Below are 103,093 nucleotides of genomic sequence, written 5' to 3'. Positions count from 1 at the left end.
TTTGAAAAAGAGGCTTATGAAGATTTTTGAAAGTAGAAGATGCTATTGGTACATTCTAAACAGCACAAATACAATATCTTGAAGATGCAAAGAAAGTTGTCCCCCAAGATGTCCTTAAAACACCTTATTTCTGTCTTTTAAAAATGCTTTGAAGTGCACCTCCCCACCCCCAAGCAGCCCGCAAGACGTCTGCCTGACCAAGAGTTGCCAACTGCTTGGGATGGCCTGTCCCTTTAATAGAGGAATCATTGTGAAAAAGATCCTACATTTGCATTGGATTTTTTTTTTAAAAAAATGCTATGTTAATAATGCTTTGCTTCAATGCTATTTTCAGATTTCTGGCGGGCTCCAGTTTTTGACTGTCAAAATCCTATTGCATTATTTATGGGATATCCCCTCCTGTGGGATTGTTTTGATTCACTCTGAGAAAACCTTCCTTAAGTCCCAGTAAGAAACGTGGACTATTAAATAACATAAATAAAATAACATAAATAAAACTGGACACTGGAGTGCTGTGTGGTTTCCGGGCTGTATGGCCGTGTTCTAGCAGCTTTCTCTCCTGACGTTTCGCCTGCATCTGTGGCTGGCACCTTCAGAGGATCCTCTGCCTGGCTATTTTGCTCTCTGGTCAGCTTGTGGCCAACATTTTGTATGTAACTGAAGGGATTCTCCCTGCTACCATTTGCTGAAGGTTGCTCTAGGATGTTTGCTCTGCTGAAGGTTGCTCTAGGATGTTTGCTCTGCAGGCTCTGATCCTGGGTGCCTTTTCAGCCCCAAAAGTACATAGTTGTACTCAGCTGGTCCTGCCAATTTTTATATTGATTGATTGATTGATTGATTGATTGATTGATTGATTGATTGATTGATTGATTGATTGATTGATTGATTGATTGGACTTTTATACCACTCCATCCCCGAGGGGCTCTGGGCGGTGTACAGTATAAAATATAATTATAAATAAATTACTAAAACCATTTAAAACAGCGATAACAATAATAGAGGCATCTGGCCAACCCCATTTTTTAAAATTCTCCCTGGGTGACGGGGGGGGGGAGTCCCAATAGATGATAGGCCCAGATGTAAAGAGCCAAATGGGGAGGCACCATTTCAGCAGCTGGTCCCTTCCTGCAAAGGCTCATGGCTGAACAACAACTCCGGCTCTTTACAGGCCCCCCAATGGAACTCATTTGAGTCCCAAGTGGAACCGTCATTTTGGCAATATATAGTTTCCCCTTGTTGCCTCTTCAACCTTTGGACCATGAGATTGCCTGCAAGGCAAGTGAGGAAATTGTTGGCGCTGATAACCTCAGCAGAGTTTGACTTCCAACAAATATGAGGATAATTGAAACCTCCCATTACTACTACTACTCTCTTTTCCGAAAATCTGGTCATCTGTTCCAGGAACAGCTCTTGAGTCTGGCTTACAAGTCTGGACTATACCCCCACAATGAGATCACAGTTGCCCACCCCCTTAATTTTTACCCAGGTGCTTTAAGTCATGGACCTGCTCACAGGTGTAATGATCTATAACATATAATGCTACTCCTACTCCTTTGCTGGTTTGACTATTTTGCTGAAATAAGTTATACCTCTCAATTATTACATTCCAATCAATGAAAAGACTTCGTCCTACCAGGTTTTAAAGTGATGCTGCACATATCATATTTGTTTCTTGGCTGTGTTACGAAAGTCATGGTTCACCTTATTTCCCATGCTCTGAGCATTGGTGTAGAGACATCTAAGACTATGGCTCATCCCCCCCTTTCTGCTTAGGTTTTTCCCCTTGCACTGTTGGGCTCTTGAACTATTCGCTCAGTTCTCTCTATAACCTTTCAACTATTACCTCTAGCACTTGATGAACTCCTGCCCACTGAATACTCTCAAGTCTCCTCCCGCAGACGAACTCCAGCTTCTTAAAGCCCTCCTAATGAGTTTTGTGAGTCTCCTAGCAAAAATGTTCCTACTTACAGCCATAAGTGCAACCTATCCCTTGCCAGAAGTCCATCTTTATGAAACTGCAGACCATGGTCCAAGAAGCCAAAATGTTCCTGGTGGCAACATCTGCAAAGCCACGATTCTTCTTTCCCTCCCTGGGCTGTGTCCTTCAACTGTGATTAGAGATGAAATGACAGCCTAGATCAGGGTTAGAACTGCTTTCCACAGCCTAGGGACCATAAGTCATAATTCTATCAGTCGCTTTCTGTCAGCATGGGCCAATTGGCCATGCTGGTAGGGGGCTGATGGGAATTGTAGTTCCTGAACATCTGGAGAGCCGCAGGTTCCTACTCCTGAGGATAGATCCTTCCAGCTTCCTTCCTGAGCCTTCAAAATCCCCTGTGTGCTTAAAAGGACCAAGGCACAACGGGTCTGCTTAACTCTTTACTGCAAACAAATCCCGAAGAGAAACCTTTTGAAAACAGAGATCATAGAAGCACAGCGCCCCCTAGTGGCCATAGCAAAAATAGGCTATCTGGTTGTCTTTCCATGAGACAGTTGAGAGGGGGAAAAGGGCTTTGGGGATGTCCCACATTTGGAACTGGAAAGGACAAGGAGAAATGAAGTAGGTAACATTTTGTTGCTGAAAAGAAATGCATGACTGTATCACGAGATGTCATAGTCCCGCTGTGCACCATATTGGAGTACTGGTTGCAGTTCTGGAAGCCTCACTTCAAAATGGATGTGACCTGAATGGTGTGAAGAAGAAGAAGAAGATGAAGAAGAAGAAAAAGAAGGAGGAGGAGGTTGGATTTATATCCCCCTCCTCTCCTGTAACGAGACTCAAAGGGGTTTACAAACTCCTTCCCCTCCCCCCCTAAATACCCTGTGAGGTAGGTGGGGCTGAGAGAGCTTCGAAGAACTGGTCTGAAAAGCCCAAGGTCACCCAGTTGGCGTGTGTTGGAGGAGAGTGATGAGAATGATCAGGGGCTTGGAAACCAAATCCTATGAGGAATGACTGAGGGACTAGGGAATGTTCAGTCTGGAGAAGAGGAGGTTGGGGAGGGGGGTGACACAATTGCTGTCTTTAAGTATTTGAAAGGCTGCTTCTTAGAGGAGAGCAGGCAGCTGTTCCTATTGGCGTCAGAGGATAGGACTTACAATAATGGCTTTAGTTTCAGTTGGAAAGGCACTGGATAGGACTTGCAGTAATGGTTACCTTCACCTAAAACCTTAGTGGTGCCCTAGAAGTTCCTAGATGTGTACATGAGAAGCTCAATGTTTCTGTGTTTGGAACAGTGCAGTAACAACGTGAGTCATAACCTGACATGTCAAGAGTACAACTGCATGTAAAATTGCCTCAAAAATAGATGTGAAATCCCTGATAGGTTATCTTGCAACCTGCTAATATCACCCTTATAAAATGTGCACCCTGCTTACACACTCAGAAATTCCCCATTGGCTACAATGGAGCAAAGGCACTGCAGAACAGAGAATCTGGGCAAAAGTCTTTTGAGGTGCCTGTCAGGGTGCATTTTTAAAGCTATTCGAACTAAAAATTCCTTCTGATCCTTCATCAGGAGACTGTTCTGATGATATCCCCTGAGTTTAGTAAAGTTTGGTTCAGGGGAGCCAAAATTATGGACCTTCAAAGGGGTAGCCCCCATCTCCTGTTAGCTTCCATTGGAAACAATGGGGGATGGGGGCGTTCCCTTTGGGGGTTCATAACTTTGGACCCCCTGAACCAAACTGCACCAAACCTGGGTGGTATCATCAGGATAGGCTCTGAATGAGACTCCTAACATTTTGCGGTGCCAAGCTAGCTTTTAAAAAAAATGCCCTCTCGGTATAGGCTTAAATGTGAAAAAAAAACAATTGCAAAAAAATACTCCCCCCAAAATCAGACTGACCTCGAACTGTTCGGCATAACCCGGTCATTCAGGTATATGCGAATATGTTATTTGTCTTGCTCAGGCATGCAGATAATTTTATGCCCAAATAAATCCGAATTTTACCGAATTTCTAGGGTATTGACCAAGCCTGCCCAGAATGACTGGTGGTCTTGACTCCAGTGTTGTGTAATAGAGGCAGCATCTGACATAAGATTTGAGAGTGAGAACACCTTGAGCATGTATGGAATAGCGGAATCCTCATTCAAATCTGATCTCAAATAACAGCAAGTGGAATAACCCCAGTAACAGGATTTGGGCGTCTTAGTGGATAGTTCCATGGGAATGTCAACTCAATGCATGGTAGCTGTGAAAAAGGCAAACTCTATGCTGGGGATAATTAGGAAAGGAATTGATAATAAAGCTGCAAAGATTGTCATGCCCTTATATAAAGCCGTGGTGCAACCACACTTGGAGTACTGTGTTCAGTTCACTTCGCCACATCTCAAAAAGGATATTGAAGAGATAGAAAAAGTGCAGAGAAGGGCAACGAGGATGATTGAGGGACTGGAGCACCTTCCTTATGAGGAGAGAGGCTGCAGCGCTTGGGGACTCCCTTTAGTTCGGAGTGTAGACGCCTGAGGGGATATGATTGAAGTCTATAAAAAATTATGCATGTAAGTAGAAAATGTTGACAGAGAGAATTTTTTTCTCTTTCTCACAATACTAGAACCAGGGGGCATACATTGAAAATGTTGGGGGGTAGAATTAGGACTAATAAAAGCAAACGTTTTTTCACACAATGTGTGATTGGTGTTTGGAATATTCTGCCACAGGAGGTGGTGATGGCCACTAACCTGGATAGCTTTAAAAAGGGCTTGGACAGATTTATGGAGAAGTCAATCCTCTACAATTAATCTGATCCTCCTGATCCTTCAGATTGCAATGCTCTTAGGCAGACTAGGTGCTCGAGCAGCAGCAGCAGCAGAAGGCCATTGCTTTCTACCTCCTGCATGAGTCTCTTAAAGGTACCTGTTGGGCCACTCGCGAAAGTAGCAGAGTGCGTTGGACTAGATGGACTCTGGTCTGACCCAGCTGGTTTGTTCTGTGTTCTTATGGTGGTCTAACGGCATTATCAGACATGATGTAACCTTCAGATTGTTTACATGGCCATTTAAACTCTGCTGCTGATGTTGGACGAAAGAATGATTATCTGGTCTTTTGGTACCATCATTTGCAATGCATGTTTATACTTCTTTCTGTTTTTCTCTTGTTTCTTCCCCACCAAAAAAGTTGGCCAGCTTCTGTTTTAGCAATCAGCAGATGAAGCTTGACTTGTATAAATCTGGTTACTGTTGTGTCTGTTATTTACAGTATCAGTTAAAGAGGCTGGTCCACAGGTCATCAGCTCTACGCAACTAAACAAGAGCAACTGCAACAAAAAATATAGCCAGAGAATAAGATGTTGCAGAGAAGCAATAAATATCTATTATCAAAAGTGAGTTCAGGCATCTGTGTCATGGTCATGCATTTCTGATCTGTTTTGAAGTTTTATCCATACAGAGATATTTGGCTGATCATGCATTTTTTAAAATTTATCTTGGCATTTTATGTCAATAGAGATGCATCAGTACATCATCTGAAAACAAGGAATGCTTCTGTCATAACCTACCACAATCTAAGCCTTCGACTGTCATCCTAATTGCCCACAGATGTTCTGAGCAGCAGTGGGAATCAAAAACAAAAAAACCTCAGCACCATCTGTGCCACTATGTCACTTCCAGGGAAAACCCAGAAGTGACACAAGATAGGTCTAGGAATTTCTGGAAACTCTATAATTTTACCATAAAGTTCCTGGCAACTCCTAGAGTTACCATGTATCACTTCCGGGTTTTTCTAGGAAGTGACATAGTGGTACAGACAGTGTTGTCCCCATGTCCCCACCCTCAACTCTCTCACGGGCTGCCTTGCATGGCCTGCCAACCCTACCTTGATCCAAGTTCTTCTCTTCTCAATATATGTTCTCCAAGTACCTTGGGCTGAACCAGGATGTTCAAATGGCTGCTTTGGAGGGTGGACTCGGCATTATAACTCACTGAAGTTCCTCCCCCCAAACTCCACCATTCCAGGAGCCACCCCACCCAAATCTGCAAGGATTTCCCGAGCTGGAATTGGCAGACCTAATTACAGTTCCTCCCTCTGAGAACTGTATTCGTACACAAATATGTGTGGAGCAATCCATGAGAAATGTGCCCAATTCATTGAGTGATGAGACTTTAAGTAGGAGATGGCTCCGAATGAACAAAAAGGTATCGAAGCAGACTCGATTACAAATACAAAATCTTTTTTATTTTAAATTATTTGTATCATATTGAAAACGTAAGCAATAAATAAGATTTCACCCGAATACAAGTGATCCTTCATTTGGAAAGAGTAATAATCAAAAAAACACAGTATAAGATCAAAATCAGAAAAGAAGAGGTAAAGGGTGTGTAGGGGAGAAGTCTTCAAGAAGTTTGGTTCTTGTGCGGACAACACACACACAAAATAAATATGCAAGAGATATTGAGCACTGATAAGAAATACAGATCGCCTAGCCGTATATTCTCAATCCATAAGGAAAAAAAAATTATACAAGAACAATTTCTCCGTGTTACAAAATGTTTTGAGATTAAAGTTGCCAACTGACCAGGGAAAACACAGGCCTGCTGCTATGCATTCAGTGGCTGCTGCAGAATGTGACAGGAAAAAATTCACAGCTTGCAGAGGAGTCCTATCGCCTGCTGCTACCAGCAATGGAACTGTTAAAAGGCACAGAAGCAGTGGCAGCTCTAATAAATTGGCAACCTGATCTGTGCCCCCCCCCCTTCCCAGGAAGACGACAACAATGTCACAGTCACAGACTGCCATACACCTGGCCTCTCCCTGCCTGGTTTCTGGATCACCTGCACATGCTTCTCTGTGTTAGGGATGCTGCCGTTTCTCTCTGGCCCCTTCCGCACATGAAGAATAATTCACTTTCAATCCACTTTCAATGCACTTGGAAGCTGGGTTTTACTGTGCAGAATAGCAAAATCCACTTTCAAACAATTGTGACATCTCAAAAAGGATATCGAAGAGATAGAAAAAGTGCAGAGAAGGGCAACGAGGATGATTGAAGGACTGGAGCACCTTCCTTATGAGGAGAGGCTGCAGCGTTTGGGGCTCTTTAGTTTGGAGAAAAGACGGCTGAGGGGGGATACGATTGAAGTCTATAAAATTATGGATGGGGTAGAAAAAAAAATGACAGAGAGACATTTTTCTTCTCACAAGACTAGGAACCAGGGCATCCATTGAAAAATGCTGGGGAAGAATTAGGACTAATAAAAGGAAACACTTCTTCACGCTAACGCAGATTGGTGTTTGAATATGCTGCCACAGGAAGTGGTGATGGCTAATTTCAACCTGATACCTTTTAAAAAAGGGCTTGACAGATTACTTATGGAGAAGTCGATCTATGGTTAAATTTCAATCTTGATCCTCCTTGATCTCAGATTGTAAATGTTTAAGAGACTGAGGGTGCTCGGAGCGAAAATTCCTCGCGAGAAGGCCATTGCTTTCACCTCCTGCATGTGAGCTCCCAAAGGCACCTGTTGGGCCACTGCGAGTAGCAGAGTGCTGGACTAGATGGACTCTGGTCTGATCCAGCAGGCTAGTTTTTATGGATTGAATGTGCAATATTCTGCATGCACGGAAGGGGACTCTGTCCTCGGTAGCTGAGTAAAAAACAGAAATTCCAAAGCAAAAATGAAAGTTAGGTGATAGAAGTAAGGGTAAGAAAATGGCCCAAAGAAGATAGCTTCTGTCCCTTGTTTGGAGCCCCAGAGCCCCAGAAAAGGATTGTGGTGGTAGAAAGAGCCACCAACTTACAGACAACTTATGGTAACTCCATAGGGCAGTGGTTCTCAACCTTCCTAATGCCGCGACCCTTTAATACAGTTCCTCATGTTGTGGTGACCCCCCAACCCTAACATTTATCCATTTTACAGATGGAGAATACTGATGAAGAGAGTCCTATGTGACCCCTGTGAAAGGGTCATTCCCGGACTTCAAAGGGTCGCGAACTCCATAGGCTTGAGAACTACCGCCACGGGGTTTTGTGCGCAAGGGATGTTCAGAGATGGTTTGCCATTGCTTGCCTCTATGTGTCAACCGTGGAGTTCCTTGGTGGTCTCCCATCCAAGTACAAACCAGGGCCAACCCTGCTTATGTCCTGGGATGTGATGAGATCATGCTAGCCTGGGCCGTTTAGGATGGTGAACCCACTGGGGTTTCAAGGTGCAAGAGACATTCAGGGGCAGTTTGCCATTGCCTCCCTCTACCTAGCAGCCCTGGACTTCCTTGGCGGTCTCCCATCCAAGTACTAACCAAGCCCAATCCTGCTTAGCTTCTGAGATTTAATACGATTGGACTAGCCAGGTCAGGGTTGAGAGAGGTTATAAGAGAAAGATGTTTGTTGCTTTCATTGCTCCTCAGCAGTTATAGCAGCTCTTGGCATTCAGATGCAGGGGAGATACAAAGGCCTTTTCCGCACAGGCCAATAAACCCAGCCTAACTACGGGATGAAACCTGTGGTGGGGACTTTGCATCGATCCCACTTCTAATGAACCGCCTCCATTTTCCTCCCGAATTCTGGTTTTCAAGAATCGCTTATTTTGCGCTCATTCCTCACATTACGCAGAATAAATAATGCACTTTCAAACTTCGCTTTCAGTGCGCTTTTGAAGCTGTAAAGGGATCGGCAAAACCTTAATTTGCAAACAGTTGTGAAAGTTTTGGTTTGAAAATGCACATTTCTCGCAGCGAAGGGCCTGCATTTATCTTTGGTCGTAAGGCAGATTGCAGCCATTTTTAAAGGTCCTCCCTGCACAGCTATGCAGCATGGGAGGTGAGCTTTTTTAAAAAAACGAAGCACCGCCGTGCAAAGGCACGATGGCAGCCCGCATTGCTTCTGCACAAAGACTTGCAAACAGGACAGGAGGGAGAGCGAGTTCCTTTATCCTGCCTGCCACCTGCTTCTCCCAGTACTGTGCGGAAAGGGCCATAGACCTACATTTTACATTGCTCCCTGTTGGTCAATTGACTTTATTATTAAGAGTTTTTTTCTTGAGTCCTCCTTCTAAGGAGCACAGGGAAGTATGTGCAGACCTCCACTTCTTACAACAAGCCCGTGAGGTAGGAATTTGCACTGCCGTCAGGCCCGAGGAAAAAGGAAACTCAACGCGTGGGAATGGGCAGGTGAAGCTATTCATGGCCCAGAGGGAAAGAACGTCCCCTGGGAACTAGTGTCCAGTTTTGTCGGCTAGCTTCATCGCCAGAATTACTGGTGTAGCTGAAGAAGTGGTCATAGTTCTATCAGCATTTTCCTGACGTTTTCGTTTGTGGCTGGCATCTTCAGAGGATCTGAATCCTCTGAAGATGCCAGCCACAGATGCAGGCGAAACGTCAGGAGAGAATGCTGCTAGAACACGGCCATACAGCCCGGAAACCACACAGCACTCCAGTGTCCAGTTTTATTTATGTTATTTTATTTATGTTATTTAATAGTCCACGTTTCTTACTGGGACTTAAGGAAGGTTTTCTCAGAGTGAATCAAAACAATCCCACAGGAGGGGATATCCCATAAATAATGCAATAGGATTTTGACAGTCAAAAACTGGAGCCCGCCAGAAATCTGAAAATAGCATTGAAGCAAAGCATTATTAACATAGCATTTTTTTTAAAAAAAAATTCAATGCAAATGTAGGATCTTTTTCACAATGATTCCTCTATTAAAGGGACAGGCCATCCCAAGCAGTTGGCAACTCTTGGTCAGGCAGGCTGAGATGTAGCTGGCCGAAAGTCTCCTGGTTAGCTTCCTAGCCCAAGGGGAATTTGAACCCAGATCTCCCCAGCCCTAATCCAGTTCCACAATTGGACCCCTAACACTTTTGGGATTGCTGTTATCAGTTTTTCCCTGAGGTTAATTGTCTAATTCAGTGATTCCCAAAGTGGGCGCCACCGCCCCCTGGTGGGTGCTGCAGCGATCCAGGGGGGCGGTGATGGCCACAGGTAGAAACATTAATACGTATATCTTTCTGTTTAATTGCTATTAAAATGTAAAAAAAAATAATTTCCAGGGGGCGCTAAGTAATATTTTTTCTGGAAAGGGGGCGGTAGGCCAAATAAGTTTGGGAACCACTGGTCTAATTGCTCTCCACTGGAAGTCTAAATTGCAGGTTCTCGCCTCTGGGGAATTTTGTCTCTCACCTTTCTCGACAGAGAAGCCTTTTGTATTTCCTAGCAGGGGCCTCTTTCAACAGTGACATGACAGGTGCTAATTCAGCAGGAGAAACTGTCTCTGTAGCCCTGAGCTTCTTGCTCGGAAAACTGGGGCCTGTTGAATGGCAGGCAACTAATTATTAAAGACACGGGATCTTTGAGAAGGCGGGAGTCGGGGCATGGGGAGCGATACGCTTCTCTGTCTATCCGGACGTTCTAGCATTCCTTTTTTAAAAAGCCTCAAAGAATCCAGTTGCCATACTGGAGACCTCTGTCATAAAATGCCCCTCTGAGTGGGGTTGCCAACAGAGCTGCAGAAAACAAGTCATGTCCTTTTAAATGGAAGGATAATAGCAGGGGCGGAGCGTTCATGGGGACATGTGGGGTTACATGTCCCAGGGCACATGCCAGCTGGTCGCGGGGGGAGGGGGTGGGGGTAGCATAGAATCATCCCCCATCCCTCCCTTCATCCCGACCCCGCGAAGCTGCTCCTTCCGCCGGTGGAGCAGGTGTTGCCCATAGCGCCATCTGCTTAATAGGATGCTATTTACCTCCATGGCATAAAAAAAGCTTCAACCGCCCATTTCAACACATTTAGCCTCTGTTGGAGGGACAGATTATTTTTCTCCAGGCCTGCTGGCAACGAGGCGGCTTCTCAAAGGCAATGAGTTAGACTGTCCTGAAATTCCAGCCTGGTGATTGTTCGGAAAGGTGACTGAGAAAAGAAAGGGAGAATTCTGAGCGCAGGAAGGACGCTTGCTTCCAATTTAAGAGGCTCTGCCGCTCCAGTTGTAATAGGATGGAAGTGGCAGAAAGTGCCGTCAAGATACAGCTGACGTATGGTGATCCTGTAGGGTTTCAAGGCAAGAGATGAAACAGAGATAGTGTGGTGTCCGGGCTGTATGGCCGCGTTCTAGCCTCATTCTCTCCTGACGTTTCGCCTGCATCTGTGGCTGGCATCTTCAGAGGATCTGACAGTAGGAACATTCAGAGGATCTGATAGTAGGAACATTCCTACCATCAGATCCTCTGAAGGTGCCAGCCACAGATGCAGGCGAAACGTCAGGAGAGAACGCTGCCAGAACACGGCAATACAGCCCGGAAACCACACAGCACCCCAGTGATTCCGGCCGTGAAAGCCTTCGGCAATACATTAAAACAGAGATAGTTTGCCATTGCAGTTTTGTAGGGTTTCCGGGCTGTATGGCCGTGTTCTAGTAGCATTTTCTCCTGATGTTTCACCTGTATCTGTGGCTGGCATCTTCAGAGGATCCTCTGAAGATGCCAGCCACAGATGCAGGTGAAACGTCAGGAGAAAATGCTACTGCAACACGGTCATACAGCCCAGAAAACCCAGAACACTCCAATGATTCCAGCCATGGAAGCCTACAACAATAGTTTCCCATTGCCTGCCTTTGTATAACAACCCTACACTTTCTTGGTGGGCTCCCATCCAAGTACTAACTAGGACTAACCGGATCAGATGTGACTGAGCCAGTCTGGCCCATCCAGGTCCAGGTAGTTTAAAGAGAACAATGTCCAAAAGGAGCAACTGAGGGTGGGGTGGGATAGGGCGGGGTGGGGGACACACCACAAGCAAACCACTAACTTCAGTGTCAAATGCAACAGTGGAGTGGTTTTCGGGATTCTCTCTTTTGTATATATAAATAAAAAAAAGTACGACGGACTCCCAACCACTACAAAAGAAGGAAAACCAAACAAGCATCCGTTTGAAAATGTGTTCCAAATACTGACAAAAGTCGAAAAGATAACTTTCCAGGTGGCCACGTTTCCCTCTGACTTGGACCTCTGTGCTATTGACAGGCTGAAACAGGCAAAGCTTTCTACCACTTAATACGGTAGAAAAAGCTTGCCTTGTTAGATTTCTGCCTTCCAAGTTGGGGGGGTGGAAAGTTCGGATCCTACCACTGACTGAGATGAAGGGAATAGTGCAGTATCTGCTACAGGCGAGAGCACGCTAATAACCTTGTCTTCCACCCAAACACTTACTGATTGGGGTGCTGTGTGGTTTCCGGGCTGTATGGCCGTGCTCTAGCAGCATTCTCTCCTGACGTTTCGCCTGCATCTGTGGCTGGAATCTTCAGAGGATCCTCTGAAGATGCCAGCCACAGATGCAGGCGAAACGTCAGGAGAGAATGCTGCTAGAACACGGCCATACAGCCCGGAAACCACACAGCACCCCAGTGATTCCGGCTGCGAAAGCCTTCGACAATACTTACTGATTGGTTCCCCACCTGGGGACTTGACAATTTGAGATCCCACTAAAACATTCCCATTCTCACTGGACACAGTGTGTTACAGACTTCCCTCTGAAGATGCCAGCCACAGATGCAGGCGGAATGTTAAGAACAAGATCTACCAGACCACACCCACACCACCTGGAAAACCCACCACAACCAACCTTGTCTTTATTTGCTCGATGTTTCTAGCCCTTATGAATGCGTGAGAAATCTCATAATGGTGTGGGAAGTCTCTCTTGACTGATGAGAACCCACAGAGGTTTCGGGCAGGGCTTTCCAAACTATCTATGTCTCAATTGTTTACTTGCCCTTCTCAGTGGTCCTTAGTCCCTTCCATTCTAATGGCATTACTGCCCCTACCACCATTAACCCACATATTCCTTCATTTTTTCCTTTAAAACTAACCCATTTTTTAAAAAACCAAACCTTGGAAATAAACCAAAACATTGACATAGAAATAAATCTGGCCAATTTCCCACAATTGAGTTCAGCTTGGTGTAGTGGTTAAGAACAGTGGACTCTAATCCGGAGAACCGGGTTTGAGTCCCCACTCCTCCGCATGAGCAGCGGACTCTTATCTGGTGAACCAGATTTGCTTCTCTGCTCTTCCACATGAAGCCTGTTGGGTGACCTGGATCTAGAAGAAGAAGAAGAGTTTGGATTTATATCCCCCCTTTCTATCCTTGCAGAAGACTCAAAGGGGCTTACAATCTTCTTGCCCTTCCCCCCTCACAACAAACACCCTGTGAGGTAGGTGGAGCTGAGAGAGCTCCGAGAAGCTGTGACTAGCCCAAGGTCACCCAGCTGGCATGTGTGGGAGTGCACAGGCTAACCTGAATTCCCCAGATAAGCCTCCACAGCTCAAGCGGCAGAGCGGGGAATCAAACCCGGTTTTTCCAGATTAGAATGCACCCGCTCTTAACCACTAAGCCACTGCTGCTCCTAGTCACAGTTCTGTCTGAACTCTCCACCTACCTCACAAGTTCTCTGTTGTGGAGAGGGGAAGGGGTTTGTAACCTGCTATGAGACTCCTAACAGGAAAGAAAAGTGGGGGGTAAATCCAAATGTTTCTTCCTCTTTCAAGAACTACTTTTGATCGAGTCGGACCATTGCTTTATGTAGTCCAGGGTAAGGTTGGATCCAGCTAGCATTTTCACTCAATCTCACCCAGTTCTGGTATTTACTGCAGTTCCTGTCCCAAAGGGCTTTTGTCCGTGCCAATCCCGCTATCCCCAATGTAGACTTTTTGGGTGGTCAAAGGGAAACTCTCCTCCATTATTCATTGGCAGAAAAGATGGCTGGATCCAACTCACTGCCTGTTCTGACAGGCAGTGGTTCCTCAGCATCTCAGGAAGATAGCGGTACGTCACACTACATCATAGGTGTCAAACTCGCGGCCCTCCAGATGTTATGGACTACAGTTCCCATCATCCCCTGCCAGCATCATGCTGGCAGGGGTTGATGGTAACTGTAGTCCATAACATCTGGAGGGCTGAGAGTTTGACACCTGTGCACTACAGGCTACCTGATATCCTTTCAAATTTGAGGCGCCAGAGATTAAACCTAAAATCTCCTGTGTGCAAAACAAAGATCCCACTGAACCAGCATCCTCTCCTGGCTCCCCCTCCCACTTGACGGACTGGGATGCTTTTGCTCTCAGATGGAATTGTGGGAAAGCAGTCCTCAGAACGCGGTTGCCAACTGACCTGCCAGTCTGCTCTTGTGCTTTTAGCAGCAGTTTGAGCCACTGAAATCAGCAGATGATTTTTTTTCTTCACAGCAGGGAAATGCAACTTGGTCACCTGCTAACGTGAGCAGATCAAGGTTGTGTTAAAGGCACAAGAGGTGAAGTTGGGAACAAAGGTGACAACGCTATACCACAGAATCGAAACAAACCCAGTGCACACAATGTTTTTACCCCCATGCTTCAAAATGTCCGAAGATCCAACTCAATGGCGCTAGGAAGCAAAAATGCTTGAGGAAGTGCTCTAACTCCTTTGACAGTGTGATTATTAGCATTTTGAAAAAGAATCAACTCTTCCTCCATCCCCAAAAAGAGGTGGCAGCGACACTTCTGGAAAATACATGTGGTGAAACACTCAGGGACCATGTAGATTTGGGGCACAAAGACAGTCAGAAGGCCCCACATCTAAGAATGTGAGGTAATTTTAACACAGTGCCAATTCCCGTTTCCTTGACACCACTGTGCAGTCGTCTTGTTTCTATGGCTGTGTTTCCCACAGAACTCTCTTCCTTCTGATTGCCTTTCTCTTTATCTAAGATAACATTAACTAGAGCGTCCTAGACTATTTCAGGATTGGCGATGTCCTACAATGAGGGTCCCCCACCTTTTTGAGCCCATGGGTACCTCTAGAATTCTGGCACCAGGTGGTGGGTACAAAAAATGGCAGTTGAAGGAGGTGGAGCCAACCTCAAAATGGCTGCCACGGGAGGCAAAGCGAATCCCCAAAAAGTCAGTGAGTGACATCATGCGTGATTCCAACAGCAACTCTTCAACATTTCAGGCAGAAGCGGTTTAACGGGGTGGCTTTTAAAATGAACATGCTTCAAAAATATTTTCTTGCAGACACAAGATAATTTGTGCTACGGTGCCATCAAAGCAACTATTGAAAAACTGGCCATCAGATCTTCAGTGGCCAATCAGAAACCCCGCTGGGGGGGGGGAACCCTGCCCCCACCCACTTCCTCAAAATATTTGGTGGGTTTCAGCAAAATGTTAGTGGACAGCCCTGTCCTACTACTATCTTAGCTCTCCCTTCAAACAGCCACCTCTCATAAATAGTTGATAGTTGCTTTTTTTTCTTTGAGTAAAGGCCAGCCATTCTTTTACAAGACCACTGCCTTTCCTACTGGATTATGTTAAACTTTTTGTTTTGTTTTGTGAATACGGGCCTCATTTTTTAAGGCCATAAACACAAGAGCTGGCCTTTCCTATGCCGTCCCTCAAGCACTTCCGCTCTCCCCAAAATGGGGGCTTTTATCCAATTACTTCTTCCATGAGGAATCGTTTACCACAGCAGGAAAAAATATAAGCACAAACCTTGTGAATCCGTTTCCCCCCTGCTCTTTAAAATAAGGCAAAAAGTTTGCCTCTCAAAGGGAACGGAAACGGTCGTTTTTGAAATTTTCAAGTAGAAGGCCGTTGATACAAAACGATAGAATGAGCGGGCTTTTTTTTGGTCAGTGTTTTTCACATACAAAAGTGTGACTCAGCCTTTGAGAGGGAAAAACCCTCCCGTTTTGATTCTGCCCATTTTTAGGAAGGCACATGTCAGATACAGGAAAAAAAATTCAGTCCTCTCCTCCGCTTTACAGAAGAGTTCAGAGAAGATCAGCCATCGGAAATATATTTCGAAAAGTAAACAGTAGTGGCTAGTTGGTTCCATCGTCATGGATTTTCATTTGCAGCTTCCCCTGTTTCCTTATGGCTGTGAAGAAAATATATGCGTTTATAAAAAAGAATTAATAATTGGATATGGAAAGAGTTTGTATAAATTTTCGGGATGCCAGCAAATGCAGGCTGGGTGCCTCGAAACACAAATGCACCGCCGCCTATAGTTCAGAAAGGGAGCTAGGCCTCCACACGAGACTGTTTCCGAGAAAATATCCAGAGCAATCCGAGCTCCTTTGAGGTATTGTTGCACTGAGAGGGTGGTTGCATCCGCTATTGTCAGGTTGGATATCTGCAATCTGTTCAGGCCACTCTTCGGCCATTTGCTTTTCTCACTGACACCCCAAGAATGCGGTTTCGCTCAATCTTGCAAAGAAACCCAGCGGACCTTTTCCCCTCCACTTTGCACGAGACGACATTTCAGGAGTGAAATTTTACGCAAAAGCTCTCTTGCGAGGAGCGACCGCAAAGAAAGAAATTTCCCGTCACCGATTTTGAGAGATTCTCCCACATTTCTTCTGAAAGAAAGCAAGACCGGTACCCGGAGCCAGTCAATACTGCTCGCTAATTCCAACACCGGTGGCGGTCCGTGGATCCATCGGCGGACGCTCCAGGGCACCTGTCATTTTTACAAACGTATTGATAATCTCTGCTAATGGAAATCGCAGAACTCTCCGGGATAGGGGTCATCTGCCCTTGAAGATACGTATTTTGTAAGCGGACGCGAGATTCAAGGTGACGTTAGATTCAAAATCCCCATCGTGGACTCCCGTCTGCCGAAATGCTCCCGCAGAAGGATTGTTCTCCCAGTAATGGTGCCAATTTCCTTTGGTGTCTGCTCCAAAGCCGTACAGATCCAGCTGGAGAGAAAGAGACAAGAAGTCGTCAGCCCCTTAAAGCTGAATCCAGTATCTTTAGTTATTGATTAAAACATTTATATTTTGCCTTTCCTCATGCTCCGCCCTTCCCTATTCCTGATTTTTGTGCAGGAAGATAACCCTGACCAAGGTCGATTCCGCACTTGCGTTATCGACCTAAGTTTGAGCTGCGTTCGACCTAAGTGCTCCGCACAACCACTGGGATTGACGTGGTTTTGTACCAGCTTCGCCCCGTGTAATGGTCAAATTTCCGACTCCAGTTGGGAACTACTACTTCTTCAGGGAACCACGCTCGAACTCAGCTCGATTCCAGTAAAGTGCGGAATCTCTGGTGCTAGGAGTCCCCCATTCAGCCAATCACAGCTGCGTGTTTTGGGCATGCGTACAGCTGGCCAATCAAAAAACGCCACCTTCATCCCTCCATTCCTGTGGCAGTTTTTTTGATAACGTGTGTGGGGATAGACGGAACACGGCCGTAGAACAGTAGCCAATCGGAACGGAGCGGCGAAGAGGCACAGGGTGATTCCGCCCTCCGAGCTGGGATCAAGCTGGTTGCAGTGGGGAACAACAATAGCTTCGACCTAGGTCAGTACCCTTCTCAGGGAACTGGGTCGAACCTTTTTTACTCGTGTGCGGAGTCGCCCCAAGACATCACGACCAAGACATATTTCTGAATAAATCCTAAGCAAATTCTTCAAATCCCGCGAACTTCAATAGATTTAGAAGGATGTAACTCTGCTTTGTCCTGCCCTAATGGCCCAGGCTAATCAAATATCTTCAGGTCTCAGAAGCTAAGCAAGGTCAGCCTGGTGAGAACTTGGAATGGAGACCACCAAGGAAGTCCTAGGGCTGCAACGCAGAGGCAGGCAATGGCAAATTACTTCTTTTTGCATCTTTCTTCAAAAAATCCATAAGGGGTCACCATGAGTCAGCTGCACCTTCTATCACCACAAGATTGGCCCCGCCTACCTTGATCTCATCAGATCTCAGAAGATAAGCAAGGTTGGCCACAGTTAGTACTTGGATGGGAGACCACCAACGAAGTCTAGGGTTATTATATAGAAGCATGCAATGGCAGACCACTTCTGAACCTCTCTTCCTTGAAAACTTGCATGGCAGGGGGTTGGACATGATGGCCCTTGGGGTCTCTTCCATGATTCTATGAATGAATGGCACTTTCCTCCACCAGCTCCTACAGCATCCAATCAGACTTTCTCTCTAGTTCGAGTGCTTCAGACAGCTGACAACTATCCAACAACATGACAGTTCTTGGATTAGCATTTCCAACACCATACATTTTCAAAGCAGGAAGAGAATAAGGCTCGGTTCACACACAAGGCAATGAAGAAGAAGAGATCTGAGGACACCAAGTGGACTGCAGTGCTTCAGGCCGATCAAAACCAGAAGTTGCCGAGAACTTGCAGCAAGCAGAAAGTTAGCACCAAACGGAACCTTTTCTGGGGTGCTGTGTGGTTTCCGGGCTGTATGGCCGTGTTCTAGCAGCATTCTATACAGCCCGGAAACTACACAGCACCCCAGTGATTCCGGCCGTGAAAGCCTTCGACAATACATGGAACCTTTTCTCTTGTGCTACTTTTCAGCTTGCATGGAGTGGACTTCTTTTTAATGCAAAGGAAGCAGGAAAAGAAAGTCTGCTCTGCCACTCCAAGTCTCTGCTGCTACTTCACCCTTCTACATGTGTGAACCGGGACTCAAGACCAGTGTGTACCTCATCGCAGATGTGGAGGGCAAATATAACTGAAAGGAAGCCAGTCGAAGGGTATCTTCCATGATGCCGCAGCCAGTTGTCATAGACGTATTTTATAAAGATGGGATGATAAACCAGGATCTGTGTGAAAAGCAGCAAAGGGTTTGTTAGTTTGGTCCCAGCCACATGGGGTTGTGGTTAAAGCTTCCTGACAGTTGAAACCTTCCTGGCTTTGTGATCACGGACCAGTTATTACTTCCCAATTTAATCAACCTCACAGGGTGTTGTGAGGGTCCCAGAAGGCAGGAGGAGAAAGCGGAGAACCACAAATAATGCCTCAAAGTCCTTGTAATACAGTCATACAGTCAGACCAAAATGGTCACGTGCACTTCCCAATGCTTGCAGCAGGTGGCACTGAAGCCACAGGTTAGACCGGCTGCCTCTGCTCGCCCTTTTTTGGCCAAATTTTCACATGAAACCAGGAATGCAAAACTTTCTTCAAACTGGCATTTTTTTTAAAAAAAGTTTTGATTCAGAGAGCTTGAGGTTGACCACTTCACCCTGAAATATTCAAGACTTGGCATTAATCAATGACTGGATCGAGTCAAGCACGGGGGTCTCCAAACTTTTCGACTGTGGAATTCTGACATGGCATGGTGGGTACAGCTGCAAAATGGCTGCCATAAAATGGCTGCCGTAGTAGGCGGAGCCGGCTACAAAAGGATTGCCCTAGCTTTACTTGAGTCATTCAGTGAAGATTTCTTGCACTACGGTGGATTCCGCCCAGCATGTGTATAACAGGTTGCAGTCAATATAAAGAAACCCATTTTCTTTTTTTCCCAATTGTATGTGGGCCCTTTACCCATTCAGGCAGCCATTGAAGCCCATGGAAACAATTCGGGTTGTTTTCATGCCTTCGCACAAACCCACTTCTCTCTTTTTTTTAAATGTCCTGCAACACATGCGTAGCTGTGCAGGCACACGGAAGTTAATTCCTGCAGCCGTGCCAACTGTCCCACAATCTGACTGGCTGCATTTGCATAGCTGTGCACGTGCAACACACAAAACAAGAAGGGAAAGAAAAAGGTCCTCCCTGCAACGGTTGGGCAATACCAAGGGTATTGAGGTAGATCTAAGCCAGCCATACTCACTGCCGTGGGGAGAAAACGTGCTTGGGGGACTTTGTATAGAGTCGGGCGCTCACTGCTCACAACCGGCTGGGTGACCTGCGCAGAAGGATTCTCCCTGACAGCCAACAGCGGGGATACGAAAGTGAGCAGGTGGAAGAGAGGGAAATCAGTGGCGTAGGAGGAGCAGCCGTGGCGTAGGAGGTTAAGAGCTCGTGTATCTAATCTGGAGGAACCGGGTTTGATTCTCCGCTCTGCCGCCTGAGCTGTGGAGGCTTATCTGGGGAATTCAGATTAGCCTGTGCACTCCCACACACGCCAGCTGGGTGACCTTGGGCTAGTCACAGCTTCTCGGAGCTCTCTCAGCCCCACCTACCTCACAGGCTGTTTGTTGTGAGGGGGGAGGGGCAAGGAGATTGTAAGCCCCTTTGAGTCTTCTGCAGGAGAGAAAGGGGGATATAAATCCAAACTCCTCCCCCTCCCCTCCCCTCCCCTCCTGCTGCTGCTGCTGCTTCCTCTTCCTCCTCCTCTTCCCCCTCTTCTTCTTCTTCCTCCTCCTCCTCCTCCTCCTCCTCCTCCTTCACACAGGACTGCCTTCAACCCGGGATTGTGCAAAAGAATTCCTGGTTTAGCGATTTCCAAAAAATCTCGGGTTGAGGGGAATCAAATGGACCAGACTCATTTTGGGAACAGGACCTGTGAGAAGTCTTCCTCCCATAATACAGTTTAGATAACATGCTACACCTGTTATATCTGGCCTGTGCGGAATCCACCTATGCAACGCTTTGAAAAGTCTGCACGGCCAATCGAGTCTCCCGTAGCTATTCAGAAGCCCGGCTGACAGAAAGGCCCTGTGCTTATATGAAGAAGGAGAAGAGCTTGGATTTATATCCCACCTCTAAGGAGACTCAAGGTGGCTTACAACCTCCTTTCCCTTCCCTGCCCCCACAATAGACACCTTGTGAGGTAGGTGGGGCTGAGAGAGTTCTGTGAGAACTGTGACTAGCCCAAGGTCACCCAGCGGGAATGTAGGAGTGCAAAAACACATCTGGTTCACCAGATAAGCCCCTGCCACTCAGGTGGAGGAGTGGGGAATCAAACCCAGTTCTCCAGAATAGAATCCACCTCATCTTAACCATGAAAGAGAGAAACATGCACAGGGGACAACGTACCTTGTCTTTGGTGACTTTAATTTTACGCGGAACTGGAATGTACGTGCTGTTAAAGGAGAAAACAGTGGTTTTAATAAAGGCCACATTTATAACACATAAACAAAAAAAAATGTCAACCTATTTCTGATATCCAAATTCCTGTGCGGGCAGTTTTTTCAAGTGAGAGGCCAAATCAGAGCATAGAACATCTGGATTTGCAAAGTGAAAGGAGAGGGACATCAGGAGAGTTCAGGTTAGCAGTTCACTCATCCTCAATATGCAACCCACTCCAGCTTCTGGGAAGCCACGGCATGTTCACAAACATTCCTTCAATCGATCCCCTGCAAACCGTTGTTCTTCTTAGCCAGTGTTCAGTCTCTCACACTCTGCCATAGGCTCATTCCACACATGCAGAATAAGGCACTTTCAAACTGCTTTCAGTGCTCTTTGAAGCTGTGCGGAATGGCAAAACCCACTTGCAAACAGTTGTGAAAGTGGTTTGAAAACGCATTATTTTGAGTGTGCGGAAGGGGCCATCGAGTTCTTAAGACTGCTTCTGACAAAGGAACAGGAGAGGCAGAAAAGTTTAGATGAACCTGCACGCTTTCCCCCCCCTAGGAGCATTATCCAGGTTAACCCCCATGTCACGGTATTTCGGCAGCTCTCTCTGGTTGCCAAAATTCATTTCTCCACCAAGGAGAGACAGATACCTTTTCTTTCACTCTCGCAGAGACGCTCACGAAATCAAGCGTTTCTCAATTCCCAAACAGTCCTCAGACTTCTGAAGTATGTTTCACTGTTCATTCCTGCAGCCTCGAAACATCAATTCGCTTTGGGGTTGCCCTTCAAGCTGCCGTAATTTTCTTTGCTCCGTCTCATTTACTTTCACTTTTTTCCCGCTGACCTTTTTTCCACGGGGCTTTCAAAGACGGTCGGATCAAAGTGACCTTTTCCCTCCCCGCATCAATGAGAGGGGGGGGGGGGAGTTTGGACAGTGTGCCGCAGGGCCCATGGCAGATTAACATCCGGTCACAAACGATTCTGTCGATTACCGCTTGCTCTACAGCAAACAAGTCTCACTGAATATGAAACCGCAAAATGACCACCTAGGATGGCTGCCAGAAACCCCTGTGGGATTCTTGTGAACGTGGGCCAGGAATAGAGGGCAGGCTTGCGCTGGAACCCTGCTAACAGAGAACCCACCAAGCACTTGATGACCGAGGGCTTCTTTCTAACCGGACAGCCAGCTGGAGAGCCAGTGTGGTGTAGTGGTTAAGAGCAGGTAGGTTGTAACATGGAGAACCAGGTTTGATTCCCTACCTCCACCTGAGTGGCCGAGGCTTATCAGGTGAACCAGATGTGTTTTCACATGCCTACATTCCTGCTGGGTGACTTTGGACTAATCACAGTTCTTCAGAACTCTCTCAACCCCACCTACCTCGCAGGGTGTTTGTTGTGGGGGTGAGAGGGAAAGGAGCTTGTAAGCTGCCTTGAGTCTCCTTACAGGACAGAAAAGTGAGGTATAAATCCAAAACTCTTCTCTTCTTTTTCTTCTTCTTTAATCCCAACAAAGACATTGCTCTCAGCTCCTGCAAACTGACAGCCAAACGTCTCAAACCATGAGTCGTTTTGCTGTTTCATTCCTTGTTCAACCCACTGTCCAAATACAGCAAGCTGGTCTGCAGGATGTAGAATTTCAGAGCAGGGAATGGAGAATGCCTGCCCTCGGCCCTCAAAGCAGCCATCTTTTTTTGTGAGTTGTTCTTGCTAAACTGAGAGCCTAGGACAGGGGTAGGGAACCTGCGGCTTGAGAGCCGCATGTGGCTCTTCTGCCCTTGCACTGTGGCTCTACGAGCCAAGACGCCGGCCCCATCCTTGCCTGCCCTGCAGGCAGCAGGGCGGGCACACCAACTGCCCGTGGTCGGCTGGGCCACACCGCAGGCTTCCCCTCTCGCCCGCCCCGTTGGAGCGGGGTGGGTGCTTTCCCAGCGGCCGGCTCCTTGCCCACCCTGCAGGCAGCAGGGCGGGCGCATCCATGCCCTTCTCAGAATGAGCAGAGTAAAAGGTAAAAAAAACCCCAATATATATAGTGTTATCTTTATTTTAAATGTCAAAAATTATTTGCGGCTCCAAGTGTTTTCTTTTCCCGTGGAAAACGAGTCCAAATGGCTCTTTGAGTGTTAAAGGTTCCCTACCCCTGGCCTAGGAGAATAAATGGAAATTTCACCTATTACGAGGGAGAGAAGAGGTAGGCGAGTCTTTTGGGACTAGCCTTCTCTGTGTGCCAACCTCACATGGTCTGACGGGCTGGTGAATATGCAGAAGAGCTTCTCAACTAGTAGCTCCCAGTTTGGGCCCGCTTTGGTCCCAGACTTTAATCAGCCCCACAGCTGATGGTCTTGCAGCCCGATCCGCAAGCACCTGGCAGCCAGCGATGATGCCACTGCCACGCTGCCTCCAGAGGATGGCCGCCTGAAAGCCCCCTTCCCGGAACCCCTCAGTGGCACTGGTGTTTACTTGGACATTAGAATAGCTCCGCAGTGGCACCTGCTTTAAGGTTCCAGTGCTGTGGAGTGTGCAAGTGGTATGCCCCAAATGCCGGTGGATGGAATAAATGCAGCAGTGGCGTAGGAGGTTAAGAGCTCATGTATCTAATCTGGAGGAACCGGGTTTGATTCCCAGCTCTGCCGCCTGAGCTGTGGAGGCTTATCTGCGGAATTCAAATTAGCCTGTGCACTGCCACACACGCCAGCTGGGTGACCTTGGGCTAGTCATAGCTTCTCGGAGCTCTCTCAGCCCCACCTACCTCACAGGGTGTTTGTTGTGAGGGGGGAAGGGCAAGGAGATTGTAAGCCCCTTTGAGTTTGGATATAAATCCAAACTCCTCCACTTCCTCTTCCTCTTCCTCTTCCTCTTCCTCTTCCTCTTCCTCTTCCTCTTCCTCTTCCTCTTCCTCTTCCTCTTCCTCTTCCTCTTCCTCTTCCTCTTCCTCTTCCTCTTCCTCTTCCTCTTCCTCTTCCTCTTCCTCTTCCTCTTCCTCTTCCTCTTCCTCTTCCTCTTCCTCTTCCTCTTCCTCTTCCTCTTCTTCTTCCTCCTCCTCTTCCTCTTCCCCCCCCCCCCCCCCCCCCCCCCCCCCCCCCCCCCCCCCCCCCCCCCCCCCCCCCCCCCCCCCCCCCCCCCGCCCCCCACCCCCCCCTCCCCCCCCCCCCCCCCCTCCCTTCCCCCCCCCCCCCCCCCCCCCCCCCCCCCACCCCCCCCCCCCCCCCCCCCCCCCCCCCCCCACCACACCCCCCCCCCACCCCCCCCCCCCCCCACCCCCCCCCCCCCCCCCCCCCCCCCCCCCCCACCCCCCCCCCCCCCCCCCCCCCCCCCCCCCCACCCCCCCCCCCCCCCACCCCCCCCCCCCCCCACCCCCCCCCCCCCCCACCCCCCCCCCCCCCCACCCCCCCCCCCCCCCACCCCCCCCCCCCCCCACCCCCCCCCCCCCCCACCCCCCCCCCCCCCCACCCCCCCCCCCCCCCACCCCCCCCCCCCCCCACCCCCCCCCCCCCCCACCCCCCCCCCCCCCCACCCCCCCCCCCCCCCACCCCCCCCCCCCCCCACCCCCCCCCCCCCCCACCCCCCCCCCCCCCCACCCCCCCCCCCCCCCACCCCCCCCCCCCCCCACCCCCCCCCCCCCCCACCCCCCCCCCCCCCCACCCCCCCCCCCCCCCACCCCCCCCCCCCCCCACCCCCCCCCCCCCCCACCCCCCCCCCCCCCCACCCCCCCCCCCCCCCACCCCCCCCCCCCCCCACCCCCCCCCCCCCCCACCCCCCCCCCCCCCCACCCCCCCCCCCCCCCACCCCCCCCCCCCCCCACCCCCCCCCCCCCCCACCCCCCCCCCCCCCCACCCCCCCCCCCCCCCACCCCCCCCCCCCCCCACCCCCCCCCCCCCCCACCCCCCCCCCCCCCCACCCCCCCCCCCCCCCACCCCCCCCCCCCCCCACCCCCCCCCCCCCCCACCCCCCCCCCCCCCCACCCCCCCCCCCCCCCACCCCCCCCCCCCCCCACCCCCCCCCCCCCCCACCCCCCCCCCCCCCCACCCCCCCCCCCCCCCACCCCCCCCCCCCCCCACCCCCCCCCCCCCCCACCCCCCCCCCCCCCCACCCCCCCCCCCCCCCACCCCCCCCCCCCCCCACCCCCCCCCCCCCCCACCCCCCCCCCCCCCCACCCCCCCCCCCCCCCACCCCCCCCCCCCCCCACCCCCCCCCCCCCCCACCCCCCCCCCCCCCCACCCCCCCCCCCCCCCACCCCCCCCCCCCCCCACCCCCCCCCCCCCCCACCCCCCCCCCCCCCCACCCCCCCCCCCCCCCACCCCCCCCCCCCCCCACCCCCCCCCCCCCCCACCCCCCCCCCCCCCCACCCCCCCCCCCCCCCACCCCCCCCCCCCCCCACCCCCCCCCCCCCCCACCCCCCCCCCCCCCCACCCCCCCCCCCCCCCACCCCCCCCCCCCCCCACCCCCCCCCCCCCCCACCCCCCCCCCCCCCCACCCCCCCCCCCCCCCACCCCCCCCCCCCCCCACCCCCCCCCCCCCCCACCCCCCCCCCCCCCCACCCCCCCCCCCCCCCACCCCCCCCCCCCCCCACCCCCCCCCCCCCCCACCCCCCCCCCCCCCCACCCCCCCCCCCCCCCACCCCCCCCCCCCCCCACCCCCCCCCCCCCCCACCCCCCCCCCCCCCCACCCCCCCCCCCCCCCACCCCCCCCCCCCCCCACCCCCCCCCCCCCCCACCCCCCCCCCCCCCCACCCCCCCCCCCCCCCACCCCCCCCCCCCCCCACCCCCCCCCCCCCCCACCCCCCCCCCCCCCCACCCCCCCCCCCCCCCACCCCCCCCCCCCCCCACCCCCCCCCCCCCCCACCCCCCCCCCCCCCCACCCCCCCCCCCCCCCACCCCCCCCCCCCCCCACCCCCCCCCCCCCCCACCCCCCCCCCCCCCCACCCCCCCCCCCCCCCACCCCCCCCCCCCCCCACCCCCCCCCCCCCCCACCCCCCCCCCCCCCCACCCCCCCCCCCCCCCACCCCCCCCCCCCCCCACCCCCCCCCCCCCCCACCCCCCCCCCCCCCCACCCCCCCCCCCCCCCACCCCCCCCCCCCCCCACCCCCCCCCCCCCCCACCCCCCCCCCCCCCCACCCCCCCCCCCCCCCACCCCCCCCCCCCCCCACCCCCCCCCCCCCCCACCCCCCCCCCCCCCCACCCCCCCCCCCCCCCACCCCCCCCCCCCCCCACCCCCCCCCCCCCCCACCCCCCCCCCCCCCCACCCCCCCCCCCCCCCACCCCCCCCCCCCCCCACCCCCCCCCCCCCCCACCCCCCCCCCCCCCCACCCCCCCCCCCCCCCACCCCCCCCCCCCCCCACCCCCCCCCCCCCCCACCCCCCCCCCCCCCCACCCCCCCCCCCCCCCACCCCCCCCCCCCCCCACCCCCCCCCCCCCCCACCCCCCCCCCCCCCCACCCCCCCCCCCCCCCACCCCCCCCCCCCCCCACCCCCCCCCCCCCCCACCCCCCCCCCCCCCCACCCCCCCCCCCCCCCACCCCCCCCCCCCCCCACCCCCCCCCCCCCCCACCCCCCCCCCCCCCCACCCCCCCCCCCCCCCACCCCCCCCCCCCCCCACCCCCCCCCCCCCCCACCCCCCCCCCCCCCCACCCCCCCCCCCCCCCACCCCCCCCCCCCCCCACCCCCCCCCCCCCCCACCCCCCCCCCCCCCCACCCCCCCCCCCCCCCACCCCCCCCCCCCCCCACCCCCCCCCCCCCCCACCCCCCCCCCCCCCCACCCCCCCCCCCCCCCACCCCCCCCCCCCCCCACCCCCCCCCCCCCCCACCCCCCCCCCCCCCCACCCCCCCCCCCCCCCACCCCCCCCCCCCCCCACCCCCCCCCCCCCCCACCCCCCCCCCCCCCCACCCCCCCCCCCCCCCACCCCCCCCCCCCCCCACCCCCCCCCCCCCCCACCCCCCCCCCCCCCCACCCCCCCCCCCCCCCACCCCCCCCCCCCCCCACCCCCCCCCCCCCCCACCCCCCCCCCCCCCCACCCCCCCCCCCCCCCACCCCCCCCCCCCCCCACCCCCCCCCCCCCCCACCCCCCCCCCCCCCCACCCCCCCCCCCCCCCACCCCCCCCCCCCCCCACCCCCCCCCCCCCCCACCCCCCCCCCCCCCCACCCCCCCCCCCCCCCACCCCCCCCCCCCCCCACCCCCCCCCCCCCCCACCCCCCCCCCCCCCCACCCCCCCCCCCCCCCACCCCCCCCCCCCCCCACCCCCCCCCCCCCCCACCCCCCCCCCCCCCCACCCCCCCCCCCCCCCACCCCCCCCCCCCCCCACCCCCCCCCCCCCCCACCCCCCCCCCCCCCCACCCCCCCCCCCCCCCACCCCCCCCCCCCCCCACCCCCCCCCCCCCCCACCCCCCCCCCCCCCCACCCCCCCCCCCCCCCACCCCCCCCCCCCCCCACCCCCCCCCCCCCCCACCCCCCCCCCCCCCCACCCCCCCCCCCCCCCACCCCCCCCCCCCCCCACCCCCCCCCCCCCCCACCCCCCCCCCCCCCCACCCCCCCCCCCCCCCACCCCCCCCCCCCCCCACCCCCCCCCCCCCCCACCCCCCCCCCCCCCCACCCCCCCCCCCCCCCACCCCCCCCCCCCCCCACCCCCCCCCCCCCCCACCCCCCCCCCCCCCCACCCCCCCCCCCCCCCACCCCCCCCCCCCCCCACCCCCCCCCCCCCCCACCCCCCCCCCCCCCCACCCCCCCCCCCCCCCACCCCCCCCCCCCCCCACCCCCCCCCCCCCCCACCCCCCCCCCCCCCCACCCCCCCCCCCCCCCACCCCCCCCCCCCCCCACCCCCCCCCCCCCCCACCCCCCCCCCCCCCCACCCCCCCCCCCCCCCACCCCCCCCCCCCCCCACCCCCCCCCCCCCCCACCCCCCCCCCCCCCCACCCCCCCCCCCCCCCACCCCCCCCCCCCCCCACCCCCCCCCCCCCCCACCCCCCCCCCCCCCCACCCCCCCCCCCCCCCACCCCCCCCCCCCCCCACCCCCCCCCCCCCCCACCCCCCCCCCCCCCCACCCCCCCCCCCCCCCACCCCCCCCCCCCCCCACCCCCCCCCCCCCCCACCCCCCCCCCCCCCCACCCCCCCCCCCCCCCACCCCCCCCCCCCCCCACCCCCCCCCCCCCCCACCCCCCCCCCCCCCCACCCCCCCCCCCCCCCACCCCCCCCCCCCCCCACCCCCCCCCCCCCCCACCCCCCCCCCCCCCCACCCCCCCCCCCCCCCACCCCCCCCCCCCCCCACCCCCCCCCCCCCCCACCCCCCCCCCCCCCCACCCCCCCCCCCCCCCACCCCCCCCCCCCCCCACCCCCCCCCCCCCCCACCCCCCCCCCCCCCCACCCCCCCCCCCCCCCACCCCCCCCCCCCCCCACCCCCCCCCCCCCCCACCCCCCCCCCCCCCCACCCCCCCCCCCCCCCACCCCCCCCCCCCCCCACCCCCCCCCCCCCCCACCCCCCCCCCCCCCCACCCCCCCCCCCCCCCACCCCCCCCCCCCCCCACCCCCCCCCCCCCCCACCCCCCCCCCCCCCCACCCCCCCCCCCCCCCACCCCCCCCCCCCCCCACCCCCCCCCCCCCCCACCCCCCCCCCCCCCCACCCCCCCCCCCCCCCACCCCCCCCCCCCCCCACCCCCCCCCCCCCCCACCCCCCCCCCCCCCCACCCCCCCCCCCCCCCACCCCCCCCCCCCCCCACCCCCCCCCCCCCCCACCCCCCCCCCCCCCCACCCCCCCCCCCCCCCACCCCCCCCCCCCCCCACCCCCCCCCCCCCCCACCCCCCCCCCCCCCCACCCCCCCCCCCCCCCACCCCCCCCCCCCCCCACCCCCCCCCCCCCCCACCCCCCCCCCCCCCCACCCCCCCCCCCCCCCACCCCCCCCCCCCCCCACCCCCCCCCCCCCCCACCCCCCCCCCCCCCCACCCCCCCCCCCCCCCACCCCCCCCCCCCCCCACCCCCCCCCCCCCCCACCCCCCCCCCCCCCCACCCCCCCCCCCCCCCACCCCCCCCCCCCCCCACCCCCCCCCCCCCCCACCCCCCCCCCCCCCCACCCCCCCCCCCCCCCACCCCCCCCCCCCCCCACCCCCCCCCCCCCCCACCCCCCCCCCCCCCCACCCCCCCCCCCCCCCACCCCCCCCCCCCCCCACCCCCCCCCCCCCCCACCCCCCCCCCCCCCCACCCCCCCCCCCCCCCACCCCCCCCCCCCCCCACCCCCCCCCCCCCCCACCCCCCCCCCCCCCCACCCCCCCCCCCCCCCACCCCCCCCCCCCCCCACCCCCCCCCCCCCCCACCCCCCCCCCCCCCCACCCCCCCCCCCCCCCACCCCCCCCCCCCCCCACCCCCCCCCCCCCCCACCCCCCCCCCCCCCCACCCCCCCCCCCCCCCACCCCCCCCCCCCCCCACCCCCCCCCCCCCCCACCCCCCCCCCCCCCCACCCCCCCCCCCCCCCACCCCCCCCCCCCCCCACCCCCCCCCCCCCCCACCCCCCCCCCCCCCCACCCCCCCCCCCCCCCACCCCCCCCCCCCCCCACCCCCCCCCCCCCCCACCCCCCCCCCCCCCCACCCCCCCCCCCCCCCACCCCCCCCCCCCCCCACCCCCCCCCCCCCCCACCCCCCCCCCCCCCCACCCCCCCCCCCCCCCACCCCCCCCCCCCCCCACCCCCCCCCCCCCCCACCCCCCCCCCCCCCCACCCCCCCCCCCCCCCACCCCCCCCCCCCCCCACCCCCCCCCCCCCCCACCCCCCCCCCCCCCCACCCCCCCCCCCCCCCACCCCCCCCCCCCCCCACCCCCCCCCCCCCCCACCCCCCCCCCCCCCCACCCCCCCCCCCCCCCACCCCCCCCCCCCCCCACCCCCCCCCCCCCCCACCCCCCCCCCCCCCCACCCCCCCCCCCCCCCACCCCCCCCCCCCCCCACCCCCCCCCCCCCCCACCCCCCCCCCCCCCCACCCCCCCCCCCCCCCACCCCCCCCCCCCCCCACCCCCCCCCCCCCCCACCCCCCCCCCCCCCCACCCCCCCCCCCCCCCACCCCCCCCCCCCCCCACCCCCCCCCCCCCCCACCCCCCCCCCCCCCCACCCCCCCCCCCCCCCACCCCCCCCCCCCCCCACCCCCCCCCCCCCCCACCCCCCCCCCCCCCCACCCCCCCCCCCCCCCACCCCCCCCCCCCCCCACCCCCCCCCCCCCCCACCCCCCCCCCCCCCCACCCCCCCCCCCCCCCACCCCCCCCCCCCCCCACCCCCCCCCCCCCCCACCCCCCCCCCCCCCCACCCCCCCCCCCCCCCACCCCCCCCCCCCCCCACCCCCCCCCCCCCCCACCCCCCCCCCCCCCCACCCCCCCCCCCCCCCACCCCCCCCCCCCCCCACCCCCCCCCCCCCCCACCCCCCCCCCCCCCCACCCCCCCCCCCCCCCACCCCCCCCCCCCCCCACCCCCCCCCCCCCCCACCCCCCCCCCCCCCCACCCCCCCCCCCCCCCACCCCCCCCCCCCCCCACCCCCCCCCCCCCCCACCCCCCCCCCCCCCCACCCCCCCCCCCCCCCACCCCCCCCCCCCCCCACCCCCCCCCCCCCCCACCCCCCCCCCCCCCCACCCCCCCCCCCCCCCACCCCCCCCCCCCCCCACCCCCCCCCCCCCCCACCCCCCCCCCCCCCCACCCCCCCCCCCCCCCACCCCCCCCCCCCCCCACCCCCCCCCCCCCCCACCCCCCCCCCCCCCCACCCCCCCCCCCCCCCACCCCCCCCCCCCCCCACCCCCCCCCCCCCCCACCCCCCCCCCCCCCCACCCCCCCCCCCCCCCACCCCCCCCCCCCCCCACCCCCCCCCCCCCCCACCCCCCCCCCCCCCCACCCCCCCCCCCCCCCACCCCCCCCCCCCCCCACCCCCCCCCCCCCCCACCCCCCCCCCCCCCCACCCCCCCCCCCCCCCACCCCCCCCCCCCCCCACCCCCCCCCCCCCCCACCCCCCCCCCCCCCCACCCCCCCCCCCCCCCACCCCCCCCCCCCCCCACCCCCCCCCCCCCCCACCCCCCCCCCCCCCCACCCCCCCCCCCCCCCACCCCCCCCCCCCCCCACCCCCCCCCCCCCCCACCCCCCCCCCCCCCCACCCCCCCCCCCCCCCACCCCCCCCCCCCCCCACCCCCCCCCCCCCCCACCCCCCCCCCCCCCCACCCCCCCCCCCCCCCACCCCCCCCCCCCCCCACCCCCCCCCCCCCCCACCCCCCCCCCCCCCCACCCCCCCCCCCCCCCACCCCCCCCCCCCCCCACCCCCCCCCCCCCCCACCCCCCCCCCCCCCCACCCCCCCCCCCCCCCACCCCCCCCCCCCCCCACCCCCCCCCCCCCCCACCCCCCCCCCCCCCCACCCCCCCCCCCCCCCACCCCCCCCCCCCCCCACCCCCCCCCCCCCCCACCCCCCCCCCCCCCCACCCCCCCCCCCCCCCACCCCCCCCCCCCCCCACCCCCCCCCCCCCCCACCCCCCCCCCCCCCCACCCCCCCCCCCCCCCACCCCCCCCCCCCCCCACCCCCCCCCCCCCCCACCCCCCCCCCCCCCCACCCCCCCCCCCCCCCACCCCCCCCCCCCCCCACCCCCCCCCCCCCCCACCCCCCCCCCCCCCCACCCCCCCCCCCCCCCACCCCCCCCCCCCCCCACCCCCCCCCCCCCCCACCCCCCCCCCCCCCCACCCCCCCCCCCCCCCACCCCCCCCCCCCCCCACCCCCCCCCCCCCCCACCCCCCCCCCCCCCCACCCCCCCCCCCCCCCACCCCCCCCCCCCCCCACCCCCCCCCCCCCCCACCCCCCCCCCCCCCCACCCCCCCCCCCCCCCACCCCCCCCCCCCCCCACCCCCCCCCCCCCCCACCCCCCCCCCCCCCCACCCCCCCCCCCCCCCACCCCCCCCCCCCCCCACCCCCCCCCCCCCCCACCCCCCCCCCCCCCCACCCCCCCCCCCCCCCACCCCCCCCCCCCCCCACCCCCCCCCCCCCCCACCCCCCCCCCCCCCCACCCCCCCCCCCCCCCACCCCCCCCCCCCCCCACCCCCCCCCCCCCCCACCCCCCCCCCCCCCCACCCCCCCCCCCCCCCACCCCCCCCCCCCCCCACCCCCCCCCCCCCCCACCCCCCCCCCCCCCCACCCCCCCCCCCCCCCACCCCCCCCCCCCCCCACCCCCCCCCCCCCCCACCCCCCCCCCCCCCCACCCCCCCCCCCCCCCACCCCCCCCCCCCCCCACCCCCCCCCCCCCCCACCCCCCCCCCCCCCCACCCCCCCCCCCCCCCACCCCCCCCCCCCCCCACCCCCCCCCCCCCCCACCCCCCCCCCCCCCCACCCCCCCCCCCCCCCACCCCCCCCCCCCCCCACCCCCCCCCCCCCCCACCCCCCCCCCCCCCCACCCCCCCCCCCCCCCACCCCCCCCCCCCCCCACCCCCCCCCCCCCCCACCCCCCCCCCCCCCCACCCCCCCCCCCCCCCACCCCCCCCCCCCCCCACCCCCCCCCCCCCCCACCCCCCCCCCCCCCCACCCCCCCCCCCCCCCACCCCCCCCCCCCCCCACCCCCCCCCCCCCCCACCCCCCCCCCCCCCCACCCCCCCCCCCCCCCACCCCCCCCCCCCCCCACCCCCCCCCCCCCCCACCCCCCCCCCCCCCCACCCCCCCCCCCCCCCACCCCCCCCCCCCCCCACCCCCCCCCCCCCCCACCCCCCCCCCCCCCCACCCCCCCCCCCCCCCACCCCCCCCCCCCCCCACCCCCCCCCCCCCCCACCCCCCCCCCCCCCCACCCCCCCCCCCCCCCACCCCCCCCCCCCCCCACCCCCCCCCCCCCCCACCCCCCCCCCCCCCCACCCCCCCCCCCCCCCACCCCCCCCCCCCCCCACCCCCCCCCCCCCCCACCCCCCCCCCCCCCCACCCCCCCCCCCCCCCACCCCCCCCCCCCCCCACCCCCCCCCCCCCCCACCCCCCCCCCCCCCCACCCCCCCCCCCCCCCACCCCCCCCCCCCCCCACCCCCCCCCCCCCCCACCCCCCCCCCCCCCCACCCCCCCCCCCCCCCACCCCCCCCCCCCCCCACCCCCCCCCCCCCCCACCCCCCCCCCCCCCCACCCCCCCCCCCCCCCACCCCCCCCCCCCCCCACCCCCCCCCCCCCCCACCCCCCCCCCCCCCCACCCCCCCCCCCCCCCACCCCCCCCCCCCCCCACCCCCCCCCCCCCCCACCCCCCCCCCCCCCCACCCCCCCCCCCCCCCACCCCCCCCCCCCCCCACCCCCCCCCCCCCCCACCCCCCCCCCCCCCCACCCCCCCCCCCCCCCACCCCCCCCCCCCCCCACCCCCCCCCCCCCCCACCCCCCCCCCCCCCCACCCCCCCCCCCCCCCACCCCCCCCCCCCCCCACCCCCCCCCCCCCCCACCCCCCCCCCCCCCCACCCCCCCCCCCCCCCACCCCCCCCCCCCCCCACCCCCCCCCCCCCCCACCCCCCCCCCCCCCCACCCCCCCCCCCCCCCACCCCCCCCCCCCCCCACCCCCCCCCCCCCCCACCCCCCCCCCCCCCCACCCCCCCCCCCCCCCACCCCCCCCCCCCCCCACCCCCCCCCCCCCCCACCCCCCCCCCCCCCCACCCCCCCCCCCCCCCACCCCCCCCCCCCCCCACCCCCCCCCCCCCCCACCCCCCCCCCCCCCCACCCCCCCCCCCCCCCACCCCCCCCCCCCCCCACCCCCCCCCCCCCCCACCCCCCCCCCCCCCCACCCCCCCCCCCCCCCACCCCCCCCCCCCCCCACCCCCCCCCCCCCCCACCCCCCCCCCCCCCCACCCCCCCCCCCCCCCACCCCCCCCCCCCCCCACCCCCCCCCCCCCCCACCCCCCCCCCCCCCCACCCCCCCCCCCCCCCACCCCCCCCCCCCCCCACCCCCCCCCCCCCCCACCCCCCCCCCCCCCCACCCCCCCCCCCCCCCACCCCCCCCCCCCCCCACCCCCCCCCCCCCCCACCCCCCCCCCCCCCCACCCCCCCCCCCCCCCACCCCCCCCCCCCCCCACCCCCCCCCCCCCCCACCCCCCCCCCCCCCCACCCCCCCCCCCCCCCACCCCCCCCCCCCCCCACCCCCCCCCCCCCCCACCCCCCCCCCCCCCCACCCCCCCCCCCCCCCACCCCCCCCCCCCCCCACCCCCCCCCCCCCCCACCCCCCCCCCCCCCCACCCCCCCCCCCCCCCACCCCCCCCCCCCCCCACCCCCCCCCCCCCCCACCCCCCCCCCCCCCCACCCCCCCCCCCCCCCACCCCCCCCCCCCCCCACCCCCCCCCCCCCCCACCCCCCCCCCCCCCCACCCCCCCCCCCCCCCACCCCCCCCCCCCCCCACCCCCCCCCCCCCCCACCCCCCCCCCCCCCCACCCCCCCCCCCCCCCACCCCCCCCCCCCCCCACCCCCCCCCCCCCCCACCCCCCCCCCCCCCCACCCCCCCCCCCCCCCACCCCCCCCCCCCCCCACCCCCCCCCCCCCCCACCCCCCCCCCCCCCCACCCCCCCCCCCCCCCACCCCCCCCCCCCCCCACCCCCCCCCCCCCCCACCCCCCCCCCCCCCCACCCCCCCCCCCCCCCACCCCCCCCCCCCCCCACCCCCCCCCCCCCCCACCCCCCCCCCCCCCCACCCCCCCCCCCCCCCACCCCCCCCCCCCCCCACCCCCCCCCCCCCCCACCCCCCCCCCCCCCCACCCCCCCCCCCCCCCACCCCCCCCCCCCCCCACCCCCCCCCCCCCCCACCCCCCCCCCCCCCCACCCCCCCCCCCCCCCACCCCCCCCCCCCCCCACCCCCCCCCCCCCCCACCCCCCCCCCCCCCCACCCCCCCCCCCCCCCACCCCCCCCCCCCCCCACCCCCCCCCCCCCCCACCCCCCCCCCCCCCCACCCCCCCCCCCCCCCACCCCCCCCCCCCCCCACCCCCCCCCCCCCCCACCCCCCCCCCCCCCCACCCCCCCCCCCCCCCACCCCCCCCCCCCCCCACCCCCCCCCCCCCCCACCCCCCCCCCCCCCCACCCCCCCCCCCCCCCACCCCCCCCCCCCCCCACCCCCCCCCCCCCCCACCCCCCCCCCCCCCCACCCCCCCCCCCCCCCACCCCCCCCCCCCCCCACCCCCCCCCCCCCCCACCCCCCCCCCCCCCCACCCCCCCCCCCCCCCACCCCCCCCCCCCCCCACCCCCCCCCCCCCCCACCCCCCCCCCCCCCCACCCCCCCCCCCCCCCACCCCCCCCCCCCCCCACCCCCCCCCCCCCCCACCCCCCCCCCCCCCCACCCCCCCCCCCCCCCACCCCCCCCCCCCCCCACCCCCCCCCCCCCCCACCCCCCCCCCCCCCCACCCCCCCCCCCCCCCACCCCCCCCCCCCCCCACCCCCCCCCCCCCCCACCCCCCCCCCCCCCCACCCCCCCCCCCCCCCACCCCCCCCCCCCCCCACCCCCCCCCCCCCCCACCCCCCCCCCCCCCCACCCCCCCCCCCCCCCACCCCCCCCCCCCCCCACCCCCCCCCCCCCCCACCCCCCCCCCCCCCCACCCCCCCCCCCCCCCACCCCCCCCCCCCCCCACCCCCCCCCCCCCCCACCCCCCCCCCCCCCCACCCCCCCCCCCCCCCACCCCCCCCCCCCCCCACCCCCCCCCCCCCCCACCCCCCCCCCCCCCCACCCCCCCCCCCCCCCACCCCCCCCCCCCCCCACCCCCCCCCCCCCCCACCCCCCCCCCCCCCCACCCCCCCCCCCCCCCACCCCCCCCCCCCCCCACCCCCCCCCCCCCCCACCCCCCCCCCCCCCCACCCCCCCCCCCCCCCACCCCCCCCCCCCCCCACCCCCCCCCCCCCCCACCCCCCCCCCCCCCCACCCCCCCCCCCCCCCACCCCCCCCCCCCCCCACCCCCCCCCCCCCCCACCCCCCCCCCCCCCCACCCCCCCCCCCCCCCACCCCCCCCCCCCCCCACCCCCCCCCCCCCCCACCCCCCCCCCCCCCCACCCCCCCCCCCCCCCACCCCCCCCCCCCCCCACCCCCCCCCCCCCCCACCCCCCCCCCCCCCCACCCCCCCCCCCCCCCACCCCCCCCCCCCCCCACCCCCCCCCCCCCCCACCCCCCCCCCCCCCCACCCCCCCCCCCCCCCACCCCCCCCCCCCCCCACCCCCCCCCCCCCCCACCCCCCCCCCCCCCCACCCCCCCCCCCCCCCACCCCCCCCCCCCCCCACCCCCCCCCCCCCCCACCCCCCCCCCCCCCCACCCCCCCCCCCCCCCACCCCCCCCCCCCCCCACCCCCCCCCCCCCCCACCCCCCCCCCCCCCCACCCCCCCCCCCCCCCACCCCCCCCCCCCCCCACCCCCCCCCCCCCCCACCCCCCCCCCCCCCCACCCCCCCCCCCCCCCACCCCCCCCCCCCCCCACCCCCCCCCCCCCCCACCCCCCCCCCCCCCCACCCCCCCCCCCCCCCACCCCCCCCCCCCCCCACCCCCCCCCCCCCCCACCCCCCCCCCCCCCCACCCCCCCCCCCCCCCACCCCCCCCCCCCCCCACCCCCCCCCCCCCCCACCCCCCCCCCCCCCCACCCCCCCCCCCCCCCACCCCCCCCCCCCCCCACCCCCCCCCCCCCCCACCCCCCCCCCCCCCCACCCCCCCCCCCCCCCACCCCCCCCCCCCCCCACCCCCCCCCCCCCCCACCCCCCCCCCCCCCCACCCCCCCCCCCCCCCACCCCCCCCCCCCCCCACCCCCCCCCCCCCCCACCCCCCCCCCCCCCCACCCCCCCCCCCCCCCACCCCCCCCCCCCCCCACCCCCCCCCCCCCCCACCCCCCCCCCCCCCCACCCCCCCCCCCCCCCACCCCCCCCCCCCCCCACCCCCCCCCCCCCCCACCCCCCCCCCCCCCCACCCCCCCCCCCCCCCACCCCCCCCCCCCCCCACCCCCCCCCCCCCCCACCCCCCCCCCCCCCCACCCCCCCCCCCCCCCACCCCCCCCCCCCCCCACCCCCCCCCCCCCCCACCCCCCCCCCCCCCCACCCCCCCCCCCCCCCACCCCCCCCCCCCCCCACCCCCCCCCCCCCCCACCCCCCCCCCCCCCCACCCCCCCCCCCCCCCACCCCCCCCCCCCCCCACCCCCCCCCCCCCCCACCCCCCCCCCCCCCCACCCCCCCCCCCCCCCACCCCCCCCCCCCCCCACCCCCCCCCCCCCCCACCCCCCCCCCCCCCCACCCCCCCCCCCCCCCACCCCCCCCCCCCCCCACCCCCCCCCCCCCCCACCCCCCCCCCCCCCCACCCCCCCCCCCCCCCACCCCCCCCCCCCCCCACCCCCCCCCCCCCCCACCCCCCCCCCCCCCCACCCCCCCCCCCCCCCACCCCCCCCCCCCCCCACCCCCCCCCCCCCCCACCCCCCCCCCCCCCCACCCCCCCCCCCCCCCACCCCCCCCCCCCCCCACCCCCCCCCCCCCCCACCCCCCCCCCCCCCCACCCCCCCCCCCCCCCACCCCCCCCCCCCCCCACCCCCCCCCCCCCCCACCCCCCCCCCCCCCCACCCCCCCCCCCCCCCACCCCCCCCCCCCCCCACCCCCCCCCCCCCCCACCCCCCCCCCCCCCCACCCCCCCCCCCCCCCACCCCCCCCCCCCCCCACCCCCCCCCCCCCCCACCCCCCCCCCCCCCCACCCCCCCCCCCCCCCACCCCCCCCCCCCCCCACCCCCCCCCCCCCCCACCCCCCCCCCCCCCCACCCCCCCCCCCCCCCACCCCCCCCCCCCCCCACCCCCCCCCCCCCCCACCCCCCCCCCCCCCCACCCCCCCCCCCCCCCACCCCCCCCCCCCCCCACCCCCCCCCCCCCCCACCCCCCCCCCCCCCCACCCCCCCCCCCCCCCACCCCCCCCCCCCCCCACCCCCCCCCCCCCCCACCCCCCCCCCCCCCCACCCCCCCCCCCCCCCACCCCCCCCCCCCCCCACCCCCCCCCCCCCCCACCCCCCCCCCCCCCCACCCCCCCCCCCCCCCACCCCCCCCCCCCCCCACCCCCCCCCCCCCCCACCCCCCCCCCCCCCCACCCCCCCCCCCCCCCACCCCCCCCCCCCCCCACCCCCCCCCCCCCCCACCCCCCCCCCCCCCCACCCCCCCCCCCCCCCACCCCCCCCCCCCCCCACCCCCCCCCCCCCCCACCCCCCCCCCCCCCCACCCCCCCCCCCCCCCACCCCCCCCCCCCCCCACCCCCCCCCCCCCCCACCCCCCCCCCCCCCCACCCCCCCCCCCCCCCACCCCCCCCCCCCCCCACCCCCCCCCCCCCCCACCCCCCCCCCCCCCCACCCCCCCCCCCCCCCACCCCCCCCCCCCCCCACCCCCCCCCCCCCCCACCCCCCCCCCCCCCCACCCCCCCCCCCCCCCACCCCCCCCCCCCCCCACCCCCCCCCCCCCCCACCCCCCCCCCCCCCCACCCCCCCCCCCCCCCACCCCCCCCCCCCCCCACCCCCCCCCCCCCCCACCCCCCCCCCCCCCCACCCCCCCCCCCCCCCACCCCCCCCCCCCCCCACCCCCCCCCCCCCCCACCCCCCCCCCCCCCCACCCCCCCCCCCCCCCACCCCCCCCCCCCCCCACCCCCCCCCCCCCCCACCCCCCCCCCCCCCCACCCCCCCCCCCCCCCACCCCCCCCCCCCCCCACCCCCCCCCCCCCCCACCCCCCCCCCCCCCCACCCCCCCCCCCCCCCACCCCCCCCCCCCCCCACCCCCCCCCCCCCCCACCCCCCCCCCCCCCCACCCCCCCCCCCCCCCACCCCCCCCCCCCCCCACCCCCCCCCCCCCCCACCCCCCCCCCCCCCCACCCCCCCCCCCCCCCACCCCCCCCCCCCCCCACCCCCCCCCCCCCCCACCCCCCCCCCCCCCCACCCCCCCCCCCCCCCCCCCCCCCCCCCCCCCCCCCCCCCCCCCCCCCCCCCCCCCCCCCCCCCACCGCCCCCCCCCCCCCCGAACCCCACCCCCCCCCGCCCCCCCCCCCCCCCCCCCCCCCCCCCCCCCCCCCCCCCCCCCCCCCCCCCCCCCCCCCCCCCCCCCCTCCCCCCCCCCCCCCCCCCCCCCCCCCCCCCTCCCCTTGCATGCCACCCCTCCCCTCCCCATCCCTCTGCTAGGGTGGGTGGGCCATGTCCAGATGCCAGGCCCCCTCCCCTTCCCTGTACAGAAGCTAATGGGACTGTTCAGCATGAAAACTTGGCAGGCGAAACTTGGCAGGCGAAACTTGGCAGGCGAAACTGCCCCTCCCACAACCCAGCCCTCTTCGTCTCCTTCCCAGCTTACTAGCCACCATTTGTAGCTCTCCGGAGGCATGACGGCATTCCGGGCAGTCAAGAGCGGCTGCATCGTGTGGTTGAACCTCTCGTCGAACCAGGACGAGGCCCCCGGCTCAGAGATGCAGGTGTTACAGCTGCAGGGCCTCACGGGATGTTTCACCAGTTTCCAAAACTGGTCGATAATCTGCATAGGGTCCCAAACGTTCATGACGGTGTTGTGGGTGTAATTCAGGAGGAACGACGTGATGGTGATGACGAAGAACAAGGTCAGCGTGAACACTTTCAGGGTCCTCTTCCGGCCGGCGAACATTTTGACCTGCAGCTACCTCAGCCCGAGCAAAACGTGGTGACTGGGGTGAGAAAAAAGAGGAAACAGGGTTTGTTTGACATGGAAATAAGTTTTATTTAAGGCCCCTTCCGCACACTTTTGCAACTGTTTGCAAGTGGATTTTGCCATTCCACACAGCTTTAAAGAGCACTGAAAGCAGTTTGAAAGTGCATTATTCTGCATGTGCGGAATGAGCCTAAGATTTTCATAGCTGGTTGTTGTGGGTTTTCCGGGCTATGTGGCTGTAGTGGCTGGACACAGTGTGTAACAGACTTCCCTCTGTGGTAGACCTCTGAAGATGCCAGCCACAGATGCAGGCGAAACGTTAGGAACAAGATCTACCAGACCACGGCCACGCAGCCCAGAAAACCCACCACAACCAGTTTATTTAAGACATTGAAATAAGTACAATTTCATAAGTATTGATGTTACATATAGAAATATGACAATAGTTAGACAAGTTTTCGTATTTGTCACTTATATATCTCCAAATTAACATTTCTATTTTTAAGTTGTTACTAATATTTTCTTATTAGAAGGATCCGTTTTGTATAAGTATCTTATCAGAGGATTCCAGACAGCTTAAGATCATAAGAACATAAGAACTAGCCTGCTGGATCAGACCAGAGTCCATGTAGTCCAGCATTCTGCTACTCGCAGTGGCCCACCAGGTACCTTTGGGAGCTCACATGCAGGATGTGAAAGCAATGGCCTTCTGCTGCTACTCCTCCTGAGCACGTGGTCTGCTAAGGCATTTGCAATCTGAGATCAAGGAGGATCAAGATTGGTAGCCATAGATCGACTACTCCTCCATAAATCTGTCCAAGCCCTTTTTAATGCTATCCAGGTTAGAGGCCATCACTACCTCCTGTGGCAGCATATTCCAAACACCAATCACACAGAAGTGTTTCTTTTTATTAGTCCTAATTCTCTCCCCCCCTTCCCCAGCATTTTCAATGAGTGCCCCCTGGTTCTACTATTGTGAGAAAGAGAGAAAAATTTCTCTCTGTCAACATTTTCTACCCCATGCATAATTTTATAGACTTCAATCACATCCCCCCTCAGACGTCTTCTCTCCAAACTAAAGAGCCCCAAACGCTGCAGCCTCTCCTCATAAGGAAGGTGCTCCAATCCTTCAATCATCCTCGTTACCCTTCTCTGCACTTTTTCTATCTTTTCGATATCCTTTTTGAGATATCCTTTTTGAGCTTGATAAGAGTCCAAGAAGTTTTTGTTGAGGAGAGCCGTAAGTCTGTCTGCTGTTCTGTAATCTTGGATTTTTTGAAACCATTCTTCAATAGATGGTAAATCCTGACATTTCCAGTATCTGGCAATTACTATTCTAGCTGCTGTGAATATGTAATATAACTTGTTTTTCTTAGTGCTGTCTTGGTTATTCTTGTGTCAGGAAACAGAAGGGAGCAGCAGTGGCGTAGTGTTTAAGAGCAGGTGTGCTCTAATCTGGAGGAACCGCGTTTGATTCCCCGTTCTGCCGGCTGAACTGTGGAGGTTTATCTGGGAATTCAGATTAGCCTGTGCACTCCCACACAAGCCAGCTGGGTGACCTTGGGCTAGTCACAGTTCTGAGCTCTCTCAGCCCCACCTACCTCCGGGGGGCGGGGGGAAGAGTTTGTAAGCCGATAGCTGAGCTTGTAAGACAATAGTCCGAATGAAGCAATGCAAACTCCACAACCAGATACATTCCTTGGTGTTATATTGAGTACAATTGTCATACCACAACCAATCAAAACTTTTCAAGAAGCATTCAAATGCTGACATCAACCACTGTTTTAAATATTAACGAGAGCATTCTCTTACAAGACCATCGAGCTAGCTGGCCACCCGGATAAAAATCCGACCTCGTGATTACTTCTTTGGCTCGTGCCTTATGTAATGTGATTCAAATAAAGTTTATATCAAAGACAGGTCCCCTTGATTCATTTCAGGGGCCAGGAAAACTTTTCAGTTCAGACTGCGATTGTAGCTTCACGGCCGTGTCCTCCAAAAAGCTTTATTTGAACTGCAGTATTCAAATTGTCTCAACAGAGAATGTTCTCACGAATATTTGAAACAATAATTGATTGCCAGCCTTTGAATGCTTCTCGAAAAGTTTTGATTTGTTGTTGTACGAGACATATACTCACCATAACACCAGGGATGTTATCTGGTTGTGAAGGCTGCGTTGCTTTATTAGGACTATTAGGCTTTATTAGGACTGTTGTCTTACAAGTTACTGTCATTGCTATAGTGTAATGCTTTTGGTTGACTTGTATTGAACTAACCCCAAAGTACTGTATAATGGTGGGATTTCTTTGCTACCTGGGTATCCAAAGAGAAGGGGAAACTGTGCCAGGGAGTTCCCTGGATCTTTCTATTTAACTTAAGGCATTTCACCTGAAGAATTCAGATTAGCCTGTACACTCCCACACATGCCAGCTGGGTGACCTTGGGCTAGTCACAGCTTCTCGGAGCTCTCTCAGCCCCACCCACCTCACAGGGTGTTTGTTGTGAGGGGGGAAGGGAAAGGAGATTGTAAGCCCCTTTGAGTCTCCTGCAGGAGAGAAAGGGGGGATATAAATCCAAACTCCTCCTCCTCCTCCTCCTCCTCTTCTTCTTCATCATCATCATCATCATCATTCCAAAACAATAAAAATCAAATGTTGGGTTCTCATGCTGAGAAATTGACAATATTATAATGTCACCTTTTCTGCAACTTAAATCACTGAATGTTCTGTAAGCAAATTCCTTCAGACACGCCCTGTTCACACGGAACAGTGGAGGCACGTTCAGTTGGCACAGCTGAGGTCTGTTCACACATTATAGTGAGTGGAGGTCCATCCTGCATACATCTGTTTGTAAGGGTGACCTTTGGCCAGTCACAGTTCTCTCAGAACTCTCTCAGCTTCACCAATCCTACATTGTGCCGGTTGTGGGCAGGGGAAGGGAACAGGCTGTGAGAAAAGCGAGGTATCAATTTAAACTCTGGCCCCTTCCGCACACGCAAAATAATGCGTTTTCAAACCACGTTCACAACTGTTTGCAAGTGGATTTTGCTATTCCGCACAGCTTCAAAGAGCACTGAAAGCAGTTTGAAAGTGCATTATTCTGCATGTGCGGAATGAGCCTCTTCTTCTTTTTCTCTATGGCCCCTTCCGCACACGCAAAATAATGCGTTTTCAAACCACGTTCACAACTGTTTGCAAGTGGATTTTGCCATTCCGCACAGCTTCAAAGAGCACTGAAAGCAGTTTGAAAGTGCATTATTCTGCATGTGCGGAATGAGCCTATGATTCTAGCTGTATGCACCTCCGTCTCACCCACAACCTTCATTGTGGTCTTTTGAACTGGAGAGTGTGTACACTGAAATGGAATCTCATGCATGCAAAACACTTCCTCTATCACAGACCCCGTCACCCTCTTCCAGGAACTCCCCACATACACACACATTCTGAAGTTAGATAAGCAACATAATAACGAGCTTAATGTAAACAACCTTGTCATTTTTTAAACAAAAACCAAGATGGTATGCATGAGTCAATGCAATCTTATCTACACTGAAGAATGCAGATGCCATACAGAAACATTTTTTCCCAAGTGTAGTATAATTAGTTTGGGGGGACCGGACTTCCAAATTGCATTTTCTGGGCACACAGAGGGAAAATGCAAGGTCCCTCTTTTTTTGGGGGGGGGGAGAGGGGGAATGGACATGATAGCTATGTGAGCAGCAGCGGCGTAGGAGGTTAAGAGCTTGTGTATCTAATCTGGAGGAACCGGGTTTGATTCCCAGTTCTGCTGCCTGAGCTGTGGAGGCTTATCTGGGGAATTCAGATTAGCCTGGGCACTCCCACACACGCCGGCTGGGTGACCTTGGGCTAGTCACAGCTTCTCAGAGCTCTCTCAGCCCCACCTACCTCACAGGGTGTTTGTTGTGAGGGGGGAAGGGCAAGGAGATTGTAAGCCCCTTTGAGTCTCCTGCAGGAGAGAAAGGGGGGATAGAAATCCAAACTCTTCTTCTTCTTCTATGTTTAAATATCTGAAGGGATGCCATGTCGAAGAGGGAGCAAACTTGTTTTTTGCTGCCTCAGAGACTAGGACACGGAGTAACAGATTCAAGGTGCAGGAAAAGAGATTCCACCTAAACATTAGGAAGAACATTCTGACTATCAGGGCTGATCCACAGTGGAATTTATTGCCTCGCAGAGTGGTGGAGTCTTCTCCTTTGGAGGTTTTTCAACAGAGGCTGGATGAACATATGTCGGGAGTGCTTTGATTGTATATTCCTGCATGGCAGGGGGCTTGGACTTGATGGCCCTGGTGGTCTCTTCCATCTCTATGATTCTATAGGCATGGATTGTGAACATAGTGTTGATATGTGTAGGAATAAATTTTAGATGAGGAGGTTCCTTCCCCTTGACTGGTTGAAAAAGGAACATTCCTGAGCATAGCGGTAGAGATATACCAATGCAGACTCTGTGTTTATGAGCTAATGAGTCCGTTCATGCCCGCTGCACCCTGTCCATGCGCCCTGAAATCAATGCATACAATGTCATCTGTGGAGAAGAGGAAGAGGAAGAGGAAGAGGAAGAGGAAGAGGAAGAGGAAGAGGAAGAAGAAGAAGAAGAAGAAGAAGAAGAAGAAGAAGAAGAAGAAGAAGAAGAAGAAGAAGAAGAAGAAGAAGAAGAAGAAGAAGAAGAAGAAGAAGAAGAAGAAGAAGAAGAAGAAGAAAAGTTTGGATTTATATCCCCCCTTTCTCTCCTGTAGGAGACTCAAAGGGGCTTACAATCTCCTTTCCCTTCCCCCCTCACAACAAACACCCTGTGAGTTAGGTGGGGCTGAGAGAGCTCCGAGTAGCTGTGACTAGCCCAAGGTCACTCAGCTGGCGTGTGTGGGAGTGCACAGGCTAATCTGAATTCCCCAGATCAGCCTCCATAGCTCAGGCGGCAGAGCTGGGAATCAAACCCGGTTCCTCCAGATTAGATACACGAGCTCTTAACCTCCTACGCCACTGCGTAGGTACCTCCTCTTGTATTTTCCCACCCCCACAAATTTCCATTCGCCTTCCTTCCTAGATCAGGTTCCATCAGTAGTAACCTGGGAACAGGGCATATTCAGCAATGGCCCCACTTCTGGGGAATGGATTGCCAAATGAAACCCAGGATAGCTTGTAGAGGTGGGGGGTGGGGTTTTTTCATTACATTGCATTACATAGAAATTCTCCTCAATGTACTAGTTTTTGTTGATTGGTGGGGCTTGCTGTGTTGTGGTTAGATCAGAACTTGGAGGCCATTTCTGCCAGGTGGAAGGGGTGGGGGATTCATTTTAGGCCTAGCCCTTTTCTAATTCCCGTGAGAGCTGTCCAGAACCCCTGTAAAAACTTCTGGGGAACAAAGATGGAGGCCAGTGACATCACAGGAAGTGGAAAAAAATCAACATCCTGCCTCTCTGGACTAGGGAAGGAAATCACCCATCCAAGATGCCCTAAGTCGCCTCCAGGAGAACCCCTGTTCAAAACTATGCAACTTTCCACTGCTCTAGGTTTTTTCTTATTGCCTCCTTGGAACCGGGACTCCCTTGATTTAATCCAGGTGTCCAAGGCGCTGTTTTCCCAAGAAAGTCCTCCCAAGAGGAATTATGGCCTCATTTGAGCAGAAGCATGAAAAAAAAAACAGCAAGATCAGAAAGAACCCGGCCACAGAATCTCAAAGTCTGAAGGGCTTTGAAGTGCCACTCGGGTACCTTCAAGGTCTGGACTTAAGAACGGCCCATAAATTTCGGGTGGACAGCTGGCTCCCTCCTCGCCTTCCACAGCTCATTACAGGGCTGAGTCCCACACTAATGAGGCTAAGCTTAAAATGCACCAGTGCGCGTTGGAGTAAAGTAATGCAATCAAAACTCTTTCCATTACACCAGCATTTGTACAAGCTGCTCTTTCTGCCGACAAGAAGGAGGAGGAGGAGGAGGAGGAGGAGGAGTTTGGATTTATATCCCCCCTTTCTCTCCTGCAGGAGACTCAAAGGGGCTTACAATCTCCTTGCCGTTCCCCCCCACAACAAACACCCTGCGTAAGAGGTTAAGAGCTCGTGTATCTAATCTGGAGGAACTGGGTTTGATTCCCCGCTCTGCCACCTGAGCTGCGGAGGCTTATCTGGGGAATTCAGGTTAGCCTGTACACTCCCACACACTGGGTGTGGGTGACCTTGGGCTAGTCACAGCTTCTCGGAGCTCTCTCAGCCCCACCTACCTCATAGGGTGTTTGTTGTGAGGGGGGAAGGGCAAGGAGATTGTCAGCCCCTTTGAGTCTCCTTACAGGAGAGAAAGGGGGGGATATAAATCCAAACTCTTCTTCTTCTTCTTCTTCTTCTATTTGAAGGGAGCAGGGAGCAGAGGATGTGGAAGACTCATGTCTCACACATGGGAGAGCGGCTGCCAGTCAGAGCAGACAATACGGATCTTGCTGGACCAAAAGGTCTGATTCTGTATGAGGGAGCTTTATCTGTTCATGGGAAGAGCAACATATGGGCCCCTTCCACACATGCAGAATCATGCACTTTCAATCCACTTTCACAACGGTTTGCAAGTGGATTTTGCTATTCAAATCCAGCTGCAAAGTGCATCGAAAGCGGATTGAAAGCGCATTATTCCGCACGTGCGGAAGGGGCCATATCTACATACACCAAGACAAAAACCAAGCAAACCCCCAAAATCAATTAAAAACTTGGAAAACTTTCAAGGGGACAACGGAGTCGGTGACTTCAGCGGTGGTGGGACGAGCTGCCTAGTATGAAACTACTTTTCCTGGTTCCCGTTCAGGTCTCCCCCCGGCCTCCTTTCACAACGTTTTCAGCCACTCCCTTCCCCGCCCTCAAATACATTTAGACGGCAGCAGCCTCCGTGAACCTTTATCAGCTGACCTCGGAAGGTTGCATTCCACCAAAGCCGGTAAACAGATCCCCATCTTAGGCAATATGCTTAAAACGTTCATTTCATTTCCTGCATTTGGGGTTTTTTTCCTTTCCTTTTTTTAAATCAAGCGTATAAAGACAGTGACACAATTGCTGACCTTTAGAAGGCCGGCGGACGATCGCTATCGATGCAAGGAATGCCGTGGCACCGTATCAAAGTCTCTCGGCTGCGACTGAGTACATTAATTTAATAGCCATTCTTTAGGGTGTGTAAAAATATACACGGCGTGTTGTTTTTCCCCCCTGCTGGTTTTGGTGCCCCCGTGCATTTAAGAGTTCCTGTTTGCATGTTTAACATGTTAATAGCTAACCTGGAACCTGATCCTGGCTTCATCTGTATTTTGCAACCCCATCTTATTGGGCATTAAATAATGAAGCACGGTGTTTTTTTTTTTTTTTAAAGATTATTTTGCCAGAACCACGGCTCAGCTGTAAAGAATCTGCTTGGTATGCAGAAGGTCACAGATTCCGTCCTCGGTGGCTTTTATTAAAAGAGCAGGCGTTGGTGATGTCAAAAACCTCTATGTGAGACTCAGGAGAGCTATCTGTCAGCTCAATCCAGAGTAGGCTGGGGGGCGGGACAGCACCGCCCTGCGCTCTCCAGAGGGCTTTTCCACAGCGCAGGAAGCCCGAAAAACAAAGCAACCCCCCCAACAGACACACAACGAGAAAACCCTAGGTGGAATCTCCTGGGGGAGGAGGAGGAGGAGGAGAAAGAGGAGGAAGAGGAGGGAGAAGAAGAATTTGGATTTATACCCCACCTTTCTTAGCAAGAGAGAGAGACCTTTGGAGAGACTGGCCACTGAGGGTGCCCCTGCCCCCTCCTCTTTACCCCCATGGGCCCTAATACCATCAAGACCCATTATTAAAATGCTTTAAGATATGACTGTTGTTTTAATTATATGTATGTTTTTAGCTGATGTTTTATCTGTACCCTGAGCCCTTCGAGGATAGGGCGGTATACTAAATTTAATTATTATTAACAACAACAACAACTACTACAACTACTACAACTACTACAACTACTACAACTACTACAACTACTACTACTACTACTACTCACAGAAAAAGATGGCTACTTTGAGGGCCGAGGGCAGGCATTCTCCATGCCCAGCTCTGAAATTCTACACCCTGCAGACCAGCTTGCTGTATTTGGACAGTGGGTTGAAAAAGGAACGAAACAGCAAAACGTCTCATGGTTTGAGACGTTTGGCTGTCAATTTGCAGGAGCTGAGAGCAACTTCTTTGTTGGAATTAAAGAAGAGGAGAAGAGTTTTGGATTTATACCTCACTTTTCTTTCCTGTAAGAAGTCTCAAGGTGGTTTACAAACCCATTTTTCCTTCCTCTCCCCAGAACAGACACCTTGAGAGGCAGGTGGGGCTGAGAGAGTTCAGAGAGAACTGTGACTAGCCCAAGGTCACCCAGCAGGCTTCATTTGGAGGAGTGGAGAAAGAAGAGAAGAGGAGTTTGGATTTATACCCCACTTTTGTTTCCTGTAAGGAGTCTCAAGGTGGTTTACAAACTCCTTTTCCCTATCTCCTCCCACAACATACATCTTGAGAGGTAGGTGGGGCTGAGAGAGTTTGGAGACAACTGTGACAAGCCCAAGGTCACCCAGTAGGCTTCATGTGTAGGAGCAAGAAAACAAATCTAGTTCACCAGATAAGAGGCGGCTGCTCATGTGGAAGAGGAGGGAATCAAACCTAGTTCTCCACATTGGAATCCTGCTTTTAACCACTAAATCATACAGGCTGTCCAAACAAACTTGCTTCACTATATTAGAGTTCGCCACTCAGGTGGAGGAGTGGGGAATCAAACCCAGTTCTCCAGATTAGAGTCCACTGCTCTTAACCACTACATCATGCTGGAGGGTAACTTGATCAATCCATGGAGGATAGGTCTATCAGAAGCATGATGGAACCTCCAGGTGCAGAGGCAGCGTACCTCTGCATATCAGAATCCGTGTCTTCCTAACTTGTCCGTGTTCCCACAGCCAGACTTGATGGCTCCTCATCCATGAAGGCGGTTCTTGTGAGCATAGTACACACTGTGCCAATTACGGAACTGTAAATAATATTGAAATGGCCTTGGACTGACGGGGTTAATCGCTGCTGATTTATAGATCCCGCCAACTGGCGCTGGCCCACAGCTCGAGACCTCTCGTCCTTCATGCACAAACACACGGAACGTGCCCTGTTCCCCATGCAAAGGTCACCCGTGCCAAAACCTTGGTCTCCGGGGCACATTGGCCTGTGCTGGCCTGGTGCTTGGATGGCAGCCATAACATCGGCTGGTGAAGCAGAACAGCGTTACTAATAGCTGGGTTTGGAGCTCTCGCTCTGAATGCTTCTGTATCACGATATCCTTTGTTCACTCTAACAAGTCAGAGGTGCTCCCAGCTCTGTGCTGTCTTTATGAAAGTGTTTGTATCTGGCAAGCTGACCCTTTGCCTTGTGACCAGAACCCAGAGCTTGCCACTGGAAAACCCAGGGCGTTTCCCCACTTAGCATGATCCCCCCCCTATGCCGCGCGCTGCTCTCAGTGCACGGCATCCCTGGCGCGCGCCCGGGCGTCCCCACGATCCCGCGCTCTGCCACTTGAGGCGCCCTTTGCAAGAGCACCAGGGATGCCACGCTCTGAGGGGGTGCGACAGCGGCAGCGTCGGGGCGGCTGCGCTGTTGCCGCCCCTCTCGTGGGGAGTGCCAGGGGACCCCGCGCTACTCTCCTCAAGTAGCGTGGGGCTTAAGGTAAGTGGGGAAAGGCCCCCAAATGCTTGCACTAGAATAACACTTTGTTCTTCTAAAGCGCTTTCTTGGTTATTCTTGTGTAAGAACCAAAAGGGAGAAGCAGTGGCGTAGTGGTTAAGAGCAGGTGCACTCTAATCTGGAGAGCTGGGTTTGATTCCCCGCTCTGCCACTTGAGCTGTGGAGGCCTATCTGGGGAATTCAGATTAGCCTGTACACTCCCACACATGCCAGCTGGGTGACCTTGGGCTAGAGTCACAGCTCTTCAGAGCTCTCTCAGCCTCACCCACCTCACAGGGTGTTTCTTGTGAGGGGGAAAGGGCAAGGAGATTGTAAGCCCCTTTCAGTCTCCTTACTGGAGAGAAAGGTGGGTATAAATCCTCCTCCTCTTCCTCCTTCTTCCTCCTCCTCTTCCTCCTCCTCTTCTTCTTCCTCTTCTTCTTCCTCTTCTTCTTCTTCTTCCTCTTCTTCTTCCTCTTCTTCTTCTTCTTCGTTCCTTCAGTATACCTAAAACCTTTTCCCCCTAATGCAAATCCAAGTAGCAGGACAATTAAAAAAAATCCTAAAAAGATAAAGAAAGACTCAACTAAGTTCACATGCCATTTCCCTGGAAGTTCTCTAAACCTGGTTATTCGTTAGGGTGCTGTGGTGGTAGTGGAAAGTGCCACCAAGTCATGGCCAACTTGCCGCAACTCCTTATGGTTTTCCAGACAAGAGATGAGCCGAGGTGGTTTGCCGTGACTGTGAAGCAGCCCTGGACTTCCTTAGTGGTCTCCTATCCAAGTACTAACCAGTGCTGACCCGGCTTAGCTTCTGAAATCTGCTGAGATCAGGCTAGCCAGGTTATCCAGGTCGGGGGGGGGGGGCAACACCCGGTACCTTCTAGCAATTGGCATTCCCAAAGAGCGCAAGTATTGCCTTATTCTTGAGCAGTGAGCTCAGTGGTCCTTCAAGTTTGTTGGTGGAAATTGCAGCCAAGTCACAGCTGACTAACGGGGGCCCTGGGGAGGGGAGTCTGTGTGTGTTCAAGGCAAGAGACAAAAAATCATTTGCCATTGCCTTCCTCTGTGTAGCAACGGTGGACTTGTTTGACGACCTCCCACTCACGTCTGAGGGCTGACCCTACTTAACTTCTGAAATCTGATGAGATCGAGCTACCCTGAACTACCCAGATGTTTTGCTGGCCACGTGGCAGCTTATTGGTGCCTTTTAAAATTCTTTTTAAGGGCAAGGAACACGGGTCGGGTGAATATGGGGGCCAGGAGGTTAAGAGCTCGTGTATCTAATCTGGAGGAACCGGGTTTGTTTCCCAGCTCTGCCACCTGAGCTGTGGAGGCTTATCTGGGGAATTCAGATTAGCCTGGGCACTCCCACACACGCCAGCTGGGTGACCTTGGGCTAGTCACAGCTTCTCGGAGCTCTCTCAGCCCCACCTACCTCACAGGGTGTTTGTTGTGAGGGGGGAAGAGCAAGGAGATTGTCAGCCCCTTTGAGTCTCCTGCAGGAGAGAAAGGGGGGATATAAATCCAAACTCTTCTTCTTCTTCACCTCTACTGTTGTTTATTCAGACTTTTTCATAATTTTTAATTGCACTTTTTGACATGGCGTATAAAAATGCTAAAACGTAGTTCCAGATCACAACTGTGAAAAAGAAGAAACACGTAAAACGACTGTGTGAAGGCTCCACAGCCCTCTTTTATTCATATTTTGTTGATCAACCATAAACGGAAAAAAAGGTTTCCGAGGAAATGTGGGGGAGATATCTTTGGCTTGCATTTTGTAGTTCCTTTGCTATTTTCTTTGCCATTTATTGCCATTTCATGGGCCTATGATTTGGTTTCTATGAAAATAGAAACCAAATCATAATAGTGAAACTTGCATCTCTCCTGATTAACTTTGCATAGGCTCATTCCGCACATGCAGAATAATGCACTTTCAAACTGCTTTCAATGCTGCTTGAAGATGTGCAGAATGGCAAAATCCACTTGCAAACAGTTGTGAAAGTGGTTTGAAAACGCATTATTTTGTGCGTGCGGAAGGGGCCATAGTTTATCACAAAGGTTGCTTAGGGGGTTACCGGTCTTCATCTCCTCCTTGATAGACTGCCAGTACGTGGTTTAACATGGTGCCCACAGTTCCTTTTCCATACATCTGTTCAGTGGAATGCGACTGTCACAATGTTGCCTGGTAACTTGGTTGTTTTCCATTTGATAATCTAATTAAAATCCAAGAAGGAGCTGTTTCTAACAGCCAGACTAGTTTTCGACTCCCCACGTCACCTTCCTGCCAGGACATATTTTTCCTTCACCGGCGTCTTTGATGAACAAAAAGGTGAGAGTCAGAGCCCACCGTTATCAGACGACACAGCCTTCTGTTTTCCTCTGTAGGAAAGACTCTTGAGCTGTCTGCCCTTTCCTTTCTACCTCTTGTTCCAACTGTGCAACAGTCTCTAAGCCAGGCTTAAAAGATCTTGCCAGTCGGTCTTTTCGCCCCTGTTTTTTGCCAGATCACAGAGAAACCATTCCCACAAGGTTGGGTGCAATGATATTTTCTGATAGCATAAAAAAAGAACAATGGATAGTGGGGTGATCTGAAAAGGAAATAAAACAATGGACAAAACAATAACCCGAATCTGTCTATTGTATTTTTCATTCAGCTCTTCCTCCAAGGAGTTCAGGAGAGGGCAATCAGCCAATGCCCAGAAATCTTGGGGGGAGGGCTAAGGGTGAGGATACGGGAGGGGCTGTGACACTACTATGACATCACGCCATGTATGTTAAAAAAACTGAAAGTGACACAGGCAACTCTAGGAATTGTCAGAAATTCTATGGTAAAAACCACAGAGTTTCCAGTGATTCCTAGAGCGACCACGCAGCAATGGTAACCCTCTTTCACCTTGTGTACCCTGTCTCCAGTTGTCACCCATTGCCCTGGTCTAGGCACCAGTAAAGCCACAACACTGGCTCGCCCTCTTCCAGTCACACAACTGATACCATGTGACTTCCCATTTCCTTGCAGCTCAAAGAATCACATATTTGGAACAGCTGAAATCCTTTCACTAGGAACTTATTTCATTCCAAGCTGGAAACATTACCTCAGGCCAACCTGGGGATTTTTAGGGGTAGGCTAACATACTCTGATGTGTCATTTTTTTTTCCATTTGAAGGCAAGCTTTAAATAAAATACCAAGGTGAGCAATGTGGCAGAGTCAGGCCAGAGGCCAATAGTATATATAACTTATGATGGACTGCATATCTTAGCTGAGACTGGAGAGACGTGATACTGTTTGTACTTCAGTCTGTCCCTGTAAAAACAAGCAGCAAGACTGAGTTGATTTAAATCCTGAGGAAGAATCTTTCAAAAAATGCGCATTTAACCGTGGAAGGCATTTCAGTTCTACTGGTTACCAGCTCTCTGGAAGATTTTGAGTTGAATGCGTTTTAGTTTCTTACTGGAAGCTGGACTTCAGGACTTCATGAGCCTGTACAATACCTACCTCAGGGTGCTTTATTTGTGACTTTTTATTCAGTTGGTCAGCAGCGCACTGGGAAATCTGCTTTGACTATTCCTCCCTTTGTCCTATGAAGATTGGCTTACCGGTGAATTAAAATTTGTGGTGTTATTAATATATGTACTACTATGGACTTGCATTCATACAGTTTAAGTTGGGATCACCACTGATTAGTGTATATAAGGTTTACTCGGTGGATTCTTCTGAGCCACACTCAGTTTGACCTGGATCGCAGTGGCGTAGCACTAAGGGGACGGGGGGGGGTGATGTGCCAGGCACGCGCTGTTGCAGGGGCATGGTGGGGCGTTCTGGGAGCATGGCATGGTGGGGGCTTTCCAGGGTGAGGCCAGGGCGGGTGGGTGTGTAGGGCACATGCATGCCCTGGGCGCAGTTCGGGTTTGGAAAGCTATGATCCTGTTGATATTCTTACTACATTCCTACTTTGTTTCTACTGCACTTGCACATTCTTATGATATTAAAGCACTGTGCACACATTTGATGCCTCATACTTCTAGCAGCTGGAGTACAGTTATATATTTTGTCCTTGTATGCAACGGTTGAGTCAGGAGGCCTTAATCTGTGGTGCCCTGGGATAAATTGTCCTAGTTTCTCCCTTTCAGGCAGCTCTGGTACGCTTAGTAAAAAGTTTTTGCAACAGCTTCCATTCAAATAGTTAACATTTTTTTAACATGGATCAAATGTTTTTAACTGATTGAGCTAAATACTTAAGTAAACAGCCGGGAACTCTGTGCAGAAGTCACTGACCTACAGTGCAATCCTAATGTCCTGGTCCAAAATGAGAGAAGGGTGAAGGTGGGAAGCAGGGCCGGAGCGAGGGGAACGTGACCCCTGCACCAGCACACGCCCAGTGCATCACGCCCCTATGTCCCCTTGGCGCTACGCCACTGGTGGGAAGTGACATCATTTCTGGTGGTTCATGGTAGTTATGTCCTAAAGCTATAGGAACCACACAAATCTTAATGGTTTTTGCCACAAAGATTGGGGAATTCCTAGAGCCGTGGTGGTGAACCTTTGGCACTCCAGATGTTATGGACTACATTTCCCATCAGCCCCTGCCAGCATGGTCAATTGGCCAGGCTGGCAGGGGCTGATGGGAATTGTGGTCCATAACATCTGGAGTGCCAAAGGTTCGCCACCACTGTCCTAGAGCATCATGATATCACTGCCAGGTACAACTGGAAGTGATGTTACTCCACCACCAATTTTTGCTCTTGCAGGATTAAAGTGGCAACCTGGCAACCCTAAACTCTATTCAGGCCTGCGATGTCAAGTTTTTCCTTCCAGCGAAACCCATTAGATTCCCTTTCTTCCAAAGCAAAAGAAATTCTGTACTAGAACTATCCCCACCCCCACCCCGCCCACACCCCAGATTTGGGACATCTTATTGGTTTTTGCCCCAGCCTCATCCATCACAATGAGGGAGGGCCAAAAGCAATTTGAAATTACAAGGGAAGCATCAAAGTTGTTAACCGTTTTGGGTAAATCAATGGTTATCGCCTCTTATCAGCCTACATACTTCAGAGCAAACCGAGGGCAGCTAGCTGCATACGGACTCTTTCCTGCAGGTAATTCGATCGGCACAGGAGTCAGTAGGGCCTCGTTTGTCATGCACTTGGCAGGGTGGTGCTGCCAGATGAAATTAATGGCCGTCCTTTCTCCCTCCAACGGCTCTGAAGAGGATGGGAAGAAATTTAAATAGGAAACAGCAGTCTCGGGCCATAAAGAAGCGGCCATTCCCTCCTCCTCCCCCCTGGTTTGAAACCCTGCCTTTCTCAGTTCTCAAACAAGCCACAAAAAGAACATCTGTAAATTAAACCAGCGGAAAGAAAAGGCCAAAAGGTATAATCCCCTTTCTCTCTTCATGCTTAGAGGAGTGTGTGGAGAACCTCAAACAGAATTGCCAACTCTGGGTTTGGAAATAGCTGGAGATTGGGCGGGGGTGGGGGCACAGCCTGGTTATATTCCACTCTCATGGTCCCTTTCCTTTGTCCATGGAAGCCAAAAGAATCCTTTCATATTCCACATTTCCTTATCCTGTGTAGCATCTCCAGTTTGCCTCTCCGCCAACGAAGCATCCCTTTCTTTCAACGCAGTCTTATCCACTCAAACCTGAATCTCTCTTAGGTTGTCTTTAACGATTTCTTACTCCTCACTTATCTGGCTGGGGGAGCCAACTCCCTCCTTGGAGGTCCATTCCTCCTCTGCCTCTGCCTTATACAGAAAAGACAAGATGGTGGAAGAGGGATAAACCTAGGGGTTAAGGGCAACATCACGGGATGCCATCATGGCACATACGAGTGAGAACAAGAAGGACTCTTAGGCCCTTTCCGCACACGCAAAATAATGCGTTTTTAAACCACTTTCACAACTGTTTGCAAGTGGATGTTGCCATTCCGCACAGCTTCAAAGAGCACTGAAAGCAGTTTGAAAGTGCATTATTCTGCAACTGCGGAATCTTAGGAATTCCCCCAATCCCTATGGTAGAAGCCATAGAGATCTGGGTAATTCCCAGAGTGTTTCAGATATAGTGATGTCACTTCTGGCTACTTGACCGGAAGTGACATTGTGGCAAATTCCCCCCAATCTTTATGGCAAAATCCATGGAGATTAGGGCAATTCCTAGACATCGTGCCTGCCATTATGTCACTTGCAGGTACTTCCCAGGAAGTGATGTCATGATTTCAAAGGCTGTGGTCTCCCCAGTTTTGTTTCTGCTGCTCCAATGAATTTGGGCAAGGAGCTGAATATGGGGTAGGAGACTGCTGTCCCTGGCCGGCAACCTGGTAAGGTTACATGGACCACAGCCGAGGGAGATTACTGGGTGGGCGTATTCATCACCATATCACCTTACTTCTCACCGTACAGTCCTTAGCAGAGTTACACTCTTCGAAATCCATTGAAGTCAATGAGCTTAGAAGGATGCAAACTGCTGTAAACTGTAAACCGCTATGATCCAAACGTACGCACGTGTCTCTCATTCTTTCCTAAATGTGACAATAAAGGCAGCCCAGAAGGTATGCGTGGAAGTGGCGCATCAAACATTTAATTAGCGTGCACCCAAAAATCAAGGGATGACACTCCTTCCAGATTAATTAGTGGAGACTGACTGCGTGTATTCATAGACATGCCCCTGCCCATTTGTGAGCACGGATGGTATTTCAGATTTCAGTGCGGAGGAGGCGAAGAGATTTCAGGAAGAGGAGGGAAGATCTTCAGCAAGTTTCAGAGACTGTTCCTTGGACGTATGTATGATTAAATCGCAAAAACAACACAAAACCAGAATCTTTTAAAGGCACCTGAAGAAGAAGAAGAAGAAGAAAAAGAAGAAGAAGAGTTTGGATTTATATACCCCCTTTCTCTCCTGCAGGAGACTCAAAGGGGCTTACAATCTCCTTGCCCTTCCCCCCTCACAACAAACACCCTGTGAGGTAGGTGGGGCTGAGAGAGCTCCGAGAAGCTGTGACTAGCCCAAGGTCACCCAGCTGGCGTGTGTGGGAGTGTACAGGCTAATCTGAATTCCCCAGATAAGCCTCCACAGCTCAGGCGGCAGAGCTGGGAATCAAACCCGGTTCCTCCAGATTAGATACACGAGCTCTTAACCTCCTACGCCACTGCTGCTCCTGCTGTGATTATTTTGTGTGCATGTTCTCTCCTTGCAACTATAGCAATGTTGCCAACGCATGTGGCACACCCTTCCTTGAGGCAAAAGGATTTGCACGTTTGATGTGTGTAGGACTCCTATATAGAAGCATTGCCTGTATAGGACTATACTTTTCCAGAGTACATCCCTAGATCTGGTCACGACCGTGTTCCAGGAATTCTATGTTTCCCAGATATGTGGAGACCCAGACTAGGGTGAGAAAAGAGAGTAGGGGCTCCTTTAGTAACATTTCCCTGAACTGTTAAAAAAAACCCCCCAGACTTATAGCCATATCAATGTATGCAGAACTCCCCCCACCACCTCCATAGTGTGGTCCCAATCTGAGACCCAATGTGGTGTAGGGGTGAAGTGCAGTTGACTCTACTCCGAAGAATCAGATTTGATTTCCCACTCCTCACCATGACTGGTAGAGAACTGGGTTTGATTCCGTGCTTCTACACATGAAGTCTTCTGGGTGTCCTTGGGTCATTCGCAGTTCTCTCAGAACTCTCTCAGACTCAACCACCTCATGAGGTGTCTGTTGTGGAGAGGGGAAGGGATTGTAAGCCACTCTGAGGCCCCTTCCGCACACACAAAATAACGCGTTGTCAAACCATTTTCACAACTGTTTGCAAGTGGATTTTGCTATTCCACACAGCTTCAAAGAGCACTGAAAGCAGTTTGAAAGTGCATTATTCTGCATGTGCAGAATGAGCCTGAGACTCCTTGAAGGTAGAGGAAAGCGGGCTATAAAAACTAACTCTTTGGTAGGAAGGGAAAGGCAAGGAGACTGTAAGCCCCTTTGAGTCTCCTTACAGGAGAGAAAGGGGGGATATAAATCCAAACTCTTATTGTTCTGAAGAGGGCTCCTAAAATCTCGGGAATTTCCCACAACCCATCTATGATCTGACCTGGGGAAAATGGCACAAATGGTGGAATGGAAGACCATTTCACAGTGGAAAAAACAGAGAAGGAACAGAGGTTTCAAACAACATCCCTGATGCAGCGTTCCCAAAATGAGCTCCTCTTCCTACAGCTATACACTTTAAGAACATAAGAACATAAGAACAAGCCAGCTGGATCAGACCAAAGTCCATCTAGTTCAGCTCTCTGCTACTCGCAGTGGCCCACCAAGTGCCATTGGGAGCTCACATGTAGGATGTGAAAGCAATGGCCTTCTGCGGCTGTTGCTCCCGAGCACCTGGTCTGTTAAGGCATTTGCAATCTCAATCTTTGAATGAGAAATCCTGAGAAATTCTTTAATACATCTGCAATCTTATCTATACTATGTCTCAGATAAAGATGCTAGTGCTGTCAGCTGAAGTGTGGCGGTTGAGAAAATTGTATGCTTCGGCATTCGGCTAAAGCCGAACAGACCAGCACCCCCACCCCCACACAAAATACCTTATTGACATTTTTTAGGTTTTTTCATCTCCCCCAAAAGATGGTGTTTAAGGGGATTCGAAAAGCAGATCCCGAATCGTGCTGAAAAGTCAGCATGGTTTGGGCCAGCATGGACCCGTTGCTACCTCCCAACTCCACATGGAGCTGTGACACAGAAACCATATTTGCTGCTCATAAGCTCCTGTATTGTCCTCGCTACACAAAACTCAGGAGTCTCTACACGGAACCTCATATTCATTCATGTCTTGCCTCTTCTGACCAAGACAAGCTATGTCTGCTTTTGAATGACTGCTGTACTAAAAGAACTGCAGGGGTAGCAAAGTTTTTGGCAACAGCCTTATCAACAACTGCACACTCCTGTTGATCACCTAATAGCCTTCCTATTGGTTGTTATTGCTGGTCTGATTATTGTTTTATCCATGCCTAAGAAAGGATATTTGATTTATTGTCGAAGGCTTTCATGGCCGGAATCACTGGGGTGCTGTGTGGTTTCTGAAGATCCTCTGAAGATGCCAGCCACAGATGCAGGCGAAACATCAGGAGAGAATGCTGCTAGAACACGGCCATACAGCCCGGAAACCACACAGCACCCCAGATATTTGATTTGATCCCAATGTTTGACTTTGCACCTGCCTCCTGCCCCCCAACAGGAATTGTTTTTCAGGTACAGGTCTAACAGACTCGAACATTTTCAAACAACCCGAAAAAGCCGATATTGAGAATTCGCTTGCCGGGTTTTTCGAAAATTTCCAGGATCACTGCATCTGACCTTGGAAAATTCTGATTAAAATAAGTGCCCATTCCTGGTAGGAACCATTGAAACCCACAATCCCGCAGCAGACCTGTTTCAAGTACAAATTGCATTACTTTAACCCACTGACCCACATTCTTCGAGGCTGAGTGGGGAGGGGGACGAAAAGACTAATTACTTACAAGCTCAGCAAAACTCCAGATTATTGTCTCAAAGTCTGGAGAGCTCCATCACGGAGACAGGAGTGGAAAGGAGGGAGAAAGAAGGCAGCTCTTATACGTTACTGGAGACAAAATGCTTATCAAAGCTTCCAGCCAGGTTGTTTTACTTCTCTCTGTCTTCTGCTATCGAGTTTCTTTTCTTCTCATATTCTTGGGTGTTAACTCCTTGCTTACTCTCTGTGGCTATAAAATTCCATTGAGAAACTCACTGCCTCTCTCTCTTTCCGAGGGCAGAAATGTCCTACTTCTGAACTGGGAGAGGAGTTACACTGTTGGGAGGAACTAAACCCAAAACATAGATGGATTTTAGTTTTGCAAGCAAGTAGAGCCCAGGTAGTGGTGGGATCCAAAAATTTTAGTAACAGGTTCCCATGGTGGTGGGATTCAAACAGTGGCGTAGCACCAATGGGGCTGGGCGGGGCACGACGGGGGCATGGCTGGGCATTCTGGGGGCGGGGCATTAATAATTTCTCTGTTACTGTAAAAAACTCTTACTGTAAAAAAAAAGTTCCTAATTTCCAGCTGGTATCTTTCTGTCCATAATTTAAACTCATTATAGCAAGTCCTATCGTCTACTGTCAACAGAAACAACTACTTCTCCTCTAATTGACTGCCTGTCAAATACTTAATACTTTCAAATACTTTATTTTGTTTCTAGAAATCAAAAGAAGGATGCTTTCCTTAAACATGGAACTTTACCATATTTCTAAAACATGTTTTTACAACAGCCCAACAGGGAGAATTATCCCCTTTTCGACCTTCGCTAACCAGCCACATAGGAAACAACAGGACTTTATGATTTTTGGACCTAATGGAATTTCTAAAGGAAAAGAAGACCCAATTAGTAACCCCCTCTCGGCACACACAAATAATTAGTCACCCACTCTCGGGAACTGGTGAGAACCTGCTGGATCCCACCTCTGAGCCCAGGGTTCAAAGTCATTTAATTCTTTACTATACCTCACTCTATGGGAATCTAAAACAGCTCAGCTCAGCTCACTCTCCTCTGGTGCTTTTGCCTGCCGTTCTGCTGGAATCAGAGACCATCTCCAGCCGTCACCTGAGAACTCGGACCCCTCGTTAAAAGACTGTTTTCAGAAGTCACAATAAACCTCTGAGTACCAGCTGGAATCAAACCGCAGTTCAGACGCCTTTCCTAGTGCGGAGGAAACTATCTGAGATGACATCTAGTTTGTATGGCTTCTTATCAGAGACCCTGCTGGAAAAAAGTGATTAGATATTGGAAGGGGTGTCATGTTGGGGAGGGAGCAAGCTTGTTTTCTGCTGCTCCAGGGGCTAGAGCCAGGAGCAATGGGTTCAAGGTGAAGGAAAAGAGATTCCACCTAAACCTCAGGAAAAAACTTCCCGAGAGCAAGGGCTGTTCAACAGTGGAATTCACTGCCTTGGAGAGTGGTGAAGTCTCCTTTGGAGGTTTTTAAAGAGAGGCTGGATGGCCATCTGTCAGGAGTGCTTTGACTGTGTGTTCCTGCAAGGTGGGGATTAGGCTTCATGGCCCTTGGGGTCTCTCCCAACTCTATGATTCTATGACGGAAGCATACATTAAGGAGCAAAAAGGCATGTGCCTTTTGGCCCCGGGAGCTAAGTTGCCCCTGGGGTTACCAACTCTTCCTTGGGAAGTTCCTGAAGTTTTGAGGGCAATGGGTAGGAAGGAGTTGGGGGTGGGAACACAGAGAGGATGTGATGTCATTCTAGTGCTTCTGTTTCCTCTAAACTCTAGCAAAACGTACAGTCCAGCCTCCAAAGCTGAACATTCCCCCAGCAGAATTGCTTGCTGTAGTCTGGAGATCCGTTGTACTTCTGGGAGACCCTACCGACAGGCTGCTAACTCCCCTCTGCCCACCCTGCCGCTATGCACTTGCACGAGCTGCGGGAGATGCTTTCAAGAAGCCAAGATATGCATGCAGCAGAGAAGCCACCGGCTTGGCATTATCTCGAATACGAGAAATGCAGCCAGTCGCATTCAACAGGGATTTGCACAGGACAAAGCCCCGTGCATGGCTCGTTTGGCTGGGAATCTTAAAGCGCATTAAAAATATTAAGACTGAGTTAGGAGAGCGGCGATAACTGAAGGAACGAGCCGGCGGGGCAAAACGGTGCAGAAATCCACGTTGAGAATAGATGGCAATTTCGGGCAGCCGCTTCCTGCCTTTTGAAAGCGCGAGATATCAAACCGTTCAGGCTCTCCCGTTTGCCAGAACGGGTTCGCCCTCCCCATCGCTCAGAACAGAATTTCAAAGGATTCCGCCTCCATCTGTGGGCAGATTAGCAGAGAAAGGCTTTTAATTAAAATCTAGCGCAAAATGGATTTTTTTCCCCCCCAGCCGAATGAGAACGTAACGAGCTGTGCGCTCTTCAAAGTTTGCAGAAGTGCGAAGCCCAATGAGGCTGGTGTCCAAACAATGTACTTTGTGGAACACCCTCGGACCAATCTGTGCTGCATCGCTCGGCGGGTAAGAAAACGAGTTGCAAATGGCAATGTTACCAGATCGAATAATGCAGGAGGGAATACGAACCCAGAGATTACTTCTTTGTGTAATCCTCGTTTCATTTGTGACCCATCGCAGAAAGTTTTTTTTTAAGATCAAATTAACTCTGGCCCTTTCCGCACATGCAAAATAATGCGTTTTCAAACCACTTTCATAACTGTTTGCAAGTGGATTTTGCTATTCCGCACAGCTTTAAAGAGCACTGAAAGCAGTTTGAAAGTGCATTATTCTGCATGTGCGGAATGAGCCTCTGAGAGGTTTAGCAATAGTTCATAGCTATGACAGTGAAATGGAACCTCCATGTTTTGAGGTAGTTTATCTCTGAATGCCAGGTGCTGGGGGCAAAACAAGAGGGACGTGTTAGGAGAATCTGGTTGGCTAATACAGGAAACAGGATGCCCAACCAGATAGACCTCAGATGTAATCCATAGAATCAGAGAGTTCTTATGCCAATAAAGGTTATGAAATGAAATGAACCATAGAGTTGGAAGAGACCCCAAGGGCGATCAAGTCAAACCCCTGCAATGCAACACCCAATCAGAGCATTCCTGACAGATGGTCATCCAGCCTCTCTTTAAAAACCTCCAAAGAAGGAGACTCCACCACACTCCCAGGTCGCATTTCACTCCCAGGTCGCATTTCACTGTCGAACAGCCCTTACTGTGAGGAAGTTCTTCCTAATGTTTAGGTGGAATCTCTTTTCCTGCACCTTGAACCCATGACTCCTGGCCCTGGTCTCTGGAGCAGCAGAAAACAAGCTTGCTCCCCCACCAACATGACATCCCTTAAAATATCTAAACGTGGCTATCATGTCACCTCTTAACCTTCTCTTAACCTTCTCCAACATGGCTCTTCTTCAGAAATAAACCCCATTTTCTCTCATGGAATCTCTCATGAGGAGCAGCAGTGGCGTGGGAGGTTAAGAGCTCGTGTATCTAATCTGGAGGAACCGGGTTTGATTCCCAGCTCTGCGAAAGAAAGGGGGGATATAAATCCAAACTCCTCTTCCTCCTCTTCCATCACCCAAAGAGGTTACCTGGAAGGAACTGGAGAGGATGGCTTTTCTCCTGCGGAAGTCACCCGGGGAATTTTCTTTTCTGCTGCTCCTCACCACATTTGAGCAGGCTTTGGGTTGCTCTAGCAATAATAATAATAGAAATAAAAAACAAACAGCAAATCATCTCCTCCCCCTGTTTAAAGAAAGTCTGTACTCGGCATTACGGAGTAAAAAAAGTCCCTAGCATTAATTATAAATAAATGTTAGATTGGCTATAATAATAGCCTGAATTTATGGCGCTATCTCGCACGCCACTGCGCCAACCGGCGTGGCTGTCAGTTTGACACATGGACGCCCGGAAAACGCGAGTCCTGCAGTTTGTGCTTTACTGCCTATTAAAATGAATGCATAAGTAGCAATAAAGCAAACAATTACTTAGCAGGGAGAAAGGGGGAAAAAAATCTTTAGCCTTAATAAACTGATGACTTTGTGTGTGGGCACGGGCGTGCAACTGCGTGCCACTCGGGCTAGCTCAGTGCAACTTTCTGGAACGAGAAAATCTCAAGCTAGAAGCAGGGCAGAGTCGGAAGCTCTTGGAATATAGCATACCATGTTAGTTACCACAATGTCTCTAGCAGCATATGACTGTATTTACATGATTGTTTTGTTTTGAGTGTCGATACCTTATATGTCAACATTTCAATCGTGGAATCATAGAGTTGGAAGAGCCCCCAACGGCCATCAAGTCCAACCCCCTGCGATGCAGGAACACACAATCCAAGCACTCCCGACATATTTTCCTTCAGCCTCTGTTAAAAAACCTCCAAAGGAGGAGACTCCACCACTCTCCGAGGCAGTGAATTCCACTGTCGAAGAGCCCTGACGGTCAGGAAGTTCTTCCTAATGTTTACGTGGAATCTCTTTTCCTGCACCTTGAATCTGTTACTCCGTGTCCCAGTCTCTGAGGCAGCAGGAAACAAGCTTGCTCCCTCTTCGACATGACATCCCTTCAAATATTTAAACATAGCTATCATGTCCCCCCTTAACCTTTGCTTCTCCAGACTAAACATCCCCAGGTCCCTAAGCCTCTCTTCGTAGGGCATGGACTCCAGACCTTTTACCATTATGGTTGCCCTCCTCTGGACCTGTTCCAGCTTGTCAATATCCCTCTTGAATTGCGGTGCCCAGAACTGTACACAATATTCTGATGTTTTTCAGTAAGAACATAAGAACATAAGAACTAGCCTGCTGGATCAGACCAGAGTCCATCTAGTCCAGCACTCTGCTACTCGCAGTGGCCCACCAGGTGCCTTTGGGAGCTCACCTGCAGGAGGTGAAACCAATGGCCTTCTGCTGCTGCTGCTCCTGAGCACCTGGCCTGCTAAGGCATTTGCAATCTCAGATCAAGGAGGATCAAGTAAAAAGTAAAAATTCTTAGCATTTCCTACAGGGTTCTGGTTGTTTCGAGGATTTTTGAGGAACTCTGCATATTTGTATATTGCATGTTCCATTCTACAAACAACAGAGAGGGTTGGATTATAAAACAAAGGACCTACAAGCAGCAACCCCCCCCCCCAAATAATAACCCCAAAGTCCCCACACTATGCAAATGCAATGCTCTATATTAAGAGTTCCATTCTACCCCCCAGTGTGTGTAAAATCAGGCCTTTGTGTTGTAGGGTATAAGAAGCCGTAGAAAGTTCCTTGGGAAATGCCACTTCTTTTTCAAACTTTTCGAGGAGACCCCGAGACACGTGAAGGGGAGGAACGTGGATCGAATTAGGCCTGGCTAGCCCCGGCCAGTCACTCAACAAAGCACGAGGAAACAATTTCGGTTGGAACACAAAAGCAATGTGCTCGGCAGCTGCCGGGGGCATCGGAGAGGACAAACGGAAGGTCTGTGGCTGCCAGGAGAACAGAAAGACAAAGAAAACAAGCAAGGGAAAGGGGAAAAGGACAACCAGAGACAAAGGAGAAGGACAGAGCTGTCCTCAAAACCTCTAAAAACCGGCAGTCCTTCTACCAAGAGCAAAATGCCCAAAAGGAAAAAAGAAAAGTCATAAAAGTTAAAAGGAAACGAGTGAATGGCTTGGCGACAGTTTTAAAGCAGCATGCCTGCCTTTCCGAAGAACTCTTGTAGGGTGGCAGCTAAGAGATGTAGCCGCGAATCAGGAATGAGCTAGTGTAACGCTTGCCTTCGCCTACAAGTGCATGCTAGAGTATCACCTGATGCATTGACATCACTTCTGGTTATTACGCTGGGAGAAGTTGAACGGGTAAATCCTGCCCCCCTAAACTTGTCATTTATTTACTCGAATCTCCCCCAACGCTCCACAGCTGGAAAAGATTATTTCGGAAGGGGATCCACGTAGCCAGAGTTTTGCTGGATTATGTTTTCTCTGTGTCTTCTGATTCAACTCCACCCGCAATAAAACCCAAGGAACAAACTAATCAGCTCATTTTATGTGAGGGAGAATTGTTCTTATAATTGCTCCTACGTCGGCGCATCATGGTTTGCCATCGCCTCTAAACCAAGTCTTGTTTTACTGGGCTGAGTCATAGTATTGATCTACACGAAGAGCAATTCCCTGGAGTGAGTCATACAGGGTGTCCTGTAACAAAAAAGCTAGTATGATGCAACAAAGAAAGCAAATAAAAATATACAACGTTATGCTGCCGGCTGCAAGAAGGATGCTGAGCGTTACAGCATGCGCAATGTTTTAATATAAAGTTCCGACCGCAAAATATAATCTCACAACTAAGAATCCACCTAATGCAAAACTGAGAAGTCTTCAAATAATGTTCTTAGAACACAAAGCAAGGATTACATTAAAATCCACATAAGATAGAGAAAGAAGAACTCTTTTAGGGGCTTTCCCCACTACAGAAGGGAGCTAAGGTCGACTCGGTTCCCTTCAGTGGAGGGTGATTCCAGGCTGTCCCCACAGCAACTGAGTTGGCCCCCTGGAACAGAGCTAAGTGGGTGGGATCATCTTGGTGTCCGTTTCATTCCTCAATCGTGATTGGCACTTGTGTTATGGCGGGAAATGGGAGCATTCTTTTTTTTTACAGTTTACAGTTACATGCGCTTTCTGCCCGCCATGACTCTCCCGTTCTGCGCATGCCACAAAAGTGGTTCGTCATTGGTTGAACCGATGAGGTGTTGTTTCGATGCTTCCCCACTTCGAAGCTTCGAAGTGGTAATTCCAAATTCCTTGTTCCAAAAGCAGAGAAAGTGTAGTTCTATAATCATGGCTACAAGGGGATGTCGCAGTTCTGAGGGGGGGGGGGAACTGAGACAAAACAATGTTGAGCTGGGGAGTCACTGAGGTGAACCTAGGTAGAAACCAGTTCAACTCTGTCAGTGGGGAAAGCCCCTTAGTGGCATAATCGATGCTGTGGTTGCTGCCCAGATGAAATGGGGTATGTACACACTGATGATCAGCTTGAAGCTTACAAAGACAGGGATCTCTGCAGTTGCTTTGGGCAAGACAGCATTCTCCACATAGACAGAAAAAGTAGAAGCTCCTTACAGGAGAGAAAACCGGGGTATAAACCCAAACTCATCTTCTTCTTCCTGCCTGACAAAACAGGGAATAACCACTGGGAAACCTGTCTTGTGGAATAATTATGTGGACATTAATTGAATCCTTGAGAGCCAGTGTGGTGTAGTGGTTAAGAGCAGGTGGGTTCTAATCTGGAGAACCAGGTTTGATTCCCCACTCCTCCACCTGAGTGGCAGAGGCTTATCTGGTGAACCAGATGTGCTTCTGCACTCCTACATTCCTGCTGGTCACAATTCCTCGGAACTCTTTCAGCCCCGCCTACCTCACAAGGTGTCTGTTGTGGGGAGAGGAAGGGAAAGAAGCTTGTCAGCCACCTTGAGTCTCCTTACAGGAGAAAAAGGTGGGGTATAAATCCATCCTCCTCCTCCTCCTCCTCTTCTTCTTCTTTATGTCTATTTCTAAGAACATTATTTAAAGACTTCTCAATTTTGCATTAGGTGGATTCTTAGTTGTGAGGTTATGAGCCCCATCCAAACTCGCTGCCCTGTCACTTTTCAGCAGCACGAGAAACAGAGATTATGGCCCCACAGCTTGGAAAACCCACAACCACCAGTTTCCAAGGCTATTCTGAAGAGCCTTTTACTCAGTGAAATGGAGAAGAGCCAGGACTGATTTTTTGGGGGAAGAATCAAGTGGGCTTCCGGACACTCACAAACACTATGTTGAGGACTATGGCCTTTCTGCACATGCAAAATAATGCACTTTCAATCCACTTGGCAGCTGCATTTTACTGTGCAGAATAGCAAAATCCACTTGCAAACAATTGAAAGTGGATTAAAAAGTGCATTGTTCCAGAGGCAGAGCAAGAGGAAACTGCGCCCAGGGCGCGCGCACACCGTGCCCCTGCCCTGTGCCCCTGCCGTGACATCTCCCACCTCACCCCAACCCAGAACACCATGCCACATCCTTGCCACACCCCCTTGACAGTCCGGCCATGCCTCTGCTGCTTCTCTGCCCGGGGTGTCCCCCCCCCCCCCCGTCCCATGGGCGCTACACCACTGCATTGTTCTGCATGGGTGGAAAGGGCCCATGTTGCTCTCATACAACCAGATGAAAACTTGGGTTAGGCAGACAGACCCAGATGCTCGCACCAAAATATACGATGGAGAGAAACAGCAAATGCAAGAGACTTTGTATACTCAAAGCAATACACCCCCAGCAAGGTCCGTGAGATATTCAACTTTTCTCACAATACTAGAACCAGGGGGCATACATTGAAAATGCTGGGGGGAAGAATTAGGACTAATAAAAGGAAACACTTCTTCACGCAACGTGGGATTGGTGTTTGGAATATGCTGCCACAGGAGGTGGTGATGGCCACTAACCTGGATAGCTTTAAAAGGGGCTTGGACAGATTTATGGAGGAGAAGTCGATTTATGGCTACCAATCTTGATCCTCTTTGATCTCAGATTGCAAATGCCTTAGCAGACCAGGTGCTCGGGAGCAGCAGCCGCAGAAGGCCATTGCTTTCACATCCTGCCTGTGAGCTCCCAAATGCACCTGTTGGGCCACTGCGAGTAGCAGAGAGCTGGACTAGATGGACTCTGGTCTGATCCAGCTGGCTCGTTCTTATGCTCTTAACTTTTTCCTTCCACACACATTTACCTTAATTTATAAATATTTGCTAGTTTGACATAGGAAAGGCGGGCATTGTTGTTAAAGCGGGCAGTTAATTGATAGCCTTCTTCCGCTATTTAAATATTGTTTCACTTCAAGCTTCAAAAAGCCGCCTTGATTAAAGGCTGAACCAAAACACACAAAAAACTCAGCCTAGAAGTTTGAGGATGTCAGTCGAGACACGGGGGAAAAAATAAATATTTCATTGCGCTTTGCTCTCCCTCAACTCCCTCTGCCCGATTTATCTTCTCATCAAATGTTGATGTGTGTGTGTGTGTGTGTGTGTGTGTTGTGGGAGGGGGGGTCATGTCTGTATCTAATTACATATGAATTTATACAGGAATTTTCAAATCCAGGAGAGCCTGCCGGGTCTTATTTCTAAGCAGAGCCCTGCAAACGCAGAATGAACAAACATTCTCTTTGCATCCTTTTGAGTGTTACAACAATCTGGGAGCGTTGCCAAGAAACATTGGGCTGGCTGAGGGGACAGCAGTTTAGGTTTCCCCAGAAAAAAGAGATTTGGGAGCTGAACGGCTTTGTGCTCGCTTCTCCGATACCCAGAGCTTTTGAATGCTGCATAATCCTTAATTGATTACATTGCCAAACAAGCGAAAGCGATTCATTCCATTTTAAAAGGTGGGCATCAGAAATATGAGAGAGAGCAGAGACGACAGAACCAAAGGATTCCACAGGTGGTACCATGTAGGGAAGCTATTCTGGGGAGTACTAAACAAAGGAGAGAAGGGGGGAAAAATCAGCCAGATATCATTTTAAAGTTTCTCATTTCAAGAGAACTTCCTTCCTTGTGCAATCCAGTTTCCTGCTGGTTGTTCATAAAGTTGGCAGCAGAAACGGTTACAGATGTAGGTGACATTTTAAAAAAAGACATTACACTGCACATTCCAAGTCCAATTTACAGCTTAAAGGGACAGAATCCTTATTTTCTAGGAGCAAAACCCCAACATTCAAAATCCCACCCTTTGAATGCTTAATTGTGGAAGATTCGAATTCATGGCAGCAGGGGCAGATCTAGATCAAGCAACTCGAAGAAGAAGAAGAAGAAGAAGAAGAAGAAGAAGAAGAAGAAGAAGAAGAAGAAGAAGAAGAAGAAGAAGAAGAAGAAGAGGAGGAGGAGGAGGAGGAGGAGGAGGAGGAGGAGGAGGAAGAGGAGTTTGGATTTATATCCCACCTTTCTCTCTTGTAAGGAGACTCAAGGTGGCTTACAAGCTCCTTTCCCTCTCCCTACAACAGAGATACCTTGGTGGTGTGTAGATTAAGGGTGGGGGCCGAGAGAGCCCCCTTCTGAGAGGAGCTTTCGTGACTGGTTCAAGGTCAACTAAAGCAGGGGCAGATCTAGATCAAGCAACTCGAAGAAGAAGAAGAAGAAGAAGAAGAAGAAGAAGAAGAAGAAGAAGAAGAAGAAGAAGAAGAAGAAGAAGAAGAAGAAGAAGAAGAAGAAGAAGAATTTGGATTTATATCTCACCTTTCTCTCCTGTAAGGAGACTCAAGGTGGCTTACAAGCTCCTTTCCCTCTCCCTACAACAGATACCTTGTGAGATAAGTGGGGCTGAGAGAGTTCTGAGAGAGCTGTGACTGGCCCAAGGTCACCCAGCAGGAATGTAGGAGTGCGGGAACACATCTGGTTCACCAGATAAGCCTCTGCCACTCAGGTGGAGGAGTGGAGAATGAAACCCAGTTCTCCAGATAAGAATCCACCTGCTCTTAACCACCACACAATGCTGGCTGAAGAAATTAAATAAAAAGTGACCAATTGTGAAGCACTGATGATTCTGCCTGTGTTTGGGATTCTCAAGTGTAGTCAATTTTTCAGAGCTCTCCTTTCTTACAAGATCCTCCTTGATACATGAGAAATACAGCTAGGCCGCAGCCGTTTTCTCACTGTCTTGGTCCTTAGGGTTTTATCCGGGCACAAAATGTGGGGCTTTGCTCCAAAGGCGGCCAAAGTTCTGGTACTTTCCCTCCTACATTAAAGAGATGCACCGCAAAATAGATTTAATCAATTCGGCGCCACCTCAGCCCTGACAGGACGATCCATCACCTCGGCTCATGGAACGATACTGTGTGGAAAGAATGAGCTCAGCAACTGATCGGAGTGCAATTAATCATCAAAAATTAATCAGGGTATTAATTAAGCGCTGTATCCTATTTAAGTACACGCGGGTGTGAGGTTTCCAATTTCCAATGACAAAGAAACAGAGGGAAACCGACGCCGCGGGGACACACACAAACACATATCCGCTGCTCCCTGTGAAAGAAGACTAACCAGCCACAGCAAAGCACAGTTCGATTCTGCACAGGGCAAATATTACGGGGGTAGGGCACTATATGAACCGTTTTTGCGTGGGGGGGACTTTGCACAGGTCCCGCCCCCAAAACGAGTCTGCCCCATTTGATTTCCCACAACCTGGGATTTCTGAAAATTGCTAAACCAGCCATGCAGGTGCAGCCGATCGTATTGTGGGACGGTCGGCCTGGCTGCAGGGGTTAATTTCTGCATGCCTGTGTAACCCCCATGCTCAGAATGGGTTGACCCAGAAAGGGGTGGAGACTCAAAGCAGCAAGAGGCTGCAGAGCTCATGTAGTTTGGAGGAGACAAGGCTACCAGACTCGGACTTTGATTTGTATATAAGCCCTTAACACCTTGTTAAGGTAACTGCAATGTTGTTGGGAACTAGTGGGAAGGGAGTTGTTTATTTTTGCTATGTTGTAAATGTTGGAGTTTATTGTTTCAGGGTTTTTTATGTTTGTAATGGGTGAGAGTTCTCCTGGAAACCTTCATCATGTTGGATCCTGTTCATCAAGCCCTTGGAGTCTTCAGGAGCCAACCCACTTGCAAAGAAGAATTGGACTTGGCAGTATCAGTAGACTAAATATAAAGACTTGAAAATGCAACCTGAACAGGACCTTGAAGTATGATGTTAAATGTTGATGTTATATGTTATATGTTAAGAAAGTAAACCATTTTGTTTTTAAAATTTGTTGTTGCAAACTCATTCCAAGTTCTGCCCCACAGAACCCACAGATAGAGGTTACACCTGCACAACTACCTGCACAGCACGCATGTGAACGGGGAAAAAAAGGAAAACGGATGATTCGATGCACTTTGTAGCTGTGCGGAATAGCAAAATCCACTTGCAAACAACTGTGAAAGTGGATTGAAAGTGCGTTATTTTGCATTTGCGGAAGGGGCTGAAGCTTTTTCAAGTAGGCAGCTCAAAGCTGGCTCCGCCCTCCGCCCTTCCAAGTTTGGGAAAATGAGTACCCAGCTTGCTGGGGGGTAAAATATAGACTGCCGGGGAAACCACACTGTAAACAAAGTCTGCCTAGTAAACACTGTGATGTGAGGTCACCCCATGGGCCAGTAATAACCCAGTGCTTGCACAGGGAACTATTTTTACCTTTTTTCAAAACCACAGCCATCCGTCACTTCTGCTCAAAAACTGAAAAGGAGGGACAGTCGCAGATCTGTTTAACTCAAGCCCAGGACACAGACTATTGGGAGTCCTGTCTTCTTTGGGCTACAAAAACTCCACTTACAACCCTGGTAAAGAACAGCTGATTCAACACACACACGTTCTGTCTCCCCTTCGTAAGAATCTCCCCTTCTTTCTCTGCTTGGTGAACTGGCTCTTGTCATCCAAAGCCTCGCAAGAATCAGGCATTTTTGCCTGCATTGGATTGACAAGAATGCCTTCTATATCTTAATGGCTCTCAGCTGCGTCGCCAACATGAATATATGCAGTCAACTTTGGGGGAGACGCATCCAGAGCACCAGAAGTATCGCAGTGATTGCTGTACCCTTTGGGAATGAACAAAATAGGATTTGGGTTTAACTCACTTGCAAGGGCTTCTGCTTGCCTGGAGCAGGATCCAGCCCAGGGACTCTAGCTGATAAAGAATAGTAATTGGGACACCAGCCAAGGGCAGCGGGTTAGCTGTGCTGGTCTGCAGTAGAGCAGCAAAATTGGAGTCCAGCAGCAACTGAGCGCCAGCGTGGTGTAGTGGTTAGAGCAGCAGAAAACAAGCTTGCTCCCTCACCAACATGACATCCCTTCAGATATCTAAACATGGGTATCATGTCACCTCTTAACCTTCTCTTCACCAAACTAAACATACGCAGCTCCCTAAGTCTCTCCTCATAGGGCAGGGGTGGGCAATTATTTTTTCCATGGGGCCGCATAAGAAACAGAAAATATTGTGGAGGGCCGGGCCAAAAGGCAGGGGGGCCAGTCAGGGTCATCCGGCGGGCCGGATGTGGCCCGCGGGCCGTATAATGCCCATGTCTGTCATAGGGCATGGATTCCAGACCTTTGACCATTTTGGTCGCCCTCCTCTGGACCCGTTCTCTTTGCTGAATGCCTGATCTGATAAAGGGAAATTTGATCCTCAAAAGCTTCTATCTTTAAAATCTTGTTAGTGTCCCAGGTGCTGCCGGACGCAAATCTTGCATTCCTGCCATGGGCACCTTTCCACCTTTCGTCCGTTTTAAACTGTAATTTCAATTCACTGCCTTTACGTCTCTCACGTATTTTCATGTTCTATTGACATTGTAAGTTGCCTTGAGTTTTGTAAGGAAGAAAGGTGACTAATAGAGGTTTTAAATAAACAGCAGAACTACCTTTCAAGGGCATCCGTCTGCTTGAGTCTCACATCTGGACTGGATCCACACCCACATCATTGGAGACCACGGTCTCCTAGTCCACTCATCTCGTGAACGTCCTTCACCACTCCAGGAAGTGATACATTATGATATCGCAACATTCAACAAAGTGTGCAACCTCACCCTGCTTTCCAGAGAACAGGGGAAAGATTGCAAGCCCAGCCGGAAGTCCTGCTCGAAAAACACTGCCTCTGAACATTTTCTACCTCTGCAAACATTGATTGCACCTTGACAGACATTTACAGCAGATGTTCCGAAGCTGCAGAAAAATCTCCGAGAGGCAACGAGAAGATCCTCGTTCCCTTCAGCAGTTTAGGAGGGCAGGGAAGACTGAAATTGTTTTTCAAAGGACTTCTGATTCATTTGGACGAGTGTTTTTACCACCCTGGCTTTGCCGGGTAACTTCTTTCGGATTCAGTTTTAAACGCGTTACTGCTGGCTATTTCAATGGTTACTCTCAGAGGTTTTTATGAAGAAGAAGAAGAAGAAGAAGAAGAAGAAGAAGAAGAAGAAGAAGAAGAAGAAGAAGAAGAAGAAGAGGAGGAGGAGGAGGAGGAGGAGGAGGAGCTGGGAATCAAACCCGGTTCCTCCAGATTAGATACACGAGCTCTTAACCTCCTACACCACTGCTGCTCCCTCTGATGCACTGTTTTACTATCTGGAGTCCCCGTTACTGGAGAAAGATGGCCCTACAAATATTTTCCAGCAAATAAAGCCACGCGTATGACAAGGAAATGCCTCCCTCGAGAACGGAGATCACAACACATTAAGAAGCCAGCGATATAACTCTGACTAGTCGAATCCGTTCATATGCAGAACTGTAACGCTTACTTTGTTGCTATACATTCAGCTAATATTGTTACCCGAAGACTACAGATAGGAATGCCAACTCTGGGTTGGGAACTACTGGAGATTTGGGGGCAGAGTCTGAGGGAACAGGTTTCGGGGAGGGGAAGGATCTATACTGGGCTACATTGTCATAGAATTCATCCTCCAAAGAAGCCATTTTCTACAGGCCGTGCCTGGAGTTGGTAACACTAACTGGAGACAGGGAGGCAGAGAGACCAGTTTGTGGCTGAGGTAAACGGAGCCCAAAACTCGTTCTCGCAATCACTGTCCTACGCCAGTTCTGATAGCGCTTAATTCTCCACTGAAGTTCAGATACCATCTGAACTTTTATGTTTTAACGTTTTTAGGATTGTATGTTTTAAGGTGGTTTTTAACCCCACTATGTAAGCCGCCCTGGGACTTCAGTGTAGGGTGGGATGTAAATGAAATAAAATAAATAAAACCAGATCCCCATTTTCACGGAGGCCTGGAAAGTGGAAACCCACATTCAGTAACAGGAAGCGGGGGGTGGGGTGGGGGTTTACAGGCACGAGTATTTGAGCAAAGTCCCTCTGTTGCCTCCCCCCTTTACAAGAGATGGAGAAGTGCCTTAATAAATGTGGCCTTCCATATAACATCCATATGATCAAAAATTGGGATCATTTTCAAAGTGAACTTACCCAAAGAATCAAAGATGTATCACGATAGTCTGATCTGGCAAGATATTCAGATTTTCCTCTATGTCCATGGTGGCGAACCTTTGGCACTCCAGATGTTATGGACTACAATTCCCATCAGCCCCTGCCAGCATGGCCAATTGGCCATACTGGCAGGGGTTGATGGGAATTGTAGTTCATAACATCTGGAGTGCCAAAGGTTCGCCACCACTGCTCTATGTTATACACAGAAATATATCACTGCCCCTGCTCCTTAATTAACTTATCTGGATAATAAAGACCTAAGGAGAGCTTTTATACTTGCAAGAAGTGCACATTTACCTTCTGCTGTCTTAGAAGGGAAATATCAAAAGATACCTTATGCTGCAAGGTTATGTTCTTGCTCTCTGAATTCTGCAGAAACTATAGAGCATATGTTATTAAAGTGTCCCCTTTATGAGGAGGTAAGGAAAAAATGCCTGTCACATCTACTACACAAAATGACATATTGTTCTGATAAAGTTTGTTGTGAAAAACTATTACAGGATAAGAAGGAGGATATTACTAAACGGGTAGCAAAATTCTGTCTATTCATTATGAAAAAGAAAAAAATGATCTGAATATGGTATCCCCCTTAGATATTTTTGTTTTGTTTAGTATTTTTATGCTGTTTGGTGTGTTTACAAAGTATCATGATACGTAGATGGATAGTGCTGGAATACGAGAGAGAGATCTGCATTCTTGTTTTGTTGTAGATATTTTGGAGATTTGTAATATCTCTGGTCGTTGACTGTAAATAAAGTCTTCTTCTTCTTCTCCCCCCTTTATAATTTATTGATGTATTAAAACATTCATATCCTGCCTTTCGTCACTGTCCAATGTGAACTACAGTCATTGTCCAAGGTTAACTACAGTCATCACTTCCACGTTGCTGGGGTTAGTGGCGGAGTGGGGAATCAAACCCGGTTCTCCAGGTTAGAATCCACCTGCTCTTAACCACCACACAACACTGGCTCTTTACCCAATTGTGTGTTCAGGGAGTGATGCCCTGCTAGGACACTCCACACAGCTTTCTCCAATCAGTTTGCAGCACATGTCTCCCTTCTTTATGGCCCCACCGAAGTAATCTAAATAGCCATCTATATTGCCCTTCCTGCCAGTTGAGTCAGTGATCATGTCCTTGCAGGAAATTCATCTCGGTTGGCAATCTGAGCCATTTGTTGCTAAGGTTCCTGGGAAAGAGTGTGCTCTTTCCGGAGATTTGTAATTCTCATACCTCCCTTACGCAATACACACCAATGGGACCTATCCCCTTGAGATCAACAGGAAACTACCTGTATAGTCAGTCAGTTGTGACTTGAAGGCACTTTACACACTCAAAGTCTGTGCAGATAAGTTGACACCGCTGCTTTTAACAGGGCTGTTTACCATGAAGCGAAGCCACAAACAGTACACATAAAATTGTCACACAGAACCAGAGGTGGGATCCAGCAGGTTCTCACAGGTTCCCGAGAGTAGGTTACTAATTATTTGTGTGTGCCGAGAGGGGGTTACTACTTGGTGATTTGGCCACGTGATTTTTGCCTTAGTTACGCCCCTCCTCTCAGCGGTAGCACGCAGAACTTGAAGCAGTCTAGCAGGAGGTGCACCGGCGTGCGTGGCAGCCTGCGCCTGTGTGCATTCATTTCCCGCCCAAGGACCGGCGCAGTGGCTGCGTCCTTGCCACAGCTTTGCCCAGGAATGCCCTGCCCGTGGAATGCATGGCCACGCCCCCGTCATGCCCCGCCCAGCCCCATTGCCGCTACGCCACAGTTTGAATCCCACCACCATGGGAACAGGTTACTAAAATTTTTGGATCCCACCACTGCACAGAACCAAACCAAAACTAACAAAAGGTCGAGGATGCTTCTGGGAGCCCAGGAATTAAAAAAACCCACAATAATCACTATGTAAAACTTCACCTAAGAACACTTTGCAAGGCACATTTCTCAAAGCGGCTTCCACTGACCATTGCCAGCCCAGGAAAACGGTGAATTTCTGCCGTCTTTGCATTCATCTGTTGATGCTTTGTGCACATCCCTTTGTGTATGTAGGTTATTGTATTTTATATTTTGTTCTGCTGCCAGTTCCGTTCCTGGGCCTCCAGGGATTCAGATTCCCTTCTTGCCAACTTGGCAGGAATACCTGGGGGCTCACTGGAAAACCACTGTGGGGAAAACACCGTTGTTACAAATGGAACCCAGGGCTCCTGGGACCATTGCAGCAGACAGCATCAATAATATCTAGTAGTATTGTCGAAGGCTTTCACGGCCGGAATCACTGGGGTGCTGTGTGGTATCCGGGCTGTATGGCCGTGTTCTAGCAGCATTCTCTCCTGACGTTTCACCTGCATCTGTGGCTGGCATCTTCAGAGGATCTGATGGTAGGAATGGAAAGCAAGTGGAGTATATATACTGTAAGGTCAAAAGGTGAGGCCATCTGAATAGAGTAGCCTGGCATGTGAGTCACAGAGAAGTCTGTAGCATGGGAGTAACAATGAAGATAGCAAGATCAATAGGTGAATGGATCTGAATAGAAGTATCCTGGTCTTTGTTCCCTTTGAGTGCTATAGTCTATAGTTGTCCTGTGTTTGTGTGGAGCTGATCAGTCACTGTCTTGATTCTAGAGTTTTTCCACACTGGCAGCCAAATTCTGTTCATTTTCATGGTTTCTTCCTTCCTGTTGAAGTTGTCCATGTGCTTGTGGATTTCAATGGCTTCTCTGTGTAGTCTGACATAGTGGTTGTCAGAGTGGTCCAGAATTTCTGTGTTTTCAAGTAGTATTCTGTGTCCAGGTTGGTTTATCAAGTGTTCTGCTACTGCTGATTTTTTTGGCTGAAATAGTCTGCAGTGCCTTTCGTGTTCTTTAATTCGTGTCTGAGCGCTGCGTTTGGTAGTTCCTACTATATCTAGTAGGGTTGCCAGATCAGGTTGGGAAACTGCTGGAAATTCAGGGGTGGAGCCCAGGAGATCAGGGACCTCAGTGGCATACAAGACCATAGAGTCCATCCTCCAAAATGTCCATCTTCTCGAGGCAAGCTGAGCTCTGTAGTCTGGAGATGAGCTGTAATTCCAGGTTCCACCTGGAGGTTGGCATCCCTAATCTCCAGCATCTCCAGATTGTTTTTATAAAAGCAGGAGTTGTGAAAGGCCTTTCTCTGCCAGAAACCCTGGACAGCAGCTGCCAGTCGGAGTAGGCAATTCTGACCATCATAAACCAAGAATCCGATTCAGTATACTATAAGGCAAGTTCCTGGGTCCATGAGCCCTTCTCCCCATGGTGACTACCCAAACCAGGCCCCATGCATGCCGAAATACAGGGGAACACGGCCAACAACCCTTTGTCAGCCAGAGTACACCTCACAGAAGTAAATGGAGGAATGGTCCAATACTAGAACCAAGGGGCATTCATTGAAAATGCTGGGGGGAAGAATTAGGACTAATAAAAGGAAACACTTCTTCACGCAACGTGTGATTGGTGTTTGGAATATGCTGCCACAGGAAGTGGTGATGGCCACTAACCTGGATAGCTTTAAAAAGGGCTTGGACAGATTGATGGAGGAGAAGTCGATCTCTGGCTACCAATCTTGATCCTCCTTGATCTGAGATGGCCAATGCCTTAGCAGACCAGGTGCTCAGGAGCAGCAGCAGCAGCAGAAGGCCATTGCTTTCACCTCCTGCATGTGAGCTCCCAAAGGCACCTGGTGGGCCACTGCGAGTAGCAGAGGGCTGGACTAGATGGACTCTGGTCTGATCCAGCAGGCTAGTTCTTATGCTCTTATGGCATGGAAGCTTCAGATAACTCTTTGTCCCTTGCAAATATGTGGAATTCAGGCCAGGACTTCAAAATCAGAAGTGCTTCCTCGTGAGTTTTAAAAGCAGGTTCTCTCATTACTGTATGGATGAATCCTGGGGGATGGGGCAGTGGTAGTGGAAAGGGCTGTCATTCATTTTAGGACCCAACGTGGTGTAGTGGTTAAGAGCAGGTGGGTTCTAATCTGGAGAACTGGGTTTGGTTCCCTACTCCTCCACCTGAGTGGCAGAGGCTGATCTGGTGAACCAGATGTGTTTCCGCACTCCTACATTCCTGCTAGGTGATCTTGGGCTAGTCACAGTTCTCTCTCTCAGCCCCGCCTACCTCACAAGGTGTCTGTTGTGGAGAGAGGAAGGGAAAGGAGCTTGTAAGCCACCTTAAGTCTTCTTACAGGAAAGGCAGGATATAAATCCAAACTCTTCTTCAGCCGAGTTGAAGCGCTGCTGACAGAAACGGTGACATGTTTCCTTTTCAGAGCAGGAGATGTTTATTTGGAGACGGCATTAAGTTGGCCTTTTCTTCCCAGACACACTAAATGAACAAAGCCAGCGCTTTGAGCTTATCTTTTGGCACCGCTTGATATGGGGTAAGGGGTGGAGAGATGAAAGGGGAGAGAAAAGGGAGGAAAGGACTTGAATATCCAGCCAGCTTTTGCTACAACGGGGATCTCAGTCGTAAAAGACGAGCAGCGAAGCCTAGCCGGTCCTGCTGGTGCCTTGTGTGGCTGGAGAGAGCCTTTTGGACCACTTCCCAGAATCCTTTGCAGTGCGTGCTGAAGAAAAGGAACGCAGGCAAGCAAGCGCACCAGAGAGTCCCGTCGACAGAGAACAAACTTCGTGAACTTATAACCTCTCCGGAACAGCACCTTTCTTGCAGAACCGACCTCTGGGGCTAGCCTGTTTTTTGGATGAATTCCAGGGCCCCTTACGGCCATGGGTCTTGGACAGCAATTTAATAGATTAACTCATCTGGCTGCCTCCCCATCCAAGTTTTTCCTTTTTTTAAAAAAAACTAGCTCAGACGAGGAGCAAGCCAGCAAGAGCATGTGGATTCCCTCAAGTGTGGAAGAGAGAGAGAGAGAGAGAGAGAGAGAGAGAGAGAGAGAGAGAGAGAGAGAGATATTCTTTTGAATAAGAATAATGGCGCTGAAAAAACCTAGAGGATTTTGGAAGCACCTCGTTTAAAAAGAGAGAGAGAAAGAAATTGATCAGGACTAAGTCGGGTTAAATAACTCGAGTGGTTTCAAATGGAAATAAATCGGCTTTCGGAGAAGCGGCAAGGCGGCTGGATGCCAGGTCAAGTTCTCCTGGAAAGGAGACGCAGGAATTAGGAAAAAAAAGGGACAAAGTTCCTCTGTTCTGTAATTAGCTTGGGCCGCAGGACCGAGTCCGAATGGAATTTAGGATGGGATGTCACCTGCGGATGGTTTTGTGCCGGCCAAATGTGTCTGTTTGTTGATTTATTTGCTTCATTTATTCCTCACTGTTCTCCCTGGTGAGGACTCAAAGTGGTTTATATCATCATTGTGGTTTCCCCTAACCCTAACCCTGAGCCCTCTGGGGGAGGGTGGTATATCAATTAAATATCTAATCTAATCTAATCCTCCTCTCCTCCGTTTTATCCTAACAACAGCCTTGTGAGGTAGGTTAGGTGGAGAGTGTTTGACTGGCCCAAGATCACCCAGCAAACATCCATGGCAGAGTGGGGATTCAAACTTGGGTCTCTCAAGTCCTTGGCCCCTTCCGCACACGCAAAATAATGCATTTTCAAACCACTTTCACAACTGTTTGCAAGTGGATTTTGCTATTCCGCATAGCTTCAAAGAGCACTGAAAGCAGTTTGAAAGTGCATTATTCTGCATGTGCGGAAGGAGCCCTAGTTTAATACTTTAACCGCTAGAGAGCCGGCATGGTGTAGCAGTTAAGAGCAGGTGGATTTGATTCCCTGCTCTTCCACCTGAGTAGCAGAGGCTTACCTGGTGAGCCAGATGTGTTTCCGCTGGGTCACCTTGAGCTAGTCACAGTTCTTCGGAGCTCTCTCAGCCCCACCTACCTCAAAAGCTGTCTGTTGTGGGGAGAGGCGCTCGTAAGCCACCTTGAGTCTCCTTACAGGAGAGAAAAGTGGGATATAAATCCAAACTACTCCTCCTCCTCCTCCTCCTTCTATACCATACTAACTCTCATATATATCTGGGTGTGCAGGTTGTATACTGTGCTCCACAGACTGAACCTGGACTGCCATCAGAAGTTATATGAAGACTGAGTCACATATTACAGTCTACACTGGTCCAGTTTAAGCTTTAATGGCATAAAAGACTACAGATTATTTACATTTAGACATTTAAATATTGGTATTTAAAATGTTTTCCAAAAACTTAGCCACTGCCAAGGTAATCAATGGATTATAGTCACTCAGCAAAAAACGAGTGGTCTGGAACTTAGAATAATGAAGCCTCGGAAGCAGCAAAGGATAAATTAAAATCATACGCGGGCTGCTATGAAGATGACATTCCAGGAGAATATGGGATGTGGTTTCAGGAGATCCACAACCACAACGGCATCGTCTCTGTTGTTCGGGGATCTGAAGGTATCTCCCAGAGGTTACCGCTGATGGGGAGCTGTTAAGACGTGCTAACATAAATAAGCGACTTATTTGCTTAATGGATGACAGAGATGTGAGATATTTGGCTCTTACTCTGTAGCGTGGCTGTATTCCAAGGTAGCGGGGGAGCATACAGCTGCCTTTGTTGGATAAAATGTTTATTGTATTTGATATTAATACGCTGCTTTTAATGGGGTTTTAATGATTCTATAGAGCCATTTACTATGATTTATTTAATGATTTGAGATTTATTGATTTTATTTTGTGCTCTATTTGTATATTCATGTTCACTGCCCTGAGCCCTTCGGAGGAGGGCGGTAAACAAACAAACAAACAAACAAACAAACAAACAAACAAACAAACAAACAAACAATTAAAAAAGAGATGCTCGGTATCCCTCAATCTTTCCCAGATTTGGTTAAAAATGTATAATTCACTGCCAATCCCAACACTATCCAAATCAATCCCTATGGTCTTGAAGTCTACACTGGTCATTTCTGGATGAGAATCAGGTCAGCATTGTGGTTCTCCCTGAACTTTCATGGGACAGGTGCCCAATTCAGATCACCACCATGCCACATGGGAAGAAAGGGCTTTAGCCAACCTTTGCACCATCTGAAATGGGCCCTACAGGTGCTATCTAACGTTCTGCAAAAATCCATGTGTATCCTGGAATAGGGGGAATTCAAGAAAACCAGCAACTCATGTCAAACACTAAGCAGGTATCCCAGTCACAACCTGTGCAGATGATGGTGTGTGAATTGGTCCTGAAGAAGGCGGAAATCTAGGAGGCAACGATTGCACGATTCCCCATGAGAGAGGTTTCCATATCGCCAGTGTGACTGCCGCTCCGTTTGCACTCACAAAGGAGAGTCCACATGGCCCTGATTTTTCATTCTCGCATCCCATGAGAACACAAGGCTTGCTGGAAAAGACAATAATGCTAAGAAAAGTTGAAGGCAGCAGGAAAAGAGGAAGTCCCATTGTAACCCCCATGCTCAGAATGGGTTGACCCAGAAAGGGGTGGAGACTCAAAGCAGCAAGAGGCTGCAGACCTCATGTAGTTTGGAGGAGACAAGGCTACCAGACTCGGACCTTGATTTCTATAAGCCCTTAACACCTTGTTAAAATAACTGCAATGTTGTTGGGAACTAGTGGGAAGGGAGTTGATTATTTTTGCTATGTTGTAAATGTTGGAGTTTATTTTTTCAGGGTTTTTTGTGTTTGTAATGGGTGAGAGTTCTCCTGGAAACCTTCATCATGTTGAATCCTGTTCACCATGCCCTTGGAGTCTTCAGGAGCCAACCCACTTGCAGGAAGAATTGGACTTCGCAATATCAGAAGACTGTAACTAGAAGGACTTGAAATGAAACCTGAACAGGACCTTGAAGTGTGACGTTAAATGTTGATGTTTGATGTTATATGTCAAGAAAGTAAATCATTTTGTTTAAAAATTTGTTGTTGCAAACTCATTCCAAGTTCTGCCCCACAGAACCCACAGACAGAGGCTACACCAGCATGAGTTGGATTGACCCGAAAAAGGAAATGAAAGATCCGAGGGAGGCTGTTAACAATAGGATATTTGGAAGAACGTTAATTCATAGGGTTGCCATAAGTCGGAAGCAACTGGACAGCACAACACACACGGAGCCATGCTTTCCCTTTGATTACCAAATGCAGATTCTCCCCCTCCCAATTATCATGCCGCCACCACGAATCTCTGCCCACCTTTTTATTCTTCATGCATTCGTAGTACTGCTCAAGAATGGGGCAATAACTCGACGGAATAAAATTTGCTGGTGGTTCCTGGAACGAAACATATTCAGCTGGCCACTACAAGGGCCGGGGCCTTTATGGTCTTGGCCCCTACCTGGTGGAACAGGCTCCACAGGGAGTTCAGGGCCCTGCGGGACTTGAATTGTTTCCACAGGGCCTGTAAATGGAGCTTTTCCGCCAGGGTCTGAACCAGAGGTGGGATCCAGCAGGTTCTCACAGGTTCCCGAGAGTAGATTACTAATTGTTTGTGTGTGCCGAGAGGGGGTTACTAACTGCTGATTTTGCCACGTGATTTTTGCCTTCGTTACGCCCCTCCTCTCAGCAGTAGCGCGCAGAACTTGAAGCAGTCTAGCAGGAGGTGCGCCGGCGTGCGTGGCAGCCTGCGCCTGCGTGCATTCGTTTCCCGCCCAAGGACCGGCGCAGCGGCTGCGTCCTTGCCACAGCTCTGCCCAGGGATGCCACGCCCCCAGAGTGCCCGGCCACCCCCTGTCGTGCCCTGCCCAGTCCCATTGGCGCTACGCCACAGTTTGAATCCCACCACCATGGGAACCTGTTACTAAAATTTTTGGATCCCACCACTGGTCTGAACTGAAGTAATCTCATTGCTAGTGGCCTCCCGGGGACATATAAGGGGTTGTAACTGTTGTTTTTGTTATTTCTCTGCTGGTTATGCTTTTGTGATTTTAATGCTGTACTGTTTTACATTATTGCTGTTTTTCTGCCCTGAGGGAAAGGGTGGGTTATAAATCAAAAAGATAAATAAATGAAACAAAAAATAACTGCACTCATTGGAAATGCTAATTACTGGAAGGTTCTGGGTGTCCCACTGAAGTCATCTGCATTGAAAAAACTCATTAGCCTCCGACTGCGTGGGGTAAAGGGAGAAAACCCTTCGGGGACTTTTCAAACACTGACTGAGAGCCCGGAGGAAAACATCTGCCACTTGTATAGTTCTAACTAAGAACATAAGAACATAAGAAAGAGCCAGCTGGATCAGACCAGAGTCCATCTAGTCCAACTCTCTGCTACTCGCAGTGGCCCACCAGGTGCCTTTGGGAGCTCTCATGCAGGATGTGAGAGCAATGGCCTTCTGCGGCTGCTGCTCCCGAGCACCTGGTCTGCTAAGGCATTTGCAATCTCAGATCGAGGAGGAACAAGATTGGTAGCCATAGATCGACTTCTCCTCCATAAATCTGTCCAAGCCCCTTTTAAAGCTATCCAGGTGAGTGGCCATCACCACCTCCTGTGGCAGCTGCTTTATATAAGGGCATGACAATCTTTGCAGTTTTATTCTCAATTCCTTTCCTAATTATCCCCGGCATAGAGTTTGCCTTTTTCACAACTGATTGACACTGCTGGGATCTTGCTCTAACATTTCCCCCATTAAAAAGAAAAAAAAACTCATTTTGGGGCGCGTCAGCAGCAACACCAAAGCACTTCACTGTGAAAATGAAGAGTCTGGAAAAGAATTTGGATTTATACTCCACTTTTCACTCTTGTAAGGCGTCTTAAACCTTCCTCTCCCCACCACAGACACCTTGTAAGGTAGGTGGGGCTGAGAGAGTTCGGAGACAATGGTGACTGATCCAAGGTTACCTAGAACAGGGGTAGGGAACCTGCGGCTCGAGAGCTGCATGCGGCTCTTCTGCCCTTGCACTGCGGCTCCACGAGCTGAGCCGCTGGCCCCATCCTTGCCCGCCGTGCAGGTAACAGGGTGGATGCACCAACTGCCTGCAGCCGGCTGGGCCGCGCCGCGGGCTTCCCCTCTCGCCTGCCCCTTTGGAGCGGGGTGGGGGCTTTCCTGGCGGCCAGCGAAGCAGAGCCACTGGCCCCATCCTTGCCCGCCCTGCAGGCAGCAGGGCGGACGCATCCATGTGCTTCTCAGAATGAGCAGAGTAAAAGGTAAAACCCCCCAATATATACAGTGTTATCTTTATTTTAAATGTCAAAAATTATTTGCGGCTCCAAGTGTTTTCTTTTCCCATGGAAAATGGGTCCAAATGGCTCTTTGAGTGTTAAAGGTTTCCTACCCCTGACCTAGAAGATTTCAAGTGCAGGAGCGGGGATACAAATCCAGCTCACCAGATAAAAACCTGCTGCTCACATGGAGGAGTGGGGAAACAAACTCGGTTCTCCAGATTAGAGTCCACCTCCTGTCAGCCACTACACCACACTGCACAGGGAGGGGGACCAAGAAGGCATTTCCTGTCATTCAGAGACAAGGCACACCCTTCCTTCCGGACACATCAAAACGACTGTAACAGCAACAACATGCTGGAAGAAACAGTTTTTGTGCAGGTTGCTTTTTTTTAACATGAGTGTCTGTGTGTGTGTGGGGGGGAAGCAAGCTATTTACAATTTGTTCAGGAATTGAGGCTGATAACATGTGAAAACACAAGAAAAAGATGTCAAACAAGAGTTGCTGAGATGGAGAATAATTTCCATGTGGAATCAGTTAGACTTGCTAGCTCTGGACCAGGAAATGTTTGGAGATTTTGGGGTAAGGCCTGGAGAAAGAAGAAGGAGAGTTTGGATTTATATCCCCCCTTTCTCTCCTGCAGGAGACTCAAAGGGGCTTACAATCTCCTTGCCCTTCCCCCCTCACAACAAACACCCTGTGAGGTAGGTGGGGCTGAGAGAGCTCCGAGAAGCTGTGACTAGCCCAAGGTCACCCAGCTGGCATGTGTGGGAGTGTACAGGCTAATCTGAATTCCCCGGATAAGCCTCCACAGCTCAGGCGGCAGAGCGGGGAATCGAACCCAGTTCCTCCAGATTAGATACACGAGCTCTTAACCACCTACGCCACTTAACCTCCTACGCCACTGCACGGTTTTGGGAAGGTGAGGGCGCTCAGCAGGTTATAATGCCATAGAACCCACCCTCCAAAGAAGTCATTTTCTCTAGGGGAACTGATTCCTGTTGTCTAGCGTGCAGTTGTAATTCCAGGAAATCTCCAGAATCCTCCTGAAACTTGGCAACTGTACAATCGGACGGATTGCAATACAGGAAATATCCTCCTTTTGAAACATGTGAGCAAAAAAAGGCTTGGAAGGTGAAGGGATACAAGCTCAGGGCATGCAGAAAGTCCCAAGTCTGAACTATCTATAGATCTTAACAATGACACACCTATATCTCCCATAATACAGGCCATCCTGGGCATGTGATACGAAATCCTCCCTGCCAGCTCTCTACCCCACAGATGGCTTTAAAGGGGCGAGCAGAGCCAGCATTCAGGACATCTGCAGATTGACTATCAGCTACCAGATGTTTCCTAGCATAAACACCTCTAAACTGCTGCCAACTTTGGAACAAATTTGCATCTGCACAAATTTGCATCTACTAGAAAAAATACTGGATCCAACAAGGGTGGGGAGCGGGGGACAAGCAGTCGCCGAAAAACACGTGGAACAAGTTTTCATACTGCTCTAAGTTTGTCACCTCCGAGGAGTCATCGAACACGCTTTTCACGCAGGAGGGACTCTGCAGAACACTTTGAGAACACAGCCCCTGACTACAATGTGATATATAGTTTCGTGACAACAGTGGATTCCGCACAGCATGAATATAACGGGCTGGGCACAGTATAGAAAGTGCTTTGGGGAAGGACTTCGCAAAGTCAAAGGCTTCAACAGCCAGGTTCAACTGGTTGTTGTGGGTTTTCCAGGCCACACAGCTCGGAAAACACACAACAACCAACTTCGCAGAGCTTTCTTCCCCAAAGTGGCTTGAGCCCGTTCTATATCTCTCAACCCGGGTTTTTTTGAAAATCACTAAACCAGTGAGAGGAGGTGAATTGAGGCAAGATATCTTGTCCCGCCCAGAGGTGGGATCCAGCAGGTTCTCACAGGTTCCCGAGAGTAGGTTACTAATTATTTGTGTGTGCCAAGAGGGGGTCACTAATGGGTGATTTTGCCACGTGATTTTTGCCTTAGTTACGCCCCTCCTCTCAGCGGCAGCGTGCAGAACTTGAAGCAGTCTAGCAGGAGGTGCACCAGCGTGCGTGGCAGCCTGCGTGCATTCGTTTCCCGCCTAAGGACCGGCGCAGTGGCTGTGTCCTTGCCACAGCCCTGCCCAGGAATGCGCCACCCCTTGAATACCCGGCCACGCCCCGTCGTGCCCCGCCCAGCCCCACTGGCGCTACGCCACAGTTTGAATCCCACCGCCATGGGAACCTGTTACTAAAATTTTTGGATCCCACTACTGGTCCCGCCTCGCTCCCTCTTGCCCGACCCATGCTTCAAGAGCACTTCAAGTGCAACTTTTTGCACTAGAGTGGCCAGGGAATGTGGCAGTGGGTAATCAGACATCAAGTAACTTCTCTGCATGCAGATGTATCTCCATATACAAGACCTCTTGTATCTCCATATACAAGACCTCTCTCTGAAGGACAGCGGCACCGTCCCAGAAAAGACAACCCTAAACTAGATTGGACAGACACAGGTAAAAGCCCATCTTCTGGCAACCTTAATTCCAATGTGGGTACACACACCTCTGCAAAACATTCACCTCAGCAGAGAATTACAGGAAGAGAAGGCTGGGAGGGACCCTTTTAAAGTTTTCCTGTGCTTGCCTTTGAAGGCCGGTGTTTGCTTCCCAGATAAATTGAGCCTCCAAAGACCTGCTCGGTTTAAAACAAGCACACAAACGTCAACTTATGAATCATGAACAACAGGCCTCTCGGTAACTTTCCATCCATCTTATGAATCATTAACGACACCCTCCTTCTCCCCACAGGCAAGGGGGGAAAAATATCCGCCGTGAATTAAAAGCTCCCACCTTTGTCAATTTTATAGATGAATTCAAAAGTTTAACCAGAGTCTCCGATGACCATGAACACACACACACGCACGCAGCCCAGTTTCATGACACAATTGCAATTTGGCGTTCGAAAGCTAGGAGCTACGGCCAATCTGCTGGAGCCAGATATTTTGAAATATGCAGTATTTCCATTGCATAATTTAAGCAGCTGCAATTTTAGACTCTTGCCCTGTTCCTGGGAGAAAACAAAGATGTTTAGTAATGAAAAAAGGGTGAAGTAGAAAAAAAAACCAGGATCCTGGAACCTGGAGTGGGTAGAGATCACGGCTAGAGTTTCTGCCACTCAAGGTGGGCAAGCAGGAATCAATATATAACTGTCCCAAGAGACAGATTTGGCTCAGAGATGACCAGATGCTGGTTCTTACTCAAAGCTAAATGGGGAAAAGGCAAAAGTTTACTTCACTTCGCTTTGCTAACAAACGACTGAGCAACCTTTCTCAATCTGGATGGGATAATTCCTTTCCTTGTATGGATTTTTTTAGAATTTGCTGTCCCTCCCTACTGTTATCTTGTTTAGCAGCCTAGGTTTGAGGCAAATAAAAGCCAGCCAGCCAATCCTGGCCCTTTGAAAGCTCTTGCTCTTCTCAAGTAATGCACCTCAATGAGCCATGGGAAATGCAGTCTTCTGAGTACCAGCCATGTCAATCGCCCTAAGGACTACACCCTCAGCACACTTTAAATGCACTAGGAAGGACTTCCAAGATGATGGAGGAGGAGGAAGTAGAGTTTTATACCCCACTTTTCTCTCCTCTAAGGAGTCTCCAACGGGCTTACAAACTCCTTCTCTTCCTCTCCCCACAACAGACACCTTGTGAAGTACCAATGTTCAGTATATCTGAACACTTCTCTGTCTGTGATATTGCTCCACAATGCATTGTTCTTCCAGAGCTAAGAATGAACCGCACAGTTCTGTTCATTGGACTATTCTGCTCCAAGATCAGGTGACTATAACCCTTACTCATCAATTCCCTCCTCTATTCCAGATCTATCCCCTCACAACTGTTTATATCTGAGGACTGTGTGTGTGTTCTGCTGCGCTGATTTTTATTGTGTGCCTGTGCACCCCCTCATCCCTAAATAATATTGTTAAAATGTATTTGCTCTCCTGCGGGTTTCTTGCAAAAGCTAACTTCGGTATAAATAGGCAATCAAGATCTCGAGCTTTCCTGACCTTTTGCAAAGCCAAAGGTCTGCTCTCATTAATTCCCTACTCTAAAAAGGAGAGACTTCAGGTAACATTCCAACCTTGGAGGAACTGCTTAGTCTGTGAACACTTTCAATTTTGGAGAAACCGGAGAAAAGTGTAGCAGGGAATGAGGACTGCTGATTAGTGTGGGAACTTTAGATCAAGTAAACCCCTCTGGAGTGCACTGGTTTGTTTACTCGGATGCAATAAACCATTTCAGTAAATCTGAATCTGGTTGTTGGGGGGAGGTTGATGGACATAACACACACTGATGCAGGAAAAGATGGGATTGTTTAAAAACCAGAGGCTTGAACAGGGAAGCAGGAAGTAGAGCAGGAGAGATGTTGCTCATATTGTTCCTTGCAAAAGCCAACTCTTTGTTATTATCATAGAGAAGCAGGAAGGAGCCAGCAACATGGATGGGGGTGAGAGGGAAGACGTGGAGTGGGAAGGGTGGAGCTAGGTGTGGGGAGGGGAGATGTCCGAGACAAAGCTATGCTTGCTGACAAATCTGCCCTGCTCTGGCCCCGAAGAAAAATTAAAAGTCATGCTAGAAGTGGTGTCACTTGCTGGGGAGAGAATGGGAAGCGAAAGCGGGGCTCAAGGAAATACATCTGTGTTGCGATGGACATTTGCCCCCATTGCGTACCAGAAGTCTGGTGCATAATCAGCCATTAGGAAGCAAATCGAGGTGCAAGCAAAGACGACATCATAACGACATCGCATGTGTCATAACTAATAACAAAAAATGGTTTTCAAAAACTTTTTCAAAAAAGATTTGTAACGAACTTTTGGTTTGAAACACTGAAAAAAATGTTCTTTATATCATCTTTGCAAGTCCAGGTTTGGATGGGGAGGCAATCTTCAAAGGTGGATGACATCCAGCTGTTTCTCAAAGTTAAAGCCTCAGGAAATTGTGATTTTTCAAGGGACTCATTGGCTTGGATTCCATAAAGCATTTCTGCAGATGGTTGGTTGGTTTTTTCTCCCCTCCTACTTCAGACCTTTGACTCTCCTCGTTCTGTTGCCAGAGTGCGTGTTCCCTTTTTCCTAGCACTTAGGGAGGTGTCTTGGGTTGTAGTGGGAGAGGGGAAGGGATAGAGTCATGTTCCACAGGTTGAAATTGTTTCTGCCAGCAGATATCTTCAGTGGATCTAAGCAATTGCATCCAAGAGCCTTTTCTTTCTAGCAGCAACACACGCTCTCTGTGGGCAAACCTAAAAGGCAGAGCTGCGTTTAGCCAGCTTTGGCTGGTGTCATGCGTAGCCTTTTTTGCAAAGCCAGACTCTGGCCAATTACCTGGCTGAAGGTAAAAAAACCCCTATTGTTCGGCTGCCATCACTGCATAAAAGGGGAAGTGAAGCCCGTGGACAGATTTATTTCATAGCCTGGGGATGTGTGGCATATCACCACCGTGCCAGTCTCTACAATGGCAATAGTGATGATATACAAAAGAACAGAATGTCTCAACAGCATTTTGTCAGTGCAAAAATGTACCAGAAGTGAAGAATAATAGGTTGGGAGCGTACATTTTCATAGGGTTGGATTCTCACTTATGCACACATTTTCCCCTTTCTGGAATACACTGCGCTCTCAGACCTGAGGATGTCAACGGTTTCCAAAAGTTCTCAAAGTGCAACTTTTTCAGGGAAATCAACACACATTTCCCTTTCTTTGGCTTGTCTCACTCCTCTTGGCTTTTCCCCTCCCACACAAGAGCTGTTCACCCACACAGATTGAACAAGGAAATGAAGGAAAGAGCAAACGGCGGCCTGGGTGAGGTTATAGAAGAGATTTACAAAGCGAACACTCTGGGCAAAAAATAGAACGATGGGTTTTTCTTTCTTCTTCTGGAACACTAAATCATACTAACAAAAGATAAGAGCACAAAAGGAGTTCACTAGACCAGAGACAGGATTGTCAGAGGTTTGCTGAAGTGCCATGTCACTGCCAGCAAAAAAAAATCCAGAAGTTACACAGGTAGTTCTATAATTTCAGTTGGTGAGACTTGCACAAAACAACGATAGGACAAAGACGGTGATTCATAGGGGCGTCATGAGTCTGAAGTGACTTGATGGCACTTAATATGCACATACAGTTCTAGAATCACTACCTGACATCACTTCTGGCTTTTTACTGGAAGTCAGTGGTGTATCTAGGAGGGGAAGAGGGGGCATACAACTCAGGTGCCATTTGCCTTGGTCACGTAAGGGGGCGCAGTTTGGCTACTCACCATAAGAACATAAGAACATAAGAACAAGCCAGCTGGATCAGACCAGAGTCCATCTAGTCCAGCTCTCTGCTACTCGCAGTGGCCCACCAGGTGCCTTTGGGAGCTCACATGCAGGATGTGAAAGAAATGGCCTTCTGCGGCTGCTGCTGCTCCCGAGCACCTGGTCTGCTAAGGCATTTGCAATCTCAGATCAAAGAGGATCAAGATTGGTAGCCATACATCGACTTCTCCTCCATAAATCTGTCCAAGCCCCTTTTAAAGCTATCCAGGTTAGTGGCCATCACCACCTCCTGTGGCAGCATATTCCAAACACCAATCACGCATTGTGTGAAGAAGTGTTTCCTTTTATTAGTCCTAATTCTTCCCCCCAGCATTTTCAATGAATGCCCCCTGGTTCTAGTATTGTGAGAAAGAGAGAACAATTTCTCTCTGTCAACATTTTCTACCCCTTGCATAATTTTATAGACTTCAATCCTATCCCCCCTCAGACGTCTCCTCTCCAAACTAAAGAGTCCCAAACGCTGCAGCCTCTCCTCATAAGGAAGGTGCTCCAGTCCCTCAATCATCCTCATTGCCCTTCTCTGCACTTTTTCGATCTCTTCAATATCCTTTTTTGAGATGTGGTGATCAAAAAGGAACACAGTACTCCAAGTGCGGTCGCACCACTGCTTTATCTAATGGCATGACAATCTTTGCAGTTTTATTATAGAAACATAGAGCAGCAAGGGACCTCGAGGGTCATCATAGAGCTGCAAGGGACCTCGAGGGTCATCTAGTCCAACCCTATGCACAATGCAGGAAATTCACAATTATCCCCCTCCCCCCAGTAACCTCTACTCCATGCCCAGAAGATGACCAAAAAGCCCTCCAGGATCCCTGCCAATCTGGTCTGGAGGAAAAAATCTTACTGACTCTAAAATGGTGATTGGCATTATCCTGGGCGTGTAAGATAACACCGCCCAGAGCCCTTGGGGATGGGGCGGTATAAAAATCCAAAGAATGAATGAATGAATGAATGAATAACTAAGTGCCACAGGTGCTGGACACTGACTCATCCCTGCCTGCCCTCCCTCTCGTGATCTGCCTCAGTTCACAGAATCAGTCTTGCTGTCAGATGGACATTTAGCCTCCGCTTTAAAAACTCCAAAGAAGGAGCCCGCCACTTCCCGAGGAAACCTGTTCTATTGAGAAAATGCTCTGCCAGGAAGTTCTTCCTAACGTTTAGGCAAAAACACTTTCAGTTTAACGCCAACGTGTTCATTCTGGTCTGGACCTAATCCAGAGCAACACAAAACAACTCCGCACTGTCCTTTATATAACAGCCCGTCAAGTACTTGGAGATGGTTATTGTACCCCCGTTCAATCATCTCCTCTCCAGGCTCCTTATGGTTCCTCAGCCTGTCCAAGTCATATGACTTGGTCTCCAGACCCTTCAAGAATCTTTGTTGCCCTCCTCCGGACACGTTCCCCCTTGTCTACATCCTTCTTAAACTGGTGCCCAAAACTGAACACAATACAGCAACTGAGGTTTACCTACTGTAGAGTAAAGCAGTGATAGTGCTTTACTCTATTGTATAGTGTAGAGTGTAGAGTAAAGCAGTGATACTCCTGTATCTACACTACACTACTGTATAGTGTAGAGTAAAGCAGTGATACTCCTGTATCTACACTACACTACTGTATAGTGTAGAGTAAAGCAGTGATACTCCTGTATCTACACTACACTACTGTATAGTGTAGAGTAAAGCAGTGATACTCCTGCCCAAAATCATGCTTGCCTTTTTGGCAACTGCATCACACTTCTGGTTCAAATTCAGTTATCATTGTGTATTTAACAAGTTTGACTTTGTTCCCTAAACCTGAATCTGGTTTAGAAGAAGAAGAGTTTGGATTTATACCCTGCCTTTCTCTCCTGTAAGGAGACTCAAGGTGGCTGACAAGCTCCTTTCCCTTCCCCTCCCCACAACAGACACCTTGTGAGGTGGGTGGGGCTGAGAGAGTTCTGAGAGGACTGTGACTAGCCCAAGGTCACCCAGCAGCAATGTAGGAGTGCGGAAACACATCTGGTTCACCAGATAAGCCTCTGCCACTCAGGTGGAGGAGTGGGGAATCAAACCCGGTTCCCCAGATTACAATCCACCTGTTCTTAATCATCACACCACGCTGGCTCTCAGCATGCGTCAGTTCTCTAGTTTGAAAGATTCATCCTGAGTTAATACAAGACCTCCATTTTTCACAGCTACATTTGCAGCTGTTTTACATTGCTTTTAACATGTTTGGGGGGGAGGTCGTCTTTTTAAAACTATTTATCATAAACTGCATCAAAAATCACCATTTGTTTTTGTATAACTGTTATTGGGTGTTTTATAGCATTGTTGTTTTCATTTTTTCTATGTTTCGATTTTTAATGTTTTTAATTATTTGTTATTGACTTGTTGTGACCCGCCCTGAGCACTGGGAGGATAGGGCAGGATATAAATTTGTTAAATAGATAGATAGATAGATAGATAGATAGATAGATAGATAGATAGATAGATAGATAGATAGATAGATAGATAGATAGATAGATAGATAGATAGATAGATAGATAGATAGATAGATAGATAGATAGATAGATAGATAGATAGATAGATAGATAGAGAGAGAGAGAGAGAGAGAGAGAGAGAGAGAGAGAGAGAGAGAGAGAGAGAGAGAGAGAAAGAAAGAAAGAAAGAAAGAAAGAAAGAAAGAAAGAAAGAAAGAAAGAAAGAAAGGACTGACGAACGAACGCTAACTCTAACAAATAAATATTTCCATATACTGTGCATGCTTCGGTCTATGGATGCCATCTCCAGGTTGGGAAACACCTGGAGATATGGAGGGTGAAGTCTGATGATAGAGTTTGAGGAAGGAGGGGACTTCAACGGAGTATAATGCCATATAGTCCATCCTCCAAATCCGCCATTTTCTCCAGAGGAAGTTGATCTCTGTTGCCCAGAGCTCAGCTGTAACCCCAGGAAATCTTCAGCCGCCACCTGGAAGTTGTCAACCCTGTCCAATGTGTACGTTTTCACATATGTCGGATATACTGTATTGCTTTCATTCCGGGCACTTACCAGAAGCACAAACTGCAGCATCCAGAAGATGTAGATTCAGGCTTTCCCTCCTTCTCCACACATCTCTGCTGGATAGTGGCCTATTCTGAAAGACAAAAAGGGAGGGGGAACAAAATAAAACGAGGTTCGATATCTCAGCATTTCAGTTGGTTTAGATCCCAGAAGTTTTTAAAACCATAAAAACGTCCTTCAAATAAGGATGAGATTAAATTCGGACTGAAAGACTCATTTTCAAATAACTTCCTGGTTTCATGGTAAAATATTTTATACTCATACAACAGATTTCAGAGTGGTCAAGCTGGCCCAGTTACCTTCTCTCAAGAATTCCTTCAAAGTAATCAGAATTCCTTCAAAGTAAACAGAATTCCTTCAAAGTAAACAATCCTTCAAAGAATTCCTTCAAAGTAAACAATCCTTCAAAGTAAATTGGTTTTATTATCCTCGTGCAATTGGGGTGGGGTCTGAAGCCTAGAGATACAGCGGAGATCAGAACCAACCATCTGAGGCACCCTGCTGCTTTTGTATTACTTACAAGCTGTTATTTATCCTCAGTGGTGTAGCTAGTGGGGGTGTAGAGGTTTGCAGCCCCAGGCACCACTTTCTAGGGGTGCATTGCTGGGCTGGGCTCCTCCCTCACAACTTCTCCCAGGTCCAGGGAGTTCCGAGTAGGGGCACAGTTGAACACCAGCAAGCGGGGCTCACCTTGCCCCCAATCTCCACATGGAGATCAGGAGTGGGGTCAGCCAGCTTGCCCCACTCCCACTCTCCTAGTGGAGGTTGGGAGCACCAAGGGACCATTTGAACCTGGCCTCCATGAGACTTGGGTCCAGCCTAGAGCTCAACCCAAACCTGGCTCTGGCTAGGGTCAGACTGAGCACAGGGAAATGGGGGCCTGCCAGTTCTAGCTTTATACTTGCGCCAGCAGCTTCACCTGTTTATTGTTTATTTCTTCAGTTGTTTTTTTAAATTGAGGGTTATTTCTTTGAAGCTTCGGCCCTTTCTGCACGGGACATTTACAGCGGCCCAGGGACGGCAAAAACGCCGTCCCTGGGCAGCTGTTCACACAGGCTGTCTTGTGCGGCCCCGAGTGGCGTGAAGGTGCTGCTTTCCACCTCCCTTCCCGAGGGAGGTTTTTGGAAAGTGCCGCCTTCCCATCGCCTTCCCATCGGCTTTCCCGTCCCCCCCACTCACCCCGTCCTCCAGCGTCAGTCTGGAGGGCTGCTGAGACCCGCCCACACTGCCCTCCAACCCCTGGAGGTCGGAAGGCAGCATGGGCAGGTCCCTGCAGCCCTCCAGACCGATGCTGGAGGACGAGGTGAGTGGGGGGTGACGCAGAAGAGGCGACTCCGTGCGGAGCCGCCTCTTCTGTGCTGGCCTCTGCTGGCTCCCATGCGAATGGCCCCCTCCCCTCCACCGGCATAATTTCTGCCAGTGAGGCGCGCCCTTTCCGCTGTGCGGAAAGGGCCTTTGATTATATGTGCTGTGGTGAATCACAGCACAAGGCATGGAGGCATCGAAGCTATTAAGACATCAAAATAAAATGGAAGAATCATGAAATGGCGGTCAGGAATTGTTTCGAAAAGGTGAGTGTGAACAAGTGGGGGGACTGAAAATGTTTTGCTGGTGTTTCAATGACTTGTGTGGAAATGGGATATGGTCCAAAGCAGACCCCCCCCCCCCCCGAAAACCCACAAGTATAGCACAGAGTCCAAAACTTTTCCTAATGTTGACTCCCCACCTCAAGAACTGGTATTTGAAGAGCTGCTGCTCTGAACACAGAGATGTCTTTTAGTCTCAACCTTTTCAAGTATGCAAAAATATATATCTTTGTAAATCAACAAAAAATGTTTTCGAAGATGGTCTGATGAGGATTAAATATGCTCTGGAAGGGATGAACTACAGAAAGAAATCGAGTCAGGCCTAGTTCACTCCAGGTTTACCATTTGCCTGTTGGTAGTGGGCAATCTCTCCCTTGGTCCCCCACACTCAATAAGCTGAGAAGGGGGAGAAAATGGGGGAAGGGGGTCAATAGCAATGTTCTAGGAATTTCTCTCAATCTCTGTGATCTTTACCATAGAGATTGGAGTGGGAGATTTGTGGAACATCCCCCAGAAGTGATATGTCTCAACCCTCAACCCGGAAAGTGGTGTCATATCCTCCATGTTGTTCCAGGAATTTCCCCAATCTCTGTGGTAAAAATCACAGAGTTTGGACAGTTTCCTAGAGTGTTGCACAGAATTGAGGTGGCATCCTGTCCAAAGTCCACTCTCCGCAGGCAACCCCCCCCCCCAAAAAACAAAAACAACCAGCATTTGCCAGATCAGACTGGGCAATGCTAGTCCATACATGTGGACAGTGGGTGGTGGATTCCAGGGTTGAATTTAGCCCAGCAAAAAGAAAGATTCTTCTACCCCATCTTTTGCTTTAGCTAACTGAGCTGGGAATGTAGTAACATACAATATATTTACCTCGCTCATTTATTGACAAGACTGAAGATACATAATGTGTACATTATACGGGGATTAATTATTCCAATACAGGAAGACAAAACGGATCAATTTCTCAATATAGATATTAGTTTGAGAATCCATAACCCATCCTTCTGCATTATGTCAGTCTCGCCCATTGTGCACCGTTCCACGTTTTTAAAGCCGTTTAGTTAGGCGGAAGCTATCCTCCCCTCCAGCTCCCATGACACAGATTGGTACAGATGGTAAGTTTGCAACAACTTCAACTGCTTTCTCTCTTCTGTTCTTGACAGGTTCACCGAAACGGCCCTCTCTCGTTTACGGCCCTGATTAAATCCAATATTTCTTGCCAAAATCTTATCATCGTGACCCACCGCCAAATTATGTGGAGATCTGTTTTCGTGTCTTAGCAACACCCATAAATATTTAAAGCCAGCCTACAGATACGGCGCAGTTTATACAGACTGTAAATATACGAGACATTCATCTCGTAAATTTCCCCCCGTAGATCAGCGGATACCAAATCTGGCCAGTATTTCTTTCACAGCCACTCCTACTCTATCTCCCCACCCTAACAGAGCGGAAGGAAAGATCCTCCTTGATCTGAGATTGCAATTGCCTTAGCAGACCAAGTGCTCAACAGCAGCAGCAGCAGCAGGCCATTGCTTTCACATCCTGCATGTGAGCTCGCAAGGGCACCTGGTGGGCCACTGCGAGTAGCAGAGTGCTGGACTAGATGGACTCTGGTCTGATCCAGCAGGCTAGTTCTTATGTTCTTTTTATGTTCTTATGTTCTACGCTGGCCCGGGCTTGGGCAGCTGATTTTCTCTGGCCTGCCTTGGACAGCAGAAGCAGAAGAAGCAGAAGCAGAAGCAGAAGCAGAAGCAGAAGAGGAGGAGGAGGAGGAGGAGGAGGAGGAGAAGGAGAAGGAGAAGGAGAAGAAGGAGAAGAAGAAGGAGGAGGAGGAGTTTGGATTTAAATCCCCCCTTTCTCTCCTGTACGAGACTCAAAGGGGCTTACAATCTCCTTGCCCTTCCCCCCTCACAACAAACACCCTGTGAGGTAGGTGGGGCTGAGAGAGCTCTGAAAAGCTGTGACTAGCCCAAGGTCACCCAGCTGGCGTGTGTGGGAGTGTACAGGCTAATCTGAATTCCCCAGATAAGCCTCCACAGCTCAGGTGGCAGAGCGGAGAATCAAACCCGGTTCCTCCAGATTAGATACACAAGCTCTTAACCTCCTACGCCACAAGCAGAGTTTGAATTTATACCCTGCCTTTCTCTCCTGTAAAGAGACACAAAACAGCTTACATTCTCCTGCCCCTTCCAGAGCCAGCATAGCATAGTGGTAAAGAGCAGGTGGACTCTAATCTGGAGAACCGGGTTTGATCCCCTGCTTCTCCACATGAGTGGCAGACTCTTATCTGGTGAGCCAGATTTGTTTTCCAGCTCCTACATTCCTGCTGAGTGATCTTGGGCTAGTCACAGTTCTTCAGAACTCTCTCAGCCCCACCTACCTTACAGATGCCTGTTGTGGGGAGAGGAAGGGAAAGGAGTGTGTAAGCCTCTTTGAGTCTCCTTATAGGAGAAAAAGGAAGGGGGTATAAATTCAAACTCTTCTTCTTCCTTCTACACGAGCAGAATGTGCCCGTGGACAACTAGGCACGAGGTCTGGTATCCCAAGCTCCATCTGCTATACTGCATTGGCCCTTTCCGAACAGCCAAAACAAAACGTTTGGAGGCAGGAATAAAACGTTTCCTCCAAGGAGTTCCACATAGTTCTTTCCCCCCCAAAAAGCCTACATTTCCAGCCTCAAAATGTTTTAAATAGATCCTCTTCTTTTTTGACATTTTTGACTTTAAGTTTTAATTTATATACCGCCCTCCCCCAAAGGGCTCAGGGCAGTGTACAACATAGTAAATAACAACAGCATATCAATATAATAGGCATAAACGATGTCAATTACAAATCCTGACACTGGTCCAACATCTCAGGTTAACAACTAACACATGTCGGCATATTTTAGTGACTCTTTTGTTGAAACGTTTTCGAAACTTTTCAACTTGCTGTGCACATCTCTTTAAAACATTTCCTATGCCTTGGACTTAAGAACATAAGGAAGAGCCTGCTGGATCAGACCAGAGTCCATGTAGTCCAGCACTCTGCTACTCGCAGTGGCCCACCAGGTGCCTTTGGGAGCTCACCTGCAGGAGGTGAAAGCAATGGCCTTAAGAACATAAGAACTAGCCTGCTGGATCAGACCAGAGTCCATCTAGTCCAGCACTCTGCTACTCGCAGTGGCCCACCAGGTGCCTTTGGGAGCTCACGTGCAGGATGTGAAAGCAAGGGCCTTAAGAACATAAGAACAAGCCAGCTGGATCAGACCAGAGTCCATCTAGTCCAGCTCTCTGCTACTCGCAGTGGCCCACCAGGTGCCTTTGGGAGCTCACCTGCAGGAGGTGAAAGCAATGGCCTTAAGAACATAAGAACTAGCCTGCTGGATCAGACCAGAGTCCATCTAGTCCAGCACTCTGCTACTCGCAGTGGCCCACCAGAAGCCCCCCAGACTTCCTTCTCAGTGCCATTTTCTGAGCTTGCTTTGTCAGCTCTCCTGTTTATTTTTGTCAGTACTTTTTTAAAATTTGGAAGGGGGTTGAATCTTTGAAGCTTCACGCACACAACCTCTGAGAATCTCCGCATGAGGCGTTGAAGCATTGTAGCTTCGAAGGCACGGATAATTTTTTGGAAGAAACCATCCCAAAATGGTGGCCAGAAATCATTTTGAGGGGGTGAGGGTGGCCACGTGGGGGTGGGGATCGAAAAGGTTTTGCAGAAGTTTTGCAAACTTTTGGGGGATTTGCTCAGAAAAGGCTATTGGCTGACTCTCTTCTCTGTTTGCTAGTTGTCGTGTTCCTTTCGTTTGCAAAATCCTGGCCTGTCGCGGTTGCTGGAAAAGGCTGCTACAAATGTCTCAGCTCCGCTGGTTTTCTCACCTTGAGTAAATGGTTTCTGAGGGCAGCCACAAGGTCCTCTTTCTGTGATGCTAACTACCATCCCCCGGGGACAAGCAAACGTTCCCTTTCCTGTTTCTTTTTATAATCGTTCATATTTTTACCATCTGTTTCGTTTCTTGACTGTTTTGCGCGTCCATACCGTGGGACCAAGCTGTGAATTTTTCATATGCCGTTCATGCAGTATTTATATGTATAATGTATATCATTTATACATGCAACACTGATTTATTGATGCGCCAATAAATTTGAAGAATGCGTACTTTGGGGGGGGGAAGGAATTCAGCGAAGGGAAAGAATGGGATAGGAATGCAAATGGAGAGGTCAAAACAGCTGGGGTAAGTTGTTCGAGATCTTTTCTGCAGCCCTTTAGCTAAACTTCAGCTCCCAACGGTCTGCCTAAGGTTGCCAACTCTGGGTGGGAACATTCCTGGAGATCTGAAGATGGAAAAGATTCAGATTTGAGGAGGCACTCATACTGTTCATCCTCCAAAACAGCCATTGCCTCCGGGAGAACTAATCTTTGGGAGATCAGCTTTAATTCTAGGAGATCTCCAAGTACTACCTGAAGGGTGACAACCAGTGGTGGGATCCAACTAGATCAACCACCAGTCTGCCCCCCACCTCTTGCCTCCCCCTGCCACCCACTCACCTGGCTGCTGTGCCTCCACCCCTTTCCGATGTTGGGTGGGGGAGATGAGGGAAGGCGACGGCTTCAGGGGGCAGCTGTGGCATGGTCTGGAGTCTGGAGACCACCCCAGCAGGCCACGCCTTGGGTGTGGCCCAATCTGCGGCCAGCCAGGCCCCCCCACAGGGGGCCGGCTTACCACCAATCAGACTGTGAACCTCTGGACTGGTGGGGTGGCCTTTGGGTAAGGTGACCAGATGGTCACCTTTCTAAACCGGGACAAGGGTAGGCGGCTGCGCGCGCACGCACATGCACGCACAGCCACAGGAGCGCACTGCCTTCTGGGGCTTGCCATTTCCCGCCCTGTCACAGGGCAGGAAACGGCAAGCCCCAGAAGGCCATGCTCTTGAGGCCGCGCGCACAGGAGGCTGCCGCACTGCCTTGCGCCCCAGAAGGCAGTGCGGCAGCCTCCCAAAAATCGGGACAATTTCAATAACCCGCAGGACACGGGACAAATTGTTTGGAGGCGGGACTGTCCCGCCAAAAGCGGGATGTCTGGTCAGCCTGCCTTTGGGGGAGGCCAAACTGTGGGCATGGCCTGATTTGTGGCTGGCCAGGATAGGGCCGTGCATGTGGCACAGCCTCCCCCAAAGGCCATGCCACCACCCAGAGGCATGCAGTGCGGCCTGCCAGGGTGGCCTGCTGTGCCCTGTTGGCACTCCAGCAGGCCTCCCGGCAATTCCGCGAAAGCCACAGTTGCCCTGGAGTGGTGCCATGGTAGGATTTGGGAGAACCGTTGCGAACCAGCTGAATCCCACCTCTGATTACGACCCTATATTTGCTGCTCACTTCCTTCAACAAAACAAAAGTGGCATCATAAAGTTTCATAAAATTTACCACCGTAGGTCAAACTTCAACAGATGCCTGGGGTGCACATCCTTAGCAGGTAAATTTATACCAAATGTTCTGAGCAGTGGAAAGACAGGAGTGGGGAAATGTTACAAAGAGTAGCTGGTTGGAGTATAACGGGACAGAAATCAGTTACCATCTAATGCAGTGATTCCCAACCAGAGTTCCGTGGTACCCTGGGGTACCCTGAGCACATCCGAGGGGTACCATCACAATGCTACCGCCTGCCCCCCCCCACCGGAATCAAATGGATTTTGAAGGGTGGGGGTTGGAAGCCTGGTGGGTTCTTTTTGAACAACACTGAAAAACAGCACTGTTTTATTTGCCTAAATTCGGTGTGGATTGGGGGGATAGATTTGAAGGGAGGACTCCCTTTAAATCCTCCCAATCCATGCCGAATTTAGGCAAACAAACGTGGCTGTCAACTCTGCTTTCCCTCCCCTCCCCCTGCTTGTCACTCCCCCCACCTACAGGCCAAAAACAGAAAAAAAAACCTCTTAAAAATGCAAAACAAAAAATCAAATGAACCTCCAGGGTACCCTGAGATATGAAGAGCGAAGTCAAGGGTACCGCGATGTCGAAAAGGTTGGGAAACACTGACTAATAAGCATAAGCATTTATTGTCATTGTGCACGTACAACGAAATTTACAGCCTCGATGCACACAATTTCAGACTCATACCCCATCCTCACTTTCCCCTTCCTCCACCCATCCCTACACCCCCCCAAACACATCAACACGAAGCCGCAGAGTTTAGCATAGCCACAGCTCTAGAATAGAAGCTGTCTCTAAGCCTCTTTGTCCTAGTTTTGATAGACCTGTATCGCCTGCCGGATGGTAATAGTTCAAAAAGAGAGTGTGCTGGATGAGACGGGTCTCCCAGAATATTTTGGGCTTTCTTTAGGCTTTGGGAATTATAGAGTTCTTCCAAGGAGGGGAGAGGGCAGCCGGTAATCCTCTGTGCAGTAGTGATCACCCGTTGGAGCACCTTCCTATCTGCCACTGTGCAACTGGAGAACCATACACAGATGCAGTAGGTTAAGACACTCTCTGTGGCATAGCGGTAAAAGGCTTGCTAATAAACTTAGGGCCCCTTTATGGGGAAGAGTGGCCTATGAATTGAAGTATAATGTTAATAAATGAGTGTTGCCAACCTCCAGGTGGTGCCTGGAGGTCTCCTAGGATTACAAATGATCTCCAAGCAGCAAAGATCAGCTTGCCTGCAGAAAATGGCTGCTCTGGAAGGAAGGGGTCGATTGCATGACACCCCACTGAAGCCCTCTCCAAACCTTCCCTTCCTCAAGCTACACCCACAAAAGCTCCTAGTATTTTTATACCTGGAATTGGCTTCTCTATGGGAGACAGCATTGCTATCCTAAGCAGAGTTACACCCTTTGAAATCAATTGAAGAAGAAGAAGGAGGAGAAGAAGAAGAAGAAGAAGAAGAAGAAGAAGAAGAAGAAGAAGAAGAAGAAGAAGAAGAAGAAGAAGAAGAAGAAGAAGAAGAAGAAGAAGAAGAAGAAGAAGAAGAAGAAGAAGAAGAAGAAGAAGAAGAAGAGGAGGCAGAGGAGGAGGAGTTTGGATTTATATCCCCCTTTCTCTCCTGCAGGAGACTCAAAGGGGCTGACAATCTCCTTGCCCTTCCCCCCTCACATCAAACACCCTGTGAGGTAGGTGGGGCTGAGAGAGCTCCGAGAAGCTGTGACTAGCCCAAGGCCACCCAGCTGGCGTGTGTGGGAGTGCCCAGGCTAATCTGAATTCCCCAGATAAGCCTCCACAGCTCAGTCGGCAGAGCTGGGAATCAAACCCAGTTCCTCCAGATTAGATACACGAGCTCTTAACCTCCTACACCACTGCTCCTACTGAAGTCAGTAGGCTTAGAATGGTGTGCCTCGGTTTAGGATTGCACTGTAAATCACCATATCTAAACTGCAAATAGTGGACGCTTTGGAATATTTTGCAGTCGTAGAAACAAACACAAAAACCTCATCTAGCATTTTAGAAACTCTGCACAGCCCCAAGGGCACTTTATGGTCTCAAGCGTTCTGCAAAGCTCGAAGTCATTTGGGGAACATTTGTCTGGAGCGAGCATTTATTTGCATTCCCCTTCCACAGTTTTTACCACTCCTGTCTGGGGAAAGTCTGAAATGCTGACCTCAAAATAGCCCAACTCCACCCATTAATTTGTTTATATTCTTAAGCGTCTCGTGGCAGGATGAGTGGGAAAGTTCCTGCAAATGCCCCCCAAATACTAGCAGTTGGATTGAGGTTGACAACATCTGGGTGAGGCCTAAAATTGTCCCAGAGTTACATCTGGTCTCCAGAATGAAGAGATCAGTTCTGAAGGAGAAAAGTTTCGGAGGGTAGCCATGTTTGTCTGCTGTAGAACAAACTAAACGCGTATCCAGTAGCAGCTTCGAGACCAACAAGATATCCTGGGCACAAGCTTTCGAGAGTCAAAGATCTGGCACACGATGAAGAGAATTTTAACTTTTGAAATTTTGACGTCTCTTCCAGTGCTACTGGACTTGAATCTACTTGGGGGAAATTTGAACAACTTCAGAGGGCAAACTCTATAGCAGACAATCCGTATCAAGTGAAATCCCCCCACAAATTCTCCATTCCAGGAGCAATATATCCTGAATATTGTGCTGTAAAGAAAAAGCTGTGGTCAACTCTCACCTTCGTAGCTTGCTTAGGATCCCCGGCAGCGCAAAATTGGGTAAAGAGCTTTGTTTTAACCCAGAGGCGCCCTGTGAAGCGCAGGTGTCAAACTCGCGGCCCTCCAGATGTTCATGAGCTACAATTCCCATCAGCCTTTGCCAGTGTAGCCAATGCTCATGTTGGGAGGGACTGATGGGAATTGTAGTTCATGAACATCTGGAGGGCCGCGAGTTTGGCACCCCTACTGTGAGGTATTTAAGTCAATCTGTGCTGAAGCAGATGGGTACCGTGGCACCCCCACCCCAAGGTTTGAACAGGTCAGCTTTCTGCATTCTCTCTTGGTTGAAGAAGAAGAAGAGTTTGCATTTATATCCCCCTTTCTGTCCTATAGGAGACTTAAAGGGGCTCACAAACTCCTTGCCCTTCTCCCCTCACAACAAACACCCTGTGAGG

At 53.6% G+C, this 103,093-nt stretch overlaps 1 protein-coding gene across 1 annotated transcript; it reads right to left on the bottom strand.

Annotated features, from left to right (window-relative positions):
- Positions 1–13,342: 13,342 nt before the first annotated feature.
- ST3GAL1 (ST3 beta-galactoside alpha-2,3-sialyltransferase 1) lies at positions 13,343–93,051 on the bottom strand. Its single transcript, XM_048508581.1, has 6 exons — positions 92,964–93,051; positions 38,856–39,316; positions 21,742–21,845; positions 20,683–20,799; positions 18,405–18,524; positions 13,343–16,657 (listed from the first exon to the last, which is right to left on the bottom strand). The coding sequence occupies exons 2-6, from the start codon at positions 39,274–39,276 to the stop codon at positions 16,484–16,486; spliced, it is 936 nt and encodes a 311-aa protein (XP_048364538.1). The 5' UTR covers positions 39,277–39,316; positions 92,964–93,051; the 3' UTR covers positions 13,343–16,483.
- Positions 93,052–103,093: the final 10,042 nt, after the last annotated feature.

This window comes from Sphaerodactylus townsendi, linkage group LG09 (assembly GCF_021028975.2).
Source record: "Sphaerodactylus townsendi isolate TG3544 linkage group LG09, MPM_Stown_v2.3, whole genome shotgun sequence".
Lineage (NCBI taxonomy): Eukaryota > Metazoa > Chordata > Lepidosauria > Squamata > Sphaerodactylidae > Sphaerodactylus > Sphaerodactylus townsendi.
The sequence above is the reverse complement of the archived record's forward strand: the minus strand, read 5'-3'. Positions and strand labels throughout refer to the sequence as shown.

Bases quoted from the DNA above. Each gene is read 5' to 3' on its own strand.
- ST3GAL1 (XM_048508581.1), bottom strand. From the start codon at position 39,276: ATGTTCGCCGGCCGGAAGAGGACCCTGAAAGTGTTCACGCTGACCTTG. The intron at 20,800-21,741 runs GTGAGACTTGTT...TATCAGAAATAG, and splicing joins ATTTTGCGGTTTCATATTCA to GTTGACATTTTTTTTTGTTT. The intron at 18,525-20,682 runs GTACGTTGTCCC...CTTTTCACACAG, and splicing joins TTAAAGTCACCAAAGACAAG to ATCCTGGTTTATCATCCCAT.